Source organism: Neophocaena asiaeorientalis, unplaced genomic scaffold, assembly GCF_003031525.2.
Source record: "Neophocaena asiaeorientalis asiaeorientalis breed wild unplaced genomic scaffold, Neophocaena_asiaeorientalis_V1.1 scaffold91, whole genome shotgun sequence".
In the NCBI taxonomy this organism is placed as follows: Eukaryota; Metazoa; Chordata; class Mammalia; order Artiodactyla; family Phocoenidae; genus Neophocaena; species Neophocaena asiaeorientalis.
In genome coordinates, this window is record NW_020173198.1 from 8789088 (window position 1) to 8926080 (window position 136993).

Here is a 136993-nt window from a genome sequence, read left to right on the forward strand (position 1 = left end):
GGGGGGGGGGGTTAAGGGGAGGCTTTAGCCTTCCCCATCCCTCAGTTTCTGTCACGCCACCGCTCTTTAATATGGGCAGCTGACATTTTCATAATCTGATGTGCTATTCAACATCCTCATTTTCAATCCTCCTTCCCAGCAGAGTCCCAATGCGTCTCCTAGTGTAAAAATTCTGGGGCTACCTCTGCTGAGTAGTCTCCAAAGATTTACCCTTCCTAAGATAGCAGAATGGGTTCCATTCAGAAAAATCACTTTCCTGAAGAGCAAACATCCGAACGGCACAGCTGAGTCTTGGGCCCTGGCTTTCAACAGCTTTGGGGGGTTAGCTCTGCAACCAGGGACTCCAGGGCATTGTCATGCCCTTTAAAGTGGAACAGGCTACTGTTGAGGACACAGGCAGATGTAGTAAATTGGCTCTGTGCAGTGGATTCTTGTTCTTTTCCCTAGGCAGGGTTTAAAGGAAAAAAAAAGGAAGTAGGCTGCTTGATAAAAACTCCAATAGGCAGGATGAGAACTTGATTCAATACTGTTCCCAGCAGTTTACTGTGCGAAGCTCTGTAGTAGGTGTTCAGGAAACAGAGAAGTGAAAGAGGTGCAGTTTTGCCCTTGCGGGGCTGGTGGCCTAGGGATGAAACAGACATATAAACAGGTAACTAAAATACTGACTAGCCTCGGCCAGCACCTTTCATAATTTAATATTCACATGAACTACCTGGGATCTTCTAAAAATTCAGACTCTCAGAAGTAGATTTGGGGAAAAGCCCGAGATCTGCCTTTCTCACAAGATCCTAGGTGTTGCTGCTACTGGTCTAAGGACCACATTTTATTAGTGAGGGTCCAGGCATTGGAAGCATGGCCTCTAGAGCCTGACAACCCTGGGTTCAAATCCTGGTTCCTCCACTAACTAGCTGAGCGAGCTTGGAAGCTCCTTTAGCTCTCTGAGCCTCAGTTTCTTCCTCTGTATGAGGATAATAATTCCTACTCAGGGTGTAGTGTCAGCGTCAAATGGTATAGTTCAGGTTAAGTGCTCAGCCCAGTACCTGGCACACAGTAAGCACTCACTAAGTGGTAGCTGTTTGGGGGACAGGCTATTGAGAACAATTTAATTACTTTATTTTTGTGTGTGTGTTTCGTAGAATTTAAAAAAATATTTATTTGCTTATTTTGGCTGTGTCGGGTCTTAGTTGCGGCACACGGGCTCTTTGTCATGGTGTGCAGGCTTGGTAGTTGTGGTGCACCAGCTTAGTTGCCCCACGGCACATGGGATCTGAGTTCCCCGACCAGGGATCGAACCTGCGTCCCCTGTGTTGGAAGGTGGATTCTTAACCACTGGACCACCACGGAAGTCCCCTAGAATTTTTTATTTTTATTTTTTAGAAGTTATTTCATTGAAGTATAGCTGACTTACAATGTTGCATTAATTTCTGCTGTACAGTAAAGTGACTCAGTTATGCATATATATTCTTTTTCACATTCTTTTCCATTCTGGTTTATCACAGGAGATTGAGTATAAGTCCCTGTGCTTTACAATAGGTCCTTGTTGTTTATCCAGTCTATATATAAGAATTTGCAGCCGCTAATCCCAAATTTCCACTCCATCCCTCCACTCTCCCTCTCCCCCTTGGCAACCACAGTCCGTTCTCTATGTCTGTGAGTCTGTTTCTGTTTCATAAATAGGTCATATTTTAGATTCCACGTATAAGTGATATCACATCGTATTTGTCTTTCTCTGTCTTACTTCACTTAGTATGATAATCTCTAGGTCCATCCATGTTGCTACAAATGGCATTATTTCATTCCTTTTTATGGCCGAGTAGTATTCTACTGTATATATATGTACCACATCCTCTTTATGCATTCACCTATTGATGGACATTTAGGTTGTTTCCATGTCTTGGCTATTGTGAATAGTCCTGCTACGAGCATAGGGGTGCATGTATCTTTTTGAATTGTAGTTTTGTCTGGATATATGCCCAGGGGTGGGATTGCTGGATCATATGGCAACACTGTTTGTAGTTTTTTGAGGAACCTCCATACTGTTCTCCATAGTGGCTGCACCAGTTTACATTCCCATCAACAGTGTAGGAGGGTTCCTTTTCTCCACACTCTCTCCAGCATTCATTATTTGTAGACTTTTAATGGTGGCCATTCTGACCAGTGTGAGGTGGTATCTCATTGTAGTTTTGATTTGCATTTCTCTAATAGTGTTGTTGAGCAGCTTTTCATGTGCCTGTTGGCCATCTGTATGTCTTTAAGAACTGTTCTAGAATTCTGAAGTTAGTGCTATGGGCATTCAAGGAAGGCTTTACAGAGATGGCAACATTTGAGCTGTTGGGCAGAATGGGAAGAAGTATAGGGCAGGTGGGGAGCACGGGCAGATGTCTTACAAGCGGCAGAATGCTGGGCACAGTTGTTCTTGGGTCAAGATTCTGTGTGACATATGGTCGGTGGAGGCTCTGCTATTTCTGCTCCTTCTGCTTCTTTGTTTTTGTCTTTTTTTTGCGGTACGCGGGCCTCTCACTGTTGTGGCCTCTCCCAGACGCGCAGGCTCAGCGGCCGTGGCTCACGGGCCCAGCCGCTCCGTGGCATGTGGGATCCTCCCGGACCGGGGCACGAACCCGTGTCCCCTGCATCGGCAGGTGGACTCTCAACCACTGAGCCACCAGGGAAGCCCTCCTTCTGCTTCTTACTCACTCCTGCTGTCATTGTTGCTCTGGAAGGGACATGTGTAGCGGTCTGCATGGAGCTGCTCTGTCCAAAACACTAGCTGTATGTGGCTAGTCAACATTTGCAATGTGCCATGCCACATGGTGAAATGACAATATTTTGGATATACTGGGTTAAAGGAGATATATAATAAAATATGTAACAATATATATTATTAAAATTAATGTCACTGGGTTTTTTTTTTACCTTTTTAGAAAATGTGGCTAGTAGGAAATATAAAATTAAGTATGTGTCTCATGTTATATTTCTATTTATTTGGAGCCTCTATCTGGTTCTGACTGGTTGCCTTGTTGAGCCTGGGTCAGGGTCAGTGGGAAAGTCTGATCTGGCAGGCTAGGGTATCCTCCCAGTGGCTGGGGCAGCTAGGAAAACAGGCATGGAACAGAAATGAGGGCTGGGTTTGGGGAAGTAAGGAGATCAATCACTGTTCCACCAGAAGTTCACACATGTGCTGTGTATGTTAGCTATTGCTGCATAACAAACTACTCCCAAACTTAGTTGCATAAAACAATACCTGTTATTAATGCTTACACCTGTTATAATTGTTTGTGGGTCAGTTGGGAAGTTCTGTTGATCTACACTTGGCTGGGCTGATTTTGGTCTGGTCTCTATGGGTTTTGGATTTAGTTGGCCTGCAATGGGGCTTAGCAACCACTAAATTTTAAAAGCTACCCAGGAGATCCTAAAGCAACCAGGATGGAGAACTATTGATTTAGACCTTAAAGTAGGGGTTCTCAAACTTGAGCATGCATCAGCATCCCCCTGAGGGCTTATTCAAATATAGATTGCTGGGTCCCACTGTCAGAGTTTCTGATTCAGAAGGTTTGGATTGGGTCCTAATCACCTGCATTTTTTACAAGTTCCTAGCTGCTGCTGCTGCTGCTGGTCTGGGACCACACTCTGGGAACTACTGAACAGGAAGGAAACAGCTATGAGGTAATGATGAAAGAAGATTCCTACCAGACATAATGGGGAAGTAGGATCGGCTGGGAGGAGGAGGGGAGAGGAAGTGAGGTAAGAGATTAGGTTTAAGAGTCCTCACTGCTTACTTCCTGGAGGAAGTAGCAAAGGCCAGTGAGTTGTAGAAATCTCCAGAAAGGTTTTGGGGGATCTGAGAGAATCCAGCTTTCCGTGACACAGCCTAGAGAGACTGTAGGTCTCTAAGAGAAACCTGCTTTGGCATGGCATCGAATTCAAGGTGGCTCAGGAATGGTAGATTGACAAAGGTTGAGGAAAACCTGGGGTGAGGGTGGACTTGAGGGTGACCGCCCAGAGTCTCAACTGCTGCACAACCTCCCTGCCACCCAAGGGTTTACATCACCCTCCCCCCTGCCTTGGGGCTACAAAGGTCATTGTGGACCTTTAGAAGCTGGGGTTGGAAAGAAACAATCACAGGGACACGAGGATGGAAGCAGGAGCAGGACCCACCATCATGGGTAACGGATTCCAGCATGAAATCTAGGAAACAACACAATCCAGACCAGCGTGGATCTGCTATTCCTCAGCGAGAAGCAGCAAGAACAGAAGCTGACAGGGAAAGCAGGGCCAGCACTAGGGTCAGGCAAGGGAGGCACTTTAGAACCCCAAATTTAAGGGTAGTTCAAGTGCAGGGTCAGTGCTCACCGTAGCCCCAGTCCCCACACAAAGACATGTGGGATGAGACCCCCCCCTAAACTGAGGTCCTACAGACCCAACAGCCTTCCCAGAATGCCATTGGGATTCTTACATGTTCCATGCATCCATCTTGGGAGGGGGTCAGGATACAGCACAGACCTTAAGCTGAGGGAAAGAGTTCTGATCCCTCTGTTTCCTGGGAAAAGTCTGTTTTAAGTGAGAGGAGACTGGATTATCTTTAACAGGTAAGTTTCCTGAAACAGGAAGAGAATTTCAGACCCAGATGACAAGAATGTTGGGAAACAAGAAACTTGCCGGGTTCGCACAACTGAACAATAATCTGTAAGTATCAAATTTGTTACGAGGTATTTCACAGTTGACATAAATTGCATCAAAGGTTTTGACAAACAGAGCTGCCATATGATCCAGCAATCCCACTCCTGGGCATATATCCAGACAAAACTGTAATTCAAAAAGATACATGCACCCCAATGCTCATAGCAGCACTATTTACAATAGCCAAGACATGGAAACAACCTAAGTGTCCATCAATAGATGAACGGTTAAAGAAGATGTGGTACGTATATACAATGGAATACTACTCAGCCATAAAAAAGAATAAAATAATGTCATTTGCGGCAACATGGATGGACCTAGAGATTATCATACTAAGTGAAGTAAGTCAGAAAGAGAAAGACAAATACCATATGATATCACTTATATGTGGAATCTAAAATATGACACAAATGAACTTATCTACGGAACAGAAACAGACTCACAGACATAGAGAATGGACTTGTGGTTGCCAAGGGGAAGGTGGGTAGTGGAGGGATGGATTGGGAGTTTGGGGTTAGCAGATGCAAATTCTTATATATAGAATGGATGAACAACAAGGTCCTACTGCATAGCACAGGGAACTATATTCAATATCCTGTGATAAACCATAATGGAAAAGAATATGAAATAGAATGTATGTATGTATAACTGAGTCACTTTGCTGTACAGCAGAAATTAATGCAACATTGTAAGTCAACTATACTTCAATAAAAAAATTTTTTTAATTAAAAAAAAGCCTTTTTGGTCACCTAGAGGGGCAGGAGGGAGATGCAAGAGGGAGGAGATATGGGAATACATGTATGTGTATAGCTGATGCATTTTGTTATAAATCAGAAACTAACATGCCATTGTAAAGCAATTATACTCCAATAAAGATGTAAAAAAAGAGAGAGAGAGAGAGAGATAAGAAGAAGGCAGAATCCAAAGAAAAAAAAAACTTTTGACAAATGAAGATTTGTCTGAGGCAAAAAGAGTTTGATCCTTAGAAGACTTTGGTGAGGGGTTTGCTAGGAGGCTCAGACATGCCTAGTGAGAATCTGGGTAATATTTGAGCCAGATGGGGTGATGGGTAGGTAGGTGTGCCTCTGTCTGAGAAACTGGCTGAACCGACAGTGTGAGAGCAGGTCTGGGATCAAGCAGACCAGGCCCCTTAGGAATTACTTGGTTACTCACTGGGTCAGCAGCATTTTTTTGGAAATGGCGGGGGCCCAAGGGGCAGGGACAGTCTCTGGGTCGCGCCAGATCCAGGGAAAGGCCTGGGGTTACCAACTGAACATACCCCGTGTTGGGCTGTACCCCATAGGCCTGTAAGCACTTTTCTTGCCCAGCTCCAAGACTGAAGAAAGAGCCCAGAGTCAGTGACAGAGACATCAATAGTTTAATGGATGGGGGATCATACATGTCTGAAGCAAGGTCCTGGAGTCACACCCCACTGTGCGCAGTCCACGGCGGGCAGGACATGGCAGGAAGCTTCGCTATGGGGGCAGCATATAGAGTTATAGAGGGACTTGACCTCAGGTTGGCTCATCAGTTGCCAGGGAAACCAGCAGAGGGGCGCATCTCTTCGATAAACTATCATAGTGGAGACAGGTCTCATCGGAAGAGTAGAACAGTCACAAGCTGGGGTCAGGGCAAGTATGGAGGCATTTGCTGGTTAGGCCCCGTGGTTAAGAGGGAAGGTTAGTCATGTGAGTAGGCGTAGGTGAAGCAGGGACTGGCCGAGCAGGGGATGTACAGAGAGCAAGAGAATGGCCATCTTGGGTGGCCTGATCATACAGCCCCATACAAGGGGTACAAGCTTGTATGTCAGACACCATCCACTCTGAGACTGTGATGGGGCATCTGATCTCATCAGGGAGGTCTGTGGTTTGGGCGGTCAGGAAGGCAAAATGTGGTTCCCACACAGTGAAGTCAGCCCAGCCACAGAGATGAGCCACTGTTAACTGACAGTCAGGAGACCCTTCTCCCTTCCCAATGCCTGACCTCACTGTTAACTCAGCTCTCGCCAGTACGATCCCTCGCCTTCTCCAGCTTCGCATGCACTGTGTGTCTTCCCTCTAAAGATGGCATGAAGTCAGGTTAGGGAAGGCCTTGAATGCCAGGTCAAGGGGCTGGTATTTGTCCTGTAGGCAATGGGGGCCGTGGGAGGCCTTTGGGCTGAGAGATGGCCCACCTTGAATCTCCCATTCCCCACACTCTGGCTGGCTCATAGAAATTTATGCTCAGTTCACTTGGCGGGATAAATGATTCAAACAGTGTTTTAGGAAAGACTGGGCAAGTTTCCACTATTTTAGTACAGCCTCTTCTCCAACTCTCTAAAGCAATCTCCAACCCATCCTTTCTCTGCAGGGTGGTTTACACTTATTCATTTCTACTAATTGCCCATTTGCTTTATTCAGGAAGACTATCGCTCAAGCTCCAGAGATTTTAACTCTGAACCTAGAAACATGGATAGTCTAGTAGGGTTTGACATTGGTTCTCACCAAAAGCACTTTGGTTGACCTATCTTTGATTTTCTTTTCCATGGTAACCTTCAAAGTTGATCAGTTTTAATGGAATTTGAGCACTGCAAAAGGCATCAACATGCATCTTAAGATAATAATGGCTTCATTTGCCCTGTGTCCAGTCTTCGGGACTCTGTGGGGTTAGAAAGGGAATGATAAAACATTGTTTGGTGTCGCAGGAACTCTGCTCCCTGTCAGACCTGGACTCAGATCCCAGCTCTGCCACTGATTGGCTGTCTGACCTGGGATGATTTGCTGAATACCTCTTAGCCTCAGTTTTTTTCTTGAAAAGTGGATACTGCCTTTGTGCCTGGCTTACAGAGTTGTTGTGAGGATGGGATGGAATCCATGTATGTGGAGTGTGTAGGGCTGTACTTGGTCACAGGGTAAGGGCTCAATAAATGGAAATAGTTATTATTAAACATCACCAAGTGGTGACAGCCCTGAGGACTGGGATTCCGTTCAGGAAGCTACTCATCTTCAACCCGAGGCCCACGAAAAATGCTGGGGCCATTTCTAGGCAAGGATGAGGAGAAATACCGTAAGACATACTTTAAGGTACTTAAAACGCAAAACTCTTTCTCCTGGCAGAGCTCTTTAGCCTCAGAGATATTTGGATTTAAACTTGCAGGAGAGGTGTTTTTTTTGTTTTGTTTTTGTTTGGTTGTTTAGTTTTCAATACTAGATAAAAGTGGAGCCAGAGGTGAAGCAAGAGGGGGGCACAAGTGACTAGGTGGAGAGAGAGGTACAGGAGTCTTCTTTTTTTTTTTGTGGTACGCAGGCCTCTCACTGTTGTGGCCTCTCCCGTTGCGGAGCACAGGCTCCGGACGTGCAGGCTCAGCGGCCATGGCTCACGGGCCCAGCCACTCCGCGGCGTGTGGGATCTTCCCGGACCGGGGCACGAACCCGCGTCCCCTGCATTGGCAGGTGGACTCTCAACCACTGTGCCACCAGGGAAGCCCAGGAGTCTTCTAAGTAGGACAAGGAAGAAGACATTTATGTCATAGGGACAGGGCCAGCTTTAGTGGCAGTGGCACAGATCCCATGCTCAGAAAGACCCTGTGCTTGCTTTTGCTCAAAGGTCCCCTCATTTTCATTTTGCACTGAGCCCTGAAAATTATGTGTAGCCACTCCTGCATAACTGTAAATGTCAGGGGTGGAAAGGACCCAGTGGACAATGAACTGCCTGCTGTTGACCTTAAAAACTGTTAACAGTTTTAAAACTGACCTTAAATTATTAAAACAGCTAGTTATTTTACCAGCAAACGAGTTTATCTGGGAACAGCAAAGTACTGTGATTGGGGACATGCAATCTATGATAAACCATAAGCATTGTCCAGAAAACAAAGGAAGGGAGCCTGCTTTTATAGGGCAAAGGAAGGAGTTGGGAGGGGCTGTTTTAAATGACAGTTCATTGGGGGAAAGGAGGAACTCAGGGTGGTGATGACGTCTCATTAGCTTAGCAGTGACATTTCTCATTGCCTGGGCTGTTGCTGTGCTAGGAGAAATTCCGCCTTGGCATTTCCTGTTCAGGAGTGCAAGGTACCTTCTTCCCTCCCGGAGGCGATTGACATGGAGTAGCAGGGCATGAGAGCTCCCCCTTCTGGCTTCTCGATTTTATTTATTTATTTATTTATTATTATTTTTTAAACATCTTTATTGGGGTACAATTGCTTTACAACGGTGTGTTAGTTTCTGCTTTATAACAGAGTGAATCAGTTATACATATACATATGTTCCCATATCTCTTCCCTCTTGCGTCTCCCTCCCTCCCACCCTCCCTATCCCACCCCTCCAGGCGGTCACAAAGCACCAAGTTGATATCCCTGTGCCATGTGGCTAAGTGCCCATCATCGGATGAATGGATAAAGAAGATGTCGATTTTATTTTAAATGAGGTTGCTGTTTTCACACTGCCCGTGTGAATCATCCAATGACCATCACCTTTGGACCACAGGCTATCCCAGAATCCTCAACACTTTTAAGTCCCCTTGAGTGGAGAGCGAGGAACTGTATGTGTATGGGGCTGGCCCTAAGAAAGGAAAATCGTGCTGCCCTTGATCAAGGTGGATCTGAATATAACCAGGAAGGCATTTCCCTATGAGCAGCTGTTAGACCTGTGCTCTCTGAAGCCCATACTACTAGCTGCCCTTGCCCATAGGATATCTTGCCCTGTTGTGATTTTTCCACATGTGGGAGTAATATAACGGCTGTCTGGTGCTGCTGCCTCCTCACCATCCTTACTTCCTTTGTGGGAACTTCCCTTCTCTTTTCCGTGTGTTTCCAGTGGGCTGCCATTCATGGTGTGCCGTCCCTAGTGCTTACATGGGCACCTGACCGAGGCAGTGCCAAACCGAGTGCTACATCCCCCCTTGTATCTGCGCTCGCTCCAGGGGCTGCCGAAGTTGAAGCTGCCTCTGTCCTCTGATTGCATTGAGATGGAAACTGCAGGTCACCAAGAGACAGACTAATCAGAGTATTTCATTCCTTCTCCAATTCCTGTAATCACAATGCAAGATTTTACTCGTACTCTTCCGGTTCCTACATGAATGTGGATTCTTCAGTTGCTCTGATGGGTGCAGACCCCTGGAGCTGGTGCAGTTCACCCAGTGACAGAGTCAGATGACAAAGGGTCTGCATACATGAGCAGAAAACCACTTCAAAAGGTCAGAATCTTATGACCTTTTTATTGCCATAGGGCAGAAACAAGGCCTGCTTGTTTATTTATTTATTTACTGTGTTCATGTATATTATTTGGGACACCCATGGGGGCGTTTCATTGATCTTTCATAGAAACAGACATCTAAAAAGTGAGGAAGCGTAAGCCTCAAAGAGCATTTGAGAGGAGGTGCTTTAGACATAGAACCAAAAAAGGTTTTTAGCCAGGGCTGTTCATTTTATCTTCTTTTTAAAAATAGCTTTGTTAATGTACAATTTACATGCCATAAAATTCACCCATTTTTAAGTATAAATTCAATGATTTCTAGTAATTCTCAAAGTCATGCAACTATTACCACAATATGGTTTTAGAACATTTCCATCACCACTCCCCATTCCCCGCTGCGGCTGCATTTGTTCCCCATTCCCACTACTAGCCCCAGACAACCACTAACTCCCTCCTATCTCTACAGGTTTGCCCTTTCTGGACATTTCATATAAATGGAGTCATATAATACATGGGTTTTTTTGTCTGGCTTCTTTCACCTAGTAGGATGCTTTTGAGGTGATCCATGTTGTAGTTTGCTCTTTTTTAAATGACTTTTTAAATTTATTTATTTGTTTGTTTGGCTGTGCCGGGTCTTAGTTGCAGTGTGCGGGATATTCATTGCCCCGTGCGGGATCTTTTAGTTGCAGCATGCGGGATCTAGTTACCAGACCAGGGATCAAATCCAGGCCCCCTGCATTGGGAGCACGAAGTCTTGACCACTAGACCACCAGGGAAGTCCCTTGCTTTTTTTTTTTTTTTTTTTTAATTGCTGTAAAGTTAGGCATTACATGGCTAACCCTCAGTTTGCTTATCCATTCACCCACTGATGGACATTTGGGTTGTTTCCACTTTGGGGCAATCATGAATAGTGATGCCCTGAATGTTCACACACAAGTATTCATGCAGGGCAAGGGCTCTGTAGACGATGCTGAATTCTCCTTCCTCACCTCAGAGAGGCAAGCTCTTTCTTGGAAGAAAAATGTACCCAGGCCTCCAGGTGAACCTTGCCTGACAATGATGGATAGAGTGTTAAGACTTATCCACTACTCCTGAGAAGGCAGATTGATACACGTATGTCAGAAGGTCTCATAAGGGATTTTCCCATGTTTCCCTTAATAAGGTGGGACAAGAGCCAGGTGGGACCAATTAGTCCTTTCCTGGATTGATACACAGTAGTCCCCCTTGTTAGTGGGGCATATGTTCCAAGACCCCAGGTGGATGCCTGAAACCACAGACAGTACCAAACCCTCTATACACTATGTTTTTCCTACACATACATATGATAAAGTTTAATTTATAAATTAGGCAGAGTAAGAGATTAATAACAATAAAACAGAACAATTTTAACAACATACTGTAACAAGAGTCATATGAATGTGGTCTCTCTCTCAAAATATCTTATTGTACAAATTTAATGCCTTTTCCACCTTTAAGCACTTATACACTGTGGCTGTAACTTTTTCAGTTTGAAGTGCGACAGCAAAACTAGTGCAGTTTTCTTTTTACTTCTTCACAATTTTGTGGATAGAAGATTCATTCTTACTGTAGATCTTAGCAAACTAGGCCTACAATTTTTTTCTTCCCTTGTTAAGTCAAGGACTTTCACCTTTCCACTTAAAAGAAGCACTTTACAGCTGTTCTTTGGCACATCTGAATTGCCAGCAACACGAATTGCGCCTTGAGGGTCATTATTAAGTAAAATAAGGGTTACTGGAACACAAGCACTGAGATAACCCAACAGTCCATCTGATAACCGAGCTGCTACTAAGTGACTAATGGGTGGGACATGGACAAAGGGATGATTCTCAGCCTAGAGGACAGAATCGGATGGCGCGAGATTTTATCACACTTCTCAGCATAGCATGCAATATAAAACAGATGAATTGTTTATTTCTGGAATTTTTCATGTAATATTTTTGAACCACAGTTGACCCCCTGGTAACTGAAACCACAGACAAGAGAGGACTACTGTATAAAAATGTCTGGAAAAACCTCTTTTCTCACTGGGGTTGCTATAGTGAAAAACTAAGGTTGGTGCTCATTACTGCTACTTGTTCACTGTATGGAGGGAGACTGTCGGCAGAATTCATTCATTCATTCAACAAAATTACTGAGTGCTTTCTACGTGCTCGGCACTACTCTAGGTACTAGGGATACAGGTATGGGAGAAAAAGACAAACAAGAAAACAAACCCTGAGATCAGAATGCTTACTTCTAGTTGGAGAGACAGGCCATAAAAATATGAAAAATATATGTCACAAGGTGATATGTATTATGGGGAAAAATTAAGCAGAGAAAAGGAATAGGGTGTTCTTGGCAGAATGGAAAGGTTGCTATTTTAAAGAGGAAAGTCAGAAAGATTAGATTTAAAAGGTGACATTTGAGCCAAACCTGAAGCGGGTTGTAGTATCTAATGCTGTCTACCAAATTACCACAGCTTTAGCTGCTTTAAAACAACACTTATGGGACTTCCCTGGTGGTCCACTGAAGAATCCATCTTGCAATGCAGGGGATGCGGGTTCGATCCCTGGTCAGGGAACTAATATCCCACATGCCACGGGGCAGCTGACCCCCTGCGCTGCAACTACTGAGCACACGAGCTACAGCTAGAGAGCCCTACAGAGCCCACATGTTCTGCAGCCTGTGTGCCACAACTGGAGAGAAGCTCCCCTGCCACAGTGAAAGATCCCACATGCTGCAACCAAGACCCAATGTAGCCAATAAATAAATATTAAAAAAAAGTATTTAAAAGCAAGTAAGAGTTCATCAAGGCTGCTAAATAGATCTACTAAAAGCAATCCATTTGTATACATCTGCCACAAACATCTAAAAACTAAAAAAATTTTTAAAAACCCAACACATTTATAATCTCACAGTTTCTGTGTGTCAGGGGGCTAAGCATGACTTAACTGGACCCTCTGCTTCAGGGTCTCTCACAAGTCTTTTTTTTTAAAATAAATTTATTTATTTTTGGCCGTTTTGGGTCTTCGTTGCTGCACCTGGGCTTTCTCTAGTTGCAGCAAGTGGGGGCTACTCTTCGTTGTGGCGTGCATACTTCTCATTGCGGTGGCTTCTCTTGTTGCGGAGCACGGGCTCTAGGTGCATAGGCTTCAGTAGTTGTGGCTCACGGGCTCTAGAGCGCAGGCTCAGTAGTTGTGGCACATGGGCTTAGTTGCTCCGCGGCATGTGAGATCTTCCTGGACCAGGGCTCGAACCCGTGTCCCCCGCATTGGTGGGCGGATTCTTAACCACTGCGCCACCAGGGAAGTCCCTCTCACAAGTCTTTAATCAAGGCGTCGACTGGGGTTGGGGGTCTCACCCAAAGGCTCAGCTTGGGAAGGATCTGCTTCCAAGCTCACATGGTTGTTGTCAGAATTTCAGTTCCTCTAGGGCTATTGGACTAAGGGTCTCAATTCCTGGATAAGCACCCCTCATTTCCTTGCCATGTGGGTCTTTCCAACCTGGCAACTTGGGTCATCAAAGCCAGCAAGGAAAAGCATCTGTTACCAAGGCAGAAATTACTGCCTTATGTAACCTAATCACAGAATTGATGTCTCATTGCCTGTGATCGGTCCCGCCCATACTCAATGGTAGGACATTATGAAAGGGTGTCAATACCAGGAAGCGGGATCACTATGGACCATCCTAGAAGCTGCCCGTCACAGAGATGAAAGAGTGAGCCATGGGGGACCCCAGGGGGAAGAGTGTAACAGGCAGAAGGAATAAATGCAGGGGTCCTGGGTGGGAGCTTGCCTGGAGTGTTCAGGGAACGGCAAGGAGGCCAGTGTGGCTGGAGTAGAGCGAGCAAGGTGTAGGGGAGAAGAGATGAGCACAGCAGGGCAGGTAATGGGGGCCAGGTTATGTGGGGCCTTTTGACTTTTACTTTTTTTTTTTTTTTTTGCGGTACACGGGCCTCTCACTGTTGTGGCCTCTCGCGTTGTGGAGCACAGGCTCCAGATGCGCAGGCTCAGCAGCCATGGCTCACGGGCCCAGCCGCTCCGCGGCATGTGGGATCTTCCCAGACCGGGGCACGAACCCGTGTCCCCTGCATCGGCAGGCGGGCTCTCAACCACTGCGCCACCAGGGAAACCCCAGGGAAACCCCAGGGACCCTGCTTTTAGAACCGCTGGTCTACCGTATGCCCAGTGCCGGGGCTCAGGGCCGAGTAAGATAAAATCCCTGCCTTGAAGTGGCTCACAGCTTCAGGCCTTTCTCTGGCCTCTGCGGGGAGACAACACATCAGTTCCAAAGCTCTTTCCTTGCCGTAAATCCTAGGAAGGTAGATTTTATATGCTGCCCCTTGAAATCACATTAGTGATGTATGCTCATGACTACCCTGGTGTCCTGTTTTATTTCTGCAGTTAAATCCCATCTCCGTTTCTCCTAGCCATGGCAGACAGAGGGAACAGGTGGTCACCAGCTCCCTGCTAATAACTCTTCATATGTTTGCAGCCCATTATTAAATTGCCCTCAGATTTTCCTTCTTCAAGGCTAAATAATTAGCTACCCTTTTCTGAATCAAGGGGCGGAGAGAGTTTGGCTGACTATAGCTACCAGCCTTAGTCAGGAGCATATGTGGTAGAAATTCTTGAACCAGTGTGAGGGCTGGAGGTATTATGGGTTGGGGGCTTCAGTGGGGTTTCAAAGGCTAGACCTTCAGATTCCTTCATCTGAGCAAGACCCTTAGAAGTGATGCCAGCAGACAGCATGCAAGATAAGGAGATGGCCAGTGGGATGCAGGGATCAGCTGGAGGTCAAGCATCACCGGTGAGTCAAACATCTTGAGGGATTATGGACACCATCAGGCCTACCCCTGCCTCCATGAAATCTTCCACCTGATCCTTTCTAGCCAATGGAACGACACTCATGGGGCAGCCTGGCTGCTGGTGACCATCTTCCTCGGTAGAAAGTATGTGACCAACATAAAGATGATGTTCTTTTTTTTTTTTAATTAATTAATTTTATTTTTGGCTGCATTGGGTCTTTGTTGCTGTGTGCAGGCTTTCTCTAGTTGCAGCGAGCGGGGGCTACTCTTCGTTGCAGTGCGCAGGCTTCTCATTGCGGTGGCCTCTCTTGTTGCAGAGCACGGGCTCTAGGCACGTGGGCTTCAGTAGTTGTGGCACTCGGGCTCAGTAGTTGTGGCACACGGGCTTAGTTGCTCCACAGCATGTGGGATCTTCCCGGACCAGGGCTTGAACCTGTGTCCCCTGCATTGGCAGGCGGATTCTTAACCACTGCGCCACCAAGGAAGTCCAAAGATGACGTTATAGTGTGCGGAGGTCAAGGTCAAACTTTAGACCACCTGCATCAGCCTACCCTAGGAGGCTTGTTAGGAAATGCAGATTCCCCAGACCCCACTGCACCAGAATCTCTGCTGAGGAGTCTGAGAATGGGAAATTAACAAGACAGCCCCCATCCTGCTCTTCTGTGCAGTCAGGTTTGAGAACGAATGTCCTAGTGTGTGATACAGCTCTCCTTCTTCTCTTTTTTGGCCATGAACAGAAAAGGACAATGGTTCAGGGTAAACAAAGCATCTAGTACAGCGACTAGTAAAAATAGTGACTTGTCTGTGTAGTGTGTATATATCTTGAAAATAAAAACTAGTAATAGCTAGCATTTCTTGAGACCCCCCTCGTTGGCAGGCACTGTGCTAAGGGATGAATCCTCACTTCCATGAAATAGTGGCTGTTAGCATCCCATTCATGGAGGAGGGAGGTGAGGTGCACAGAGAGACAGGTGTGAAGTCACACAGCTTCTAAGTGGCAGGTGGTACGACTTAGACCCAGGCCCGGCTCACCCCGGAGGTCAGGATTTTAACCTCCACATTATCCCTTCCTTCCCCCTGACACACTCTTCCCTTCCAACTGTAAAATAGGGTAAGAGGCACCGTGGCTACAGATTAAATGTATGCTATGGGGGAAAGAAGCCACTAGTTTTGAACTATGCGCTCGTGTTTCACATGCATTTTTCTCATTGGCCTCATCTCACACCTGCCCTGGGAGGAAAGCATTATACCCATTCTTCAGGTGAGGAAAACTCAGGTTCCCAGAGATTAAATGGCTTACCTGAGGCCACACAGTTATTATGCAGGTGAGGTTGGACTTGAAGCTATCAAACCACACTACCCCTGGTGAGGATGGAGATGAAAGGGGTCTGACTCCAATGCATGGTCACTCAGAGGGTTGCTCTGGTATGTCAGCCCTGGGGACGCCCTTCCTATTTCCAGACCAGCTATTTAATTAGCCCGGAGCCTTCTTACTTCCGTGGTGTTCAGAAACACTGCCCAGGGTTACGGGCACAGCTAAAACAGGACCTAAATGGCATATGCTGGAAGCTGTATAATTAAAATTGACTTGGGAGACAATGCCGTCAGCCTGTATGGCAGAAATAGAAAGTCACCTAACCAGAATGTGTGTTGCCCATATGGATGCCAGTAACTGCTTTTGCCATTCTGGTGCTTTCTAGTTATAATAGCTATCCTGAGGTCTGTGGTTTACAATGCCACCTCTAACTACCTTCTTAAGGATCCTGAAGAGAAAACCATTATTATGTGCCTGTGTGTGCCATCCAGGGCTGGGTCTCTGAGGGGAGAATGTGAGAGGCCAGGTTCCTTGTAGACGCTGTAGACTGAGACGAGCCTGGGAGTGCCACCAGGTGACTGAAGCCTCATCTCCTGATCTGCAACTCTGAGTGTCTTTCTGCATTAGGAGGGGCTGAACTCTGGAACCATCGAACCTGCCCATTGGGCATCTACACCTGGATGTTCCACTGCCGTATCATTGTGTGCATTTTTGTCTCCTGTAATCTCTTACAGAACCCCTCCTGCCCCTCTCTGGGTCCTTACGGGGTCATGGCTAATGATACCCACCTATGTCTGGTCACCTGGTCCAGGCTGACTCAAGCAGAGTGCTGGGTCCTCTGGAAACACTGCTTGGTCCAGAGGTAGGCACATGACCTAAGCAGGACCATTTAGAGTTTTTCCCTAAGATTTCATACAAAGTCTCTCTTCCTTTTGGAGCATAAACTGTTAAAATATAAGCTTAAGGCACTAGTGGCCATTTTTCTGCCATGTGAAAACAAACCTATTCCAGGCGGGAAAAAATCCAGTGTTCAGAGAGAAGATATGGAGAGAGAGTGAGTCCTCATGACTTCACCGCATCCCTAAATCCAGACATCTCTGTGGGATTTGCCCTTGGCCTTCCAACTTAATAAGCCCATCGGCTCTTTTTCGCTCAAGCTGGATTGAACTGGGTTTCTTTCAGGAACCCTAGACAATACACATTTGAGGTTCAACATATCCAAACACAAAACCCCAATTCCTCCCCCAGCAAACCTGCCCTCCTCCAGCCTCCCCTGCCTTCCCCGCCTCATCACTGCTGATTCAGTTTCGGCCACTGATTCATGGCCATGACCTTGGTTCAGACTCACACTGCTTCTTACCCAGATTGCTGCAACAGCCTCCGTGCCTTCAGGCTTGTCTGCTCGGCGCTCACAGACACACAGACAGACAGACACAGAGACACACACACACACACAGAGACACGCCAGAAATCTGCCTTGGCCTGACCCTTCCTGCTCTTCTATGGGGTAACTCACAAGGCTGCCAGACTACCTGGCCCCTGGTCCCTCCTACCTGTTGAATTTCAGCTGGTACCACCCTCCCCTCACTTCAGCTAGAGAGCTACTTGGAGTTCCCACTCTCATCTCTAAGGGGTGACCTCCAGGGGTTCTTAATCCTTTCTCTGCCATGGACCCCCCTGCCAGTCTGTGGAAGCCTCTAGACCCCACCTCAGAATAATGTCTTTTCAATCATAGAGCAGGATACATGGAATTATAATGAAATTATAACATACTGATATACATTTATCAACATATTAAAACCAATTTAAATTTAACTATGGTAATGCATGTGCTTCTTCAATAATGCATTAAATAGAAAGACCTAGTGCGGAGGCCTAATAACTGCTGTAATTTTCAAACAGTAAAGGGTGTCAATGAAGAGTCAAGTTATAAAAGCAACAGCTGTAATGTGATAGGAATATACGTGACTTCTACTGGTGACGAAGTCCCAGGTCAGTGACCGTGGAGATGTAACTTTATGCCTTTCTAAATTCATGGACTCCTCCACCCCAATCAAGTACCACTGGGCTCTAGAATAATCTCCTCATCTCGGTTCTTTGTGACTCAGCTTAAGGTCACCCCTCAGGAAGGTTTCTCTGACCCTCACCACACTAGGTTAGGGCCCCTCCTCAGCACCCCAACAGCCCCCTGGGCCTCCCTTTATCACACCACAGGTCATATGCAATTCCATGAGTTTGTCAGTGTACTGGCCTGGGGGCCTCTCCACCGAGACCCGTGAAGGTGCCTTATCCAAACAGGCACAGCCTTGGTCTGAGTCCAGGTTTCACCTCAAAGCTGGACCGCAGGTCCCCTGTTGGGCAGGTAGAGGCTCGCAGAGCCGGAGACCCTGAAGTGACATTCCCCTGATGAATGACTTAGGACTGATTTCTTGTTCCTTCTTTCACTGGAGGCAGGATGGTGCAGCCCTAAAGAAATGGGCCTTTGCAGCTAACCAGATCTGCATTTTTCTCCTGTCTCTGCCACTTTTCACCTGTTTACCTTGAGCAACTCCCTTCCCCTTTCAGATCTTCACCTTCCTTACCTGTAATATGGGACGATGATAGTACCCACTTTGAAGGGCTCTGGTGAGGATTACACAAGAATGCACGTGAAGGGATCAGCCCTCGATCATAATAATGACTCAAGAGTTGGAGGCACCCATATCAGCTATTAATACCATCCATTTGTTCATTCAACAAGCATTTATTAAGCGCCCATTGCATGCTGGTGCTTGACATAAATGAAAGTATTTGATAATCCCAGAGGTAGGTTCTATTATCCCCATTTAAAATAACCCCCTTCATTGGAGGAGGGGTGCGTGGTATTCTGAGGCAGTTTTAAGTCTTTACGGATTAAGGTACCAAACTAACCCTAAGGATTTCATCCCCCTACCCCCAATATCCTGCACTATGCAGCAACGTGGGGCAGTGGCTAGGGAAGGATTTCCGTTTAAGGGGTCTAGGTTTGAATTCCAGCTCTTCGACGCTGTATATATAGCCCCTGGGCAATTTCACTGCTTTGTGCCTCCTTTTTTTCTCATTTGAAGAGTGGGACAGTAATAGTGCCCACCTCAAGCATATTAGAGAATTAAAAGATTGAATTTGCTGTAAGAGGTTTTAAAAGGTTTAAAGCCCTGCCTGGCACAGTCTCAAAAAGCTTAGCTAGGGCTTCCCTGGTGGCGCAGTGGTTGAGAGTCCGCCTGCCAATGCAGGGGACACGGGTTCGCACCCCGGTCCGGGAGGATCCCACATGCCGCGGAGCGGCTGGGCCCGTGAGCCATGGCCGCTGAGCCTGCGCGTCTGGAGCCTGTGCTCCGCAACGGGAGAGGCCACAACAGTGAGAGGCCCGCGTACCGCAAAAAAAAACTTAGCTATTCCTCATGGGAACACCTGGCAAACCCCTCCACCTCCCTCAAGTCCCCCCAAGGAGCACCTATCCCAGTGGGCACCCCTCCTCTGTGAAGCCCACTCCCGACCAAGCACACTTCCCATCAGTGTTAAAGAAACTTTGTGGATACATACCATGAAGTTGTTAGGAGTACAGACCATGGTGGGTTCAAATGCCAGTGCGACCAACTGGCAGCTGTCATGACTTGGTAGAGTGGCTTTACTTCTGTGCACCTCAGTTTCCCCATCTGTAAACTGGGGATAGTTGCAGCAGCTCCCTCATAAAGTTAAGAGGAGTCAAGCACTCTGCTAGATGTATAGGAGTACGCAAGGCAGAGGAGGACAAAATGAAATGCTTGTGAAGGGTTGAGACGGTGCCTGCAGAATTATAATCGCTCAACATGTGTTACATGCCATGTGCTACAAATGAAATAGTATATCATACTTAGAAATGTATATGTATGCTAGATATTTACACAAAATATTTACACATATGTATATTACACCTTTTGTTTATAACTTCCGCATTAATTTCCTCATTTACTCCCACAAGACAGCCCTGGAGGAAAGGCAGGGCAGAGATTTTATGCCATTTTTACTGATGAAAAGACAGCGGCAGTGGGAGATTAAAAAAGCGGGTAAACTGGTGACGGGCAACTGGAGGTGACTGGCAACTGGAGATGGCTGGGCATTTTAAAAAGAGAACCAGCGAAGAGCAGTGTTCCACTTCATATCCCTCAGTGGAGACCCAGCCTCAGCTCTGTGGCCTTGGGGTGGGAGGATCGGTTTGGGGGAGGCCTCCAGGCCCAGAGCGTCCCAGCCACGAGGGCTGGCAGGCTGGCGGTGGACACGCCCGGGGCCGCACGCTCGCTGGCGCGGAGCCTCGAGCGGGCAGAGACGCAGGACGCTGGGCGCGACGCTGGGTGGCGCTGCTGGGCCGTCCCGCGCCAGACCTGTTGCGCCCAGGGCGCAAGTCCGGCAGCTTTAGGGTAAAGGGACGCGCCGATCTCTCCGCGCGCCCCTGCCACCCTGGCCGCTGTATCTTCCCTCGGGGAGCCCAAGGCCCCACCTTAACTTGAGGCTCCCATTCGTTTGGCCTTTGCGTTCCTCACCGCAACAGTTCTAGGCGCGTCGGGATGGGGGGGCGGGAATAAAGTTTTTCCAACCTGGTCTGGGAGAGGGCTGGATGGGGAGGACTCTCCCAGCTCCAGACTACAAGGTGGGCTGGACCGTGCCCCTTCGGCTTCACGGCCGCCTCGGAGGCCCCGCTCTTCGTAGGTGCCAGCATCGGTGCCGACCGGATGGGCTGACCCGCGCACCGCCCCCTCCCACCCCGTTCCCCTTCGCGGTCCCCTCCCCCGCCTCTGGCGCGCACTGGCCCCAGCGTCTCCGGCCCCGCCCGCGCCGGGGTCGCTGCAGTCTCCGTGGTTGCCCCGGGCTCCCTCCCCAGGCGTCCCGGCCTTAATCAAGCCGGGGGAGCGCCTCGGGGGGAGCGCGGGACAGCGAGGGAGGCCGAGGCGGAGGCCCTGGGCGCCCGAGCTCTCCCAACCTGGGAGGCGGCCCCGACTCCGGGAGCCGGAACGCAGGGGAAGGCAAGGACGGGGCGGCCGACGGAGGGGCGGGAGCCGCTCATCAGCCACGCCAGTCACGTCTGGGGCCACCCGGCTGCCTTTTTCTTTCTTTCCCCCTTTGCTTTCTCCCCTCTCTCGGGTTGGCGAGGGCAAAGTGGCCGTGGCGGCGCCATGCCCGGGCCGGAGTGAGTGCGCGCGGGCGAAAATGGCGTACATTCAGGTAGGGCTGAGGCCGGGGGGCCAGGTCCGCGGTGTGGGTGAGGGGTGCCGCGCCCCCTGTGACTGTGAGCGCGCGGGAGGGAGGGCAGACGGCTGCGCTGCCACAAACTTGCCTGGAGAAAAAGGGTGTCTGAGCGCAGGCTACCTGTGCAGCAGTGGGGGGTGCGCCCCAGGAGAAGAGGCTGGGGACCCCCGCACCGCGTGACGAAAGGCCCTAAGCGGACTCTTCACGCGCGCCCTCACCTCCTGGGGAAGGAATGGGGGTGGGGCGGAGTTTTCTTCTCCCTTCCCCCACCTCCTCCCTCGTGCACCCCTCCCCAGGGGAGGGGCCGCGGGCAGGGCGGTCCGGGGCGCGCCAGCCGCCCGGCCCGCCAGCTGCCGTTGCCTTGGTGACGGCTCCGGCTAATTGGCCGGCTGAGGGAGCCTGTTCCGGCCAGGAGGGACAAGGACGTCGTTTTTCCCGGGCACTGGGTGTTGAGCGGTGGGGGACACACCAGAGGCGCGCTGGTGGTGTTGGGGGGCAGCCGATTACTTTGGGCCATTGCATTGGGGTCTGGGAGTTGTGGACCACCATCATCTTGGGGACACCCCCCAAGAATCCTTAGGCTGAAATAATTTACAAGCACCTTCTTTAGGGGGCGGTGAGGGGGCGCTGCTTGACTGAAAGACCTTTCTTCTCAATACATGGGGGGGAAGTGGCGACGGGTCAGCGCCAAGGTCATGCAGTCAGACCCGCTGAGCTGCTTGCTTCTGGGGTTGGCTCCTCAGCCTGGCAGAGAAGCCTCCAGGCTCCCACAGTCAGGGTGCACCTGGGCTCACGTCTCCCCTCGGCTACAGCTGGGGTTGCTGCTGGTCCCCTCGTCCCCCTTTGGCTCACGCATCCCCTCGTCATGTCTTTAGGCTTTTCCACCTGCCAGGAGCTCTGCTCTGCCACCTAGGCCATAGCCTTCACATCCCAATCCTTAGATTCGCTCCATTGACTTCTCTTTCATGGAATTCCTAGGTCATCTTTTCAAGTTCAATGAAGGTCACATTTACTGTTCACCTACTGTGTGGATGTTGTCGGGCGGGGCGCTGTTCGACAGTTGCTCAAGAGACACTTGGCTAATCACCTACTATGTATGGGCAGTGGGGACACAGCTGAGAAAGCAGCAGGTCCCTGCCCCTCAGAATGCACAGTGCAGTGAGAAAGGAACAACGCTTCTACGGGTCTTAATGACTGCCTTCAAGCACAGAGTAATTAAGTGACTTGCCCAAGGCCATACAGGTGCTTAGGGGTCATGGTGAGGCCTAAAAGGGGGGCTGGTGGGGATCGGTGGGGGATTTGTTAAGCATCCGGTATGAGGATGGCCCGGTGATGTCGACTTTCCTCCTAGAACAAGGTGTTAAACTTTTTTTGTAAAGGGCTAGATAGTAAATACTTCTTTTTTCTTGGAGGGCTTCATGGTCTGTGTCACAACCTCTTGACTCTGGCACTACTAAACAGCCATAGACAGTAGTAAATTAATGGGCATGGCTATGTCTAATTAAAAGTCTGTGGACACTGAAACTGAATTTCATATACTTTGTATGAGTCAAGAAGTATTAATCTTTAAATTTCTTTTTCAACCAAATAAAAATATACAAACCACTCTTAGCTGGAGGGCCATGGAAAAACAGGCTGCAGGCTGGATTTGGTCTGCTAGCCATAGCTTGCACCCCCTGTTCTAGAATATCTGGGTTCTCCTCCTTCCTCCTTTTTTTCCTGGCTCGAATCAGTTCTTCTCCATTGGGTCAAACACATGAAACCGAGCCTCAAAGACTTGGCATTCCTGGGAGCCTCAGAGCATCTTCCCTTTCCTCTTTCTTCATTTTCCTTGTTTCTCTTTGCTGCCCTGACAGTCACCTTGCACCTGGGCCTTGAGAAAGCTGCGTGGTTGTACCTCATTGGGGCCCCTGAGGTGGCCTTGCCTCTGTTCATCATGGTTTTAGAAATGGTTCTCTTTGGATCACTACATACCCAAGAAACACTTCCCTGTGAGCCTGGCTTGTTGTGAAAAAGCATCACTTTATCCTTGCACTTTACCGTAAGCATTTTAAAGCACTTTCTCACGTAAGCCCCACGAGGGCATAGCTTTTTGCTGCATTGTTCACCTCACCGCTGTATTGGCCAGGACAGTCCCTGGTGCCTAGCAGGTTCCAACTGGACTTGACAAACCGTCTGGTCCTCATAAGCCACAGAAGGGGTTCAGATATTGTGCAGCTGGGCAGGACAAAGCATTTTCATAGTGTCCTAGCTTAGCCCTTCCACTAAAGAGAAGAGGTTAACTGAGGTTCAGAGTGCCCCACCCCCGCCACCCCTACTTGCCCAGGTCACATGATTGGCCACTGGTGAGGCCAGAACTAGCGCTTCTTCACTCAGTTTCATACCCTTCTCCTCACCCGCCTCCGTGTGATTAGTGCCCAAGACGTCGTTTCCCAAGCTGCAGTAAACCGCTTATCACTTCAAGGATTTTGAGTTTTTCATGAGCTGCGAACCCGTGCTGTTATTCACTTAATTTTTTTTCTATAAATGGACTTGCACTTTATTTTAACTTTAAAAAATAGTATGAAAAGGAAACTTTATGTCATTACCATAATAGAAAACCAGGGTCACGTGATGTAAACAGAAGGCAACAGGAAAAATAAACACCATGAGAATAATGCTACATTCTCGGGATTCTAGATGGGTAGGCTGTCTCCAAGGCTTTGAGCTGGGGTCTGCTCTCTGTTGAAAAAGGAAGCCGGGGATGGGATTTGCAACTGTTAGAAAAATGTCACATACAATGGTACCAAATTAAGACTTTCTCCTCCTTGCAAGAGAATTGAAAAAGACAGTTAACTTTCTCCCTCTTGACTCAAAGTTCTGAGTTCTATGGGGGACTCCTCCTAACCTACCTGGTTTACTTGGCCCGTCTGGAAAGCCATTAAGACTCTCTCCTGGAAGGGGGTGGCGGGAGCCTGTGCCTTGGGAACCGGAGAGAAGAAACTGGGGTGGAGGTGGGGCTGAAGAAGGGAGGGGCTCCCTCCCTTCTTCCCGAGGACCAGACTATGGCTTTCTTTTCTTTGGCTCCCTCTATTTGTGGGTGGTCATGTGAAGCTCCCCACCATTGGAGCAGAATTGGAAGGTAGGGCCTCGGGGAGGGCGGGGGAGCCAAGGCACATCCACGCTGTGCCTGCCTGCATGTTAGCTAATCATGTCCTTTTGGGTTGGCTTCATGGCTATTTCTGTATAGGAAGGTTTGCTCCTCTCCTGAAGTGTGGCTGCATTGGATAGCACGACTATCTGTCCACCCGCTCTGATTCATAACAGCATACGGTGCAAATCAAATCGAAATGCTAAAGTTGCCCATTTATTCGGTGTTGGTTAGCCAGGAGGCTACCAGCAACCCTGAAGGTAGCAACACCTTGTTAGGAGGTCAGCTCCCTTCCCAGGATGGTAAGTGGAAAGAAGCAAGCAGGGCTTTTCTTTTTTTTTTTTTTTTTTTTTTTTGGGTTGCTGGAATATTGCTAAACTGGTCTTGTCTCTCTCTCTCTGTCGCCCCCCTCGCCCTCTGCGCCCCTTGGCTTCGCGTGGATCTCTAAAAGGGCAGTTGGAACCTTTAAACGAGGTGAGTTAATTTGGTGATTCGTTTGGTCTGGCTTCTAATCAAGAAATGCTTGCTTGTCATTTTGGAGCCTTATGTGGGGCTGCGGGGATATTGAATATTAAACAGCAACCGGATGTTGATAACGGCACAGTTTCCATCCCCTTCTACGGAAGGGAGATCCCGGTGGAAAGACGACTAGTTGATGAGATAAGTTTTCCTTCCCACTCCCTACTTATTGACATTTGATTATCTCTGTTTACTCTCACGTCATGAGATTATTTTTTTTTAATATTTTTGCTTTGCTTTCAAGAAGACAAAGTAATATTCATTGTGTTTTGAGAACATACTGCATAGCCCTCACGATGTTGAATAAACCACCCCCATGTCAAGAAAGACGTTCACATAAACTGCAAAAGAAAATAACCTGCAGCTATTTTGCTCGCTATTAATGGCTCGAAAGGGTTGGTGTTTGCCATATCTTTGTGCCTGCAGTTGGTAAATAGAAATGGAAAACATTTTGTTCTGAGTGCTCAGTGGCGGAGACGGACCTCCTGAAAGTCGTTATTTCTCATCAGGGATCAGCTGCTTGTAATTTTGGGTGTTTTTCCTCTTTTTCCTCCCCACCCTTTCCACCTCCCCTCTACCCCTCTTCACTACCCACCTCCCCCAATGGCCTCAGGGTTTTCTTTCTAGAATCTCCGATCTGCTGCTCTGCAGATGGACTTGCCGGCACTGCTGTCAGAAGTGCTATGAATCCAGCTGTTGCCAGTCGAGTGAGGATGAAGTTGAAATTCTGGGACCTTTCCCTGCCCAGACTCCTCCCTGGCTGTAAGTAAAACTGCTCCGAACTTCCTGGAAGGCAATCTTAAGACCTTTCTTTTCTCCGTTTCTGCGAGGGGGTTTGGGGCACGGGAAGGAGGATTTGGGGTATGAAAGTGGGAAAGGCTGAGTTTCCATCGACCTCTTAGCTGCTGATGGGATGTGCTCTGTGCCTCGTTGCGTTCGGCAAGCTGGTGAGACCAGCTGGGGGTGGGGCTTCAGTTTAGCTGGTTTCACATCGGGACTTCTGAGATATGAACTGTGTAACGCTAAGCATGTGGGCACGTTTAATCACGTTGAGTGTCGTTCCAAGCAGAAAAAGAGATCTGTGAGCATCTATATTCTTCAAGGGATGTCCAAATTCTAAAGGTTTCAATCCAAGTCAGTACGACAAACTGTCCTAGCACCTGGCCCGTGCCTGGCTCATGCTAGATGCTCAAGGAGTATTTGGTGTGGATAGCATGAACAGACAAGTGCCTCTCTGCTGGTTTGAGCAGGAACTTCAGAAACAGGGGAGCAGAAAAGCACCTCCAGTCGCCATCGTGTCCTCCTTCGCTGTTTATGTTCTCTCTGGCGTCTTTCGTTTTATTTCCAATTCGTTTTCCTCCCGCGCCCGCATACAACATCTCCATCTGCCAGTCGCTCAGATATTTTGGGAACGCAGTTTTGAAGCTTCTCAGCCACGTGTCTGGTCCACCTCTCTGTGGCTGGGAGAGGAATGTGGCCGGAGAGTCTGGGTTGAGTCTAGAGGGCCAGGGCCTGGGAATCATCAAGTGTCACTTCTCATGATACAGAGGGGAGGCTCAGAGAGTTGGGAAGACAGTGTGAGGGCCCACAGTTGGAGCCTCAGTGGGGATCCAGTGCTGTCTCAGCTAAACCCTTGGGCTAACATTCCAGAAGCCTCTGGCGCCCCATCTTTCCCTCCAAGTTGGGGGTCATGCCTCAGTCCTCTTATTTTCTTAGAAGCAAGTATCACATATTTCCATAGCCAAATGGCTCTGTGTCAGGCTCTGTGAGTTCAAATCCTGTTTCTCCTACTTTTTTCTAGTTCTGTTCCCTTGGACAAGTTGCTTGATCACTGTGCCTTGATTTCCCATCTGTCAAATGGGCATGATAAAAAGAATAGTATTTATCTTATAGGGCGGTTGTGGTGATTGCATGAATTAGTGTATGGAAAAGTACCTAAGGCTGCTTGATACCTTGTTGGTAATCACAGATGTTAAGTGATTCTTTTTACCCTATTCTGGGTTTCCCCATCTGTAAAGTAGGAAAAGTAATAGAACTTACTTTATAGGGTCGCTGTTAAGTGTAATGAGATATGCACGTAACGTGCTGAGCACGGTCGTAAGTATTCATCTCTATTATTATTAGGTATAGATAGAGATTCTTTCAACTGATAAAGATAATGTTAAGGAACTTCCCATTACTCACAGGTTGTAGCCTGAATCCTGCAGGTGTGCATAGAGTTGAGATGTTTGGTGAAACCAACTCGTTAATCAAGGGATCGTTCCCATTTTCCAGTGACAGAGGTTGGCTCAGCCCATCTGGTGTCTTTAAAGCCATGCTCAGAAGAACTCCAGCTCTGCTGTGGCAGGGCTATCTTGTTCATTCCAAAAAATGGCTGTTGACCAGCTGACTAACCTGCAGGCAGAAATCGAGTCCTGAAAGTGGCAGTCATGCCATTGAAAAGTTAGTCTCAGTTTCTTTGGTAGTTTTTCTCTTGAGGTTGCCCTACAAGGCTAGATAGAGTCCTGTTCCCATGCTCAGGGGATTTAAACTTTAGTATAGGAGATACAGCAGGTATATAAGTTCAGTTTGTGTGTTCACACCCTGCACACCCATATGACGGTCTTGCATAGAGTTTTGTTATGGAAAAATCCTGGGAGAATGACTGCAGTCATAGCTGGATCCAGGGGCTCAAATGATGTCATGGGCGTGCATGTACATGCTGTCACTCTCTTTCTTTATGTTTCTTCTGTTTTGGCCTCATTCTTTTTTTTTTTTTTTTTTTTCCCTGTGGTACGCGGGCCTCTCACTGTTGTGGCCTCTCCCGTTGCGGAGCACAGGCTCCGGACGCGCAGGCTCAGCAGCCATGGCTCACGGGCCCCGCCGCTACGCGGCATGTGGGATCTTCCCAGACCGGGGCACGAACCCGCATGCCCTACATCAGCAGGCGGACTCTCAACCACTGCGCCACCAGGGAAGCCCTGGCCTCATTCTTAAGCTTTGTTTTTCTCTGCCTCGTTTTTTTGTTTTTTTTAAAGACTTTAATTAATTAATTTATTTTTGCTGTGTTGTGTCTTCGTTTCTGTGCGAGGGCTTTCTCTAGTTGTGGCAAGTGGGGGCCACTCTTCATCGCAGTGCACGGGCCTCTCACTGTCGTGGCCTCTCTTGTTGCGGAGCACAGGCTCCAGACACGCAGGCTCAGTAGCTGTGGCTCACGGGCCCAGTTGCTCCGCGGCATGTGGGATCCTCCCAGACCAGGGCTCGAACCCACGTCCCCTGCATTGGCAGGCAGATTCTCAACCACTGTGCCACCAGGGAAGCCCCTCTGCCTCATTTTTAACAGCAACAAATGTATCAGGAAAGGCTCTCATTGCCCTGTCTCGGGTCGTGTGCCAATCACTGGATGCAATCACTTTTGCTTGGAGGAAAAAGTGCTGGGATCATTCCTGGGTTTCCTGACCATCCTGGAGCCAGGGAAAGGGTTATTCCACCTGAAACACAAGAAATAATAAGCTAGTCGAACAGGGGTTGGCAAACTTTTCCGGTAAAGGGCTAGATAGTAAATATTTTAGCCTCATGGGCTTAGTTTCTGTTGCAGCTACTCACTTCTATCCTTGCAGTACAAAAGCAACCATAGACAGTTCATTAGTGAATGGGCATAGCTGTGCTCCAATAACACTTCTACAAAATTAGGCAGTGGATTTGGCCCTGTAGTTTGCAGACCTGGGTAATAAACAATTTGGGTGCTGTGACTGGATCCAGGGTGGACAAACGCCACGAATCGGGGGGCTCATAGAAAACGGGCCTGCGAGCTCAGGTCGTGTAGGGTCTCAAATGCTAGATTAAGGAATTTGGATTTTCTTCTGAACCAGAGTAGACCCCTGATAGACATTGAAAATCACAGCCTGGTGTCTGTTTGCCCCAGATGCGGAGTGTTACAGATGCACGGCCACTGGGTTGGAGGATAGTTTTGCTTTGCCCAGGCTGCTGACCCTTTGTACAAGCAGGGGATTTCTTCTGGGGTGGGACCCTCAGGGAAGACACTTGTTTTGGTTATGCCACAAGCAGAGAAGTGGGCTGGAACCTTCCAGCAGAGCCAGCACACCACACAGCTTCAGGAGGTGCCCTTCACGTGGTGGTCATTATGAATGGGACCACCCAGAGTTAGTGCAGTGTACAGTCTGAGCAGCTGTACGTGACCTTCGTGCTTCCCAAGATGACCCAGGTCTTCCTTGAATCCTGGGCACACTGAGTACATTTTTGACTGTCAATATCATGCATAATATTAAGAGGAATCTGTAAAGGGGAGGCCGGTTAAATCCTTCAGAAGGAGAAGTTAGTGCGCGTGCTTCCCTCACATTTATTTACCAGGCAGGCAGTTGCATGTTATCAAACAGGCAGGGAGTAGAAACGTCGAGTGTACAGGCCTTGTGGTGCTTTCCTACTGTGACATTAGAACCAAGAACCACAGAACATGCCTCTCTGTGGGGTGGCATGTGGCAGATGAGCTGGCCCTTTGTGTGTGTGATTTGGGGGGGACACACCATTAATTGTCACATATGCTTCCATCATGTGGGTCCCCCCAGCTTTCTTGGGCTGGGCTGGGCTGGGCTGGTGAGGGTCAGAAAAACGGTACAATCCGACTGGCTCCTTTTGGGGCAGTGCCAGAAGGACCCTCACTGAAGAGTGAATTAGGTTATTTCTTTGTCCGACAAGCATGTGTTGAGTACCTACTAAGCGCAGGGCTCTTACAGGCCTCCCAGGGGATACCCAGCTCTGTAGCGTGGGGCATGTGATCCGGAGTCTGGTACTGCTGCATTCCACTGGGGTTCTGCCATTTCACAGTGGTGCAGATCAATTCTCCACCCCTCCCTCCATGCGATTGGGGCCTCCATTTCCCTGTCTGTAAAGGGGGTGGGGGTGATTCATAACGACTAACTCCTGTATTGATTCAAGGATGAAATGATGGTTCCTACAGAGCATTTAGCACAGTGCCTGGCACACAGTAGGTGCTCAGCACCTGGTACTTTTGATCATAGTAAATACAGATCCCACCGTTAAGATCTGTACCCTGTTATGGGAGGAGTGACAAGGCGTGCACTCAGATCAGAGTGACACAAGATAAGTCAGATAAGAACCACTGGAAAGGTGTATTCATTCACCTATTCACTGAAAAAAATAAATCCGAGCACCCCAGACGTGCCAGGTGCCGTGCTAGGGCAAGGAGGGCAGTGGTGAGTAAGGCAGATACTGCCCCTGCCCGCATGGAGCTGTGGCTTAGCGTGAGACGCAGAAGATAGGCAGGCAGGCCACACTGAAGAAGAGTTATGTGCTGAAGTGGGAAACAGAAGGTGCAGGGATAAGGAGTGATGGGGTGGGAGGAGGTGACGGGACAGGGTGGGGCCTCTCTGAGGAGGTGCTGTTGCAGCTGAGATCTGAACAATGAGGAGGAACAAGACAGGTGACGGGGGCAGGAAGAGCATTCCAGGCGGAAGGAACAGAGGGCACGGAGGCTTGATGGTCGCCAAAGGGACAGGGGTGGGCTGGGCATACACTGCTACCGTGTCTGAGAAGACTCAACCAAAGCTTCAGGAAGCAATGGCATTTAAGCTGATCCTTGAAGACTGATGGGACTTCACAGGTGGAGGCAGCGGCCTCGGTGAGGTATGACAGCCGGGGAACAGGCCATGCAGGCGGAGGGGCCCCAGTGGCCGCGTCACATTTTGGTCCCGCCTTCCTTGGGAGGTGCTGCTGCTTCATTTACAGGAGAGAGAGAAGGATCGATCTAGTACGATCGCATCTCTGTGCCCTCGTCTGCCCCCTTCCATGCCCCACATTCCATCTGCTCCATTCTCCTTTTTTTTTTTTTTTTTTGTGGTACACGGGCCTCTCACTGTTGTGGCCTCTCCCGCTGCGGAGCACAGGCTCCGGACGCGCAGGCCCAGCGGCCATGGCTCCTGGGCCTAGCTGCTCCACAGCATGTGGGATCTTCCCGGACCGGGGCACGAACCTGCGTCCCCTGCATCGGCAGGCAGACTCCCAACCACTGCGCCACCAGGGAAGCCCCTCCGTTCTCCTTTTACAGACCAGGAGCAGGAGGCAAGCAAGGACTGGGAGCTTCGCCCCGTAACGTGCCCATTCGTCCTGGCTGTGACCCTAGCTTTGGAGGAACATCAGATCAGTCTCATGTCATGCCCAGGCTGCATCTGCAGACCTTATAGAATTTGAAAGTTGCTATTTTTAAGACTAGTTTCGCCTCAGGTTTAAATGTCAAGTTGGGGGATGCAGTCTTGAAGGTGTGGCTGAGGGGCTTGCTGTCAGCAGCATCAATCTCATGGCCACTTGGCAAGCTGTCTCCCCGCTCCTTTCCCCTCCCAGCGTCCTTAGTAGCTGTGTGAGTATTGGGGGATCTTAAAGCCACCTCTGCTATAGTAACATCAACTAAAATGTATTGAGCACTTACCTGCAACATGCCAACCACTGTTCTAAGCATTTTATATTGTTAACTCAGTGTTCACAGCAACTGGGTAAGGCAGGTACTATTATTAGTCCCATTTTGCAGATGGGGAGACGGAGGCACAGAGAGAGGGAGGGACTTGCCTTGAGCTAGCTCTTGATTACTACCTTGTACTGCCGCCCCCCGAAGTGCTTTCTGTTTTTTCAGCATTTCTCATCCTTACTGGGAGCACATTGAGTTGCGGCGGCTGCTCATTCGCAGCTGTTTCTACACTTCAAAATGTTGCTCTTAAATCATTGATTCTCAGGGCCATTTTGTAGCCACAGCCTTGCCATTCAAAGGACCTTTGCGTGACATTGTTATAGGATATTTTTTAAAGACGTTATAGACACAGTGACTGTTGAAATAGTGGGACACTTCTTACCAAAAGCCACTTGCAGAAGTTCTGATGCGTATAAACAGCCCCATGAAGATTGACAGGTCTTGTCTTGGTTTGGTCAAAGTGGCGCCCTCCGTGTGGCAATATCCTGAGTAAGTTTACATATCCCTCCCCCCACCCCAGCCTCAGCGTTGAAATTATGCAAATTCTTGGCAGATTGTTCTAAATTGGGAAATACTCATTTATATCATTTCACATTTTGTACACCAAGCAAGATGTTATTGAGAGTTAACGGCTATTGAGAGTTTATTTCAAATTTGCATTATTCCAAGTTGCATAAACTGGGTCTGAGAGCAGTCTCGTCATGGGTCTGTCTCCCACAGGACAGAGATGCCAATCCCTGGGGATTCTCTGACAACCACTGAGACCTCTTCTCTCCTACAGGTTGGCCAGCCGGAGCAGTGACAAGGACGGGAACTCTGTCCACACAGCCAGTGAAGTCCCGCTGACCCCACGGACCAACTCCCCAGATCGGAGATGCTCGTCCTCGGACACATCTAAGTCTACATACAGCCTGACCCGGAGGATTTCAAGTAAGCGTCTCTGCCGTGACGGTCAGGGGTCCTGGCTCGAGCAAGCCTTGCTGCTCAGCTGCCACTCAGAGTCCGTGAAGTACACCCCCGCTATCTGGGTCCCCAGGACAAATGGAGAAAGCTGGCATTCCCAGACACTCAGGAGCATCCCCGGGAAAGACGTGAAGGACAGGGTCATCTCTGGGGAGGGGGTGGAGTGGTGTGACAGTCCAGGAGACAAGATGACAGAGATCACGGCAGTGTGACAAAGGAGGGCATCGCACCTGATTTCTTCCAAGTTCAGTAAGAAGCGATCATTTTGATTGATTTTTGTAGTATTGATCGCAAGTTTCATTGAATTGGCTCAGTTGATGACATTGTCAGCATATTATCATTTCGGACCCCGAAAGGCAAGTGCTAGTTACCATGTTACGTAGCAGGGCTTGCAAATTCACGTGACTTCAGGGACCAGATGGATTGTGTCAGTGACTGAGTGCAGAGGGTTGGAGAGAGATAAATATCACCCTAATGCAGTGACAAGTGGCAGCCGACTCTTGGCCTTGTACTAGGGCAGGGTAGGGATTGGGGCCAGTTAGGAAGCTAATGTCTCATTGAACGGGGCCAGCTACTACTCAGCTCTTGCCATGTGGGATTGTATTGCCTGATCTCTGGAAAGAGAAACTGGCAGTCTGGGTTTTTATATGAAACTTCTTTGCTTTTAAACCCAAACAGAATGTATCTCTGGGTTGAATGTGGCCCTGAGGCCACTCAGTTTGTCCACTCTGATGTATAGCCTGTGTGTTTGACCAGATGGCATGATTTGGGTGGGAAGGAGAAAGCCCAGAGACTCCCAACCTCCTGTCACTCCCCAAATGGGTCTCCTCTGTCTCATTCAGCTGATGTCTGAAATTCACTTAACAGGGAAAAAGCTTAAATTCATGAAACTAATCCACTCAGCTGGAAATGACTGGTGTCTGATCTTTCCTGGGACTATGTGGGGAAGAAGAAGGAAGTCAAGTTCAAGGGCTTGAAATAGTGAAACGGAGGGGATGTCGGGCTTCTGTAGCCTCAGTCCTTCCATCTGTAGAATGAGAGGGCTGATCTGCCCCACGCTGGTCACAGCGGCCACCACCCACGTGGCTGAGCTGAGATGCCCCGCACCTGTTACATACCCAGTGGATTTTGAAGCCAGTGTGAAAAAAGAGAATTTACAGTGTCTCACTAAAATGTTTTTACATTGAGTGCATATTGAAATGATTATATTTTGGATATATCGGATATTAAAATTGATTTCACCTGTTTCTTTGTAGTTTTAAAAACTTGTGGCTACCAGAAAATTTTAAGTTACCTTTGTGGCTGGTACATCTGTATCTGGCTCGCATTTATTTTCTCTTGGATGGCGCTAGTCTAGATGATTCCTAAATCTCGTGCCCAGCTCTATACAGAGATGACTGCATCTAGCACACATTTATCAGAGAGTGCAGCCATGCACCGGCAAAAGCTCGTGATTTTAGCCAGCAAGACAGGCTTTGGGCAATCAACAAGATGCCATGAAAGGACAAATACCAATGCTATTAATACGAGGCATCTCATAATCAAACTCCTAAGCCCGGAGAGTAGAATATGGTTACCAGGGGGAGCTGGAACCAGGCAGGTGTTGGTTTCACTTATGCCAGATGAGTAAGTTCTAGAGAGTCACTGTCCAGCAGAGTGCATAAAATTAACAGTACTGTATGGAGTACTTAAAAAAGAGGGTAGCTCCTATGTTCTTACCACACACATAAAATTAAAGAAAGAAAGAAAGCAGGAGGAAACTTTTGAAGGTGATGGATACGTTTATGGTATAGGTTGTGGTGACGGTTTCATGGGTGCAAACTTATCTCCAAACTCCTCAAGTTGTGTATATTAAATATAGACAGGTTTTTTGTATGTCAATCATGCCTCAATTAAGTGCTTTAAAAATGAAAAAAGAATGCCATGAGCTCATTGCTAGAATAGAGGGAGGAGCAGAGATTGGAATGATGAACCTGGGAGCAGTGAACTCTGCTGCTTGCTGGGGCGAGGCACCCCGTAAGTGACGAGGTGTGAATGTGATCCTTGAAGATGGGCAGTAGCTACCATTTAGTGCCTCTTAACCGTGTGCGTGTTCTGTGCTGAGCCCTCTCTGTGCATTACTCAGTGAATCTTCACCACAGTCCCTGAGATGGGTGCTGTGATGGACTCCATGTTTCAGATGGGAAAACCGAGTGTGTAAAATGTGCCTGGAGTCACATGGCTCATTACTAGAGATTCACACTCACTGGGAAGTAACCGGGTTGGAATTTGACCCAGGCACTCTGGCCCCAGAGCCTACTCTGTGAAAGTGGAGGCAGTATAGGGTAATGGTTAGAGCCAGCCTCTGGGGCCGGACAGGTGGGGCTGGACTCCCGGCTCCTCCTCTTACTAGTTGTGTGACCTTTGGTGAGTGACTTAAAGTTTCTGTTTCCTCATCTGTAAAGTGGAGATAACAGTCACTGGCTAATACCTTGTGAAGATTAGATAACTGGATATACACGGTGCAGTTAGGGCAGTGCCTGGCGCTTAGCTGCCGTGATGATGGCGATGGGGATGGCGGTACCGCCAGGCTGCCTCCCATAGAGTAAATAAGAGGATTTCCGGGAGTGGAGAGCACCTGGCAAAGCGCATCAGGAAGCAGAGCGAACAGGTGTGAGGATCCAGGAAATGTCGTCAGTCTCACAGATCGGCCCAGGTCCGGTCCGGTACTTGGTGTGGTGTTCATTGTTATTTCTGATGGGTGTGTAGGTCTCGATTCCAGACGACCCAGCTCCCCACTCATCGATATTAAACCCATCGAGTTTGGCGTTCTCAGCGCCAAGAAGGAGCCCATCCAGCCCTCGGTGCTCAGACGGACCTATACCCCGGATGACTATTTCAGAAAGTTCGAGCCCCGCCTGTACTCCCTCGGCTCCAACAGCGATGACGTGGACTTTCTGACGGACGCAGAGATCCTGTCCAAGTACCAGCTGGGCATGCTGCACTTCAGCACCCAGTACGACCTACTGCACAACCACCTGACGGTGCGCGTGATCGAGGCCAGGGACCTGCCACCTCCCATCTCCCACGACGGCGCGCGCCAGGACATGGCGCACTCCAACCCCTACGTCAAGATCTGCCTCCTGCCGGACCAGAAGAACTCCAAGCAGACCGGGGTCAAACGCAAGACCCAGAAGCCCGTGTTCGAGGAGCGCTACACCTTTGAGATCCCCTTCCTGGAGGCGCAGAGGAGGACCCTGCTGCTGACTGTGCTGGACTTTGATAAGTTCTCACGCCACTGTGTCATCGGCAAGGTGGCCGTGCCTTTGTGCGAGGTCGACTTGGTGAAAGGCGGACACTGGTGGAAGGCGCTGATTCCCAGTTCTCAGGTAAGGGATGGGTTGGCAGCGTCTCCTCTTGGGAGCTTTTTAAAAAATGATTATTTTTATCTCAGTAGTTAACTTTTTTTTTTTTTGCATTTTTAAAACCTCTGGTTTTTAAAATAATTTTTGACTCCCAAGAAGTTGCAAGAACAGTACAGAGAGTCCTGTGTATTCTTCATCCAGCTTCCCCGATGATAAATCTGATACGATCCGGGTGCATTAGCGATACCAGAAAACGGATGTGGGTAACTAAACTACAGACCCTATGCCATTTTACCATGTGTGTGGGTTCATGTGGCCACCACTGCCCTGGGAGCTCTTTGTCATTGATGCTGGGTTATTTACTAAGGAGAGTGATTGTCCTGGGTATGAAGCTGTCTGTCATTTTGACTTTCAGAAATTGATTTGGGAAAAATAAAATGAAGGCTGAAGAACGGGATGATAGATGGATGTTTATCAGGCAAATTGTGAGATTAGCTTCCCTCCCTCTTCCAGCCCAGGGAAGAGAAACTGGCTGCCTGGGGAGCCACCCATGGACCAGACTGTCTCACCAGTGGGCTTTTAGGGTCCCTCCCTTGGGCATTCTGTGGGCTGGAGGACAGCACTGCCCCCACCGTGGGTAGAAAGATATGAGGGGAGTGTATGGGAAGGAAAAAACCCCACCAGTTGGAGGCTGGTCTAGACCATCCACGCGGGGACAGTGATCCCGTGTAATGCAGATGGGATTATTTTGCATCAAATACATCAAGGTGCTTCTAAAGCTGAGGTCTACTGGCCAGGGAGTTGATGGGCTAGCATCACATTTGGGGTGCAGGTGTTAAACATGAGGACTGGAGGGGCTGTTCCACTGTGTGTGTGTGTGTGTGTGTGTGTGTGTGTGTGTGTGTGTACACATCTTCAAAGCTATCACTCTCTTAGTTTATATTCCCCAAGAAAAAGAAGACCCTGAGGCAGGGGAAGTCATTTAATAGGGAGGTGACACCAGAGGAAACACCAAGAGGGGGTGGGAAAGTCGCATGAAGGGTGCGGTTATTGAGCCGACCACCACTGTGGGTGACTGGAGCTGAAACCTGCTGGGGGAACTGGGAGCCAGTGTCAGACACACACCTAAGAGCCTTTCCACCTGAGCGGTGAGGGAGCCGGGGTCTTTGTACAGCACCTCGTATCAGCCGCTGAATGAGGGCTGGGGGGATGGGGCGGTTCGTTTCCTGCTATTTCTGTCCTGTTACGCTGGCAGGTGCAGAGACTTTTGTTGTTGTTGTTGTTGTTTTTTGTGGTACGTGGGCCTCTCACTGTTGTGGCCTCTCCCGTTGCGGAGCACAGACTCCGGACGTGCAGGCTCAGCGGCCACGGCTCACGGGCCCAGCCGCCTCGCGGCATGTGGGATCTTCCCGGACCGGGGCACGAACCCGCGTCCCCTGCATCGGCGGGCGGACTCTCAACCACTGCGCCACCAGGGAAGCCCGGTACAGAGACTTTTGACATCCACAAATGCAAAAAAAGTGCAGGAGCTGGCAGGCTGAAGCGGTCACGGTCAGGAGAAGGTGGGCACGATGTTGGCAATGTCTGCTATAATCCCAAATCCTCTTTGCCGTCACACGATCAGGATATATTTGGTGCTTTCTGTGTATCCTCCTCGATATTTGATATCACTCGGTTTTCAACTGTCAAGAAAATTATGTTGAAAGAGGGAGGCCCACCTGACAAAATAAATTTCAGATTTGCCAGCTCCTCTCTTCACATCAGTGGAAGGCCCCGGAGGTAGAGAATCCGGACATCCCCATACCTGGCTCTGGTAGGTCTTGGATGAAAGGTTACCTCGCCTGAAATGGAAAGTCTTCCTGGCCCGTCTGCCCTGGTTTGGTTCTCCTGAAAGCTGAGGCCAAGGCAGGGGCCTGGGTGCAGATCGTGAATTTAGGAGGTGATCCCAAGAAGCAGGAGTGAGAGCTGAGGAGGAGACGGGGAAGGAGGGATCGTCAGAGTCAGTGGTGGTTCCGAAGGTCGCCATTCTGGCACTGGGACGGGCGTGGAGCCCGTCCTGGCACACTGGCCAGGTGGGCTCCCGAAACCTCACAGAAGGGCTAGGGCAGAAAAGAGAAGGACCCCAAGTGTGCTGGTGTGCACCAGGTGTGCTGCCCTCTGCCTGAGCCCTCGCCCTCGCCCTACAGGACCATGGGAGCATTTGTATCAGACGCCAGAGGCAGCCCCCGCCCTGGGCGCTCCCCTGCCCGCTTCTCCGGCTTTAGTTTTCCCTGTGGCACTTGTCATCATCCCGTAGACCGTACATTTTATGGTCTGTCTCCCCTGCTAGTATGTGAACCCTGGGAGGGCAGTGGCTTTTGTCTATTCGTTCACTGCTCTCTCACCTGCTCCTGGAACAGTGCCTGTCACGTGGTAGTGCTCAGCAATATTTATTGAATGAGTGGAGGATGGAGGAAGGAAGGATCCCCAAAGTAAATTTCCTTCTCCTCTCCCTCCCCCCTTCCTCCTTTCCTTCTTCTTCTTTCTCATGTAAAGAAAGGCTCGTGGAAATTGAGGGAAGAGTGGACTCATATCTGCCATCTCAAACTTGCTCTGGAATTTATACTCTTTGAGTGGGAAGGTCAGCTGCCTGCGGTTGGGGTCCCGAGAAGCAGAGCTTGAGATAGGATTTCAGTGTGGATTAGTTTCCTTAGGGCTGCTGTGACAAAGCACCACAAATTGGGTGGTTTAAAACTACAGAAATTTGGGGCTTCCCCGGTGGCACAGTGGTTGAGAGTCCGCCTGCCGATGCAGGGGACACGGGTTCGTGCCCTGGTCCGGGAAGATCCCACACGCCGCGGAGCGGCTGGGCCCATGAGCCATGGTCGCTGAGCCTGCGCGTCCGGAGCCTGTGCTCCGCAATGGGAGAGGCCGCAGCAGTGAGAGGCCCGCGTACCGCAAAAAAAAAAAAAAAAAAAACTACAGAGATTTATAGTCTCAGAGTTTGGAGGCTTTAATTCAAAGAGCAAAGTGCTGTCAGAACCGTGCTTCCTCTGAAACCCAGAGGGGATCCTTCCTTGCCTATTTCTAGCTTCTGGTTGTTGGCAGTCTTGGCTTATAGCTGCATCGCTCTCATCTCTGCCTCCCCCTCACTTAGCCTGCCTTCTCTCTGTGTGTGTCCGTGTCTTTTCTTGTAAGAACATCAGTCATGTTGGATTAGGGGCCCACCTTACTCCAGGATGACCTCATCTTCAATAATCCCATCTGGAACGACCCTATTTCCAAATGAGGTCACATTCTGAGGTACTGAGGGCTAGGAGGTCAACACACCTTTGGGGGATATAATTCAATCCAAAATGGGACGCAAGAGAAAACCCTGCAGGGGTGGGTGTGAAGTGGTCTAGGTGAAGGGTGACAACCCAGCAAGGCTGAGCCCCAGCCTGGTGTGTGGTGGGGAGGGGACTCTGGGTCCTGGATCTCATTGCAGCATTTCCTCCTTCAGGCAAGGGAGCCAGCCAGCCCACATTGTCAGTCATTGGCGGGGACCGTACTGGGAAATCCGATTTTCAGCCGGGCAGCCCTGGGCCTTCCTGAAGCCTCTATAGTATGGAGCAGTGGTTCTGAACAGGGACAGTTTTGGCCCCAGGACACTTGTCAGTGCCGGGGGACGTTTTGGGTTAGGTGGATGGCAGAGTGCTGCTGGCCTCTGGCGGGTAGAGACTAGAGATGCTGTTGAACATCCTGCAACGCACAGGATAGACCCTACAACACAGAATGATCTGGCCCAAGATGTCCGTAGTCCTGTGGGGTGAAGGGGAGGATGGAGGTTGTGGGGACGGAGCAGGGTCTGCCATGACAGGCAAGACGGGAGCTGGGCTGTTCCCTGTTGGGGAAGGAGGGTTTTCCAGGGAGAGACAGTTGTCACGGGTCGGGGTCGGGCCAAGGGGAAGATGATGTGAGGGGTAGATCTCCAGGTAGCTGCTGTGGTTTTCATTCCAAATGTGAAAAAGGAGATACCGGTTTTGAACAAAAATCCATATGAAGCAAAATAGACCTGCACTGGAGACAGAAAACGAAATCCTCACGCAGTGCGTCCAGGCGGTTAGGTTGGCCATCACCGCCGATTTCCACTGGAGGCAGGCGTCTGCCTTCACCAGAGCGCTCAGAAGATGCACCTGCGTGGGCGGGGGGTGGAAGCAGTTTCTCGTTTTCAGCCTGACTTCGCGTTATGTGGGTCAGAGCGACTCTGAGGGTTTATTAGTTCTACAGTCTCTGCCGTGGAGACCCCGTGGGGGCGTATAGATTGCTGGCTTGTAGGGCCAGCATATAGGCATCTTCTGGCTCACGGCAGAATGTCCCAGTTGTTTTGTGCCTTTGAACATTGTGTCTTTGATCTTGACATTCAGGAAATTAGCAGCTAATGGATCTACTGCAGATTTTTTGGTCACATTGAGAACGCTGGGCCAAAAGATAATGGAAATGAAGACATAGAAATACCGAAGTGTGTGGTGTGATTGATGTGGTATGAAGTTATAGTGGCCTCTGAGAGAAATTCTCTCATCCAAGTGGATTGAAGTGAATTGATACTTTGGCCATTTAGAGGTGAAATCCATGTAGTCTCAACTCTTTTTAAAAATTATTAATAATTGTGACAAAACACACATAACATAAAATTAACCATCTTTCAGTGGTATTGAGTACATACACACACGTCATCACCCTCCACCCATATCCAGAACTCTTTTCATCTTGCAAGAAATGAAACTCTGTTCCTATTAAACAATAGCTCCCCATAACCCACTGGCCCCAGCCCCTGGCAACCACCACTCTACTTTCTGTTTGACTACTTTGGGTACCTCATATAAGTGGAATGACACAATATTTGTCTCTTTGGGGCTGGTTTATTTCACTTAGCCTAATGTCCTCAAGGTTCATCCATGTTGTAGCATGTGGCAGGATTTCCTTTTGAAGGCTGTGTAATATTCCATTGTGTGGATAGACCACATTTTGTTTTTTCATGCATCCATTGATGGATGCTTGGTTGCTTCCATGTTTTGGTTATTGTGAATAATGCTGCTATGAACAGGGGTGTGCAGTTATTTCTTCAACCTTTTTTTGAGCCAGAAAAATACTCGGGATGAAGAACGTTCGTTTTCTCTTGAGATCATGTGGTTTGGGGAAGGAAGGGGGAGGGAGGTGGAAAGAGCAGAGGTCCCGTGGGCATGCCAGAACCTCACAGAGCATTAGGAGGAACCAGAGTTCTTGTTCCAGCCCTTTCACTAGTTCCCTTGTGACTGGAGTCATGTAACCTTGTAGGTCTTGTTTTGCTCGTGTCAAGTGGAGACATGGTACCTGCTGCCTGCTCCCTTGTAGTGCATCTCTAGGGCTATAAACTCTTCTCAGGAGAAAGTAGCTTCTGGCTGTGAAAGTGCCTCGAATTGAGGAAAATTATAAATATACTGTACATTATAAATATACAATAAAAATATTGTGCATATATAAACTATCTGTTTATTTAGTCAATGAATATTTGTTAGGTGATTGTCATGCTCTAGGGGCTGGGGCTACTAATTTCACTCTGAGTTTCCTGAGTGTCTACCATGAGCCAAGCAATGTTCTACATGTGCTCACTTGTCTATCTTCACAAGGGCCCATTTTACAAAGTGGAGAAACTGGGCAGAGAGAAGTTAAGTAATCTTTCTGTGCTGAGTGGTAGAACTGAGGCTCTTTGGCTTAAAAAGTGATGTACCATAACCAAGACACTAGACTGGTTCTCTACAGCAAGTAAAACAGAGCCCCTGCCCTCATGGAGCTTACATTCTAGTGGACGTAGATACTCAATGAATGAATTAACACATCATGCCTGTTGGCATTGTCTCTGCCAGGAGGAAAAAGAAAGCAGGATAAGGGGCTGGAGAGGGGTGGCTGAGTGGTGAGAGTGGGGAAGCTGTTCTAGGTGGGTGAGGAGATGGCATTTAAGTAGAGAGCTGGAAGGGTTGAGGGAGTGAGCCTGGAGGATATCCAGGGGAAGAGCATTCCAAACAGTGAGTACAGGAAGTGCAAAGGCCCTGAGGCAGAGTCTGTTGAAGGCTGGAGGAGAGTGAGTGAGGGGAGAGCAGCAGGAGTTGAGGTTGAACTGGCTTAAAAGGCCCCATCACATTGATCTTGTAGGCTGAGGTAAAGGCTTGGATTTTATTCCTGTGGGTGACGGGAAGCCTTGGAGTATTTTGAGAAGGAGGGGTGACCCAGCCGGTCTGCCTGGAGAGAACTCTTCCTGGGGGACCCACAAGTACTTATTTCCAAAATATATAAAGAACTCCAAGTAACATAACATTGTAAAGCAACTATACCCCAATTTAAAAAAAAGCAGAAGAAAATAAAACCTCCAATGACTCAAAAATACAAGACAAAATCCAATTCTTAAATGGGCAACAATTTTGAACAGGTGTTTCACAGCAGAAGACTCATGCAAATGGTCTAAAAGCACATAGGAGAGTGCTCAACTTCATCATCCGTCAGAGAAATGCAGGTTAAAACCTTAGTGAGATACCACTACAACCCACCTACCAGAATGCCTAAAATCACGAAGACTGACAACATCCAATGTTGGTGAAGGTGTGGAGCCACTGGAACTCTCAGGCAGTGCTGTGGGTATATCATGTGATGTAACCCCTTAGGAAGAAATTCTAGTGGTTTCTTGTAAAACTAAACCGATATCTACCCCACGATCCAGCAGTGCCACTCCCAAGAGAAATGAAAATGTTCTGTCCGCACAAAAACTTGTACATGCATATTCAGAGAAGCTCTACATGTAATAGCCCCAGACTAGAAATTGCCCAGGTGTCCATCAACAGGATAAAGGCTAACAAACTATGGTATATTCATGTAATGGAACATTATTCAGCAATAAGAAGGAAAAAGGACTGATACAGCGTGGATGAATGTCACAGCCATTATGCTGAGTAGGACATCCTGCTGACAATCATTATGAGAAATAGAAGTTAGACCCAAGAGAGCCCATATAGATGATTGCATATATATAAAGTTCAAGAAACGACAAAACTAATCAAAACAGTGGTTGTGACTGGGGAAGGGGATTGACTGGAAAGGAGCCAAAGGGAAGTTTCTAGACTAATAGCGATAGGGCGTTGGATACACAGGTGTATGCATTTGTCAAACTCATCACGTAAGGTTTGCACATTTCTTTGCATATAAATTTTATCTGAAAAATAAAAGAGCCGTAAACCTCAAATTCTGGTTAATGATATGCCTGCTGAAGTGTTCAGGTCACTAGTGCCTGCAGCTTACTTTAAAATGCTCTCAGAAAAAGATTGATAGATATGCGATAAAGCAAATATAGCATATTTTCAAAATATTAGCTGCAGAATTAATAACTGTTCATTGTACGAGCTCGGTGATATATTTAAAGGGGTTCAGTGTACAGTTATTTCAGCTTCTCTGTATTTGATAACGTTCATAAGAAAATGTTGGGGAACGCCAGTTAGGAGTCATACGCTGCGGGCTTCCGGGTGGGAAGGGGAGCGGACAAGTGCCCAGCTTGGGAGACAGTTTGAAGGCAGCGTCTTTGATCCCCAGAGCCAGCCCTTAGCCTTTACACTCCAGCTTCAGGGGTGCTGTAAATGAGGGCTCTCAAACAGAGGGGGGATTCTCAAACAGGGGATGCTGCTGTTGTCTTACTTCCCAAGCACCAGAATCAGCCAGGAGCTGTGCCTGTGGGGTTCCCAGACCTCAGCCTCCTGGATTCCGATTTCTTAAGTCTTGGGTGAACCTGCACTTGAGTGAATGTGCTGGGAGAGTCTGACGTAAGTGAACTGCGGACCTCATTCTGGGAGGCACTTGGGTGGCCAGTGGAATGCTGAAGGGGCTGGGCTGTTGCAGCCAGACAGACAGGTCTGAGATGTGGTCTCGCTGGTCGGCTGCTGTGTTGGTTTAGCGAGCTGGCCTGGCTGCCTGCAAGCCCGATCTAGGCTGCCATTAGGATGGTATTTTATGGAGCCATCTGGGAAAGGGGCAGGCTCCGGGTAGCGTGCTCTTAGATGTTCTTGGGGGATAATTCGGAGTCATGTGGGGTGTAGTATCTCTTATTACAAAGCCACATTGCCTGCTGAGGAACAGTGTTTGATTTGAGCCCAGAAAAAGAAAATGTGCTTAGTCAAAAGTGATATTTGCACATCTGGCTACTGGATATTTATGTTTCCGAAAACTGCTTTAATGTGAGATTTGCTTTGTCCCAAGGAACGCCTTTTAGACCTTCAGTGCCTATAATTCAGGGCCCCGTGGCTTAGGAAGTGAAGTCTGTGTGTGTTGCCTTTGCAGCGTTAAGAGTCAGAGGTGGTGGCAATAAGCGTGCTCTGGTTCTCGCACCACGTACCAGACCCTGGGCTCGGTGTAATACTTAACGATTCCCCACCAGATGGATGGCACTGGCACCTGCATTTTATAGATCCTCAGGAAGGTTAAGAAACTTACCTAAAATTGCACAGCTGGAGTAGGGACTTGAACCTGAGACTGACTGCAAGCCCATATCCATAACCGCTATGAAATAATCTATTTAGGAGGAAGTCCTGGATGAGGACTTTGTAAATTGACTTACCCCGTGTAACTTGGATGTGATAAGACTGTATTTCTCATACGTATACCCAGATTTTTATAGCAGTGTGTATCTTGCTTCTTTCCACCTTTGGAGCCGTTCAGAGGATTTCTGTGTTTGCTTGGAGCCCCTTAGGAGAGCCTTCAGAGTCTGAGGGGTGAGCTGGTGGCCTTCCTCAGGAGCACCAAACTGATTGGATCTTTGGAAGCGGCCAAAGGACAGTCTGCTTTGGTAACCAAGTTGATTGTCAGTGTGGGGACTGCTGTTCGGATTGAGCGATAGAAGAAAACTTGCATGAGTCTGAAGTAAGAGACTTACTTTCTTAGGTGGCTCCCAAAATGCTGGTTACAGCCGACAGAACCCATCACAGACTGGCTTTGGTCAAAGAGGAAAGTCTGCGGTTGTGTGGGCTCCAGGCTCCACTGAGTCTGGGGTCCAGGTTGTATCCTGGGAATCTCTCAGCTGGAATGTTCCTCAGTGCCGCCTTCATCCGTTGCCTTTCTTCTCGGGAAGACCCTTTCCCCAGGGAAGCAAAACCCGGGCTTACCTCCTGCCAGCTGGGCCACACCAGTGGAAAGAGAGATCCTCTTTCCTGAAAGTTCCAGAAGTCCCAGGGAGGATTCTCAGGGGCCTGGCCCCCCTCATCCTGCCCTCCTCATGCACAGTGGAGCGTGGCTTTTCACAACCACTGGAGGCCTTGAAGTGGGAAGGCGTGCAGTTTCAGAGAAGGAAGCATGACTGTCTCCTCATTTCACTGCCATGGCCACCGTTTTTATTGCTGAAGCTTCTCTGGCTAATGTCCCCACTGAAGAACTTGGCAGGCAGCGTTCAAGAGCTGGCCCTGGTGGCAGGCATGTGTCAACTATTTGGAACGTCCTGGCGGTGGGTGGGTGGACTCCTAGCCCTGGGCGTGTCTCCCATGGCCTCTTACTGTTGAGGTCCCTTCAGCGAGGAGCAGCCCTGGAGGGTGGGCCCTAGTTAGATGGTCCAATCCCAGCTCCCTTCTCTGGGGCTCACTGCCCCCTGAGAGAGTCATCTATTGGCCTAGGTCGAGCTCCCCTAGAAATAGACCCTGAGATCAAGGTTTGAGTGCAAGTATTTTATTTGGGGGGTGATGCCAAGAAGAACCAGTATTATCAGGCAAGTCCCCACTGTGGGCATGTGGATCGCGACCCTCCTGGGCTCTCGGTGTAGGCTTCCCCAGGGGTGGGGGGCGCTGGGGCATGTGTTCCCCAACTCCCAGCAGGCACAGGTTGAAGGATGTTTCCAGAAGCGCTTCATTCCCCAGGCTCCTCCAGCCTGCCTTATGCATCTGAGGAGAGCGTGTTACCAAACCAAACCAGGGTCGACTCGCCTGCGTACAGTAAAGCCAACCCACTGACACTGGGTTGTGGTGAAGGAGAGTACAACATTTATTGCAGGGCACCAAGCAAGGAGAACAGGCAACTCATGGTCAGCAGACCCAAACTCCCAATGGCTTTCAGAGAAGGGGTTTTAAAGGCAGTGGGAGGGAGGGGGCTGCAGGGTGTGTGCTCAGCTCGTGCACAATTCTCGGACTGGTCGGCATCAAGGTGAAGTTTCAAGCATCATCAGCCTTCTGGTTTCAACCAGCCTAGGGTCTGCGTTCTTGCGATCAGCAGTTTCCGTCCGAGGGGGTCAGCTTCCTATAAAAACAACTTAGGACTGTGTGTCAGGCCTGTATCTGTGTCTTTCAGGGAACTGGGAGTTGGGTGATCCTGCTGTGTGGCGGATTTATAGTCTAAATCGGTACCAGTGTCCCGGCCCAATAGCTATTCTGTTTCTACATCTTCACGTTTCCTAATCATGAAGTCTTGAGCCAACCTTTAGAGAATCAAAGGGAGGCCTGGGAAACTAAAGCGAAAGGCTTTTACTTCAAAGGGGCTTGTATATGGTTCCCATGCCCCCTTTTCTTTGGTAGTCCTCAATCTTGAGGGGAACAGGTTCAGGAAAAGAAAGGGAGTAAAGTTTTGGATAGAGAGAGTTAATCATAAACTCAGAAGAGGAACTCAGTTTTAGGGGGACTGGGTTTTAAGAGGACCCAGGTGGCCTGAGACTCTGTGGGCAGAGAGTCTGAGGGCTGGTCAGGGCCGGGGGCTGGGGTGCACCCTCAACATCGCCACACTTAACCTTGCCACGTCGAAGGCTCCGAGTGCAGGGTCTTCCACGTTCCCCCTTCCCTCTCCATTCTTCTTTCCTCTGGACAGGAAGGTGCAAAGCAGATGAGCAAGACCCCTGGCTAAGTGGATGCCCATGGGTAAAAAGGTGCCCGTCTGCCCTTCCTGAGGAGGCGCCTGATGTTTGCAAGTGACCCTCTTGGCAGCCGTCTCTCTCGGTTTTGAGTGGGTGGGCAGGGAAAATCCCCAGCTCTCCCCACTTGGCCAGCCCCTCCCCTCTGCTTATAGAGGTGGGAAAGGAGGATGGTTTTGAAAACTGCAGGACCAGGTCTCTGCCTCTTAAAAATCCTGGAGGGAGGTGTTGGGCCCAGCTTTTGCCAGCCCCTTGCTGCCTCTCTCTAGTCCCCAGCTTTGGGCCCAGGCAGCCAGTTCTGGCATAACAGGAAAAGTCCCCTCCACATTCTGTCCATGCACAGCTAAAGGCTTCGCCAGACCCGCCATAACATCAGCTTTTGTTATTTATTCTCTGTATCGTTGGCACTTAGAAGGAACTTGATAGGTGTTTTTTGTTTTTTTTTTTAATTATTTATGGCTGCGTTGGGTCTTCATTGCTGCGCCGGGCTTTCTCTAGTTGCGGTGAGCGGGGGCTACTCTTTGTTGCAGTGCGCAGGCTTCTCATTGCGGTGGCTTCTCACTGCAGAGCCCAGGCTCCAGGCACACAGGCTCAGTAGTTGTGGCTCGCGGGCTTCAGAGCGCAGGCTCCACAGTTGTGGTGCACGGGCTTAGTTGCTCCGCGACACGCGGGATCCTCCCAGACCAGGGCTCGAACCCGTGTCCCCTGCATTGGCAGGCGGATTCTTAACCACTGCGCCACCAGGGAAGCCCGATAGGTGTTTTTTGAATTAAATAAATATCATTGTGTAAAGAGTGTTAGCTTTTGAGTTAGACTGACCTGGTTAAGGTCCTGGCTTCACCATTTACTGCTGAATGAACTTGGGTTCAACTCCTCACCTTTAAATTAGGGATAATAATGCTTACTGCGTGGAGAGCTGGGGGAACATTGTGAAGATAACAATAGCAACATCTGACTTACGTAGCACTCACCATGTGCCAGGCATGGTGCTAAGGCTTCTATTGTATTCACTACTATCAGCATCCCATTTTATGGATGGGGAAACTGAGGCATGCATTACGTAACATGCCTAAGGCCACAAAATTGGGATTTGAACCCAGGCTAGTCCAGCTCCAGGGTTGTGCACTTAGCCACTCTACTGCACTACATTGCCTCTTGATGAACCAGGATCTGGCACGCAAAGCACCTGGCGTATAATATGCACTGAATAGTGGTGACCAGGAGCTCAGGCACCAGGAGGTTGGGGAGGGAACTGAGGAGGGAGGAGGGAAGAAAAGAGGGAGGAGAGGTTGGGGAGCAATTGAGATTGAGCCATGAGGAACTGGCCTTAGAATCCGATTCGTGTTTCAATATGTGCTACTTTGGTCTTAACCGTGCCCCAGGCAAATGAAGTTAGAAGGAATTGAGGACATTTTTTAATAGCAAAAATGGTGATGATTTGAGGTACCCAGAGGCGTGTGCTGATTCGGCCTAGTACCTGGAATCTGCCTGGGGCCGTACACGCCCCAGCCTCTCCTGACTGCATACTGTATGTGGTGATCACTGACCACCTGATACCTAAATAGTCAAGGCCCTTGACAAGGCATATGTCAGTTTTTTAATGAGAAGCCGTCTTTAACTTGTCCCGAGCTGTTGTCAGCCTCTCGGCAGAAACCTGTCCTCTGCGTGTGTTAGTTAAAAGGGTTTCCTGCCCAAGTTTGGTGAACAGCAGTGTTGGCATCACTATGCAGCCAGGGCTGGGCGCAGACCAGAACCTTACAAGGCAGCATTAACTAGAAGGTTCTTTCTATGTGGTCCTTCTTGCTTCTTCCTCCTAAAATACAAATGTAGTTTACATTTCAGGCCTTAAAGTGAGCTTTTGATTCCTAGTTTATAATGTGAACTGGAAGGGGAACCAGAGATGATTTGAACCAATCCTATTTTATAGATGAGAAAACTGCAGCACAGAGATGTTGAGTGACTTATCCAAGGTCACACAGCTTTCAGTGACAGAAAGGAGACTAGAGTTAGGTCACCTGATCAGAAGGCAGGAGGTCTTACTCCTGGCACATACTGCTTTACCCCACAAGAGAAGGGATCTATAGTGGCTAAGAGCACAGGCCCTAGAGTCATACAGACCTGGGTTCAAGTCCCAGCTTTGCCACCTTCTACAGATGTGGGTCCAGGAAAGTTAACTTTATCATTTCTAAGCCTCAGTTTCCTTTGTCTATAAAATGGGAATCATGTGGTGTGCTGGAACCAGCTTGAACTGGCCTGTAGAGTCAATTGTTATTTTCAGGAATTTCACAAACCCGCTGACTTCACACTGGCAGATTGAAAATCAGCCACTGTGTATGAAATTGACAGATGCTGTAGCATTTGTAATCAGAGCCTCCACCTTCTCCCCCCCACCCCGCAGAGCAGAGCCTGACACGTGTATACAGTGGTGCCATGTCGTGGTCAAGAGCATGACCCAGCAGTCCCAAAATCTTCAGGCCAGAGTCAGTCCAGCCACTTCCAGCGGTGTGACCTTGAGAAGTTACTCAAGGTCACTGGTAATAATGGAAATTGTGGACTCTTCCTGAGTGCTTCCCATAGACCCGGTACTGTTCTGGGGCTTGCCGTGTAAGTCAGAAAACCACTAGGGACTGTCATTCTCCCCATTTTACAGTTAAAGAAAGTGAGACAGAAAATTTGAGTAACTTGCTGAAGGCCATGCAGTCAGTGAAGGAAGGAGGCTCCGTTCAAATCCCAGCATCTGCTCTTGGCCACCACCCTGTCTCGTTGAGGTTCATCTTCCTTCTTTGGAAGATGGCAGGAATAGCAACCCTGACCTCAAAGGCTGCGGTTAGGGTGGGATGTGATAACGCCTGTGCTGTTCACAGAGGCCCTGCACGTGGCAGGGACTCAGCTGACGTGCGCTTACTGCTGGTAAGCACTGAGTAAATGTCACTGTCGATCGTTACCATGATGATTGCACTAAAATCTTCCCAGCCGAGGGACCGCAACTCAGTTTGACCAAGGAGCTTAAAGCAACATTTGCCAGCCGAGCCATTCATCCACTCCAGCTGGGGTTGAGAAGATGAGGCTGTCACTCTGAGTGGCTGGCAGGCTGGTTGGTCCAGGCATCTGGCGGTGCACCCCAGAGAGGATGCCGGGGCTCTCTTCAAAGAGGGAGAGGTTGAAAATTTCCGCGGGCTGTCCCGATTGCTTGAGCACACGCAGAGGGCAGGTTCTGGGGCTACCAACATGAGTGAGACCTGATCCCTTCCTTTAAGATTCTCATCGTAATACAGTCGGCCCTCCATATACAGGAGTTCTGAATCCAGATCCAGTTGGTTGAATCCACGGATGCGGAACAGAAGACAAACTGCACTGCACCATTTTGTATAAGGGACTTGAGCATCCGTGGATTCTGGTATCTGAGGGGGTCCTGGAACCAGTCCCTTGCAGATACGAAGGAACGACTGTGTAACAATAGTAAGCATTTGTCAGTGCTCCCTGTTTCCTAACACTGCACGCAGCGTTTTCCATACATGATCCCGTTGAATCATACGAGCCTGTGAGGTACCGTGATCATTTTACACGGGAGTAAACTGAGGTTCAAGTCGATGAGTGACTTGCCTCCGTGTTCAAGGAATAAATATTGGAGCCGGGGTTTGAACTTAGGTGACTCCGGAGCTCAGTCCTTCCTCATTACCTGGAAGTGCCTCTGAGAAACAGGTCAGGGCCATCAGTAACTATGATACAAGGTGAAAATTAGTGGGACCAAAGGAGAACGGTCTGTTCATTTCAAGCAGCAGCAGATCTGACTGTGGCCACCTTAAGGGAAACGATAAATAAAATAATAGGTCCACTTACTAAATGCTGGGCTCTAAGCCCTTCCCATATATTAATCCATTTAATTCTTTCATCAATTCTATATGACAGGTGCTCTTACTGTCCCTATTGTACAGATGAGAAAACGGACGTCAGGGAGTTAGCGAACCTGCCCAAGGTCACACAGTAAATGGCAGAGCCAGGCTTCATACCAGGCTCTCTGGGAGAAAAAGAGGGCAGTATAGAAAGGGTAGTGGAGTAGTTCATAAAAGCAAAGGAAGAATTGAGCCCTGAAGGCTCCCAGGCAGCTCTGGGATCCTTTGGAGCAGAAGTATAACGTGAGCCACTTACATCATCTGAAATGGCCTAGTGGCCACATTTAAAAAAACTAAAAGGAACCAGATGAAATTTATTCTGTACTATTTTATTTAATCTAATATAACTAAAATGTTATTTCCATGTGTGATCATCAGAAATTATGAGTGTGAAAATTTTTTTTTTTTAGTGTGAGATTTTACATCTTCTTTCCACACTGGATCGTGGCCTCCATTGTCTATTTCATGCTTACAGCACAGCTCAGGTTGGAGTAGCCATAGTTCAGGAGCTCAGTAGCCACAGGAGGCTGGTGGTGTCTGTTCTGACAGCGCAGCCCTAGAGCGAGAAGAGGGATTGACTTGGATCCAAGGGCGTGGGGTTGCTTTCTTTCTCTCTCTCCATTCCAGTTTCAAATTTCCAGGACACAGGGAATCCAGTGGGCCCGCACCTTGGGCTGGGGGTCTTGGGCAGGTGCTGTCAGTCACCCCCGGAAGGCGTGGCCCTGTTTGATCTGAACAGTTAACTTCAGTTGGCTTTGGCCTCAGGATGTGTGTAATCCCAGTGCTGGGGGCAAGGAGAGAGGGAGAGATGAGATGCTGATTCAGTTCCTGAAGTGTTTCTGCCCACACTGGTGACTCTGCCAGCTTCCTTGGCTCAGCTGCCCCTGTGAACTGGCACAGGAATTAAACTAGGCAGACAGGTCGGTGCACGGAGGCTGAAGGTCAGATCAGCTTGCAGACACATCTGGAAGAAAGGCTGTGCATCCTAGTGGGGGAACCCGCTGGGGAACAGCTGCAACTCCCCACCATCCAGGGCTCTCTCGATGGCCCCTCACACGTTCTCAAGGCCCATGGCAGAGGTCCCCTTCAGCACCAGGCCCTGCTGAGGCCCCGGCCACCCCTGGATGGTCCAGGTGACTACACTACCTGCATTTCAAGCTTGTGTGATAGAGGAAGTTGGTTTCTGTGTGGCAGCAGGGTGCTAACAGAGGCTGCCTATCTGCAGCACGGAGAGGCCGGCCGCCCCTCATCTCCTGGCGGGAATGGGGGCTGAGACTTGCCTCCTGTGACATTTGTGAAGTGTGTCGGGACCCTTTGGGCCACCGGGGACACAACCCCAACTCAGGCTTCCTTTATAGGAGATGGGAGGAGAGATGCTGGCTCAGGGAACTAAGAACCCCTGGAGTTTCTCGAGCTTCAGGCACAGCTGGATCCAGAGGCTCGAGCCTTCTTCTCAGGGGCACCTTTCTCTCTTTCTCCACCCCTCAGATAGACTCTGTCATTAGACAGCCACCAGCCAGCTCACAGCCTGGCACCCTGTATTCACTTTCTGTTGCTCCGTAACAACCGCAAATTTAGCAGCTTAAAACAACACCCCTTCCTTATCTCACACTTTCCAGGTACGGCTGAGCTGGATGCTCGGGGTCCCACCAAGTTAAAATCAAGGTGTTGGCTGGGACTTTGATCTCATCTGAGGCTTGGCGTCCTCGTTCGGACTCCCTGGTTATCGGCAGAATTCGGTTTTGTGTGGTTGTAGACTGAGCCCTCGGGTCCTAGAGGCCTCCTGCAGTTCCTGCCTTGTGGCTTTCTCTACAGAGGGCACTTTCTTCAGGGTCAGCTTGAACCTGAACTGGAGAGTGTCTGCTGGTGTTCCTTATCTCTGACTTTGAAATCCCCTTTTAAATGGCTCGCCTGATGAGGTCAGGCCCACCCAGGATAATCTCCCTTTTGGTGAACTCAGAGTAACTGATGAGGGACTTAATTACATCTGCAGACTCCCTTTACGTTTTCATTAATGTAACCTAATCATGAGAGTGACGAGGGATCCTCTGCACAGGTCCCACCCACTCAAGGGGAGGGGATTGATTGTTCAGGGAGGGTAATCTGTGTGTGGGGGGGGTGTGCACCAGTCTTGGGGACCATCTTAGAATTGGATCTCCCACATCCCCCATGGGGGGGGACTCTGACTGGGTGGTTTGGTCACATGGCCATCTCTGAGCCCGTCACCTGGCCAGCGAGAGGAGGAGTTACTCTAGTGGGGGGGGGCGGGTGTCAAATGCCCAGGGTTAGCCCCACCCAAACCACAGCCAAAGAGGTTCTGATAAGTGGGAGGGATGCTAAATAGGCAGAAATAACAGATGCATCCTATAGGGCCCCTCCAAAACCTAAGACTGAGAGAAAGTGTGGATTTTCATAAGTGAGGGCTTTTAAGGGCAGCAGGTGTAAGAAAGGAAATGCCCTTCCTTCCTTCCTTCCTCCCTCCCTCCCTTCTTTTTTCCTCCCTTCCTTTCTTTCTTTCTTCCTTTCTTTCCTTCCTTCCTCCTTCCTCCCTCCCTCCTTTCTCCCTCCCTCCCTTCCTTCCTTCCATCAATAGATGTATTAGACTTACATCTGACAGACCTGAGTTCTAATCCAAACTTGACCAAGTGTAAGTATGCCTTCATCTATTCAATAAACATTTACTGAGCACTTAGGGCACTAGTGTTGTCATAGGGACCACTTGCTATGTGGCCTTGGGAAAGTTACTTGACTCTTCTGAGCCTTAGTTTTCAGTGGGGGAAATGGGGATAAAAGCCCGAGAGCGTAGTTGTCAAGAAGGCGCAATCTGGAGTGAGCCTCTTGGGTTCATACGCCGTAAACTGCTTTTACTCATAACACTTCTGACACCAAATGTGTGGGTTTTTTTCTCCACACCAGCAAATTCTCCATTTCTCTAGACACCCACTGGGAGTCCTGCAAGTCTGTTTGATTCTGATACTAACTGCTTGGAGTTAGCTCAGACCCCACAGGTTAAGGGCTCAGTCCCACAAGACTGCTCCCACTTCAGATGCCCAGTACAAGTCCCAGGTTGTCAGCCATACTTCTGACCCACCCAGCTATAAATCAGGGGTTCTCACGACCTCTTCCTCAGGTTCCATAATTTGCTAAAATGGCTCACAAAACTCAGGAAGGCCCCTACTATTATCAGTTTATTATAAAGAATACAACTCAGAATGGCCAAATGGAAGAGACGCTTAAGGCAAGGTATTGGGTGGGTTGAGGGGGGAGAGCGTCCATGCCCTCTCCAGGGGTACCACGTTCCCAGTACCTCAGTGTGTTCACCAACTCAGAAGTTCTCTAAACCCTGTTATAAAGCCTCTCCCCTTCCCAGACGATGGGGGTTGTGGCTGAGAGTTCCAACCCTCTAATCTTGCCTTGGTCTTTCTGGTGACCAGCCTCCATCTTGAAGCTATTTTGGGACCCCCAGCCTAAATCAGTTATCTTGTTAGCGTCCAGAAGATACTCATCACTTCAGAGATCCCAAGAGTTTTAGGAGATGTATGCCAGGACCTGGGGACAACGACCAAATATGTGTTTCCCATTGTATCACACCCTGGCTCTGCTCCCTGCTCACTGTGTAAGGTCAGGCGCAAGTCTTATCCTCCCAGTGTCTCAGTTTACTCATATGTGTGATGAGGATAATAATAGTCCCTCTCCCAGAGGGTTGTAGTAAAGATTAAATGGGAAAATAAAGGAAAGGGCTCAGAACTCAGGGCCTGGCACGTGGTGTGTTCTCAGTCGTGTTGGTTAGCTTCATCATCAACAACATCAACATAATCACCATCATCATCATCAACATCATCAACATCAACATCATCACCGTCATCATCATCATGGGCATTGTCATCATTATCAACGGGTTCTTTTGAGAACTGCATGAGATAACACGTGCTCCACCCCACGTGTGGTACAGAAGTATTCAGTCAATATTGTCTACTGCGGTTGTTCATTTATTTAGCGAACTTGTTTGCAGGGTTTCCCGTGTGCCAGCTCTAGTGCAGACTCTCAGTCTAGACAGAAGGTCTAGACAGTTAGAACCCAGTGTCCTAAGTTGTGCTCTGCATTGGTACCTCCCTGGGCTGAGGTTCCTGGGGGGACATGTTCACTGCTCTATGTCCAGTGCTGTGCCAGAGCCTGGCTCAGAGCAGAGCTTCTGTTTGTGGAATGAATGACCTGTTGGTAGCATTACCTCTGAGAGTCTGAGGCCTGTGGGAGGGGCCCCTGTCCCCACTTCGGGGTGGGGTGGGAGCATGGAGGGAGCTTGGGTGGTCTGGGATGTTCCGTTTGCCTGGCACATAGTCGGACCCTACAAGGAATTTCACAGCATGAGATGGAGGGAAACTGAAGCTGGGGAGTGAAGAACCTCATAGATGGCGTTTATCCTGAGGGGGGCATGGGGGCAGGACCCACTGAAAGATGATAAGTAGCAGAGAAACCTGGCCAGGGTTGCATTTTAGGCTAATCCTCTGGGGTGTTTAGACCAGATAGGTTAGAGCTCACTCTCAACACTACTGATCTTGGGCCAGATTATTCTCTTTTAGGCGAGACTGAGTATTACTAACAGCATCTCTGGTCTCTACCCACGAGATGCCAGTAGCACCTCCTACCACAGTTGTGACAACCAAAACCGTCTGCAGGCACTGCCAAATGTCCCCTGGGGGCACATAGCCTGGTTGAGAAGCACTCGTTGAGAGAAGTGTGAGAGCAGAGGCGGGTGGCCTGTAACTAGTGGGCGAGGCATTCTGCTGTGACTGAGGGCAGGGGTGGGCTCAGAGTCGAGGGTGTTTAGTTGTTGGAAGTGACACGAGGGACGAGGGTGAAGGAGGCCTCCAGGATCTTGTTCAGTTTGAGGGGCTTGCTGGCTGGGGGAGCTGGGCAGTGAGGAACAGGTGGGGATGAGTGGGGGTGGTGATGAATAGTTCATTTTGGGATGCTGGGGTTGAGGATGACCGTGAAGCATCCATGTGGAGATTTCCTGTGGACTGAAGTTAAACTCCCTAAGTGATTGTGTCTGATCCCATCACTTGAAACACCTGTGTTATCAGTTTTTCTGGGGCACTTGTTTAAAATACGAATTCCCAGGCCCCTCCTATGAAGAATCTGATCAAGTAGGTTTGGGGAGGCCCCGTAAATCCTCCAGGGATGCTTCTGATGAGGGAAGCTATGGAAACATGGAATTTTGTAAGCCTAGGCCTGTCCCCTGCCTGGATGGATGGCCGACACCTCACTCATAATACGTTCAAGACTGAACTGTTGATTTCTCCCCAGATTGCTCCTCCACATATGTTGTCCATATCCATCAGTGGTATCAGCATTTACCCCTAAACCTAGGAGTCTTATCCTTCAACCATCAGCAAACCATGCCACCCCTACCAACCACTTCCAGTTTCCTCCACTCCGACTGTCTGGTCCAGGCCACCTTCACCTCTCACCTGGATTATCGTAACTCTCCTATGGGTCTCCCTGCTTCATCCGTTTGCCTACCTCAATATATTCTCAACACGGCAGCCAGGGAATCTAGTAAAATGAATATCGGCTCAGGTCTTCTTCCTGCTTTCAACTTTCCGGTGGTTTCCCATCTCATTCAAGATAAAATCTAAACAAGATCCAATCCCTTCTCCCTCCAACCTGTTTTTCCCTGTTGGTGGCCTCCCTCACTCTGCTCCAGCCATACCAACTTTGTTGGGTTTCTCAAACACACCAAACATGGTCCTGCCTCAGGGCCTTTGCACTTGCTATCTCTGCCTGGAATGCTCTCTCTGCCTGGAATGCTCTCCCTCCATATACCTGCATGGCTCCCTCCTTTCTTCATTTAGGTCTGCCCTCAGAGAGGCCTTCCTTGACTTCCCTCTTTAAGAGCAGCCCCATCACTTTCTATCCCCTTAGGCAGCTTTATTTTTCTTCACAGTACTTATCACTAGCAGACTTTGCAAACTGATTTCTTTATTATCTCTTCCTTCCACTACAATGTGAAGGTCAAGGGGATGGGGATTTTTTTCTGTCTTGTTCACTGCTGGTCCTCCAGTGCCTGGTACATAATAGATGTTCAATAAAAATATTTATGGAAGAGAAGCAAGTAAGGAAGAAAGGAAAGGAGAAGGAGGAAAGAAAACATAAGGCTTAGGCAGGACTAGAACTCGAAAGAAATCAGCATGTTTGGGACACACAGAAAATATGATAGTTGAAACCCTAGGCATCAACAGCATTTACCAAGAAACACTGTATAATGTAAGAAGAAAAGGTGACCATGAGTTGAATTCTGGGGAAAACTGCATTTAAGGGCAGGGGAGAAGGATTAGGAACTATGAAGACCAGGAAACAGAAGCTAGAGGGAGAGGGAAGGTAGGTGAGAACCCTGTCGTGCGTGGCGACAGAACTGCAAGAAGAGCTGGTCTCCACTACAACTTCGTGGGGTGTCTTATTATGCCCCCCGTTTTCCCCAGGAGGAGAGGAAAAGAGGCTCAGAGGGGTTCATCAGCATGTCCAGGGCCACACAGTGAGTACATGGTGGAGCTAGCATTGGGTTGTAGGGCTGTGACTCAGTCCTACTTATACCACCACTGTATCAGTTTCCTATGGCTGCTGTAACAAGTGACAACAGATCGGGTGGCTTAAAACGATAGGAAAGTGTTCTCTCCCAGTTCTGGAGGCTGGAAGTCCAAAATCAAGGTGTCGGCAGGGTCGGGTTCCTTCTGGAGGCCTCGAGGGAGGTTTGATTCCATGATCTTTTTGAGGGACACAAGTCAACGCATACCAACCACCCTACCTCCAAATACTGGGGTAGGAAAGAGAGGTGAGGGCGAACATAGAAGGTGCAGCCCCTGCCCCGGAGAAATGATAGTACATGAAAAAGTAAAATAGCCTCATAAAAGGGATTGTTACAAGAGGTGCAGAGAAGTGAATAATTACAACATGAGTGGAAGAGGGAATCAGAAGGAGAAACAGCTTCCATCGGAAGAGGAAGGACGTGCAGCCAGAGAGATCTTTTTAAAATGCACGTTGAATTAGGTGATTCCGTCTAAAGCCTTCTGTGGCTCCCTATTCCTCAGGATAAGTCCAAACTCCTTACCTGGCTGCAAGGCATGAGCTGACCTGCTTTTTCCCCCAGCCTCAGCTCTGCACCTTGCCCTACCCCAGCCCTTCCCCCTTTACTTGTCCATATAGGCCTTTTCCGCTGTTCAGTGGACCTGCTCCTTGGACCTCTAACTCCTTGGCCCTCTAACTCCTGTCCCTACGTCTGCAGGGGAGTCTTAGAAAAGTCGGTTGCCACAGCACCCTGTTATTCTTCATAGCACACACCACAGTGCTAATTAAATCATCTCATTATTAATTAGCTCTGCATAGTAATTCATTAAATAATGTTTACTATCAGGAACTGCATTACAGCGACCTTGACCGTCTTGCTTACTGCTGTGTCCTTTGTGTCTAGCATGACTGCCCAGTCAACAGATAATTATTGAGCACCTACGGTATGCTAGCCCTGTGCCTGACATGTGGTAGACACTCTATAAATATCTGGGGACTGGATGATTGGGTAAGGGGTGGTCTAATTAGGTGACTAAGACACAGAGAAGCAGAGGGGGGCTTTCTGTGCAGAAGTGGGATGAGCAGACGAAAGAAAGGTCTGGGGCTGGACCCCGCTGACTCAAAAGCCCTCCCTTGGCTGGCAGAGCTTCTCCCAGCCACTTCCCTGCAAGTGCCCTGGCCCATCCTGGAAGCTGCTGCTGCTGCTGCTTCTACTAAAGGGGAACTCTCCCTAACTGTCCACTGTTGGTCCTTCATTATGGACACTGGGTAGCTGGAGGCGGGGCTTCATGTCTGCCATTCAGGTTTGGGTTGATAGTGTTGCATATTATGGCGGCATCTCTGCTAGAACAGCTGTCTTTGCTACAAGATGCTCACTGGGGGCCCAATTTAGAATAGAGTCAGTATCTCACTCTTTCGAGATGCTTGAGTGGATCTGAAGTAGGTTGATCTAATTTGGACAGCCAGTGAGCACTAGACATAAACTCTCAGACATGAGAAGATTGAGCCTCTCTCCCATCTTCCCTGGAAGGTTTAGCTTCATACACAGGATATAAACAAACGTTTCTCTTGGCCAACATTCACCCAGGGTCTGTTCTATACCTGGGAAGATGGACAGAGGTAACATAAAATCACTACCCTTGACAGCCTCATGGGCAGAAAGATAGGAGAAAAGAGGGTCACTACCTCAGAAATGAAAACAGAGCCTTACCTCACATCATAAACTAAAACCAAGTCCAGGTGGTCCAAGGACTTTTTGAAAAGCCAAACTTTAAGTTTTAGAAGGGAAAAAAGGAGAATATCTTTGTGACCTAAGAATAGCAAAGCATTTCTGGAAAATGTCATAAAGTATGAACCATAGAGGAAAAAGATAAATGCATTCTACCACTTTAAAACTATAAACTGGGCTTCCCTGGTGGCGCAGTGGTTGAGAGGCCGCCTGCCGATGCAGGGGACACGGGTTCATGACCCCATCCGGGAAGATCCCACATGCCGCGGAGCGGCTGGGCCCGTGAGCCATGGCCGCTGAGCCTGCGCGTCCGGAGCCTGTGCTCCGCAACGGGAGAGGCCACAACAGTGAGAGGCCCGCGTACTGCAAAAAAAAAAAAAAACTATAAACTTCTGCTCATCAGAAAACATGGTAAAAAAAATGTAAAAAGAAGCCACAGACTGGGAAAACTATACACATGTATTAGTTTGTTAGGGCTCTTGTAACAGAATTCCACAAACTGGCATAAACAACAGCGATTTACTGTTGCGCAGTTCTGGAGATCCACATGTTGACAGGGCCATGCTTCCTCTGAAGGTTCTAGGAAGGGTCTATTCCAGGCCTCTCTGCTGGCTTCTGGTAGTTCCTTGGCTTGTGGCAGCCTGACTCCAGTCTTCACATGGCGTTCTCCTTGTGTGTATGTCAGTGTCCAAATTTCTCCCTCTAATTGGATTAAAGGCCCGCCCTACTCCACTATGACCTCATCTTAACTAATTACATCTGCAACAACCCTATTTTCAAATAATGTCACATTCTCAGGCACTCAGGAATGGGACTTAAACGTACGAATTTGGGGAAGGGCACAGTTTAACCCATAACATATAACTGGTGAGTAATTTCATAGCCATAATATTTAAAGGCCTTCTTATAAATCAGTAGATGCCCAATAGAAAAATGGGCCAGAAGGGACTTCCCTGGTGGCCCAGTAGTTAAGACACCATGCTTCCAATGCAGGGGGCCCAGATTCGATCCCTGCTCAGGAAACTAGATTCCACATGCATGCCACAACTGAGAATCTGCATGCCACAACTAAGGAGCCCACCTGCCGCAACTGAGAGACCCGGTACAACCAAATAACTAACTAACTAAATAAAGAGAGACACCTAGTTTTCTTTTTTTTTTTAAAAAAAAAAAGACCAAAAGAAATGAACAGGGTTTTCATAGAAGAGAAGAAAATGAATAGCTGATACTCAGTCGTTTTAGCAGTCAGGGAAATACAAACTAAATCCACAGTAAGATATCCAGTGGACAGGAATAATTAGAAAGCCTGACAGTAACAGACACATACAATCCAGTGCGAAGTGTGTATTGTTGACCACAGCATGGGCATATATCGAGGAGGGGCATTGGACTCACACAGAAAGTCAGTGTTAATAAATAAAGAGAGACACCTAGTTTTCTTTTTTTTTTTTTAAAAAAAAAAAGACCAAAAGAAATGAACAGGGTTTTCATAGAAGAGAAGAAAATGAATAGCTGATACTCAGTCGTTTTAGCAGTCAGGGAAATACAAACTAAATCCACAGTAAGATATCCAGTGGACAGGAATAATTAGAAAGCCTGACAGTAACAGACACATACAATAACTAAATAAAGAGAGACACCTAGTTTTTTTTTTTTTTTTAAAAAAAAAAAGACCAAAAGAAATGAACAGGGTTTTCATAGAAGAGAAGAAAATGAATAGCTGATACTCAGTCGTTTTAGCAGTCAGGGAAATACAAACTAAATCCACAGTAAGATATCCAGTGGACAGGAATAATTAGAAAGCCTGACAGTAACAGACACATACAATCCAGTGCGAAGTGTGTATTGTTGACCACAGCATGGGCATATATCGAGGAGGGGCATTGGACTCACACAGAAAGTCAGTGTTTCCACGTAAAAGAGTAAATGTAATTAAATTGATATATGGCTAGATATTCAATCAAAGAAATGCAACCACACTGATCCCACCCCCATTTGTCAAAATGTTAATACCCAGTGCTGGTGATGTTGTGGTGATACTCCTGTCCTCTCCCTCTCCTGATGGCTGTGAGGTTAGTTCAGCCCTTTTTTTTTTTTTTTTTTTTTTGCGGTAGGCGGGCTTCTCACTGTTGTGGCCTCTTCCGCTGCGGAGCACAGGCTCCGGACGCGCAGGCTCAGCGGCCATGGCTCACGGGCCCAGCCGCTCCACGGCATGTGGGATCTTCCCGGACCGGGGCACGAACCCGTGTCCCCTGCATCGGCAGGTGGACTCCCAACCACTGCGCCACCAGGGAAGCCCTAGTTCAGCCCTTTTAACAAACAGTCTGGCAGTTCATTACTGAATGACAGAAAAATATCTGGATATTTTTGATATGTTTTAATATATTCTTTGACCCAGTGATCTCACCCCTGGGTTTTATTAGAGGGATGTAATCTAAGAGAAGAAAAGTGCCAAAGTGCCCTATTTTAGACCATTAAAAATAACATAAGTACCTAGCAATAGGAAAATGGTTAAAATAAATTGCAGTATTTCAGCCTAATGGAATATTCTAAGTAGACATTACGAATGATACTTATGATGTCTGGGTAATAACTTGGAAAATGTGTGTGTCTGTTTATTTAAGTTTTAAAATGGTCGGGGGTGGTATTTCGGAATTCTCCTGTGCTGTCAGTGCAGCTATGCAAATATTGTTTTGATTATTGACAAGGACTGGAAAAGAGTCTGAAAGCGGGGCAGTGGAGAAAAGAAAGCATTTGATGAAATGTGTAACATGATGCGATTGTGGTTGGATTTCGCTTTTTAAAAAAATCCGTTCCTATTTTAAGGTTGTTTGTGCAGTAAATTAAGAGACAAAAGGTTTCTCCTGACCCACGGGGACAAAGACGGTGGGCGCACAGCAGCTATGTTTGGCATCGTTCAGAGTACGTGCACACATCCGAAACCCCCTCTGCTAGGGGAGCAGGAGCCAGGGTGCCATTAGAAGCACTTCAAAGGAAGTATGTCAGGAGGAGAGCTGGGCTGTTATTTTCCCCAGAACGTGTCTTTTGTCCCAAATGGTTTTCTTTGATTTCCTTTTTATTGATTAGAACTTAGCTGTGTTCAGAGGCTGCAGAGAGACTGAAGTTTTCTCTGGGTGGAGAGTGGAGCAGTATTTGCACAAGCCAGCTGCTGGGGGGCTGGCAGGGTGGTTCTGGATTCATCTGAGTAACTTACGGACGGTCTGTTTCAGTTCTCCCAAGCCCACTCCACGTGATTCAACCAAATGAAGCTTATCAGGCCCTTAAAAAGGAAACGAGACCTATTTGTGACGTTGTCTTGAAACGGGAAAAGGTAGAAGTATCACCAGTCACCCAGGTCCTTCTCCCACCTCAGCTTCAATTCTCTGGAGGTTGGGTAGGACAGGCGACAGACACTGTGCTGATGACCCCTCTCGGACCAGGATGTGGTGCAGGAAGCCTCCACGTTGGGGCCGCATAGCTTGTTCTCGTGGCCCCTGGATTGTAGTTCTTCCACATGCTCGGAGTATAGTGGTGGAGAGACGGACACTGTCTTTGCCTTTATGGAGAACAGGAAAACATCCGACAAGGACAAGTGCCATGAAAGAAATAAAACAAGGTGATGTGATAGAAAGTGATGGAGGCAAGGAGCTCTTCTCCACTGGGTGGTCATGGAAAGCCTAGAAGAGGTGACATTTGAGTTGAGATTCCCAGGCTAAGGGAACAGCAAGCCTTGGGGTAGGAGCGGTCTTCTGTTTTCAAGGGATAGAAGGCAGAGGTGGCAGCTGGATGAGGTCTGAGACATAAGCAGGGGTCAGATTATTTAGATCCTGGTAGACAAGTGGTTCTCAACTGGGCGCTTTTACACTGAGGGGACCTTTGGCAATGTCTAGAGACTTTATTTGTAAGGAGAGTCCTCACTAATTTATTTTAGAAATCCAAATTATTAACCCTCTTTGGCTACTTTATTATTAGTAGCAAGTTACGCGGGACTTTATGTTTTGAAATCAAGAACCTTCAGGATCAGAGCGGCAAAGGTGCCAGGGCTGCAGTGAAGGGTTCCCTCATTCTGTTCCATCTGTGTGGAGCGTGCCTCCCTGCAATATTTGCTGGACAAAATCCTACTTATCTTTCTTTTTTCTAGCTTTATTGAGATATAATTGATACAGAACATTGTGTAAGTTTAAGGGGTACAGTGTGATGACATATATAGATGTGTACATTTTGAAGTGACTACCATGATCAGCTTAGTTAACACATCCTATCTACCTGTTAGGGATTAACGCAAATGCATCCCGAGTGAAGCCTTCCCTAATCACGCCCCTCCCAGGAGTGGGTTGTGCTTCAGTCTTGCACTAGGTCTGGTTCATATGGCTCATTAACAGGTAGGACCTATAACATTTTTTTAATTGAATGAAATTCACATAACATCAATTTAACCATTTGAAAGTGTACAATTCAGTGGCATTTAGTACATTCTCAACGTTGTGTGACCATCACCTCTCTCTACTTCCAGGACATTTCTATCACTCCAAAGGAGACGCTGTACCCACTAAGCAGTCACTCCCCATTTCCCCCTCCTCCCAGATCCTGGCAACCACTAATCTGCTTTTTGTCTCTGTGGATTTACCGATTCTGCGTATCTCGTGAATGGAATTACACAAGATGTGGTTTTGTGTCTGGCTTCTTTCACCTAGCGTCATGTTTTTGAGGTTCATCTACACAACATTGTAGCCTGTATCAGTACTTCATTCCCTTTTATGACTGACTAATATTCCATTGTATGGCTGGACCACATTTTGTTCATCCATTCATCCACTGATGGACATTTGGGCTGTTTCCACCTTAATTCATGTGCACATATTTCTGTTCTCTTGAGTATATACCTAGGAGTGAAATTGCTGGATCATATGGTATCTGTATGTTTAGCCTTTCATGGAATGGCCAGACTGTTTAGAGTTTACAGCAGAGCAGCTGTACCATTTTACATGCCCACCGGCAATGTACAGGTTTCCAATTTCTCCACATCTGTGCCAACACTTGTTATTTTCTGTTTGGTTTTTTAATAACCATCCTAGTGAGCATGAGGCCTCTGGAATTTTTATTTTTTTAGACCTTCCCTAGTCTTCCCCAACAGACTGACTTGTTGATGGCTGGGATTATGCTTTAATTGGCAGCAACATGGTGTGAGAGTTAATGCAGGGGCCGAGCTTGCATCTTGTCCTACTTTATGATTTCTTGAGTCACTTGGCTTCTCTGAGCTGGAATCCCTTCGTCTGTAAAATGGAAATTTCTAGGGCTATTGAGGGGAAGAAATGAGATTGAGCCTTAACTTGCCGGGGTCAGTGCCTGGCCTAGGGTAATTTCTCCATAAAGGTTTGCTGTATTTAACCATGTTCATAACTTTCCAGGCCCAGGCCCCAGTAACTTGAATAAATGTTTGTTAAATGAATTAGCCCTTCGATATTGCTCAATTAGCCTTCTTTTCTATTTCTACCAACTGTTCCCCAAATTCCAGACAGCTGTCTTGCAAACTGATCACTCCCTAGACAGAAAGAGTGGCTCCATCAATGGAACGGCTTCCCTGGAAAAATAGAACATGAAAACCTTGATATGCTTGTGTTGGGGGCGGAACACCGGGAGGGCACAGGGAGCTTGTGTCCTACTAAGGGAAGGAAGACTAAAAGAAGCTCTTAGATGGCAAACAGCCTTCTTAGAAAGGTGATGACACCAGGAAGCTGCCTCGTTGAGGGTTCAGTCAATGGCCTCAGGGGAGGGAAAGAGCAGCTCTCCAGCTCTCTCCACTCCAGAAAGCACTCTCCACTTAGAGAGGGCTTGAGGGCCTCTTAGGTGCTGAGGGCTCAGGAGCTGGCCTCAGGCCCCTCTCTCTCCATCCATCTCTTGAACTGGCAACTCGCAGTGTGCAGGCTCCCACCCGGTCAGCCGCTGGGCAGCTTTCTCTGGCTCTGGGGACGCTTCCAGAATCCACCTCTTCTCACCCTCCAGCCACACTGGCCTTTCCTCTGTTCTTGAACACACCGGCTTGGTTTCTCCCTCTTTTCACTTGCTGTTCTCTCTGCCTGGCGTGTCCCCCGCCTCCAAGCTCACCTCACAGAGAGGCCTCGCCCTCCGACCACCCTGGCTCACATAGGGGTCCCCACGTGTGCCCCATCAGTCACCACTCTCTTGCCTGACTTTTCTTGCTTTCTTTTTTAATATTTATTTTCTGTTTTTATTTTTTTATTTGTGGTACGTGGGCCTCTCACTGTTGTGGCCTCTCTCGTTGCGGAGCACAGGCTCCAGACGCGCAGGCTCAGCGGCCATAGCTCACGGGCCCAGCCGCTCCGCGGTGGGATCTTCCCGGACCGGGGCACGAACCCGCGTCCCCTGCATCGGCAGGTGGACTCTCAACCACTGTGCCACCAGGGAAGCCCTATTTTGTGTTTTTAAATGAAATATTTCTAACATAAAACAATAAAACAAACACCCATGTGCCCATCTCCCAGACTTGACAAGGGCTAATGTTCTGCGCTACTTGCTTACTTTAGATCTTTCCTTTTAATCAACTTTATCGAAGCATAAATTTACATACAGTAAATACATACATTTTAAATATATAGTTTATTGATTTGGGGGCAAATGCACCTGTGTAACCACTACCACAATCAAGATACAGAATATTTCCATATCCCCAGAAAGGCCCCTCACCTCCCGTACCCTGCAGGAGTTTTCTTCCTGGTACTCAACATTATCTGAAATCACCTCATTCATGACTTTTTTAGTCTGTTTCCTGTCTGTCTTCACCGCCAGAGTGTATGTTCTACAAAGGCAGGGACCGTATCCCATTCCTAGTCCAGGCACATAGTAGGCCCACAAGCAGTCTATGGAAGCCATGATATTGTCCTCATTATCCTGTGTGTACACATCCCGACACACACGTCTGAGGATATCTGTGGGGTAAGTTGCTGGGAATGGAACTATTGGTTAAAGAATATTTACTCTTGTTATCACAAAAGAGACATCTACCCCCCTTTCTCTTGTCTATCCAGGGTTTCTCAACCTCAGCACTGTTGCCATTTGGGGCTGGATCATTCTTTGGGGTCCAGGACTTACACTAGATTTGGGTATCCTACAAAGGGAAGGGTTCCAGGAGCATCCCTGACCCCAGTTGTAACAACCAGAATGTCTCCAGACATTGGCAAATGTCCCCAGTTGAGAACCACTGGTCTGTGTACGTGGGCTAATTTCTTGCCATCCTAAATTGTTCCTCAGTTGAGCCCATCCCTAAACAAACTACCCTCGACGACTGGATTGGTTGCATCCATTTTTTGCCCTGTTTATGCAGCTCAGCTGACTGAATTACAAGTCCTGATCACTGTCTTTACAGCTACATCATCAAAGGAGATGCTGGTTTGTTTTAGAAGCAGGGAAGGCATCACTCTGACTTATAAACCTGGGAGGAACCAAAAGTCCACAGGACATGAATGGCTTCTCCATGGCCTGGGCACCAGCATAATTCACAGCATTCTTTGCCTGAGGACAAATATGTCTTCAGGGTCATGCTCTGAAGATGCGGCATCTTCCAGGCCTTCAAGAGCAAGAATGAAACCCCTAGCAAATGCGTAAAGGGCTCTGAACTTCTTTGATTACTCAGGACACTGAGTTGGTCGTTTCTTTCTTGAAAAATCTGCAAGCTTATGTGCCCAGAGCTGGACAGCAGGAACCTAAAGGGTGAAGGAGGACAGGTGGGGACCCAGTGACGTGAAGAGGCAGGTCCCATCTAGAGGGCACTGCATTGTGGCCAGATGTTGCCAGGTGGGAATGTGGGCCCAGCCTTGCCAGACCTTCCTGTTTTTCAAGAAAGACAAGAAATCCAGACTTTTTTTAGTGTGAAAAATCTTGATTCTTAAATTTTATAATTATTAGCGAGGAATTATCTGTTTAAACATGATGTGAACCAAACAAAACGCATCTACAGGCTGCCAGTCTGCAACCTCTGAGTTAATTTACAAAGTTGTTTCTTGTTTGGGGACTAAGTCACTCGGTTCAGAAATCTTTTCGTTTGGCTCTTCATCTAGTCAACAAATCTTTATTGAGTATCTACGGAGCATTGTTCTAGAGCTGCCACTTGGCATTAATTTGCTCAAATGACTGACACCAAAAGGGATAGAGATTATGGGTGTGTGAGTGGGTTGGTGGATGAAGAATGGATGGATAGATGGATAGGCAGATAGATCAATCTGATCTTTTAGAGATACATGCTAAAATATTGCAGATGAAATAATGTGATGTTTGGGAATTACTTCAGAATAATACAGGGAGTTGAACGAGGGGATAGATGAATCAAGAATGGCCATGTGATGATAATTGTTGAAGCTGAGTGATGGTGGCTATGAGGAGGTTCCTTATACTCTTCTGCCTTCTTTTGAATATGATTGGAAATTTCCCATACTAAAAATATTTGTTTTAATGTCCTTATCAGTTAGAAATGCACTCTGAAAGAGATATAGGTAAAATGACGTCATGTCTGGGACTTGGTTTAAAATATTCAGCTAAAAATTTTCACAAGTCAGGGTATAGATGTGCTATGATCTGAATGTTTGTGTTCCCCTCCCCACCACCTACAAATTTGCATGTTGGAATCCTGACACCCAGTATGATGGTGTTAGAAGGTGGAGCCTTCGGGAGGGTGATTAGGTCATGAAGGTGGAGCCCCCCTTGAATGGGATTAGTGCCCTTACTAAAACTCCAGAGAGCTTCCCAGCCCTCTGCTGAGGGTACAGTGAGAAGTCCGCAACCCTGAAGAGGGCCCTCACCCAACCATGTAGGCACCCTGATGTCCCAGCCTCCAGAGCTGTGAAAAATAAATTTCTGTTGTTTATAAGCTACCCTGTCTGTGGTATTTTGTTATTATAGCAGCCTGTATGGACTAAGACAAGATGAAACATCCTTCAGCAAAATGTTGATAATTGGTACAATTGGGTGATGGGTATATGGAGATTCATTGAACTGGCATGTTTAATTTGTATACGGTTGAAATTTTCTACAGTTAAAAAAGTGTTTAAAGGGATAGAGAGGTGGGGGCCTCTTGTTTCTAGGTACTTTTGGAAGTATGGAGTCATACATTGGGTGCGTATGTGAATTTCCCATGAGTGTGGTAGTGTTGACAGCAGAGGAATGGGTACTCTTTAACAAGGGATGTCACAGTCTGAGCTTGCCTTCGTGAGGCAAGAAGCATGGGCTCTATTGTGGACTCAGCCTGCAGGTTGAGAACAGATTTCTCACCTGGATGGTTTCCCTGCAGGGTGATCTTCTTCCCTGTTACTCTGCAGGGAGGCAGAATAGCACAATGGTCAGAGAATCTGGAATCAGCCTCCCTGGCTCCAGGTGCCAGCACTACCACTTTCTAGCTGTGTGTAGCCTTGGACATGTTTCTGAGCCTCTGTTTCCTCTGAGCCTCAGTTTCCTCTCTTATTAAATGTAACACTCACATCTCACAGACTCGTTATGAAGATTGAACTAATAATTACATGTTAAGTACTTAGCACAGAGCTCGACATGTAGCATTTATTTATTCTCATTATTGATGCTTTTGTTCTTACTATATTGTGGCTGCTCTGAAACATTCTAAGAGCAGAACAAACTTTCTGAAATAGATGGAAGAAAATACGTGGGGACAGAGGCTAAAAGAAGTCAAAGAAAGAGGCACTTACTGTTAGCTGATCCACCCACAGAAGTCCATTTGTGAGCTGCTAGAATCAGTTTCCTGCATGATAGGTACAAAAAGAATACAAAAAAAAAAATGCACCTTCCTGACCATATCCTTCCTCCGCAGAATGAGGTAGAACTGGGGGAGCTGCTTCTGTCACTGAATTATCTCCCGAGTGCTGGGAGACTGAACGTTGATGTCATTCGAGCCAAGCAACTTCTTCAGACAGATGTGAGCCAAGGTTCAGGTACTGTGTGGCCTCTCCTTCCCCCATTTCTTTAACAAGCCATCTATGTTTGTTTGACACAAGGGACCTGATTTTCTTTTTCTGCATCCTGGATACTATTAATTAACGCGACCCTTTGAGGGTGAAATAGCATCCATATCTAGGATGTTAGTTCAAGAGGAAGAATAAACGATCGGTTGTTTCTTAGGATGAGGCAGGTAAGTGATACCATTCCAGTTACTCCATTTGAAGCAGGGGTTTGACCGAGACCAGGTGTGATAACTACTGAAATCTAGATCCTCTTTGTACACATGCAGCCCCAAAGAAGTTAACTTGCCTTTCCAGATGCTATGCATGTAATGGAGACACCATGCTCCAGGTGGCGGTAGCGTGCACTGACCATGCATTCTAATCTGTGAGAGCAGTGGACACACCCTGAGGTTCTTTTCCCAGCTCTTTTCAAGAGTAGCATAAGTCTTTATAAATCCCAGCTCTGAAAAGACTGTTGTATTTAAAGTGCCTATAACACACCAATTCAAGCGTGACTTTTAATGAAATAGAACAGATTACATTCCATTTGTATGTAGCTTTCCCATGACAGCAAAGGATATTATCATGAAAGCAGCTGTGGTTGCTCAGTAGTGGAAGTACAGTCTTCTCTAAGTGCCATAGCTAAAATAAATTACTTTTGCTATAAAGTGACAGCTGAATTTAGAAGACAACTTGTATTCTCAAAAACCACATTATAGGGCTTCCCTGGTGGCGCAGTGGTTGAGAGTCCGCCTGCCGATGCAGGGGACACGGGTTCTTTCCCCGGTCTGGGAAGATCCCACATGCCACGGAGCAGCTGGGCCCGTGAGCCATGGCCGCTGAGCCTGCGCGTCCGGAGCCTGTGCTCCGCAACGGGAGAGGCCACAACAGTGAGAGGCCCGCGTACCGAAAAAAAAAAAAACAAAAAACACACATTATGAAAACAGGTTTTGAAGGGACCAGTAGAGGGAATGGTATTAAGGCTGGAGAGTTTCAGAATCACCACAGTGGGAGAGTCAGTATGATAAAATGATTAAAGGCTCCGGAGTCAAACTGCCTGGAACCAAAGCCTAGTTCTACTGCTTATAAATAATGTGGGCTTGGGGAAGTTATATATACTTCCCCATATATAAGTTATATAAGTATATATACTTATAACCTCTATAAGCCTCAATTTCTCCATCTGAAAAATTGAGATAATAACAGTATTCATCTCACTGGGTTGTTTAAACAAATACAAGATTAGATAATGTACATGAATCTCTTTGTAAACCATAAAGTGATCTGAGAATGACAGTTATAATTCTGTTTTTCCCTGTACGGGCTATGGGCTCACTGACATGTTAATGGGTCCCTAAGGGCAGAAAACTAGAACAGGCTCTGGGTCTAGCTCTTCTTCCACTAGCCTGATCTTAAGCAAATCATTTCCTGTCTTGAGCCCTCAGTTTCTTCATCTGTAAAATGAACACAATGCCTGACACACAGGAGGAGCTCAATAAATTTTGGATGGCTAGAGTAAGAGAGAAAGGGGTGAGCAGAAAAGCAGCCGGATGGGAAAAAGGAAGAATATATAATAGGTGGATAGATGGGAAAATGGATGAATGAAAGGAGGAGTGGAAACCTGGAATGGATGGACTGATGAGAAACGAAAGGATAGGTCAGTGGTTGGGCTGTCAAATGGATGGGAAGTTGGATGGATAGGTGGATGGGTGGATGGATGGATAGATGGATGGATGGATGGATTGGGTTTCCTGATCTCCAACGCTATGATTCTGCATCCAATTCTCAGATCCCTTTGTGAAAATCCAGCTGGTACATGGACTCAAGCTTGTGAAAACAAAGAAGACATCCTTCTTAAGAGGCACAATTGATCCTTTCTACAATGAATCCTTCAGCTTCAAAGTTCCCCAAGAAGAACTGGAAAATGCTAGCCTAGTGTTTACAGGTAGGTAGTGTTCCAGACATTGATGAACTGCAGGTGAGGCATATTCTGCGTATTGTCCTAGGGATAGAAGGTGATCTAGAGAGGGTGATGTTTAAGAACTTCGCATCTGGTATTCAGCTACCTGGGTTTGAACTCACCATTTGTGGACTTGGAAAAGATTCATAGAACCACAAAGTATAATTGTTACAAATGTAAATTTTGGAGCCAAATTTCCTGGCACGTCCACATAATTACTAAAGTCTTGGGCGAGTTACTTAGCCCAGGGGCTTCCAACCCCCAGTTTGTGGACTGGTACTGGTCTGCGGCCTGTTAGGAACCAGGCTGCACAGCTGGAGGTGAGCAGTGGGGAAGCGAGCAAAGCTTCATCTGCTGCTCCCCATTGCTCGCATTACTGCCTGAACCATCGCCCCCATCGCTCGTATTATCGCCTGAACAACCGTTCCACCCCCAACCTGCGTCTGTGGAAAAATTGTCTTCCACGAAACCGGTCCCTGGTGCCAAAAAGGTTGGGGACCGCTGACTTAGCCTCTCTGAGCCTCAGTTTCTTCCATCTATAAAACGTGAGCAATAATAGTACTTGCTTCATAGGTTTGTCGTAAAGATTAAGTAAATTGTGTCTTTGAGATAACAGTCAGTGCTGTGTTAGCTTTGGCAATATGATGATTCAAGCGGCTTATGGTCTGATAGGGAAACATGAGAAAATAGGATCACCTAACTCCGAGAGGAGGATCTTGAAAGGCTTCCCAGAGGACATGGTATTTAAGTAGAGGCTTCAGGTGCCACACTCTGGCTGAATCTATTGTTTCCAGCGTGTAATTTAATCTACTGTTTCCAGAGTGTATTAGTTCTCACCCCAAACTTTAGTGGCTTAAAATAATCAACCCTTATTATCTCATAGTTCCTGTAGGTCAAGAATCCAGTCATAGATTTGCTGGGTGCTTCTGGCTGAGGTTCTCTGGCAAGGCTGCAATTAAGGTATTGGCGAGGGCTGCAGTCTCCTCTGAAGGCTCGACTGGAGGTAGGGTGGGGATCTGTTTTCAAGACCTCTCACATAGTTGTTGGCAGGAATCGTTCCTTGCAAAATGTTGGCTTGGGACCTCAGTTCCTTCCTGGGTGTTAGCCAGTGACCTTGCCCACATGGGCTGCTTCATAGGGCCGTGCACAACATGGCAGATGGCTTCCATTAGAGTGGGCAAGTGAGGGAGTAAGAGAGGGTAAGCAAGACGGAAGCTCGAGTCTTTTTGTAACTCAGTCTTGGAAGTGACGTCCTATCACTTTTGCCATATTCCACTCATTAGAAGCAACTCGCTAGGTCCAGCTCACATTCAAAGGGAGGGGATGATACAGGGTGTGAGCAACTTGCTAGGTCCAGCTCACATTCAAAGGGAGGGGATGATACAGGGTGTGAGCAACTTGCTAGGTCCAGCTCACATTCAAGGGGAGGGGAGGATACAAGGGTGTGGATACTGGAAGGCAGGGATCATTGGAGCCATTTTAGAAGCTGCCCCCACCCCCGCACAGGGTAGTTAGTAGAAGTAATGGTTATTATTTCCCGTGTCCTTTTCATAGACGTCACCTGTGTGATTGCTAATATTCATCATAGTACACCCTGTCAAGTCAACATCATCCTCGTCCATTTACAGGGCAGGGGCCTGAGGCCTAAGATATAAGCCATCCACCCAGGGTCTCAAGCTGGTAAGAGTCAGGATTCAAGCTCTGGTCTTGCTAGCTCCTAAAATCAAGGGATCTGCATTTCCTCAAGCACCCAAGTAGTGCTGGCATTAGGGATCTGACATCATACTTTGAGGAGTCCTGCTCCAGAGTAATTGGAAACCTTCATCTGTTTAGATCCAGTCTAGAATCCTTGGTGCAGGTGTCCCAAGAAAGCAGGCCCTGGCTGAAAAATCCTTGCGTGCAATCCTTCCGCTGTACAAGCTCATTGCTTCTCATCCCCAAGACTACTAATGTTCCGTGCTCCAAGACCCCTCCGAGGCAGTCTGGTTCTGGGCTTTCTCAAGACCTGTCACCCAGAGAATCTGCATCTAATCAGGGCCACCTGCCCTAGCAGATGTAATGATTTCTGATAGAGCCTGTGATGGCTTCTGTCCAGATTGAGTTACCAACAGACAAGGATCCCACTCCCTGGAAGGTTTCAGGTCAAGACAAGACAGTGATTCCACTGACTCCTTAAAAGTAGCCAGCAGGCAGTGGGAACCATATTGAACCGAGACTGGATCCAAGTATGGAATATCGATTCCTACATCCCTCGTGAGAATAAAGGACTTAACATTGCACCTTTAGATCAGGAAGAGGTTCGGGCAGGGGGCGGGTTGCATTGAGAGAGCCTGCATGGAAAATCCTGACACTTTTGTATTTTACTTAAAATTTTATGACAAAAGTAGCACATGCTTGTGAGTGATACAACCGAAGGATGTGTATGGATGGAGAATCAGAAGAACAGAGGGGTTCATTGCATAGCCTGGGTGCTGACTTTGTGGCCTTGGGCAAGATCTGCGTGCTTTGGTTTTCTCATCTGTAAAACAGGGATAACCATACAAGGAAACCTCAAAGGACTGTTATGTAGATTAAATGAGATCCATTCATAATCAATGCTGAGCACTGTGCCAGGCACAAAGCAAGCCCTCAGCTAACTGTTAACTATTATTAAAAGGAAACTTTACTCTCTTCCTCACCCTCTTTCCAGGCCCTTCTCCCTGAAGTCGCCACCTTTAACGTCCTGGTGTGTCTCACTCCACACTTTTCCCCTTGTTCACACAAACGTCATCCACATATGGAAGAGTCAGTTCTTTTAAAAAGTTATTCATTAATTCCAGAACTGTGTATTAAGCAGTCCCTGCTCTTGTGGAGGTTTCTGGACCATTCTGTGAACGTCACTCTGAAACTTGCTTCTGTTTCATTAACAATGAATGTGTTCAGTCCCTCCAGGTCAATGCAAATATGAATGGATCTAACTCTTTGTTTTTAATAACTGCATTATATACCATCACGTGGTATACTGTGATAAAAAGCCAAGGTTACTCATTCTGGGGGCAGAGGTAGGAGTGTATGACAGAGCTTCAGAGCATGTGATAGGAACTCTGGAGTACCCTCCCCAGAAAAATACACAATAGGACAGAAAATTTTGCACACAGTTCAGAGGTGTTTTGAACCCCTTGAATCCCATATGTGAGGCCAATATGGCAGAAGCCTCAAACCGGAGTGGTGCTCCCAGCCACACCTCCCCAACGTACATCTCTCATTTGACATCCCCCCTCCCCCAACTTTAGGGGGCAGTTGTCAGCTGTGGCCATCAGCAAGGCCTGTGCTCTCCATTTGTGGAAGACCTGCTTCTCTCCTTTAAAGGTTGGCGTTTCAGGCCCCTAGCTCGGGTTTCTCTCCTCAGGTTAAAAGCCCATTGAAAATATTCTTTGTAGAGCAGGAAGGATCGCAGGCCTCTGTGCCCCCTTAAGCAAGGGATTCTCAAGCCTGGCTGTACTTTAGAATCAGCTGGGAGCTTTAAACTGCTACCAGTGGCCAGATGCCACCTCAGAGACTCTGATTCAGCTGGGCTAAGCTGGGGTCCTGGGCTCTCTATAAGTATCTATATTTTTAAAGCCCCGCCAGATATTTCTAATGCTCAGTCAGCTTTCCGAGCCACAGCTTTGAGTGGAAATCCCAGCTGGGGTGGCATTTTACATAAAGGCCACTGACTGGAATAATAAAGAAATGTGGATTAAGCTGGTATCTATCTAGGCAAAGCTGTGATTCCCCTGAATTCACATAAGGTTCTAACTTGCTTTATTTATCAACTGGGGGAAAGAGCTGTCACCTCTGAAAGCCAGTCCATTAGCATGTTTCCAAACACTTCCTAACAAAAGGAAGGTTGATCTGCAATTGAAGCATTTGTGGAGAATCCTGGGAAAAGCCTGTAATTAGCTGGTGGGCTGGGCTTTCTGAACAGTTCCTTTCCTGTGTGGGATGAGGGTTCTTCTGCAGTTTGCAATCAGGTGATTTCTGCAGCTTACGTTTAAAAGAAAAGAGGGGAAAAATTGCTTTTTGACTCCTGAAACAGCAGCCTGAGGTCCAGAGGCCTTCCAGGTAGTCAAGTGGAGTTGGTCACTGGGCTTATTGGGCTGTTCTTGGAAGTAGGAGGAAAAAAGAAAAGAAAGAAAAAAGGAAACGTAGCTTGATAACAGCTCTTCGAAAAATTAAAAATAGAATTGCCATATGATCCAGCGATTCTACTTCTGGGCATATGCCCAAAAGAATTGAAAGCAGAACTCAGACATATTTGTACGCTCGTGTTCAAAGCAGCCTTATTCACAACAGCTAAAAAGAGCGGGGATGGGAGCAGGCAACCCAAGTGTGCACTGCTGGATGCATAAATGGGTAAACAAATGTGGTGTGTCTATACAGTGGCATGTTATTCAGCCTTAAAAGGAAGGAAACTGACACATGCTCCTACATGGATGAACCTAGAGGACATTATGCTAAGTAATAAGCCAGATATAAAAGGACACATAGTGTGTCATTCCCTTTATATGACGTACTTAGAGTAATCAGATTGATAGGGACAGAAAGTAGAATAGAGTTACCAGGGGCAGAGGGGAGGGGAGAATGGGGAGTTAGTATTTAATGGGTACAGAGTTTTAGTTTGAGAGGATGAAAAGATTCTGGAGGTGGATGGTGGTGATGGATGGCTGCACAACATGAATTGTCTTAGCGCCACCGTATACCTTAAAATGGTAAATTTTATGTTACATGTATTTTACCACAATTTAAAAAAAGGAGAGAGACAAGAAATGTAGCTTGAGCTCCGCAGAACCCCAGGGGTTCAGCGTAGTTCCTGGATGCTGAGGCCAGACCCTTGCAGGCTGTCCTCCCTGAGGGGGTAAATGCGGTGGTTAGGGGCCAGACCCTTGAGCCAGATGCCCAGGGTTCACTCCGTGATCTTGGCACTTTCCTTGGCCTCTCTTTGCCGCAGCTTCCTCATCTGTAAAATGGGGACAGTGGCCCTTACTTCAGTAGATGTTGTCAAGCCCGAAATGAGTTAATATATGTGAAGGCTTAGAGTGGTGCTTTGCTCAGAGAAAGTGCTCCTTCAGTATTAGCTACTATTATTGCTACTTGATAGACACCAGATTTATGCAGCCAGATGCCATCTTAAAGCTTCTGAAAGAAGACAGGTAATTATACATAAATAGATAATATGTTCTACCCACTTTGTCAATTTAGAGTCTGAGATTCTGTGGAAAGTCCAAAAAGGAAAGGACTTATTTTACAGACTTACCTGGCTGGAGTATTGTCTCATCTTCCTGTCCCTCTCCTTCTGAGTGTCAGAGGAAGACCCTGTGTCTGCTTGGAGGTGAAGTTTGGGGGAGATCGCTAGGTTAGAAGGAACTAAAGTTTATGTCATGCTCCTCTGGCCCTATGCCTCTGTCTGTTTCCCCTAAGTACCCTGGGCTTCCTGGCCTTCTGAAAAGCATTCAAAGCTCTTAGTCATCTGGTGACCTTAGTCAGGAGACACTTAGCTTAGAAAAGGTTCCCAATGCCTGGGGGCAGCAGGAGTGGGGACCTGCTGCCTACAGGCGGCCTCTGATGGCAGAGCTGGGGGCGGGCAGGGTCCAGCTGCCCAAGACAGTAGCTAACCAGGTGTCCGTCCCCACCAAATGAATTTTTTTTGAGCACCTACTATGTGCCTGGCACTCTGCTAGATGCTCCTTATTCAGTAGACAACCAGACATTCCTGACACGTGTTCTCATGGAGCTTTCTTCTGGAGGGAGACATCAATCAAATGCCACAGCAAAGCGATGTACTTGTGAGTTGGCCTAAGGGTTATGAAGCAGAGAAGCAGGGCCTATTGTAGAAGTGCCCGAGCCAGTCTGGGGAGTGAGAGGAGGTGACATGTGAGCTGGGAGCTGAAGGGTGTAGGGAGGGAGAGGAGATCAGGCAGGGCTGGAGGAGAAATCGAGGCTGACTTCACATGCCCTGCTGCCCTCCTGTCCTGTTAGAATTTCTCAAGGCAGCTGCTGTAGGAATTGGCCTGGGCATAGGCTTCGAAGGGGGCCTGTCAGTGATAACCAGTGCCGGGCGGCTGCAGAACACCGGGGAAGGGAACCCAGGCAATGAATGACACTCCTAGCTTTTTGCCAACTCTTAGTGTCTCTAGCTAGGACTAGAGAACATGGCACCTCAAACCTTCACATGCAAAGGCGTTCCCCAGGGAATTGTTAAAATGCAGATTCTGACTCCGTCTGGGGCGGGGCCTGGGATTCTGCATTTCTAACAGCAGCCGGCTGTGCTGATGCCGCAGGTCTGCAGACCATGCTTTGGGGAGCAGATATGGAGAGACCCAGAAAGTGCTTCAGGGTGAGTGACAGTCTTTCTGCCTGTGTTAGAAAGAATCAGACTCTCCAGCTGTGATCCTCACCTCTGCACATCATTAGATTGTTAACCCCATCTGTACATTCGTTATTACGTGGGGACTTAAAAAGATCCTGATGCCCAGGCCCTGGCCCAGAGCAGCTGAATCGGCCAGGGCATTTGTATCTGGGGTGAGTGTGGATGTGTGTGTGTGTATTTATCAAAGCTTCCCAGGTGGATCTCTTGCACAGCCTGGGTTGGCAAGCGTTTGCCCGTCCTGTTCTTCCTCCCTCCCGACCCCACTGTCTGCTTCGAGGCTTCCCAGGGCCCCCTGTGAGAGCGAGTTCCAAGGCACCTGGTCTGTTTTCCATAATTGCTTGGCTTTCTGCAGCTGTAGCATCAAATTGGTTAATTGTATCTGCTGGTGAGATGAGACGGGTGGGAGGCGTGGAGGAGAACGAGAGGGGAGGTCTGGAGCACAGTGTGCCGGCCTCTTACCTGGAAAGACCTCAGGGTTGAATGGGCAACAGAGGACGTGCTGGAAGAGTGTCGGGGTTTGAGAAGCGGAGCAGTGGGTTCCTAGCCGAGGAGAGAAGGCAGGCCAGTCCGAGAGGGGCAGAGCCGTTCTGTGAGAGCCAGAAACGCCGTTGTGATCAAGATGCTGTGGGTTCGTTCTGGGGCACAGATGTTCCCCAGCATCTGGCCTCGGCCCACCTATGCCCTGCCCCCTTTCTGCAGCCTCCGCAGGCTCTGACTTCTCCCAGCCCTGCTCACTTGGTACCAGGCCTAGCTCTGCCTCCTGGAGAGATGGTCGCATGGCCACTCAGAGTATGGACGGAAGTGAGCTGCAGTTTGGTTCAGATGTCACCTTTACCACTCAGCAAGTGCCTGTGACCTTGGGTAATTGATATCCCTCTTCTGAGCCTCAGTTTCCTCCCCTGTTATAACATTCCAGTCTCAACAATTCATATAAAGAGCTTTAGGGGCTTCCCTGGTGGCGCAGTGGTTGAGAGTCCGCCTGCCGATGCAGGAGACACGGGTTCGTGCCCCGGTCCGGGAAGATCCCACATTGCCGTGGAGCAGCTAGGCCTGTGCGCCACAACTACTGAGCCTGCGCTCTAGAGTGTTTGAGCCACAGCTACTGAAGCCCTCGCGCCTAGAGCCCGTGCTCCGCAGCAAGAGAAGCCAGCGCAATGGGAGGCCCTCGCGCTGCAGCGAAGTGACCCCCGCTCACGGCAGCTAGAGAAAGCCCGTGCGCAGCAACAGAAGAACTAATGCAGCCAATCAATAAATCTATAAAAAAAAAAAGAGAGATACCAGATTGCTGATGATGGTGAGATTAATGGACGCTGCCATAGAGGAGTGGACCCTGGAATTACACAGACTTGGGTTTGAATCTTGGCCTCACTGTTAACCAGCTGTGTGACTTCAAGCAAATGACTCCACCTCTCTGAGTCCCAACTTTCTCTCGTGTAAAATCTAGCAAATCATTCCTATTATGGGAATTAAAGGCAGACCATCATGTGGACCTGTCCATCCCAGAAGTGACCACTTAGAAATCCATACCTGCTGTTTTAATAATCGCAGTGTGTATGACTTGAAACACTGGCACTTTTGAGGTTACTAGCTCAGCCCAGCTGCCTGTGGTTGTCTCCCTCACCAAATCACCGTCACCCCAAAGCTGCCAGCTGGTACAGCGTCCAGGAGCCAGGGATGGACACTGAAGCTGTGTGGACTCAGCCACAGGACCAGGACGGCTTGTGCTGCCTTCAGTGCCCTGGGTTTGGCAGTGTGTGCGGGGCTGGCAGTAGGCACTTGGCTCCAGACCCAGTCACGGGCAGTGAGCGGCAGAGTGGGAAGACTAAAGCCTCCACTTTCTAGCCAGAGGGCCTTGAAAGTGTGCCCCTGGAAGCCAGAATGAGAAAGATTGCAGAGAGGAGGCGCTCCAGGAGGGATCCCATAAGCTTATGTATAAACTGAGCTCATCCCAAGCTGCACGTGAGTGGAGATGGCCCTACACAGTGTATCAGAGACTTTGAGAACTGAATCACAGGGTAGACCCCTGGGGGACACACATGAGGCACACATAGGGATGGCACTGCAGAGGCTTTGCAAACTGAACTGGCATCGGAATGACAGCACATGAAGGCAGGTTAGAACTTGCAGTCTGAACCTAATCTTTGATCAGTTGCCTGCTACAGCCAAAAAAATCAACATATTCAATAGGATTTCGACAAGACCTAGACTCTCATAATACAAGATCGAAATGTCCAGGATACAAATGACCTGGTTTATGAAGAACCGGAAAATCTGGCAAGTTCCTAGAGTAAATATAATCAGCAGACACCAACCACAAGATGACCCAGGTATTGGAATTATCAGACAAAGACATTAAAGCAGCTGTTACAACCATGCTTCAGGAAGTAAGAGTGAACCCTCTTAAAAAGAACAATAAGATAGAAAAGACAGCAGATCAATAGAAATAGAAGATATAAAAGAAAAAACCCAAATGGAAACTTTAGAACTGAAAAGTACAGTCACTGAAATGAAATATTCACTGGAGGGACTCAATAGCAGACTGGAGAAAACAGAGGGAAGAGTTGGTGAACTTGAAGAGAGATCAAGCGAAATTAGGCAATCTGAACAGCAGAGAAAAAAAAAATCTCTGGGGGCAGGGGAAGACGAAAAGAAGGGGGAAAAAAGACCTATGGAGAAATACTAAGAAGTCTAATATTTATGTCACATGAATCCCAGAAGGAGAGAAGAGAAACAGTGGGGAGCATTGGGATGAGGGTGGACGACCCCAGCTCAGCAGGACCACTACTGTCCTTCCCTTCCCAGAACACATCAGCAAGTCATGAGTAGACAGTATTGCATTGTGGACAAAGTCAGCCAGACCTGGCTTCACACTCTGTGTGATTCTGGGCAAGTTGCTTTACGTCTCTGAGCCTCAGTTTCCTTGTCTGAACAATGGGAACAGTAATACTGATACTTGTAGTTATGGTGAGGCTCCTATGTACTCAGTATCTCATCGAATCTTTCAACAACCATATAAGGTGTGATCTCTTTGATGGCCATTTTTCAGTTGGGGAAACTGAAGCTCAGAGAAGGGAAGTGCAATGAAGTGAGTCAACTGCAGAGCCTGAGAGAACATCCCCACAAGACTGTCCTCGCTTCAGGCTCAGTGGTCCCCAGCTCAGGGGTCCCCAGGACCACCCTCACTTCATGCCAGTTGGCTACAAGTTCGCAGTCCCTGTGACCACCCTCAGGTTTAATAATTTACCAGAATGACACACAGAACTCAGGAAAGCACTACTTATGACTATAGTTTTATGATAGCTAAAGGGTACAAATTAAAATCAGCCCAGGAAAGAGACGCACAGGGCAGAGTCCAGGGGATCCCGTCATCTTCTCCCTGTGGAGTCATGGGCAGCGAGCGGTACCTCCTCCTGGTCACTAAGGGTGACAGTGTGCACAGAGTATTGCCAACCAGGGAGGCTTACCGAGCCTTTGATGTCCAGCTTTCTGACTGGGGCTTGATCACACGCTGTCTGGTGGCTGACCTTCCGTCTCTAGCGCCTCCCGGAGGTCCAGCTCGTGTCTTAGTCATCACTTTCTCCAGGGGTCTGAACTGAACTGCGAGGCCAAAAGCTCCCATCATAAATCACGTTGTTAGTCCCATGGCCAGAGCCCTGAGACACACAAAGGCACTCTGCAGGACATTCCAGGGGCCTGGAGATCACCTCCCAGGAGCCAAGGACATTGACCACCCCTCGTTTTGGGTAGGTGAATTCTTCACTGCACAGCAAGTAACTAGTCACTTGTGCCAAGTCACCCAGCTGGTGAGTGGTTGAGCTGAGCTTCCCACTCAATCTGTTTGATTCCAAAGCCTTCCTGACTGTTCATCGTACACTTAGGTGTGTATGAATCACCTGGGGATCTTGTTAAAATGCAGGTTCTGAATCAGTGAGTCTGAGATGGGACCTGAGCATCTCTATTTCTAATAAGCTCTGGATGACCCCAGTGCTGGTGTGAGGCCCATAGTTTGAATAGCAAGAAGACCTTTCCTCTGTTCTCCCATGTTACCCCAATACATCTAAGAGCAAGGAAGCCAATATGAGTTTGGAGAATTAGCAGAGGACAGATCAAATAGAGCCTGTAGGGCAAGAAGCTTGTAATTGTTTTCTAAGTGCTTCGAGACACATTTGGAGGGGTTTTGACCGGGAACTGATAGGATTTGGATAATGTTTTAAAGTATCATTCCAGCTGTTGAGCTGGGTTGAAGGAGAGCAGGAGGGGGGAGCGAGGCTGCTCCCCACCATGTGTGAGGCTGTGGTGCTGGTCCAGGGGAGAGGTGATGGTGGCTTGGACCAGGGAGGTGGCAGAACGGTTTCAGAGAAGTAACGTGGTAGGATGTAACTACATAGGCAGAGTCAACAGAACGTGCCGGTGGATTAGATGTAAAGGACCATCTTCTATCTCAGCAAGTTACGTCTCAGTTGCCACCTCACAGAGTGGAGTGTTGCAGGGACAAAAGGAAATCCTGTATGTAACATGCTTAGCGCAGTGCTTGGTGAGGGCTCTGCAGATCGTGGCTTTGACCTTGGATGTGCTCAGACGCAGAACTCCAGCCAAGTCATCAGGAGAGGGAAGCTGAGACCCGTCACCCTGGGGCTCCCCTGGCAGAGCACAGAGCCCGCAGTGGCACCCGCACTTTAGCCTCTTCTCCAGAGAGCTCCTGGAGGCTGCCGGAGTCCACCCAGGTGGTAAAACTTGGCTGGATCTTAAACCTTCATTGTGGGTTCCAGTGGCAGCCTTTGAAGAGCAGGCCAGCTGCCAGGGTTCTTGGGGATTTTTATTCCATTTGCATGGTTTTTTTTAATGATTTTGGTGCCTTTTGATGAAGCCTCGTTCCAGGCAAGTCCCCATGGGGGAGACCATCAGGGGGCTGGGAATTTATCCAGCCATATGTGTGCCTGCAGGGCCTGAGCTACATGGAGTGAGAAGGGGGCGCCAGTGGAGGCCAGGTTCAGCCTCGCCTGTGCCTCCGTGCTGGCTGCAAGCAGTCAGGCCTGGCAGCCAAGGCTAGGGGGCGGTTGAGGTGAAGGCTTGTGCGTGAAGTAAAATCAGAAATCGAAAGTATCCTTTCCAGATCTCCCTTCTGTCCATTGCTTTGACCTGACTTCACCAACCGAGAGCCGCCAGTCAGCTGGAGAAGGCTTAACCTTTAAAATGCCGGGGCCTGCAGGACACAAGCTGTAGTGTTACCTGTCTCTCTATATTTCGAGGAGAGCTTTCACCGTCATGGAAATGGATGTGGCTTAGAAATCAGAAAACCAGATTCCAGAGCTTCGTTGCTGTATCACGTCGTGAAGGACCTTTTAATATCTTTGAGCCTCCATTCTCCATCTTTCAGATGCACATAGAATCTACCTTGGGGTTGTTCAGTTGTTTTTCCTGGTTTTTTATTTTAGATTTCTTTTTTTCCCAGTTTCATTGAGAAATAATTGACCTATATCAGTGTATGTGTTTAAGACATATAGCATGATGGTTTAATTTACATATATTGTGAAATGATCACTACAGTAGGTTTAATTAACATCCATCATCTCATATAGATACAATAAAAAGAAAAGAAAAAACATTTCCCCTTGTGGTGAGAACTCTTAGGATCTACTCTCTTAACAACTTCCCTGCGTATCATACTACGTTAACTATAGTCATCATGCCGTACATTGTATCCCTAGTACTTCTGTATCTTATAACTGGAAGTTTGTACCTTCTGACTTCTTTCTTCCTCTCCCCCCTCCCCTCCCCTCCCCTGTTCATTCAGTTTTTAACAATAATAATAGCAGATACATATACAGCGTCTCCTACATGCCAGGAACTGCTCCAACGGTTTTCACGTGAATTAACTTATTTAATCCTCATAGAAACACTGTGACATGGGCATCGTCATCATTTTAGTGAGGAATGAAGAAACTGAGGCAGCAATAGGATGAACATCTGGTTCAAGATCCTGGAGCCAGGAGTCCGCCTCGGGTCATCTCGATCCAGAATCTGGGCTCTCAATCGCTGGGTTTTAATGGCTTCAAATATTTATCAAGCCTCTACTATGTTGAGGTGCTGTGCTTAGTTGCTGGAGAGATAGCAGAAAGACAGAAGTAATCCATCCTTTCACGATGCGGGCATTCTAGTTGGGGTGAGACAAACAAGAAATAAATAAACACCTAAAGATGAGTAAAGTAAGGCAACAGAGAGGGCCTGGAGCATTACTTTAAACTGGGTAACGTAAGCTGAGAAAGGAGCAGCCCTGCAAAGATGGGAGAGAGGGACATTCTAGGCAGAGGAAATGGCAAATGCAAAGGCCCTGAGGTAAGAATGAGCTTGTTTTGTTCAAAGAAAAGAAAGATGGTTCAGTGGCGAGAGCATAGTTAATGAGGGGAGTGACTTATGCAGTGAGGTCAGAGTGATAAGTAGGGGCCATGGTCAGGAGCTTAGGTGATAACCTCCCGTGTGCCTAGGACTGTTTGGCACCGGAGAAACGGAAATGAGGAAGGCAGATGTGGCTCTGCCTTCACGAAGGATGGGTGAGCTGACGTGAGTGCAGGGCCCTTAGCACACAGCAGATGCTCAGTGGGTGTAATTTTCTCTTTCCCTGTTTGTAAGTTGACATGAAAACTGCTTCCCTGGGTGTCTGCCTGACCCCCGCCCCCTGCATTAAACCAGGACAGAATGTAGTTGGCTTATGGCAATTATTTCTAGAGATTGCCTTAGGCAAGGGCATAATTTACCAGAAAAAAAAAAAAACGACAACAAAGCATACAAGTGGGTGAAGAATAAGCGGAGTGGGCGGAAGGGCTCATCCTTCCCTCTGTCTCTTGGAGCTGGTGCCCACACTGGCCGGGAAGGGAGGGTCTTCGGGGGCTTAACTCTCAGCCACTCCCTTTAGGATCCTGAGTTACAGCATCCGGGAAGGGTATCCACTGGCTTGGTGCCAAACTTCCCATTATGTGTCTGCTTTCAGATTTTATTCTACTTCATTTTATTCTACTTCATTTTATCGGGGCTGGAGAAGCAGAGGAGGGGCAGCCTGTGGATGATTCGTGGGTGGGGTCCTCTTCCATCCTTGTGCAGGGTCACGTTGGCTTCTCAGTGGCCTCTTTGGTACAGAGAGGCCAGGATACTTAAGAGATGCCTGGACAACCGCGTGATAAAATGAGGGTCCCCAGCCTCATTACAAGAAGTATCCCTACAATCCCAGTGTGTCCCTAAGGCATTGCAGGACAGCAGCAAATCATTCTTCTCCAGGTTACTGAGTGTGACTTGGACGAATTCACAGAAGAGATAATGGGAGGGGCAGGAATTCAGTTGTAGCTCTTCTCCCCACTAATCATAATAGCCAGCCTTTATCAAGGCTCAGTGTGTTCCAGGCACTGTCCCAAGCGCTCTCTCAACTGATCCTCACAACCACCAAGTGAGGAACGTACTAGTGTTAGTCCCATTTTACAGAGGAGGAAACTCAGAGAGCTCAAGTGACCTGCTCAGAAGGCACTGTATTAGTTAAGGTAAGGCGAGCAGCTGTAATAGATCAAATGCTGAGGTTTTGTGGCCCTTCTTTCTTTTTTTTTTTGAATTTTTGAATTTTATTTTTTTATACAGCAGGTTCTTATTAGTTATCCATTTTATACATATTAGTGTATACGTGTCAATCTCCCAATTCATCCCACCACCACCACCACCACCCCGCTTTCCTCCCTTGGTGTCCATACGTTTGTTCTCTACATCTGTGTCTCTATTTCTGCCCTGCAAACCTGTTCATCTATACCATTTTTCTAGGTTCCACATATATGTGTTAATATACGATATTTGTTTTTCTCTTTCTGACTTACTTCACTCTGTATGACAGTCTCTCTGGCCATCCACGTCTCTACAAATGACCCAATTTCATTCCTTTTTATGGCTGAGTAATATTCCATTGTATATATGTACCACATCTTCTTTACCAGTCGTCTGTCGATGGGCATTTAGGTTGCTTCCATGACCTGGCTGTTGTAACTAGTGCTGCAGTGAACATTGGGGTGCATGTGTCTTTTTGAATTATGGTTTTCTCTGGGTATATGCCCAGTGGTGGGATTGCTGGTTCATATGGTAATTCTATTTTTAGTTTTTTAAGGAACCTCCATACTGTTCTCCATAGTGGCTGTATCAATTTACATTCCCACCAACAGTGCAAGAGGGTTCCCTTTTCTCCAGACCCTCTCCAGCATTTATTGTTTGTAGATTTTTTGATGATGGCCATTCTGACTGGTGTGAGGTGATACCTCATTGTAGTCTTGATTTGCATTTCTCTAATGATTAGTTATGTTGAGCATCCTTTCATGTGTTTGTTGGCCATCTGTATGTCTTCTTTGGAGAAATGTCTATTTAGATCTTCTGCCCATTTTTGGATTGGGTTGTTTGTTGTTTTGATGTTGAGCTGCATGAGCTCCCTGTATATTTTGGAGATTAATCCTTTGTCAGTTGCTTCTTTTGTAAATATTTTCTCCCATTCTGAGGGTTGTCTTTTCATCTTGTTTACGGTTTTCCTTGCTGTGCAAAAGCTTTTAAGTTTCATTAGGTCCCACTGGTTTATTTTAGGTTTTTTTCCCTGTAATTGCTTTCTGATCTCATAGCATCATGGTTGGAAAAGATGCTTCGTATTACTTCAATTTTATTTATTTATTTTTTAAGGTAGTTTTTTTTTTTTTTTTTTTTTTTTTTTCTGACTGTGTTGGGTCTTCGTTGCTGTGCATGGGCCTTCTCCAGTTGTGGAGGGGCTGCTCTTCATTGTGTTGCGCGGGCTTCTCATTGCTGTGGCTTCTCTTGTGGTGCAGCATTAGCTCTAGGCGGGCGGGCTTCAGTAGTTGTGGCATGCGGGCTTAGTTGCTCTGTGGCATGTGGGATCTTCCTGAACCAGGGATCAAACCCACGTCCCCTGCATTGGCAGGTGGATTCTTAACCACTGCGCCACCAGGGAAGTCCCTGATTTCAATTTTATTAAATTTACTGAGGCTTAGTGTGCCGGGTAGAGTAATCTTGGTTGTAGGTTCTTCCCTTTCATCTCTTTAAGTATATCATGCCACTTCCTTCTGGCTTGTACAGTTTCTGCTGAGATTCAGCTGTTAACCTTATGGGAGTTCCCTTGTATGTAATTTGTTGTTTTTCCCTTGTTACTTTCAATAATTTTTCTCTGTCTTTAATTTTTGTCAATTTAATTACTATGTGTCTCGTGTTTCTCCTTGGGTTTATCCTGCCTGGGACTCTCTGCACTTCCTGGACTTGGGTGGCTATTTCTTTTCCAAAACAGCCACCCCCCGCCTCTGCAGGAGACCCTCCAACACTAGCAGGTAGGTCTGGTTCAGTCTCCTATGGGGTCACTGCTCCTTTCCCCGGGTCCTGATGCGCACACCACTTTGTGTGTGCCCTCCAAGAGGGGAGTCTCTGTTTCCCCCTGTCTTGTCAAAGTCCTGCAATCAACTCCCACTAGCCTTCAAAGTCTGATTCTCTAGGAATTCTTCCTCCCATTGCTGGACCTCCAGGTTGGGAAGCCTGACATGGGGCTCAGAACCTTCCCTCCAGTGGGTGGACTTCCGAAGTATAAGTGTTCTCCAGTTTGTGAGTCAGCCACCCAGCAGTTATGGGTTTTGATTTTCTTGTGATTGCGCCCCTCCTACTGTCTCATTGTGGCTTCTGCTTTGTCTTTGGATGGGGGGTATCTTTTTTCTGAGTTCCAGTGTCTTCCTGTTGATGATTATTCAGCAGTTAGTTGTGATTCCGGTGCTCTTGCAAGAGGGAGTCGTGGCCCTTATTTCTTGCACACTGATCCTTTGTGGGTCTTCTCACAAGTGGCCATCCACTCGGTGATTCAGTGACCCGGGCCCCTTCCATCTTGTGGCTCTGCCATCTTCTCAGGCCTTGGAGGCTTTCATCTCTAGCTGATGAATGGGGGAGAGAGAGAGAGAGTTGAGGATTGTGTGTTGCCTGGGAAGTTTTTATGGGGCAGGCCTGGAAGTTATGAATATCACTTCTGCGTCCACTCAGACACTTTTGGCTAAAACTCCCTGCAGGGGAGGCGTGGAAATGTAGTCCAGCTGCTTGTCCAGGAAGAAAAGGCTTTGGAGACCACACGATTGTCTCTGCCACAGGCACCCAAGAGGCAAACAAAAGAGCCAGGCTGGACCCTGAACCAGCTTGCTCCACTGCCTCTCTGAGCACCTGTTACCTGAGTTCATGATCAGTGTCAATGAGCGATCCCACACCACTAAATTCCAAGCTTGGGGAATTCAGCCTAACAAGAGAAGTCCTTGCAGTATATTCACCAAATACCTTTTGGCTGGCAAGCCCCGGGCACCTACTCAAGTAGAAAAGCTGTTAGATGGGTGGTTCTCAGCTGAGCTGATTTTTGTCACCTAGGGGACATCTGGCAATGTCCGGAGGTATTTTTGGTTGTCACAACTTGGGGGAAGCTATTGGCGTCTCGTGGGTAGAGGCCAGGGATGCTGCTAAACATCCTACACTGCACAAGACAGAGGAGAACGTCAGGGATGCTGAGGTTGGGACCCCCTGAGATGTAGTAGCAGCTCTGCTGGTCTCCTTGGAGTTTGCAGGTGAGGTGGTGGCCTCCGCCAGGAGCTGTGAAGGGCAGGTTGGTGTGGGCTCAGAGCCGGTTTGCTCATGTAATGTGCCTGTTTGGGGCATGTTTCTTCTCTTTATGGCATTTTTTTTTTTGCGGTACGCGGGCCTCTCACTGCCGTGGCCTCTCCCGATGTGGAGCACAGGCACCGGACGCGCAGGCCCAGCGGCCATGGCCCACGGGCCCAGCCGCTCCGCGGCATGTGGGATCTTCCCGGACCGGGGCACGAACCCGCGTCCCCTGCATCGGCAGGCGGACTCCCAACCACTGCGCCACCAGGGAAGCCCTCTTTATGGCATTTTAACCTCTCATCGTTCCCAGCAGTTTCGCTTTAGCTGCCTAAGTGTGAAGAGTTCCGGGGCAGAGCCTGTTGGCTGATTTCGTGCTCATCTGTGCAGGGTTTCAAACGGCTTCCCTGTTTCTGCCCATAATCACTGGGCCAGACAGAAACATCTTGCTCTGCAAACAAGCCCCATGTCCCAGGTAGTGTGGCCTGGGCAGATGCACTGTGGCCTGGCTCAGCGGGAGACAGGGCTGGGCAACCCTCCTGGGAAGATGAGCAGAGTATATTTCAATCAGGTCTCTACTGCACCCCACATTGTGGTTTATGAGTGCATGTCACCTGCATGTGGTGATGTGCAGGGGTTACATGGGACAAGGAGTACTGGAGGCTTTTTTATGTTGTTATTATATGTAAATGTATATTCATATATGTATGTATAATACATATGTGTGTATGATACAAACATACAGGAGAGAGTAGAATAAAAAGTAAAAATCCCTAAGTCCCCCTACTTAAAGGTAACTACTCTTAACGACTTATTGTAGCCTTCTTTCCAGGAATGTACGCACCTGTGTGTGTGTGTGTGTGTATGCATAGATCTCCATCCTCTGCTGTTAACATCCAAAATATATAAATATACTTTCATGCAACTTACTCTTTTCACATAATATATCTTGGATATTTTTCCATATTAATGTATATACTCATTCAACTCAAATATTCGTTGAGTACCTCTTGTGAGCCAGGCTCTGTACATACATCAGTGAAGGAATGAGACAAAAATCCCAGTTTCATCGGGTGAGTGGTTGAATGTTGTAAACAGAACAGGCAGTAAACAAAACAGCTGAGTTATGTCGAGTAGAAATGCTGTTAAGTACTAGGGAGAAAACTTTGTATACTTAAAAATGGATGGATTTTATCCTGTGTAGGTAAGGTTTTTTTTAATGAAACAACTGGTTGTGATTTTAATTTGCATTTCTCCAATGACCTGTGGTGTAGATCATGTGGAAGGAGGAAGGCATTGAAGGCAGGGGTTTGCTCTGTGGTCAGTGGTCCCCAGTCAACTTGAACCTTTGGTTTGGTGTTGTGAGTAGACAGATCATCAGGGTGAGACCCCTCGGTTCAGGCGCAGGACTGTGTGTCTGGCCATGTGTGGTCTGGTTATTGTGGTCATTGGGATAAGCTGGCAGGACCCACTGGGAGGTCTGCACCGTCTCCCCAGAGAGTCTTGTCCTGCTCGCTCCTGTGTCCCTGATGATTCACCAAGTTGCCTACCTACTGCAGGATCCAACAGCCCTGTGACCAGCCTGGGAACTGAATGGGCGCACAGACCTGGAAATTGATATTTCTATGGTATAAAGAAGCAAGCGAAAGCTATAAAATATACAAGTAGGACAATTAAGCTGTTTGTGTGTTTGGGTTTTTTTTAATCCCAACATTTTATTGAGAAACTTTACAAATCTTTTGAAAGAATGGTTCTGTCAGCGTCCGTATTCCCACCACTTCGATTCTGCAATGAACATTTCCCACTTGCTTTATCACACGTCTCTCCATCTCTCTATTTATCTCTTGATTCATTTTTTTTCCTATGCATTTCAAGCTCAGTTGTAGACATTAGTCGCATTCGTTTGTTTTTTAAAGTTGACTTTTTGTTGCAGCGTAATATATATATAGAAAAGTGCATCAGTCTTAAAGATACAATGCATGAATTTTTATAAAACGAACACACCCATGTCACTGGCACTCAGATCAAGAACAAGAGAGTTCCTAGAAACTTCCTTGTGCCCTTTTCAGTTACTGCTCCCTCCCCCAGGGGGCACTGTGCTGACTTTTCTTATCGTACATTCATCTTGTCTCTTTTTGACCTTTGTGTAAGTGGAATCATATCACTTCCTTCACTCAACATCATCCTTATGAAATTTATTCATATAATTATGTCTCCTTGTGGTTTTTCATCACGTTTTTTTAAAAGTCTTTATTGAATTTGTTACAGTATTGCTTCTGTTTTTTATGTTTTGGTTTTTTTGGCCGCGAGACATGTGGGATCTTACCTCCTTGACCAGGGATCAGACCCACACCCCCTGCATTGGAAGGCGAAGTCTTCACCACTGGACCGCCAGGGAAGTCCCCTTTCATCACATTTTTAATATAGTATTTCAGTGTGTAACTATACAACAATTTATGTATCTATTCTAAAAGTAGGGTGATATTTAAACATACTAGAATGTGCCCATCCAAATCAGCAGCATTTCTTTCAAAGCATGATTTAGAATGCTGCAAATGCCAAGAGAGGTTAAGAGTAGGGACCCAGGAGGTCATCAGGACTTGAGTTCAACCCCAGCTCTACCACTGTCACTCTGGCTGGATCCCAGCTGGGCCTCCACCTATCACTAGGATTTGACACCTCGTCTTGAGCTAGGATTCAAGACAGTTGCTGCATTGACCCACATTGAAGGTTAAGAAAGAGACTCTGTTGGGGAATAAGGAAAAATTATATAGGACAAGTAGATCTCCAGTAGATTCAGTAGATCCTTGATGGCACCTGAGAACTTGCATTTCTAATGGGCTCTAGGTGATGCTGAAGCTGGTGTTCTGGGGTCTATACTTTGAACATCACTGCCCTAGATAGATCAGGGATTGGCAGATCACAGCCCATGGGCTAAATCTGGCCCACTCCCTGTTTTTATAAATAACGTTTTATTGGAACACAGTGAAAAGAAAAAACTGTCTGTTTTTCTCTACTCATAACATTTCTGACACCAAACGTGTGGGGTTTTTCCCCAGCTAAGCCACCAGTCCAGTGGATATTTTGATCTGCTTCTAATACAGTGTGTCTAACCTGACCACACATGAGACTCACCTGGGGAACTGTTGAAAAACACGGACATCCAGTCCCCCACCCCTAAACCAATCAACAGAATCTCTTGGGGTGAGGCCCCGGCACTGATACTTTTAAAAGTCTTCCAAGTGATTCTCACGTTCGTGGTCTCTCTCCTTTATTTTCTCAGTTATTTTAGAAGACGAGGGGCATCTTCTAAAGCTCAAGTGGGTGTCGTATAACTAGCTCGGAAGACAGTTTGCAGTGAACGTTCTCTCCCAAAGCAATGCCAGCATCTCTTAAACAAATATTACAAAGATGATCCTCATTGAGACGTGTAAGTTTCAGTTGTTCATGTAAAAGCAAGCACATTACATTACAGTCACACTTTTAAATGCTTCCTCCTAGACAGTGTGATCCACACACAGATCTGAACGTGATTCTTCAACCCACATGTCATCCCTGTAAACGCAGGCTCCACATGGCTCAGTTTCCACACAGACACCAAGAAGTAGTCCGGCCGTGGTCCGAAGGAATTTTAAAACAGATTGCAATCTTGAGTTCTTTCTCTTGGGCAAGGAAGATCTGATGCATAAGCCACAGCGACATTCTCAGCAGTCCCTCCCCCCACTCCCCATTTCCTCTCGCCCTGAATTTGCTCTGGAATTTCTTCTCTGTTGAGCTCCCAAACCCTCTTTATCTCAGAGAGGTGACTTCTCTCCCTCCCTCTCCCCTCCCAGCTCTTTTTCCCTGCAGATCTTTGTAGCCACTTGGGTCACAGGGACTTTCCTTTGGTGACAATGGATTGGGTGTTAATGAAGGGAAACCCCCAAATGCGTGCTTTTCCCGTAAGGCAGGATTTTTAACCTTGGCACTTGTGGACATTTGGGGTCAGATAATTCTTTGTCGTGGCGCCGTCCTGTGCAGGGTAAGATGGTTAGGAACATCCCTGGCCTCTACTCGCTAGATGCCGGTAGTAACCCCCCATCCGCAGTGTGACAATCCAGATGTCTCCTGACATTGCCAAGCTTGGGGGCAGAATTGGCCCCAGCTGAGAACCGCTGGATTAAAGGAACCCAACCCTTTAAGCCATCATTGCCTGCAGACCTGGGCAAAAGTGGCCTCTACCCTGGGCCTTGTACTTTAATTTTTTTATTTTATTTATTTATTTTTCATCTCTTCACGTCTTCTATTACTTAAAGAGGTCTTCTTTTTTAATTAGTTATCTATTTTATACATATTAGTGTATATATGTCAGCCCCAATCTCCCAATTCATCCCACCACCACCACCCCCTTTCCCCGCTTGGTGTCCATATGTTTGTTCTCTACATCTGTGTCTCTATTTCTGCCCTGCAAACCAGTTCATCTGTACCATTTTTCTAGGTTCCACACACATGCATTAATATACGATATTTGTTTTTCTCTTTCTGACTTATTTCACTCTGTATGACAGTCTCTACGTCCATCCATGTCTCTACAAATGACCCAATTTCATTCCTTTTTATGGCTGAATAATATCCCATTGTATATATGTGCCACATCTTCTTTATGAGTTCATCTGTCCATGGACATTTAGGTTGCTTCCATGTCCTGGCTATTGTAAATAGTGCTGCAATGGACATTGGGGTGCATGTGTCTTTTTGAATTATGGTTTTCTCTGGGTATATGCCCAGTAGTGGGATTGCTGGGTCATATGATAATTCTATTTTTAGTTTTTTAAGGAACCTCCATACTGTTCTCCATAGTGGCTGTATCAATTTACATTCCCACCAACAGTGCAAGAGGGTTCCCTTTTCTCCACACCCTCTCCAGCATTTCTTGTTCGTAGATTTTCTGATAATGCCCATCCTAACTGGTGTGAGGTGATACCTCATTGTAGTTTTGATTTGCATTTCTCTAATAATTAGTGATGTTGAGCATCTTTTCATGTGCTCTCGGCCATCTGTATGTCTTCTTTGGAGAAATGTCTATTTAGGTGTTCCTGGGCCTTGTACTTTAAATGGGTTGAGGGGGTCTAAAGGCAAGGAGTCCAGGGAGACAAGGAGATGTGCCTACCTGGAGCCCACATCTTCCTTTCCAGATCACCTCTGAGTACTGGGATCCCAGAATTTTTCACCCAGATGACCGAAGCCTGCTTAGGGTTTTCTCCAGGTCCATCTTCAGGGAGGCAGACCATGATGCCAGTGTGTGACCTCTAGGCCCAAGGAGATAATAGTACTCTCTTTGTAAATAGAGTTGTGTGAACTAAATAATTTAGTGTATCCAAAGTCCATGGAACAGGGTTGGCACATGATAAGCTCTATATAAATGTTAGCTGGTATTATTATACTTTTCATATCAGTGTCCCTAAACATAAGACAACTTCCTTGTCTGCTGCGCCCCTGAAGAAGCAGCCATCCATTCAGATGTTGGAGGTTAACCTGACCTTGCTGGACCCCAGAGAGATGGTGTAAAGGTCTCCAACACGGCACTGTCATGAGGGGGTTTTAGGGCCATTCTCCTTGACATGCTGACTTGAGGACCTGTTGTGTATATTTCTGTTCCTAATCTTGTCTTTGTCTTGTGTCAGGGTCAGTGGAAGGGGGGAATGGGTGAGAAGTCTCTTCTTTCTGAGACAGAAGGAGGAGAAATGATGCTGAGCTTTGAATTTCAATTCGTTCTATGCCCATGCTGGCTGTGTGACCTTGGACACTCAACCTCCTAAGCCCTCTGAGCCTCTAATTCCCCATCTGCAAAATGGGTGTATAAATAGCACCTTCCCTAATAGGATGGTGGTGTTGATTAAGTCAAAAATGTATATAAAGTACTTTGCTCAGTGCCTAGTATAAAGATGTCAGGATTCGGCATTGCTGATTTTAAATTATTGTAATACTGCTATCTAAATTGTCACGATGACTATTAGAAGGAAAAACATGGAGAAAAAATTCCGTCCATGCAGCTGCTGTGAGCCGAGAAAGCATGAACGACGTCACCCTTAAATCACGGATGAAACTGGAACTGAAGAAATCTCAGAGCTGAAAGGGACCCTAAATCCTACATAAACCCACTCATTGTGTAAATGGGGAAACCGAGGCCCAGGGAAGTGATATGATCTACCTGGTTTTAAAGAAAAACCTGAAACAGCTTCTAGGTTCCAGAGAGAAGAAACAAGAGGTACTTGCGGGCAGTTGGTTACAGACCCACCTTGGATCCCAAACTCCGTGGCTGCTCACGTCCCTTATATGAAATGGCCTCCATGTCTGCGGATGCAGGGGACCAACGGTAATTTGAGGAAGTTTTGCAAAAGTTGAAAAGAGAATATGGGTGCGTTTGTGGAGTGGCCTGTGGGGAGGGGGAAGGGGAGGAAGCAGGGGCGTGTAGACTGCTTTGGGCTCCTCCAAGGGCTGAGATCACTCCCGAACAGCCTGCTGAAGTGTGGGGATCCCTCCAGAGTGACAAGTTCAAGAGGACTGTGAAACAGCTAGGATGGGTTTTGGTAGCTTAGTGCAGCTTTTTCAGAAATGCGGGAGCACGTTCAATCCAGCACCCGGAGGTGGACTGCAGGGGACAGCGACGAGGTGGGGTTCCGTGAGGCGGGGGTCTCTGTGCAGGTGGGGGCAGCACCTTGCAAAACCTGCAAACTGGGCAGCTGCCGAGTCTGCTCCCACTGCTAAAGATCAAGATTTTCTTTCCTTTTCATTTGCAGTGTTTATCACACCCACACTCTAAGTCGTCCAGCTTCCCTTCCAGAACCGTCTGCCTTGGCAAACTAAATTAGCAACCAAAGGAGTTTAGCTCTTGTGGGAAAGAACAAAATCATTTTTACAGCACATTTCAACACGTGAAAGCCTCAACTTGCCCCTGACTCACTCAGGGCACGTGGATGTTGACTGGAGCAGGGATCTCCCTGCACCTCTGGGCCTCTGGCTCCCCAGCTGTAAAATGGGCCAGTGACAGCAGCTGCCTTAGAGCAGTGGAAGGGGAGGGGGTGGATTATGTTTGGCAATGTCTGGAGATACTTTGGGTTGTCACAGCTGGGGAGAGGACTGCTAATGGCATCCAGTGGGCAGAGGCCAGGGGTGCTGCTGGACATCCTGCAGTGCTCAGATCAGCCCCCATAACACAGAACCATCTGGCCCCAAATGTCAGCACTGCTGAGGGTGAGAAACCCCATTCTAGTGGGTTGATATGAAGATTAAGTGAGTTAATCCATGTGATATGCCTAGCCCTGGGCCATACACATAGTAGGTGCTTCGTAAAGCAGTGGTGCGCTCCATGTTCCTTGAAAGCCTTGAGCCCATCGGTGCCTCTCATCATGCTTTTGTTTTGCCAGTTGTGGTTCCCTAACCTGAATTGCCATGGCAATCATCACCACAGAAGCAGACAGATATTGATGTCAAAATATGGGCTCTTTTTACACGGATGCTGAAATAAGATATGGAGACAGAGTTTTGGAGGAGAAAGAGCTTTATTCTTTGCCGGACAAAAGGGGAACACAGCAGGCTAGCGCCTCAAGAACTGTGCCCCCCTCTTCAGGGAATTAGGAGAGGTCTTTTTTCTTTCCCCTCCTTGGGATGTATATCGAAGTGTGCATTTCTCTTCGACATTTTATTTATTTGGTTGCTCTGGGTCTTAGTTGCAGCAGGCAGGCTCCTTAGTTGTGGCATGGGAACTCTCAGTTGTGGCATGCATGTGGGATCTAGTTCCCTGACCAAGGATCGAACCCTGGGCCCCCTGCATTGGGAGCACGGAGTCTTAACCACTGTACCACCAGTGGAGTCCCAGGAGAGGTCTTATAGTCTGAGATCTGGGATAGATGATAAGGATCAAAGCAGTGACAGCCTTGTATTCTTTTTTTTTTTTTTGCAAAAAGTTAAAACAGTCACAGCTGGCGTCAGGCAACCCAGTAATTAGGTCTGTTCATCTGTGGGTTATGACTGGTGACCTTTCTGAAATGAAGAATGCTACAAGGGGTAAATTGTTACAAGGGAGTGTAGGGGATGTAAAGACTAGGTACAGGATGTAATTCACATGAGTCAGAGAGTGTTTAAGGAGTTAGCTTCGTGAAGGACAAGTAACAGTTAAAGTAAAACTAGGATTGCTTAACTCTTTCAGGCCAGTTTTATGTTGTTTCCCTAGCCTACCCATTGTTCCTTTATTTTCCTTGTTTGTCAGAAAAGAAAAAACCTCATTTCTGTTTTTGCTACAACATGACAAGGAGGCAGGGGCTTGTACATGGTTTCAATATGTTGGTGATTCTTTAGAGATAAATTTCAGAAAGTAGAATATGCCAGGTGTGTCCACGCCCCGTCTGAGGATAGAGCTGGACTTCAGTGACTCACTGGCCCACACAGAGGGTGATCCTTGGAGACTGTAGCCGTCAAGGTGCATGAGGTTTGTCGAGGTTAGAGAGAGGACAGTGTGACAGGGCACAGAGCACGTTCCTGGCATGCCTGGTGCTGTACTCTGATCACTGGGGGAGGGGCACTAAAGGGATTTTGTGTGAGTAAATTTTCTACTCGCCAAACGCGTTCCCCTTAAACTTTAAAAAAGGCTTTAGGGACTTCCCTGATGACGCAGTGGCTAAGAATCCACCTGCCAAGGCAGGGGACGCAGATTTGAGCCCTGGTCCAGGAAGATCCCACATGCTGCAGAGCAACTAAGTCCGTGCGCCACAACTACTGAGCCTGCGCTCTAGAGCCCGTGTGCCACAACTACTGAAGCCTGTGTACCTAGAGCCTGTGCTCCGCAACAGGAGAAGCCACCACAATAAGAAGCCCGCGCACCGCAACGAAGAGTAGCCCCCGCTCGCCACAACTAGAGAAAGCCAGCGGGCAGCAACGAAGACCCAACGCAGCCAAAAATAAATAAATAAATTGATTTTTTTTTTTAAAAAGGCTTTAAAGTTTTAACTGTTTGATAGAAAACTGTTTGTACTTCCTTTGACCCATTAACCAGGACGTTGAGCTTTCTCACTGATTCAGAATCTTAATTATAAAAATAAATGATCACACAGTGAATTTCCCCGGGCTCTATGAAGGAGAAAAGGGTTGTTTGCCCCTTCACCAAATAACCCTGGTTCTGTTGTACTTTTTTAAGTTCTGGTATCTGTCTGGTAGTCACAATCTACCAGATTCATTTTAATTACTCCAGATGGGGAAACCATATGACCAAGTTTATTTGAATTATGTCTAAAGCCATGAAGAGTAAATAGGATCTAAGAGGAAATGTGAGGTGCCCTCTTCACAGGTTTTGTGGTGCATGGACTTTGTGACATCTATGCCTTTTTTTAAAAATTGAAGTATAGTTAATTTACAATGTTGTATTAGTTTCAAGTGTACAGCCAAGTGATTCAGTTATACACACACACACACACACACACACACACACACACATACACATTCTTTTTCAGATTCTTTTCCATTATGGGTTATTACAAGATACTGAGCACAGTTCCCTGTGCTATACAGTACGTCCTTGCTGACATCTGTGCCTTTTTGTCACTCTCTGGTTTGTAAAGGTTGTTTTGAAGTTCCCTCCAGATGATGAGGGTAAATTAGAGCCTATACATTTTGCAGGTATATACTGTTGACTGCAGTAAGACGAGTCCCCCATAACAGCCAGTGCGGATATTTGGGGTGCCTCACAGCAAAATTCCTGGATGTTATTGTTTCTAAAGAGGAGAAATGTAGGGATCTAGTTATGAGGAATTTGCTTCCTTTACAGGTTTTTTGCTGCAAGTGTCTCACCAGCTTGCTTAGTGACTTGGCTTCCCTATCTACAAAGTGGAGTGGTCAGGGGTATCTGGTCTCCTGTCTCTGAGCCCCTTTCTGGATTCAATAAATATCCAGTCTTAATTCCCTATTCTCACACTCCCTAGCATTTACAATGATGGCAAATCTTGATACTCTCCCAGGCAAATTTTATGATAGAAGTCATTAGTTTTATTCCGCTTGTTATAATTTGCATTTTAAATGTATGTTTTTTAAAAGACTGTTAAGATTGCCATAACTTTACCAAGTGATTTGCAAGTCCCAAAGCCTGCCAATTAGGTCAGACGGCCATAGCAGCAACTGCTTCCCATCAGAAGGGCTGAATCACTGAGGAGCGACCACCTTTCAAGTGCTGAGTGATTTACCAAGCCAAGTTACTTTGCACCTTGGGATAAGGAATGTAGGCTATCAGATTTCCATTCATCCTTCTGCCCTTCTGGTAATTTCGATGTTAATTCTCTAATATGAACTTATTTTTTCCTTTGTTTTCTTTCCAAAATAATATATTCTAGTAAGAAGTTCAAACTGTACATACTTATATAATAATTAGAAAAAGTGTCAAGTTCTCTGTTTCCTCTCTCCAGAGAGAGCTACTCTTAACAATTTTGTGAATATTCTTCCAGATACTATTTTCTATTCTATATGTTAACATTTTCTTAAGCAAAAAGAGATTGTGTTTACATATACTGTTTTGCAACTTGATTTTGTCTCCTAGCAATATGTCTTGGAGATGTTTCCATCTTGTATATATAGGTCTGTCTCATTTTTTACCATGGTTCTGGTTTCCATGGTGTTGTCACATCAGAAATTATTTAATTAGTCCTCTTGGGCTTCCCTGGTGGCGCAGTGGTTGAGAGACCGCCTGCCGATGCAGGGGACACGGGTTCGTGCCCCGGTCCGGGAGGATCCCACATGCCGCGGAGCGGCTGGGCCCGTGAGCCCTGGCCGCTGAGCCTGCACATCTGGAGCCTGTGCTCCGCAACGGGAGAGGCCACAACAGTGAGAGGCCCGCGTACCGTAAAAAAAGAAAACTCATAATTAGTCCTCTCCAGTCTTAGTTTGGGTGCTCCCAAATCTGATCCTAAGACAAGGACATGGGTGCAAACAGGCTACTAGGAAGGTGATCCCAGGAAACACCAACAAGAGGCTGGGGAAGTGAGACCAGGAAGGGAGGCAGGCCAATCAAGGACGATTTTTTTCTTAACTTATTTAATTAATTAATTGATTTATTTACTTATTTATTTATTTTTGGCTGTGTTGGGTCTTTGTTGATGTGCACGGGCTTTCTCTAGCTGTGGCGAGCGGGGGCTACTCTTCATCGTGGTGTGTGGGCGTCTCATTGTTGTGACTTCTCTTGTTGCGGAGCACAGGCTCTAGGCACGCGGGCTTCAGGAGTTGTGGCACACAGGCTCAGTAGTTGTGGCTCGCGGGCTCTAGAGCGCAGGCTCAGTAGTTGTGGCGCATGGGCTTAGTTACTCGACGGCACGTGGGATCTTCCCAGACCAGGGCTTGAACCCATGTCCCCTGCATTGGCAGGCAGATTCTTAATCACTGCGCCACCAGGGAAGCCCCCAGTCAAAGACGATTGATGCGTGGGTAACTGCATCTCGGGAGGGCTCCAGGACCACCGTCAGGTTCAGTGATTCTCTAGAAGGGCTCACAGAACTCAGAAAAGCTGTTATACTCCTGGTTATGGTTTATTGAAGTGAAAGGATACAGACCCAAATCAGCAGAAGGCAGAGTCCAGGAGAGACCAGCCGTGAGTTTCCAGTTGTGTATGGACAGCACTTAATTCTCCCAGTAACGATGTGTGGCAGCATGCTCGGAGGATCACCAACCAGGGAAGAGCACTGAAGGCTTGGTGTCTAGGATTTGGATTGACCCTAGTCCCCAGCCTTTTCAGAGGTCAAGTTTCTATTGAGTGGTCCAAGGCCCCTACCGAAAGTCACATTGTCAGCATACACTGGCACGTCCCAGGCAGAGAGCACCGGGCGCTCATGGTAGGATGCCAGCAACAGAAGCTATGGGTAGCCTCTGGGGTGGGCTGAGGGGGCAGGCAGGGTACCAACAAGCCTCAGCCACACTTCATCATGAAGTGTTTTTGCTATTTCCATTTTTCATTCTCACAAATGATGTTCTAGAGCAGGGGTTGGTGAACTTCTTTGTAAAGGGCCAGCTAGCAAATATTTTCAGCATTGCAGGCCACACAGTCTCTGCTGCAGCTACTCAACTCTGCTGCTGTAGCACAAAAGCAGCTGCGGGCATTATGTAAATAAATGGGTTTGACTGGGTTCCAGTAAAACTTTATTTACAAAAAACCGGTACAGACCAGATTTAGCTTGAGGGCTCTAATTTGCCAGCCCCTGCTACAGTGGATAATTCTTGGGTGTTTATCTTTGTCCATTTGTGCAGATAATTCTATGGGACAGATCCCTAGAAGTAGAATTGCTGGATCTGGAGTAATGACATTCTTATTTTGAGCAGATACTGCGAACCTCCCCCAAAAGTTGAACGTGCTTCCTCTTTCACCAACAGTGCCTGAGAACCTTTGAGATTTCCTTTCTTAGAACCACTTGCCAAGGAAGCAAAACCTACACCTATTGACTAGGATGTTTGTGCATTTTCATTCTTGAGCTTTGGAGAGGCAGAGGAAGACAGAACATTTTGCCCCCAGGAAAGAAAACCAAATGGGGCCTGAAATGGTCTCCTAATGTCTTACTTTAGATTTGAGGCCCACGGGGAAGGGGACTTCTGGTAACTTGTTTTCATTTGGTGAAAATTAAACCTTACATTGCCCACTAGGTGTAGTTCAAGAGTCCTGAATGTTACCTATTCAAAAAGGATTTTTTTTTAAAGATGCATCAGAGAGCTTCTCAGCAATTTCCTTTATTAAGCAAAGATTCTTTTCCTAATTTTTCTCTTCCGTAAGGGATTTTCATATAAATAAGGTCTACCTATGCATAGTGAACACTTTACCAAATGTACAAAAAATATACATGGTCCAATTTTTGTTCATGGAGCTGACAGGTACGGGACACACTTGATGGAGATGGCACAGCGTTTCACTTAGCCTGGTTCACTCTAGGTCTTTTTTGGGTTTAAAGACAATGGATGGGATTTTTGTTTTTGTTTTCCAACTTTTCTTTTTTTCCCCATATTTTTACGTTTGGAATTCTTGATGTGAGCCCCACAGGGAGAAACAGAGATTTGTTAGCATTCAAGCTCTGTTTTGGGCTGCATCTTTTAGCTGGTTTGTTTGATAATGGGCATCCCTCCTGGGATCCAGCCTGCCTGTGCTCTGCTCACGCTGGGTGAATTTGTGATGGTCCCCATTCTGTAGTCTTTCATTTGTAACACAGACACAGCCTGCTTCCCCGTTAGTGAGATGGCATGCCTGGACTACCCACATGCAGATAAGGAATTAGGCAGAACTCGGCTGGAAAGATAAATCAAGCTAACTATCTCATTAGGCTTGAAAGACACAAATTAAGCTTGCATGGGAATTAACAGCCTTCCAAAGAGTCATGCAGTGTGACAAGGGGAGGAGAAATTGCTGGAGCCCTTTCTCTCAGGAAACTTGCCTCTGTTGCCTAAGTCCTGTTTGTAAAAGGTCAAGAGGTAGAAATTGAGGATCGAAAGAGCAGTGTAGTGTTTATTGAGCACTTACTGAGTGCCAGGCACAGTGTGCATTATCCCACTGAAAGCTCTCAAAATACTGTTAAGATTCCTGTGTAACCGAGGAGGAAACTGAGTGCCAGAGGTGCTCCTTTGCTTGTCTCAGGGTCTCAGAGCTGTTGAATGACAGAGCCAGGATTCACCTAGGATGTCTGGCCCCATGGCCCAGTGGTTCTTATCTGGGATGAATTGACCCCCTGGGGATACCAGGCCGTGTTTGGAGACTCGGGGGTTGTGACAGCTGGGGGCGGTGGGTGCTACTGGGATCTGGTGGGTAGAGGCCCGAGGTGCTGCTGGACATCCTACAGTGCACAGGATGCCCCACAAAGAATCATCCAGGCCCCAGTGTCAACAGTGCCGGGCTTGAGAAGCCTGGTTTAAGTGCTCAGCTGGACTCCAGTGGTGGCTGGCAGTTCCACCAGGACTGTCCGGCTGTAGTGCCCTGAGGACAGTGTGGTGAGTCTACGAGTCAGAAGCTTAAATTTGCAGCCAAGGGACTCGTGGGAGGATGATGAGGGAATCAGGGAATTCTCATGGTTAAAAGTAACAGTGTCCTGAAAACAAGGTCCTCGCATCTACAGTTGAGGAGTCTGGAGACTAACGCCCCTGTCTCGCTCCTGCCTCCTGTCCTGCCCCCTCCTCCTCTCGCCCCTCTGGCTAGTGTTCGGCCACAACATGAAGAGCAGCAACGACTTCATCGGGAGGATCGTCATCGGCCAGTACTCCTCGGGCCCCTCAGAATCCAACCACTGGCAGCGGATGCTCAGCGCCCACCGCACGGCCGTGGAGCAGTGGCACAGCCTGCGGTCCCGGGCCGAGTGTGACCGTGTGTCGCCTGCCTCGCTGGAGGTGACCTGAGGGCTGCGGGGAAGGCAGCTTTCATTTGTGAAAAAAGGAAGAAAACTTAGGACAAAAAATATGCCATATATGTATACTATTACATCCACATCCGCACACACACTCACCGCCACACACACAGCTCCTCTCAGAACTGAAAGGAAGCTATTGATCACAAACTGGCCTCCCTCAAGGAGCGAGGCCTGAGAACCTTCCAGAAGTCCCATCCATAGGTCAAGAGCCGAGTGGGCTCTGCTGTGAGACTTACGGGCAAGTGCTTGCCCTTGTGGATCCCCCTGCCCCAAAATGCACTTTCAACCTCAGGCCAGAGAAAGGGCCTCCCCAGAGGTGCCAACCTCCACTGAGACAAAATTTTCTAAGAGTTTGGCCAGTGTTGGGAGGCCTGACCCCCATAGGCCCAAAATGCATACCCACTGGGTGACTTCTGAATGGGCTGCTGTTCCTAGGGGTTCTTCAAACCTGGTACCTTTCCCCAGAAGTGTTAAGTACTCTGTCTTCTCTTTAGTGGATGTGATAAATAGATTAGACTATTTGGAGAAACCAAACGGCAACAAAAATTATTCCAGGGTAAGAAGGCCCTCCTGGCTTAATTGAACTCGTCCTTGTGTTAGCTTTTCTTCTGGGGACTCCCTGTGGGTACGTACGTGGATGTTCTGGTGTGTGTGCCCTCAGGTGAGCACGTGTGTGTGCCTGTGTGTCCCCTTAGTGAGCAGGGTGCTGGGCCGGGACCTCAGTCCCGAGCACTCCCTTCTCTCTGCCTCGCCCATCAGTGAAGTTTCACCCAGCGCCCCCCTGTCTGTGAAGACCCCACCTTCAGTAACAGTAGCGTGTGTGTAAGTCAAGTAAATAAAATACGATAGAGCAGAAGTAACGTTTTTTGACCGAATCGTGGCGACTGCGACTCACAGAAGACCGGCAGAGGACAGTTACAGGGAATAAAATGGCCACCACGGCTGCTGCACCCCCCCATCCAAGACGATACCCCTCCTCGTCACACCCTGAGGATCGCTCCGTGTTTGTGTGTGAACCAAAGTCATTTCTCTTGTGCTAAGAAATTAGTGTAGTTAGAATAGATCTCTCTCTCTGTTGGATGCTTCTGTATCTTTTCCCACAGCATATTGTCTGGTATAATGGGGAGCTATTTATTGACATTAAAGATTATCTATTTGTGCCATGCATTTGAGTTATCTTTTTCTTCATGAACATGGGCATGGAGGGTGGGAAGGTGTTTCAGTTCCTACCACTGTGTAACAAATCATCCCCACGACTCAAAGCACTGGTATTTATTATGCTCACAGATTTTGTGGCTCCAGAATTGAGACCAGACACAGGGATGGCTTGTCTCTGTCCCATGAGACCTACGGCCTCAGCTGGAAGACTCGAGGGCCACAGTGGGTATAACCAGACAACCGGTCACGCTGGACATTGTTGGTAAGATTAGTGTGTGGTCTGGGAAGGAAGAACAGTCGAAATGTTAAGATATATTCATCTGACGACTGACAGGAGAACCCGTGCAAAGAGAAGACGAGGATTTATGTTAGGTCCCTCCCATTGCAAGCAACAGGAAATTAACACAAAATAGTTTAAGCAACGAAGGAAGTGCTGGCTTCAGGCATAGCTGGATCCAGGGGCTCAAATGAAGTGATCAGGGCTTTGTTGATCATGCTATCTCCTGGACAGGCTCTCCCCATTCGGTGAGCGTCACGGTTACCAGCAGCTTAAGTTCCAACTCATACTTTATCGTCAAGACCCAGCTTAAACTACCACTTCCTGATTTTCCAAGACAGAAATGACAGCTGCTTCCTGTCCTCCTCACCAGAAGCTTATATTTCTATTTAACTCTTGGGGCCTTACTGTGTGCTAAGCCCAATACCTGCACAGTCTTGTTTAGTTCTCACAACAACCTTTTGACGAAGAAGCTGTTATTATCCCCATTTTCCAGGGGAGGGAAGTAACGCTTTTTTCTATAAAACCATTTGCTTGTTCAGGGCAAGAGCCGTGGCTGCTTAGCTTTCTATTGGCCATGCCCAATAAAAGGGGCTTGACCTAGGTAACCCCCTGTGGGCTGAGATGGCTTCACCCCTTCTGGCCACATTGGGCATTGCAGGGTCCCCTCGTGGGTCCCTCTGGTGTCTCTCACTCTGGAGTGGAGATGGCATGAAGGTCAAGGGGGAAAGGCTGGGAGGTTGAGTTAGGTTACGTTTGTTAGGAGACAAAAGGAGAAACTTTTCCCTCTCTATAAAATGGCTTCCTTCCCGTGGTTGTACAGAAGAGGATAAAAATATGAGAGAACAAACAGAATGAGGAAAGACAGAAACAGGACAGGCATTCAGGACCAGAGATGAGGTTATATGGTGATTGGGCCCGTGGGTTTTGGAGCCAGAGAGGCCATGGTTCAAACCCCAGGCCCAGCACACCCTACCTGTGCCCTCACACAAGCCGCGGAGCTGCTCTGGGCCTCAGTTTCCTCATTACCTTACATTGGGCACTTCAGAAGCCGACACTGAGGCAAGGACTCGGCTGCCAATGGTTTATTTGGGAGGTGAGCCCAGGAAGCATAAATGGAAGGATACGTCAGGGGAAGGAGAAACGCAGAGGCTGCTTTAACTGGCACTGTGGGCAGCTGGGGCTCAGTTGTGCTGGGGGCCCACGTAGAATACGCTTGAGAATGATCGTTGCGGGGAAGCTGGACTATTTAACTACTGCCCCCTCGTCTCTCAGGGTCTGAGGGTAAAGCCCCGGAGGCGTTCAATGACTGGCAATTTAGGACTGTCCTGTGTGGGCTGAGCCAGCTTGGGTAGCACCGAGAACTCCCCGGGGCGGAGAATGAGGGGCGTGTACCTGAGCAAGTGAGCTGTCCCTCAGCATCGGGGGGACTCAGGTGGCCGCGGGCTGGGGGTGGGGCATCCCCAGCATCCGCTCCCCTGATTTACAATAACCGCAGGGCTGGCTAAGCGCCGTGCCGAGCGCTAAGCATCTCATTTAGTCCTCATGCAGCACCCCACGTGAGAGGTGTTAGCATTCCTCTTTTATAAATGAGGAAGCCAAGGTTTCCTGGGATTGGGTGGCAAGCGAGCATTAGAGCTAGAGTGCCAGCCCGGGCCCAGCTGACTCTAGAGCCTGGTATGGCCTAAACTGTATCTCCCCCCAAACTCACACGCTTCCTGAAGCCTTAACCCCCAGTACCTCAGCGTGTCACTGTATTGGGAGGTAGGCTCCTTAAAGGCAGTTAAGATTAAATGAGGTCATCAGGGTGGGCCCTAATTCAATACGACTGGTGTCCTTATATTAAGGGGAAATTAGGACGCAGAGACAGACACACAGAGGGAAGACGGCATCTACGAGCAAGGAGGGAGGCCTGGAGACCCAGGCCAAGGAGAGCTCCTTCCTTCCCAGCCTCAGAAGGAAGCAACTCTGCCAACACCTGGACTTCAGACTTCCGGCCTCCAGAACTATGAGACTATGAAGCTCTGTTATTTAAGCCACCCAGTTTGCGGTCCTTTGTTACGGCAGCCCTAACAAACTCATGTAGAGCTGGTGTGGCTGACCGCTCTGCTGGGCTGTTTCATCTGAAAATAGGATGACCGTTTTTACCCCATAGGGTTGTATGTGATGTGAGGGTTAGCCGGGATAAATGCCTGCAAAGGCTTAGCACACAGCACTTGATGGCTATTCCTACTGGGCACACATCAGGCAATGTTTGCTGAGTGACTGGAGAGAACAGCAGAAGCACAGATGTCAGAGCCATCCATGTCTCCAAGGATAGTTTGTCAGGAGATGAGGGAAATGTGTTGAAAGGTGAAGAAATGACTTGGTTTCTATAGAAACCTGGACCCCAGGTGCCTTATTGTGGGCCACCTGCCCGGTTTAATTAGCATCCTCCTTCTCCTCAGCCAGAAGGTGAGAAAGGAGATGCATGGGCCACCTACATACCCTTTTGGGGGTGCGGGGACCTGAGTTCAAAGGAAGGAGGTAGAGGAGAAGCGGTGGTGTCAAGTTTTAAATCTGCATCTATTTTCCCAGGGCCCATCTTGAGCTGTCTCATCTCTGGGGACGCCAGATCCCCTCAGGGCTCCAGTCTACCCCCTGGGACTTGACAGAAGCTATGACCTCTGCCCAGCCCTGCCCAGATGTGCTGGTTCCCAGGGCACCAGGAACAGCTGTTTTGGGTACTGATACTTTATTCCCAGAAAGCTGGGAATCACTGCAGGGAAAGAGGAAGAGTTCCTTTCCTTTTTGGGTGGCCTGTCTTCCACCGCCAGTGGGATACCTTTTCTTTTTTCACGGTCAAAAATACCATTTAAAAGAATCCAGGAATGAGCACCACTAAGTAAAAATTTAAAACTTATGTCTAGAAAAGAGACTGGAAGACATTGCCCTGAAGGTTGCAGGGGTTAACTTTTGGGAAGTGGTTTTGCTTCTCAATTTTATACCTTCCTATTCAGTTTTTTTGAAGGTTCCATAGTGATGTAATTGTAGTTAACATATATTGAGCATTTATGGGTCAGGCATTGTTCTAAGCACTTGTATGGGGAAAAGTACTGATTTGTCCCCATTTTTCGGATGAGGAAACTGAAGCTAAGACGGGTTAAATAATCAGTGTGTGGTCACACAGAAGCAGGTCTGGAATTTGAACACAGATACAGATGTGCCTGGATTGAAAGGCATGAAATAAACTAGACTCTACTGTCCCTTTTATGATGGTGGTGAGGGGAAGGGAACTTTGTTTTACTTACTGGTAAATAAATGACAATTTTAAAAAGCTAAGAAACTAAAGGAGATAGATAGATAGATAGATAGGCAAACAGATGATAGGAAGAAAGAAATAGATCTTCACCGAACCCCCAGGCCACCATGAGCACAGTGTGTGTATGCGTGTGTGTACGCATGGGCCCGGGTGGTGGGGGGGGAGAGTAATGTCTTTAAGAACCCAGAAAATATATACTGTGTTACAGAGAGACCTCTACAACCTCCAAATGGCAGCAAAGATCCTATTTGTTAAGTGAATAAATTGTCTATTTCCTAGCCAGTAAACTTGAGGTCTAGAGCGAGGGGTGGCAAGCTACGGCCCGTGGGCCAAATCCAGCCCACTGCTCGTTTTTGTAAATAAAGTTTTATTGGAACCTGGCCAGACCCATTCCTAAAGTCTTTCACAGAGTTGTGACAGAGACCATGTGGGCTGCAAAGCCACTACTATCTGGCTCTTTACAGAAAAAAACGTAAAGTTACTGCTGTGTAGGATGCATAAGTCTGGAGACGTAAGGTACAGCATAACGACTGTAGTTCATCACACTGTACTGAACCCTGGAAGTTCCCTAAGGGGTAGATTTCACGTGCACTCACCACACACAAAAGTAACCCTGTGAGGAGGTAATACGTTGATTAGTTTGACTGTGGTATCGTTTCACTATATACATGTATATCACATCATCATGTTGTACGCCTCAAATACAAACAATTTCTCTTAAAAACGAGAATTTTTTAGAAAGTTTGCCTACCCCCACCTAGAGCAATGCTTCATAACACTAATGTACACATGACTCCCTGGGGATCCAGTCAAAATGGAGATTCCGATTCAGCAGGCCTGGGGTGGGGCCCGAGGTTCTGCATTTTTAACGAGCTCCGAGGAGATGCCGATGCTGCTGGTCCGTGGACCACACTTGGGAATGAGCGTGTCACAAATACTTTACATGTTTCCATCCAGAGAGGGGGCATGAACCAACTTACCCAAACCTCCGGCCATCACATATTGTATTATCAACACAGGTCATTTAGGAGGTTTATTTGCCAAATCAAAGGCTCCTCCACTTTTCAAAAGTATTTCCAGCGGCCTGTGTCTGACCACCCTCCTTTTCCCCCTGGTTCATTCACGCAGAGGGTGTTTGATTTCCGTGACAGCAGGGGCCTCTAAAGTACAGTCAGCACACCAGATGATGGGGAGTGGGGAGAAAGCCTTCCAACTCTCTTCCATTTTTATAGTTTGTATCAACTTTTTTAAAAAGTCAGTTTGGGGGAGGGCTGTTTTATAACAGACATGATGCACATCACTTATATAATAAACATATGTCATTTATAAATAAGTAAGTGTGCATGCTCTGGGGTGTCTCATCACAAAGCTTTGAGACAACGGGTAGACGTGAGTTACGCCATGGCTGAAACTGGGCCTGGGCTGTGCTCGTAGCCTGAGTCAGGCCTTGGCAGGCTTTCAGCCCCGTGTGGGCCGGCAAAACACGCCGCGTGGGCACGAGTTTTATTCCTCACAGGCACAGCGGCAGGTGTTCCAGAGAGAAAGTGAGCGACTGGGACACGCTTGAGCCCTTGTGAATGCCAGCCACACGAAGTGTCAGGGCACCTGGCTGAGCACTTCGGGAGAGAAAGGAGGGAGCGTGCAGGGAAAGCCAGGAAAAGACCTGCGCTGGATCAATGACAACCGTAGCAAAATTTGCTGTCAGGTATTCAACACCTGCTACTAGCCAGCTTCTATGCTAAGCATTACAAATCATTACATTTAATCTTTGTGAGGTAGGTACTGTTATTATCCCCTATTTTATAAAAGAGGAGAGTGAGGCTCAGAAAGGCAGAGGATACACAAAGGCTGGTTTTTAGAGGTATCAATTCATAAATGCAGTGAGATTCCAATGAAACACCAGTGGATCTATTTTAAGTTTGAACACGCTAGAACTGTACACTTATGATAACGTTTGCTTCATTTTGGTGAACACTTCCTCTGTGTCGAGAACCTTCGACCGGCACATCCTTTAACCTCCAAGAGACCCTGCAGGAGATGACGGGCCTGCCCTTCCTCCTCGCTGCGGGGAATCCAATGCCCTGGAGCTGGGCCGACACGTTGGGGCCCCGCTGAGCCAAAGCACTGAGGCCCCGCCTGCAGGGGGAGCCCTGTCGCAGCTCCGCGTAATGTTCCCATGTGCAAAGGAGGCCCAATTCTTGTCAGATCTTCAGATTCGTAGCAGAGGCAGAAATCTCGACTTATACTTAAAATCTCCTGATCTTACACCCTGACAGCGAAGTTTTAGAAATTTTAAAACACAGCATGGACCCAACACATCACATCCACCGGTGAGCTCGCTTTGGCCCAGGAGGCCTCTGCCCTAGATGCTGACTTGTATTTTTGCCTTCTGGTACTATTTCCTCCTAGGGCTCCGAGATGCTTTATCTGCTGTGCCAGGCGGGGACGTGCGCGCCACTACTGTCCCATCTTACAGAGTCTCAAGGGAGGCAAGCACGTGCCCAAGGCCACTCGGTGGCTCGGAAGCAGGGCTGCACTTCCTCTGAGTTCTCTGAAGGGGGCCGGCCAGGGGCGGCTTTCAGGCTGTCACTCTGAGCTGGCTGCTGCCATGCAGGGAGGAAACAGGAGTCAAGGGAGGGGCGGGGGAGGAGACTGGGGTCTACTCAGTCCTCCTGAGCTCTAGGCAGGAGAGCCGTCCGGACCCGAGCTCCCACGGCAGGGCCTCTCTCCTCTGCTCAGGCCGTGAGGTGGCTTTCTCGGGGCCCAGGATGCAGAGGTGGGGACTGTGGGCCGCGGCCGTCCTGACCCTCCTCTCCGCACAGGCCTTTCCGCAAACGGACATCAATATCAGCCCAGGTGAGCACGGGGCCAGGGCCGGGAGGAGAGGAGGACACCCCGCAAATGTTTGAGCTGTCAGTGAGGCCTCGCTGCCTGGGCTGCAGGCCTGCCTGACCCAAGGAATGCTGGGGGGCCAAGCTGAGCCTCCTGACAGCCCCTCCAGCTGCGCTCCCTCCAGCTCATGCGCATTGTGCTAGGACCAGACGCAAAGAGACCTGGTGATACATCCCAGCTTTGCATCTTAAAAGCTGTGTGACCTGGCACAAGTTTCTTAACCTCTCTGAGCCTCAGTTTCCTTCAGAAAACGGTGGTCACAATGGTGCCCTCTGGGGCTACTGTGCAAGGGAGATGAGATCATCTGGGGAAAGTGCCTGGTGCCACAGGAAGATCTGAAGATGGTATTTTTGTTAGGGGTTTGGGATCTGGGCTCCGCGGTCCCACCTTGGCTGTGACAGCTGTTCCCAGGGAGCTGGGCACACGGGAGGACATAGTTGTCCCTCTAGTGACCTCCCTGGCGGCCTGGCCCAGTGACACCCAGCTCTGCGGATATTCAGTGTCCCCAGGGATTGGGATCCATCAGCCTTGGGCATGTGGCCTCCCAGTGTCCCACTTGGAGGACGCGGGGCTTCAAATGAGCTCAATTTCTTCACCCTTGCAATAGGGAGGCTAGGGTGCTGACTCTGGGGTAGGAAGAACCCTGAGTCCTTCAGTCCCTTCAAGGTGGAAGATCTTGCCTGTCACCTCTACCAGGAGGGTTCTTTCCAAACATGGTTTAAAAGCTATAATAATAATACCAATAACAACAAGTGATAGTTTTGTAGCCCTCACTATATGCCAGGCACTGTTTTTTTTTTTTTTTTTTTTTTTTTTACACCAGGGAAGCCCCAGGCACTGTTTTAAACACTTTTTACATATGGATTTATTTAATCCTCACAATAACTCTATGGCAGAGATACAATTTCTATCCCCATTAAAATAAAACTAACACTGTAATGAAACATCTGTAAGATCCCCATAAAGCCATGTTATTGGGCAGTTACAGTGTTGAGGGGAATTTAAATAGTGGGGTGATAAGATTGAAAGATAAAATACCTGATGTCCAGGTAAATTTGAATTTCAGATAAACAAATCATTTTTTACTGTAAGTGTCTCGAATATTGCATGGGACATACCTTATGCTAAAAATTATTTATTGTTTATCTGAAATTCAAATTTAACTGGGAATTCTTTTTTTTTTTTTAATCTGGTAACCCTAGTGATGGGAGATAAAGGGTGGTCAGTTCATTTGGGCAAGCATCAGGGACTCTGGTCTGCCATAAACTCTCTGAGTGTCTGTATTAGTCAGCTCGGGCTGCCATAACAAAATACCACAGACTGGGTGGCTTCAACAGCAGGAAGAGTTCTGGAGGCTACAAGTCCAAGATCAAGATGCCACCTGATCCGTTACCTGGTGAGGGCCCTCTTCCCGGCTTGCAAGTAGCCACATGGTGGAGAGAGAGAGTGCTCTTGTCTCTCTTCCTCTTCTTACAAGGGCACTAATCCCATCATGGGGGCCCCATGACTCCATCTAACCCTAATCACCTCCCAAAGACCCCATGAAAACACCATCACATTGGGTGTTGGGGCTTCAACATGGGAATCTGGGGGGCACACAAACATTCAGTCCATAACAGTGTCTTTGCCTGCTTGCTCTTGTGCCTCAGTATCCTCATCCGTGCAATGGGTGAGCAGGAGAGAAGTTGCACAAAATATCCTTGAAAGATACTTGTGTGTTCCAAGATCTTGCCTCTCTGCCCAGCATAAGAGGAGAGTCCTGAGGCTGAGTTTGAGAGTGGGAGTGATGGGGGGTCCTCTCTCTCTCACTAGCTTGTGACCATGGGACCTTTCTCTGAGCTTCAGGTTTCCTCCTGTGGAAAGTGAGGATGATAATGGTGTCCATCAAACGTTTTGGGGAATCTTCAATGAGGTCATGCAAGTGAAGCACTTAACACATAGAAAGCACTTGAAAAATGGCTTGTTACCTTACTACTTCTGCCACTGTGGTTGATGTTATGATAGAATTGACCAGGAGACACAGTTTTCTGCTGTGATAAAATGCCTTCATAAAGGAACTTCCAGACATCTAGCCCCATGCCTCAGTCCCACTCTACAGATGTGGAGACTGAGATCCCTTCCAACCCAGCAACTTTGGAGACCTCAGAGTCGGAGTTGGAAGGAAGGGTCCCGGAAATCCACTTGGCCCAATCCTTCCACAATACAGCTGTGGAAACTGAGGCCTACAGAGGCCAAATAATCTGGCCACGGTCATCATCCATCCAGTCCAGCAGAAAGCCCAGTTCAAGCCTGAGTGGATATATCTGCTAGGGGAAAGTGATTTCAGTGCAGAAGAGAACATGTGAGTTAAGTGTGTGTGCGTGTGTCAAGTGTGTGTGTGTGTGTGAGTGTGCGTGTTGATGTGTGACTAGGGAAGCCTTATCTGGGGTCTTGGTGAGCCATTGGCAGACCATGAAGGTGGGCACACAACCACAGCCCTCCTTACTGAAAGTGGGCCTGGTTCTTCTTCCTCTCCTGCGTCCCGAGCCTTTAGGTACAAAACAGAACAGGGTCATTCCATCCTTCATCCCACTGCTCTGGACCTTTCATGAACATGCAAATATACGCAAATAGTGCAACCCAGCCATACCCTTAGATCTGCTTTGGAAACAAACTTTTAGACACTTCTGAAAGACTGGGAAGGATTTAGCCAGACTAGATCCTTTTCCTAAAACCCTTCTCTGAACCTGGCTTTGATCACTTTGGTTACGCGGATTAACAAATATTCAGTGATTAAAAGAGGGCCTGGCACCTGGTAAACGCTACATAAATATTTGCTGTTATGATTCTTCAACCATAACCATGAAAAGTTTCCTTTCCGTGGCTCCTGAGCCCAAGAACTTTCCACAGCAAAGGAAATTCTAGCAAAGCGTTTTGATGCTCAGGGTCTGCTTCTGCAGGGCTTCAGGGGTGGGAAGGGAGAATCAGTCAAGTTCCATAGCTTCTTCCTCTCCCCTCCAAGGAACTGGCATTGTGCACTCAGCACCAGGATTATTCCAGGGCCCAGGCTGTTTCTGTTGTAATATCTCATGTTTACTAGAACACCTACTATAAGCCAGGCTCAGGCTTCCCTGTGAAGTAGGCACTATCATCATGCCCATTTTACAGATGAGGAAACTGAGGCACAAAGAGGTGAGTTTCTAACTGGAGTCATCTAACTCCAGAGTCTAAGCTCTGAGGCTGGAGCACAGAGGCTTGGGCAACTTGGTGTCCCTACTTCCTAGGGTACACCCTTCCCCACCCACCAGTCTGTATCATAGAGTCAGATCCTAGAGTACCCCCGCCTGGACACTCTAACCCATTCCCTACCCCTCCTCTATGGTCACAGAGCCCTCTGCGTATTTCTAGAATGTTCCTTAGTATATGAGGACTCATTGCCACGTGTGCTATGCATTCCTCCCTCCAGACTGTAAGCAACTTGAGGGCACAGACCTCAAGCCAAATAAGCACCCAGGAAACACTGAATTATTACTTAATTATGTTGGTCTTAGTTAGCTCAGGCTTCTATCACAAAATACCATAGACTGGGAGGCTTAAACCACAGGAATTTATTTCTCACAGTTCTAAAGCCCGGAAACTCCAAAATTAAGGTGTTGACCAATTCAGTTCCTGATGAGAGCTCTTTTCCTGGCTTGCACATGGCCACAGAAAGGAGAGCTCTGGTCTCTCCTCTTCTCCTAATGGCACTAACCCCATCATGGGGGTCCACCCTTATGACATCATATAACCCTAATTTCCTGCAGGCCCCAGCTCCAAATACCATCACACTGGGGGGTAGGGCTTCAACATATGAACTGGAGGGGGACACACAAACATTCAGTCCATAATGCTGTTAAATTGGGTGTTTAATAGATTTGTCTTGCCAAATGAGAAAACCAAGACCATAAAAAGATGTTTTCTGGAGGCACTGTAGTGCTTAGGAATTTTCAAGTCCATCAGACCTTAATCTCATCCTGACACTGCCACTTGCTAGCTGTGGGAGTGAGTGACTTAACATCTTTGAGCCTCAGTTTCTGCACCTATAACATGGGGATGATACAGATACCCCTCCCAGTTTGGTCTCGACGGTTATATTAACCATGCAATGAATGGCCACTGTTATGAGCAATATAAAAAGTCACCCAATGCTGTCTCCTCTGTATCACGTGACCACAAAAGCAGCCTGGAAGGAGGGAAAGCAAAGCTGAGGCATGAGAGGCCTGGGACCAGCAGTTCTGCACCCCAGAGCCAGGGCTCACAGGGAAGGGCCCACTGAGGGTGGGATGTGTGGACCAGGGAGACAGCAGGCAATGAAGGTGACTGAGACCTCCCAGTGGCCACCTTCCCAGACACTGGGAGACACTTCCGACCCCCTGGGACATCTGGGGCCCAGTAGTGACGGCGGGGCGGGGAGGCCGCCAGTGTGGCCCCCAGAGCCTCCCCCTCCACTCCCAGCTGGCTCTCAAGGCTGATCTGGGCAGGAGGAGGCAGGGTAGTGTGTTTGTGGGCAGCTGGACTGGGGCCAGGGGAGCGAGCAGCCAGATTGTGTGGGAAGGTGACAATTTATTCTTTTAAAAAGAGAGAGATTAAAGAAACAAGTCCTGAACTCCGGTGGCATGTCCTCTTTCCTTAACAAGCTCAGAGCTTCCAAAGGCTTTGACTCCCACCCCAGCTGGGAGACCTTGGGGGCCTTTGGTGCTGCTAATTGAAGTAAAATACCATGTAGTTTGGCCTCTTGGTTTCCAGAGCAACAAGCTTTGTGCATCCCTCCCCCCCGCTTCCACCCCTCCCCTCCGTCACCTCCAGCCTCATCCCTCCCTCAAATTCCCAGCCAGGCTGAACCTTTTGCAATTCTCCAAATGCTCCCTTCTCTCTCATGCCTCTGGGCCTTTGCACGTGCTGTGCCCTCCACTTGGAACACTCTTCCTCTGACTCTTCCTCCTCATTCAGTTCTCAGTGGGGGGTCTCACATCACCCCCTCCAGGAAGCCTCCTGGATCTCCAAATCTGGGTTTTGTGCCACTTTTAGGTGCTCCTGTGGCAACACCTTTATTTTCCCCGTCCGGAAGGGGACTCACTCTGGTGTCCTGTCTTAATCACCAGTGGACACCCTGAAGGCAGGGTTGGGGTGGCCACCAGTTCAACTAGGGAGAGAAAAGGGGCAAACAAATGACCAGTTTCCAAAATAATTTGAGCGCTGCTCCCTCAAGTTTTTGCCTGCATGACAGAAATCCATATTAATTGCATATTAATGACATTTTATTTCTGTGCTTATTTTTCTTAATGTCAGCCTCCAGAGAGTGTAAGATCCATGAGGTCAGAGGTCACCTCTGTGTAGTGTGCCACAGTATCTCCAGCACATAGCCAACTACCTGAGACCAAGTAGGTGCTCAAATAAGACTTGTTGAATGAATAAGGGGATGAATGAAGAACCAGACCATCAAGATTGAGACAAAAGAAAATGGGCTTAAATGCAGCAGGAATCTCTAAATTAGGTCTGGAGCCACACAGCCTGGCTTCAAAACCCAGCTCTGCCACTTAGTAGCTGTGTGACCTCAGGCAAGTTACTCAACCTTTCTGTGCTTTGGTTTCTTCATCTATAAAGGGGGATGATCGTGGTACCTACCTTGTAGGATGTATGAAGACCAAATGAATTGATATGTACAAAGCACCTGACACAACACCTGGCTCAGACAGAAGCTCAGTAGGGTTGGCCCTGGTTGTAATGTCACCATCACTACCTGAGTGTCAAGCTATAAAGCTATAGAGATCTCTTCACCAGAGAGACACAAGTTAGCAAAGGCTACTCTGGGTTCCAGGTTGATGAAAGTCCTTTAAGGGACTTCCCTGGTGGTCCAGCGATTAAGACTCCACGCTCCCAATGCAGGGGGCCCGGGTTCGATCTCTGGTTAGGGAACCTAGATCCTGTGTGCTGCAACTAAGAGCCTGCATGCTGCAACTAAGACCTAGCACAGACAAATAAATAAATAAATATTTTTTTAAAAAAACAGAAAGAAAAAAGTCCTAAATCTAATCCTTGTTTCTAAAATCCCAGAGGTAAAAGAGGTAGGGGGTTGCCAGGCAGGGTGGAGTTCATTATCATCCCAGTGCAAGCGAGTGGCTCCTTTTTGCCTCCCAGATCCTCCCAATTAGAAGCCTTTGCCTGCCCAGGTGGAAAGGGGAGTAATTGAGCAGTGACCTGTCACAGCCCCATTTTCTGGTATGTTTCACCCCAGGCATCCATAACCACCACTTGCTCAGTGGAGAAAATCAAAGGGGCCAGGAGTGGGGAGAAGGGCGCGAAGGTGGGGGCTGAGATCCTCCATTGCTAACAAGCTCCCTGGTGATGCCGGTATTGCTCCAAACAGCAGTCATTGTGCTAAGTAATCTGGAAAACCAGAGTCAGTCAACTGCCTTCAGTGCTGAGTTAGAAAAGTCCAGGCACGCCATCCTAGAGTCAAGATACAGCAGGTTGGAGGCATCAGGGCACATGGGCGGTGCCCACACCCTTCTCACCACTGTCCCCCAAAAGGGGCAGTTGACCCAAAGAAGCAGCATTTGATTTCCTAGCATGCATTTATTCATTCAAAACTAGTTATTGCACACCTACTATGTGCCAGGCACCGGGGAGAGAGATGATCACGGCAGACCTTGTGCAGGGGGAGGCCAGACTGAACAAGAATTCACGGGGATGTGTGAAAGGAGGGATGAGGGGCTCTAGGAGCTCTTAGAGAGGCTCCTACCTCGTCTTCCCTAAAGAAGCCACCACGTGGCTGAGACTCAAAGAAGAAACTCGAATTGGCCGAAGACAGGCCAAGGGAAGTATCTGCAAAGATCTGGACACACTTTGAGAAATGGCAAGAGCTGAAGCAAATCTGGAGCATGTTGTGAGCGACAGGGGATAAGCTGCAGGGGCAGGTGGGAGCCCTGTTCCCGAGGGTGATGGGCACTCCTGGAGGGCTTCGGTGAGATGAGATCAGATCAGGGTGTTGGAAGGATCCCTCTGGATTTGGAAGGTGAGATAAGGCAGGAAGAACAGCCAATTGAGGAGGTCTCTGTGAGAGACGACAGGGGGAGGAAGAATGTGGAAGGGAAAGAGACAGAGACAGAAGTAGGGGAGGGGGAGGGAGGGAGGGAGGAAGACAGGAAGGAAAGAAGAAAGGAAGGAATTGGAAAGGTGCTGGGAGATGGAATAAACAAGACTTAAACATTGATTCGATGTGCGTAGAGGGAAAGAGAGGAGGTAAAGATGATTTGGGGCAAATATCCAACAATGCTAGACAATTCTGGTCAGTTCCAGCCAATTCTTGTCAGTTTTGTCTAATCAAAACTGTGTGTGTATGGGACTTCCCGGGTGGTCCAGTGGTTAAGACTCCACGCTTCCACTGCAGGGACACGGGTTCGATCCCTGGTCTGGAACTAAGATCCCGTATGCCGTGTGTGTGTGTGTGTGTGTGTGTGTGTGTGTGTGTGTGTGTGTGCACTCTGTGCATACTGCAGGGACACGGGTTCGATCCCTGGTCTGGAACTAAGATCCCACATGCCGTGTGTGTGTGTGTGTGTGTGTGTGTGTGTGTGTGTGTGTGTGTGTACACTGTGCATTTTTCTGGGGAAAGAAAGCAGTAGCTTTAATCAAGACAGCTATGCTATAATATTTGATATCAAATAAATCACAAAGGTAGAGCAAATGTAATGGGGTATCCTAGGTTGGATCTTGGGAACAGAAAAAGAAAAAACTGGTGAAGTGAAATCTGAATAAAGCCTGTAGTTTACTGAAGAGTATGTACCCATATTAATTTCTTAGTTATGACAAATGTACTGTGGGATGTTAACATCAGGGGAAACTGGATGAAGGTTATTCAGGGACTCTGTATAATATTTTTGCAACTTTTCTGTAAATCTAAATTTATTCAAAAATAAAAAGTTTCATTTTTGTTAAGTGAAGGAAAAGAAAATGAGATAGAGGACAACGAGGGTGGAAACTTCCAGATCAGACCTTATGGTAAATTAGAGAACAGAAAACGTCTCCACTATCGACATCCAGAAATACAGATAAACTTTACAAACATCCTTTGAAAATTAAGCTGGGCTTCCAAGAAAGTGAGGAGGGCGACCAGGGGCGGGAAACAAAATTAGAGATGGAAACCAAAGCAGTGGGCACATGAGCGGGAGAGCACTGGGTGCGGTGTCAGCCTCCCTAATACAGAAGCTCGGGCTTCACATCCACACCGGGGAGGGAGTGATGAGACTCGGACCCTCTCACAGAGAGGAGACCCGTGAAGAGTCCCACCTTACAGGAAAGGATGCGCCAAGTGGGGAGGGGCAGTCCTCCCTCTGTCAGAGAGACGATGAAGAAGTTTGTCAGCTTCATCCCACACTCAGGGAGGAAATGCAAGACTTGCCCTCTGCAGCATCCTTTGGTGAAGTCTGTACCATTAAATTTAAACACAGTGTTCTAGCAATGCCCCAGGGCTTTTAAGCCATGGGTTTATAACAGTTATATATTTTAACTCCAAAATTAGAAAAATAACGCAAACTCTACTTCTAATCGATTGTGTGGCTTAATTTTTGTTAAAGAAACTACAGATAGGCTGAGAAATGTGGACGTTTGCTGTGATGTTTTGTGTTGCTGCCCTGTGGGGTTATTTTACATTTTGGAGTTCTGCCTTCCATCTAGGGCGAGGATTCTATTGACATTTGGGGTTAGAAAACCCTTTGCTGCGGGGCTGTCCTGGTCATTGTAGGATGTTTAGCAGCATTTCTGGCTTCTACCCATTGGATGCTAATAGCACCACCACTTCTACTTTTGGCAACCAAGAATGTCTCTAGACATTGTTTAATGTCCCCCGAGAACCAAAATCACCCCTGGTTGAAAACCAGTGCTCCAGGGTGATCGACTTAGGGGGGCCTGGGATGTGGCACTTTCAGATTTAGAACTGGGACAGTCCTGGGCAAACTGGGGTGGTTACATCCCCTACTTCCATCTCTAATATGAATAGTTAGGGTGCAAAATAGTTATAGGATGGGCGAGAGGGGGGAAAGTGGTTTAGCACCAGCAAGTATCATACTCTTGGGCTGACTGTTCCAGCCAACACCTGACACACGTGGCCACTTTCTCACCAATGAGTGTCCTGGGTTACAAGTGATGGGTGGAAAGCAGATGGAAATGATTTTCTGCTTCTCATCCATGCAAAGGGGGAACTGCTCCAAAACAGACCCCTGGGAATGATTCAGCCGAATCTCTTTGTGTGGAAGGAATGGGCAAAAGTCCCCACAGGGAGCTCAGCAATGCCCAGCATCACAAGGGGTCCTTCAGCCCTCTCAGCATCGAGGCAATGTCCTCCTAGACCAATGCTCTCAACTGAGGAAGGAGGAGACTGAAGTCCGGGGAGGGGCAGGGAAGGGCCGAGGTCCTGAGCCCCCTAACTCCATAAGCAAGAGTTCTCTCCCTTTGCCATGTAAGGGAGGGTTAAGAGAGCAAATTCTGAATCAGCTGGCTCCAGTTTGGGTACTGGCACACACTGAAAGACGGTTGGCCGGGACTGGTGGGGAGAGGTAGGACAAGGCAGGACTGACCAGCGCAGCTGCCTAGGATGGGGGAAGGGCTGGTTCTGATCAAACAGGAAAGCCCAATGGCTCTCATCAGGGACGGGTAGCCCAGATGGAAGCTGCCTGCTTAGCATAGCTCTGTTTTTCTTTAAAAGCTTTATTTATTTATTTAAAGTAAATTCTATCTATTTATTTATTTGGCTGCCTCGGGTCTTAGCTGCGGTACGTGGGATCTTCATTGCGGCACGCGGAATCTTTCGTTGTGGCACGCGGGCTTAGTTGCCCCGCGGCATGTGGGATCTTAGTTCCCCGACCAGGGATCAAACCCTCATCCCCTGCATTGGAAGGCGGATTCTCAACCACTGGACCACCAGGGAAGTCCCAGCATAGCCCTAGTGACTAAAGCAACTGTCCCGTTCCTTCCCCAGAAAAATTCATATAGATGCGTGTGTGTGCACATACATGCATACAAACTTTTGATTTTGCATTTAATTTCGAGGGATTCGCTGGACCCCTGAAGCCCATTAACCTCAGTGATGAACCCCGGAGCTAACCGTTGATAATCATACTGTTATGCAGCATCCGTACATGCCAAGCACTCGGTGACTTTCTTTGACCCAATTAGTTGGCCTGGCAACCTGATGAAGTAGGGGCTAACACACAATGAACCATGCTCAGCCCTATTGGTTTCCCATGATGAAGTATCATGTGGATTTTAAAATCAAAGACTTTGGTGTCAGGAGGCCTGGGTTCAAATCCCTACTCTGCCTACTACTGGCAGGATGATCTTGGGCAAGTCACTTAACCTGTCTAAGTCTCAGTTTCCCTCTACGTGCTTGACACGTCATAAATGCTCAGTAAAGGTGGTCCACTACTTCCTTATTCATGAGCCCAGCCAGCTATTACAGTGGCTTTGAAGGCAAGATTTCACACCCCTGGGCATCACAAAAGGGACCCCCAAAGATCTTCTAGTCGGACAGCTGAGAAGGGAAGGAATGTGCCAGCATCACATGGCATGTCAGGTGCAGAGCTGGAGCTGGGACCCGGGCTTCTGGATCCCAGTCTAACAAGTTCACCACTGCCCGGTGCCTGCTTTCACAGATGAGCTACCCAACTGAGTTCCAGGCAGGTTCTCAGCATGCCTTTCTCCCCCAGTCAGTCATCTTCAATCGTGGTTTCCAAAAAAAGTATATGCTAAGGGGCCTCCAGAGGGGCTGAGACTTTGGAGAACTTTAGTGTCTCAAACATGGGGTTTTTGTTTGTCCCTTTTCAGAATTAAGAACACATCCTGAACCCCAGTAGTTCCACGGGCTAAAGATATAAGTAGTCTTGACTACAGTAGGGAAATATACACCTTGGCCAGACAGCCCAGAAGTGCAGATTGAAATAAGATGCCATTTTTTGGCTTATAAAATTTGCAAAGATTGCCATTAAAGTCGTAACACTCAGCGCAGGCAAGGGCGCTGTGAGATGGGCACTCTCAGACATCACCGTGGGAGTATAAATTGCTTTCAGGAGGCAATTTAGCAAATTGTATCAAAGCCTTAAAAATCTATCCCCAGAAACTCATCAGAAATGCTGAAAAGCTTTATGTGCAAGGCTTTTCATCTCGGGATTATTTCGAATTGTTTTTTAAAAAGAGAAAACAATCTGATTATCCCAAAATTAGGGAATGATTAAATAAACTCTAGGGGGGCCACTAGGGAATCTTAAAGAGCTATTTGAAACAATGTTTACAAAAATTTATAATGACATGAGGGGAAATGCTTATACTCTTAATTTCTAGAAATCAGAATACTGACAGGGGTGTATGGTCAATAAAATCACAATTGCATTTTAAAAAAAATCTTTGCATTCAACATGACAAGAAGAAAAACACTCTAATTTAGTAACGTTTTCCAAGGATTCTATAATGAGCACATATTACTTTTATTATTTTGTAAACTTTAGGTTTGCGTTAATCATAAGGCGACACTTTTTAGTTTCATTCTTACAAAGATGTCATAAGCTGTAGCATCAACGTTTGCATGGCCAATCTTCTTCCCAATCCGTATTCTCTCTGCCCCCAGCCATGCCAGAGCTGCCCCAGGCTTCCCTGTGCCCACTGTTCTGGATGGAGTTCAAAGGCCACTGCTATAGATTTTTCCCTCTCAATAAGACCTGGGCTGAGGCTGACTTCTACTGCTCTGAGTTCTCCATCGGCAGGAAGTCCGCCAAACTGGCCTCCATCCACAGGTGAGTGGACTCCTCTGTCCTCTGTAGCCCAACCAAACAGCCCCTCTGGAAAGGGGTGTGAAGAATGCTGTGTCCCACTGGTGTTTCTCTTTGGTAATTGCAGCTTTTATTCGGCCCAATTTCTCATTGAAACTGGCCTTGGCAGTAGAGGACAAAGCATTTAGCAAGGGTAGCAAACAGCAGGCTGGAAGGTCCATTTTTATAAGTGCCGATCTTGTGCTGTGCCCTGTTCTGTATCACAGGGGGTTTGACCCTATGATATAACTCACATAATATGTATGTAAAGAACATAACGTAAGACATAATAACTGATATTTATTTGCTAAGAGTTTATAAGCATCAAGTTCCCTCAAACCATTCTAGGTAAGTATCCTCATTTCACAGATACGGAACCTGAGGCTCCAAGAAGGCAACTTGCTATAAAGTGGTGGAGCTGGGATTTGAACGTGAGCAGTTGGGTTCCATAGCCCACCCACCAAGGCCTCCTTCAGTGTTCCTCCATGCCTCCTAAGCCCCAGCCATGCTCACCATCTCGAAGTTCTCCAAAGTGGTCCAACCCATTTACGCCTGCATACTTTGCACATTCTGTTCCCTCCACTGGGAATTCCCATCCCTATCTTCTCCTCCAGGGAGACACTTCCTTAACCTTCCAGACTCAGTTCTGCCATCTTTCCACCGAAGTCACCCCTGACTCGATGGCACCTGACTGCACTCACCACCCACCTCTCAGGAGCACTTTCTTCATCACTTTAGTGACTTCTTTTCACATCTGTCTTCCTTGCTGATTCGTGGGTTCTTTGAAGCCAGGTGTGATGTGTTCCATTGCCACTAAACTACAAATTTACAATCTTACCTCATTTTTCAAGAATCTCAGAGACTTGAAATTACAATGACGGTTGGTTCTTTATGCTTTACAGTCACTGAGTTTTGTTAAGAGTGGGGAAGGGGTCCTCAATCTTAGTTTCCAGAGAAGTCTTGAATCCTTGCATCAACTCATCCAGCAGATTTATTGAGCACCTACTGCATCCTTGGTGGTGCTGAAGAATATAGTGAGGTAGTCAGGGTCTGACCAGGAAAACAGGAAGCACTACAAACATTTAACACAGAGAGACTTTCATACATACACAAGTGATGGACTCTGAGAACTTAAAGAAGCAGTAGTGTATCTAGAGATCCACACTAGCAGGAAGCCAACTCCACCCCTAACTGGAGGGCGGGCCAGTCCTATGGGAGCTAGAGCCACAGAAGGCAGGCAGCCCCTGCCAGCACCTCCCCAGGCATAGAGGGAAAGAAATACCCTGGCTTCTCTCTCCCTCCAATCCTTCCCATCAGTGCCTCCCATCACAGGGAGGGCAGCTGACATGGAAGCCTGGGAAAGGCAATCTTCGGGGGTCAAATCCCCTGTGATACAGAGCACAGCACGTGACTGGCATTTATAAAGATGGATAAAATAAGTTCTCAAAAATAACCAACCTATAGAGGAAAATGAAATTTATGTAATAAACAGTAAATTTAAAAGTGATTCCAAATGAAGATTTCCCTTTGGCCAGTCCGCAGGAAGGACGGCTCAGCCTGCCTCATGGTGCTTGTAATCTATCCCTTGGTTTAATAGGCATTAGAAAGGATTCCAGGCAAATTCAGGGGTTTTCCAACAGCCCCTGACCCAGATCCTGTTCCTTTCTGCCTAAACTTACCTCCTTCCTCTCTTCTCAAGTCCTGACATCCCTCTTTTTCTCTCTTATACTAACGTTTCCCAAATGTTATACCAGCATTTCCTCTCTTATACAGGTAGTTTTCCACTTTGGTATATAATACTTTCCCAAAGACATGTAGAAAAGTTGAATTTGCACAACGCATTCATCTGTTATAAGTTCAGTTCCCGTAAAGCCAGACGATATTATAAAATTTCTAATTACATCTTGTCTTTGAGACACAATCCAATTTTCTAATTCTGGCATTTTTTCATGCTTTGTAATTTTGTTCTTTTCCTTCATAATTAAGCACGCTATCAACTTATGTTCATGGAGCAACTGATTAAAGTTTAAGGTTGTCATACTTTCAGCTTACCTAATAATTTCCATCTTTGCTTCAAGTGACATTTGAATTGAATTAAGTTCATTTGATCTCTGCTTACTACTTGCAGTAGCACCTTGGGCCTTTCTATGTCCCAGTTATTTTGAACAGATATGGGGAAAATGCAACAAAATATTGAAATAGTTTCCTGAGCAGGTGCTGCTGAACAAAGATGGCACTAGTGTTAACAGGGCTGGGCAGCCACTCCCCCAGATGACCGCTCACCGTGCGTGTTCAGCAGTTGCTGTAGGACACCCCAAACTGCGCATGAGAGGGGCACTTGGGGATGCCAGTGCCTCACTGGGTAGGACCAATGGCAAAGACCCATTGCACTGGAGAGCACTTTGTCCCCAGAAATCTACCACTCTGGTATTAGACAGAACACACTGTCTTGGAACATCGGCACTGAATAGAGCCTGGTGATGGTGTGAGATAAGATGTCAAATAGAAGAAAGGCGTCATGTGGGTCCGTGTTGGTCTCTCTCTTTGGGGAGACCAGCCCATCAGAAATAGAAAACTAAACCAACCAGCCTGCCCTGGGGAGCATGGAAACTTTGTGCTACAGGTGGGCAAGAACTGGATAGAGGGTGCTCACGGAAGGTTTCCTGGAAGAACTAGTCCCGGATCAAGATCTTGAAGGCTTGGGAAGCTTAGGGAATGGGGGCAGCAGATGTTCTAAAGGAAGAAACCTGTGCAATGTTATGTGCATTGATTGAGGGCATTAGAGTCAGTCAGCCCTAAGCTAGTCCCCACTCCACCACTTCCCACCTGGGCGACCTCGCCCAAGTCCCATAAACTCTCTGAGCCAGAGTCCTCAGCTGGGAAACAGAAGTAGTCACACTAACTTTAAGGTTGAGGGGCTTTAGAGGAGATAAAAATGGATCTGAAGTTCTTACACAAGTGCTCCGGTAACTCAATGCTCCGTGGTGGAAGCTGTTATTATTTTTATTAATTATAATTACGAGTGTCTCGTAAGAGGTCAGTGCTTACTTAGCATACGCACGTCAGTGCTTACTTAGCGTACGCACGTCAGATCATCTTTCGGAGGGCAAGTAAGCCTTGACTCATCCGCCCTGTTTCCTTTCCATTGCCTCTAATAATATCTGTCTTCGTCCATTTAGGCTGCTATAACAAAAATATCACAGACTGGGCGGCTGATAGACAATAGAAATCCATTTCTCACCGTTCTAGAGGCTGGAGTCCAAGATCAGGCTCCGTCATGGTCAGGTTCTGGTGAGGGCTCACTCCCTGGCTTACAGATGGTCATCTTCGTGCTGTGTCCTCACATGGCAGAAGCGACAAGGGATCTCTCTGGGGCCTCTTTTATAAGGGCGTTAGTCCCATTCACAGGACTCCACTTTCATGAACCAATCACCCCCAAGGGCCCCCACCTCCTAACACCATCACATTAGGGGTTAGGATTTCGACATATGAATTGTGGGGGCAGGGAACTAACATTCAGTTCATAACAATATTTGTTTAGCAATGCCCAGCATGTGACTGCCTAGAGCACTGCGTTGAGAAGGATTCTGAGAGCCAGAATTCTGAGTGTTTCTGGAATGGATTAAGAATGTCTTCCACAAACACAAAATTAAGGAGAGTAGCTATGTGTGCTTTGACTTGCCACCAGCGTCTCAAGCAAAAGGAAATCTATTGGTGGGTGTTCTAGACAAGGTGGCAGCCTGTAGAGAGCGGTCATTTAGAACAGCAGTCTCCAACCTTTTTGGCACCAGGGACCAGTTTCGTGGAAGACAATTTTTCCGCGGACCAGGGCGGGGGTTGCGGGGGTGATGGTTGGGGCGGTAATGCGGGCGATGGGAAGCGGCAGATGAAGCTTTGCTCGCTGGCCCGCCGCTCACCTCCTGCTGTGCGGCCCGGTTCCTAACAGGCAGCGGACTGCTACTAGTCCACGGCCCGGGGGTTGGAGACCCCAGATTTAGAAGACGCCAATGGGAGCAGATATACACCGTCGTAACGTAAAGAGTACCTTAACATAGTCCTGTTTTTTGTTTTGTTTTGTTTTGTTTTGTTTTGTTTGCGGTACGCGGGCCTCTCACTGTTGTGGCCTCTCCCGTTTTGGAGCACAGGCTCCGGACGCGCAGGCTCAGAGGCCATGGCTTATCCGCGGTATGTGGGATCTTCCCGGACCGGGGCACGAACCCGGGTCCCCTGCATCAGCAGGCGGACTCTCAACCACTGCGCCACCAGGGAAGCCCCATAGTCCTGTTTTGAAGTGAGTTATTGGTTAGGTGTTTGTTAAGTCTGGGGCTGATTATTATTACTACGTAATGACTTCTTCAACACACCAATGTTCACCTTTTAGTGTCATGTGGAAGCCAAAAATGTGGAATCCCTTGTCCAGTGGGATCTGTCCCTCTGGGTCTGTGAGCTGCTTGAGTGAACTGTGCCTGTTAGTTGTTCGTTTTCTGTCACATCCCTTGCCCACTCTTCTCATCTCTGCAAATGACATTCCCCAGGTTCATGGATATTGGGGCACTAGGTGAGTGGTTACCTTGGCCCCCCCTCCAGGGCCTCCAATGCAGCAGCTCCAAGTATCATGTCCACACACAGCTACAACCCCAGGAAGGGAGGCAGTGGTGGAAACTGGGACCTTTTCCACACACCACTCTCCATTTATAGGGGAGGAGAATGTTTCCAAGACGTCCTCTACCAATTCCCCCATACATCTAATTGGCTGAACTTGGTCAGATGGCCAATGTTAGCTGCAAAGGAGGCTGAGAAAGTGAAATCTGGCCTTCCTAAATTTGGTTGTAGGCAACGGGCAAAAGGATTAGGAATGACCGTGAGGCAGGTAACCTGTAGCATCTGCTGCTGTGCCTGCTTGAGGTGAGGGTGAAATGAGTTCATGTATATAAAACATTCGGCATGGTACCTGGCATGAAATCAGTGCTCAAGAAACATTTTAATGACCTGAAGAAAAAAATCGCTGTGTTCCTATCTATCTATCTGTCTATCTATCCATTCATCCATCCCTATTTCTCTGTTGTTTTTGGCAGCAGACTGCCTCCAGGGTCCTCCATCAATTTCTTTTGTTGGGTGAATTACTTTATAAACTCTTTAAAATAGGAGGTGAGAATCCCCCAAGAAGACACCAATGCCTTCTGCTATGGTTTGAATGTTTGTGTGCCCCCCAAGATTCATATGTTGAAATCCTAATGCCCAATGTGATGGTATTAGGAGATGGGGCCTTGGGGAAATGCTTAAGTTCTGAGGGTGAAGCCCTGATGAATAAGGTTAGTGCCCTTATAAAAGAGGCCCCACAGAGCTCCCCTGCCCCCTTCTGCCATATGGGGGCACAGCAAGAAGTCTGCACCCAGAAGGGGCCCTCACCTGACCATGCTGGCACCCTGATTTTTCATTTCCCAGCCTCCAGAACTGTGAGAAATAAATTCCTGTAGTTCATAAGCCACCCAGTATGTGGTATTTTATTGTAGCAGCCTGAATGGCCTAAGATACCTGCTGAAGAGGGTGGACTGATAATTGCAGGATTTGGTTTTGCTGAGTCGTCTATGCAGGTTCATGCCTCAAGCTGAATTTTCCAGCAAAACAAAAGATTTTGAAGATGTTCTGTGAGAAAGGATTAGGAGAGAGGAGGCTATGTAAGGACTGGCGCCGTAAGGAGGGCTTTTGAGAAAGACCAAAAACATCCAGTGGAGATGTTCGTTATTTGATGTGTACAATGCAAAGTCAGCTCCTTTCTTTGTGTCTTCAATATAATCCACCTTGTTTGCTAGTGTTTTTACATTTCTAGGATGAGTAACAGTGTGTGCTGAGTCCTGCTTTGGACCAAATCCAGAGATGCCCCTGAGAGGACAACACATATGGGTGCCTTAGTTAAAAAAGGAAAAAGAGAAAGCAGGACCGCATCACATCCTCTATTTACTTTGGTCTGGGAGGGCTAACAAAGACTTTTGTCCATTTTCAACTCAATCCTATGGCAAGGGGCGACGAGTAACAGGCTACCGGGTTTCTTACCTTCGCAGCTGGGAGGAGAATGTCTTTGTGTATGACCTCGTGAACAGCTGTGTTCCTGGGATACCAGCTGACATCTGGACAGGGCTTCACGATCACAGGCAGGTGAGGAAGTGCTGACCTTTTGGAAGTTCCAGCCAAGATTCCATTTTGATTTAATCAACCTTTCACATGAAACCTGGGTGCCAGGTCACTGCTATGTGCCCAGCACACAGAGAGATCAGACACGATGATGCCCCAGTTAGAATATGATAATCGTTTTGAAAGAGGGTATTATGGGAACATATTGGATGGCCAGGGACGGCCTCTGTTTAGGTTTGGGTTCTCCAAAAAGCAGACACAAAAACATGATTGGATGGGTAAGAGGCTTTTGAGGGAAAACATTGGCGAAGGAAAAAAGACGGGAGGGTTGAAGAGGCAGAGAAGACCTTCAGGCCATGATGTGGGTCTGAACCCTGTGAAAGAAGAGGCGGAGGGAACGACTGAGTGGGGAGAGCCTTAGATCACAGCTCACCCTGGAAAGTCTTAGCTCAGCCAGTGGGGTGTCCCCAGGCAAAGGATGCCCATTCCAGGAGTCCCACCTTGGGCAGGAGGAAGCCAGCACTAATACCCCTGACATCCTAAGTCACTAACTGGGAACAGCATGGAGGAAGCACAGTCTCACTGTGAATGCAGTGCTGGGTCCAAGGGGCTTTCAGTCAGCCATGCTCCCTCAGCTGGTCCTAAGCTAACGTCTAGTGGATAAATAGGAATCAGCCAGAGGAAGAGCATTCCAGGTAGAGGGCACAGCATGGGCAAAGGTCCTGAGGTGGGAGACATCACGGCACACTCAAGGACATTAAAGACTAGTGTGCCTGGGATGCAGAGTGGCGCAGGGGTGAGTGGAATAACGGTGGAGAATAAGGCCAAAGAGGCTGGCTTGGGCCAGATCTCATACCTGGCAATATCACGGCACACTCCACCTGGAGATTTGGTCTCCACACTTTCCATGGACAAGTTGTATCCTGAGCATCTCTCCTGCATGTATGCCTCCAGCCCTGCCTCAGATAGGGTTCCAGTTCCAGCTCCTGTTCTGCCACTTACTGAATGGTAGGTTACTGGGACTTTTGTGTGTGTGTGTGTGTGTGTGTGTGTGTGTGTGTGTGTCTCTGAGCTTCAGTTTCCTCAGCTGTAAAATGGGATGACAATAATTAATAGTGCCTGGTTGTAAAAAGTCAATGGGCCAAGGTACGTAAAGGACTTAGCCTGTGCTCGGCACACTGTGAGAGCTCATTAAGGGTGGTTGAAGTTGCTGTCAAAGTAGCAGAAGTGGGACTTCCCTGGTGGTCCAGTGGCTAAGACTCCACGCTCCCAATGCAGGGGGCCTGGGTTTCGATCCCTGGTCAGGGAACTAGATCCCGCATGTATGCTGCAACTAAAAGCCTGCATGCCGCAGCTAAAAGATTCTGCATGCCACAACTAAAGATCCTGCATGCCGCAACAAAGATCCTGCCTGCCATAACTAAGACCTGGTGCAGCCAAATAAACAAATATTTTAAAAAAAAAGAAGTAGCAGAAGTATCAATAGTGGCCAAACTCAGTATAGATATTTTAAAAAATCAATAGAATTCATCTGGCAAAAACTTGTATAGAAGTTGTAACATTAAAAAACCAAAATGTCCCATTATAATAGTAACTTTAAAATTGGCTTATGAATATACTTAGAGTTAAAGAACTTGTATAACAAGACCTGAGAATAATAATAACAAATGATACAGTAAAAGGACTTGTTTTTTTTGTTTGTTTGTTGTTTGCGGTACGCGGGCCTCTCACTACTGTGGCCTCCACTGCCACGGAGCACAGGCTCCGGACGCGCAGGCTCAGCGGCCATGGCCCACGGGTCCAGCCGCTCCGCGGTATGTGGGATCTTCCCGGACCGGGGCATGAACCTGTGTCCCCTGCATCGGCAGGTGGACTCTCAACCACTGCGCCACCAGGGAAGCCCAGGACTTCTTTTTATAGTTTTCAATCCTAGGCACCGAATGCCAGGCACTAGCTAAGTCTCTTAATGCTTTTAATTCATTCACTTCTCTCAATAATTCTCTGAGGGAAATATTAGCTCTATTTTATAGTTGTGGAAACTGAGGCTCAGAGAAGTTAAGTAACTTGTCCAGATTGCAGAGCTAGGAAGTGGATGGAGCTGGAGTCCCAGGCTCTAGTCTCTCCCAGAAGGAGCATGCAGTTTCCATTATATGACATGGCCTCCAAAATCATCAGTGCTTTGGGAGACACTTCTCTAAAAACTTGAATAAATGGAGAAATGACTTTTGTTCCAGGACATTGCAAAGAAGTAGTTCTTTCCATAGTTAATTTGCACATTTATTGCAACACCTGTCAAATTCCCAGCAAGACTTTTCTTGTAATTGGACAGACTAGTTCCACAGCAGGCAAGAAAAATACACACTATTTGGACAGAAAGAAAAGAGATGAAGGGTGACTCCCACCCACTGGTAAAAAACATTTTCTTTTTAATATGGTAGTTAGGGTCTTGAGTACTGGAGTCAGATAGACCTGGGTTTGAATCCTAGCACTAATGCTTTATTAACTGTGTGAATTTGGGTAGACTAATCTGAGTCTCAGTTTTCTCGTCTGTAAAATGGAGATGACAACGCCTGCCTTGCAGGATGGTGAGGATAAAATGAGTAAAGCACACCTGGCATGGTACATAATAAGCCCTCAACAAACAGCAGCTTGTAATGTTACCAGCCGGAGCCAGAACCACACTCAAGTTTGGCTGTTTATTGCTCAAAAGACAATGTTCGAGAGACAGGGTTGGTAGAACGAGAACGATGCTTTATTCCAGAAGCCGGCAACCTGGGGAGATGACGGACTCGCATCCCCCAAACCACCTCCCGGTTGCTGGTTAGGAGACAAAGGTTTTAAAGGGGAGTTTCAGGGGTGCACAGGCAGGGGGGCTATGAGCAGAACAGCACAGCCAGCTCCGACAGTCACCTCGAAACTGGTCATGCGGTGGTTGGATCAGCATCTTGATTGTTTTAAGCATAATCTTCAACTCCAGGGTCAGTTTGTTCTCACTTCCTTGAGGCCAGTTCTTGGCACTGAGCTAGCCATAGATTCAGTACTGCTCTAGGTGGAGCAGCTTATGTCATGGCTACAGTCTGGTCAGGCAGTTAGCTTTTTCCCTCTGGCGGCAGTCATAATATCTGCAAAACAACTCAGGAATGTGCATAGGACACTGTGATCTATATCTTTCAGGAAGGAACTAAAGATTCTGTGACTCTATTGTCCTAATCTTTAACTGTTTGAGCCTGCCTTTTTGTGACTCAGGGAAGGTCTGGGAGACTATAGCTTTTCTGCAAACAAGAGGCAGGGAACATGGAGGGGCTTTTGTACCTGGGAGGGCCCTGTAGGGTCCTGCTCAGTTTCAGTAATGGTGGTTAATAATAGTATATCAGATAAAAGTGAGGGCTTCTGCACTGTTAGATATGGAGGTATTAGAATGTTACCCCAAGCTGGAGCTGGCTCAAATGCCTGACCTTTCTCTCCTTGGCTTGCTTCCTTTCCTCTGGGTGCAACCCCCCAGGAAGGGCAGTTTGAATGGACAGACGGCTCATCCTATGACTATAGCTACTGGGATGGGAGCCAGCCGGACGATGGCATCCACGCGGACCCAGAAGAGGAGGATTGCGTGCAAATATGGTACCGACCCACCAGCGGTGGGTGCCCTCGAGACCAGGGCTCTTGCAGGGGTGCTGGGGAGGTGCCAGGGGTAGCCAGGAAACTGTGAATTATTCAACACCTTAGAGAGTGACCAGAGGTCACTGGGGGGGGGTGGGGTGTTAGGGGCGTGGCAGTTCCCTATGGTGGATGCATTTTTTGTTTGTTTGTTTGTTTTTTTAGCTTTTTTTTTTACATCTTTATTAGAGTATAATTGCTTTACAATGGTGTGTTAGTTTCTATAAACAATGTTTAATGGTGCGTTGTTGACATGCAAACTGTGATTTGGATGAAAAGACATTAGAGATAGAAGCATGAAAAAAAGAAACTTGTATAGAGACCAAAGGATGGTGCTTTTATGTCATCTCACCAATGCACCAGAGGTGGCTTGTGCTCCTGGACATTAGAACGAAGGGATGCCTGGAGGAGCGCCCAGGTGTAGTAGTGAAAAGAGTACCCAGATGGGTACAAGTACTGGCCCTGTTGCCTTCTAGTTCTGTGCCCTTGCAGGCAATTACTTATTCTCTCTGAGATTCCCTTTTCTCTTCTGTAAAATGGGTTTAATAATCGTTGCTACCCACAGGGCTGTTCTGAGCATTGAAGGTGATATAGTTGATACAGCACAGTGGTTAGAGCATGGACTCTGGAGCTGAATGTCCTTGCCTGAGCCCCAGCTCAACCACTTATGAACCGTGTAGCCCAAAGTAAGTGCCTTAACCTCTTGGTGCCTCAGATTCTTCTTCTGCAAAATGGGGCTAATGACACAACTCACAGGGTTGATGTGAAGGAAAAAGAAGATAAGAGACATAAAGTGACTGCAATGGTTTGCATGTGGTATCAGCAATCACCACCATCATCGTGAACAACAACGTCACTGCTCACGCCAACCTTAAGAAGTAAAAACTATTAATATTTCCATTTTGCAGATGAAGAAATCAGGACTCAGAGAAGTTAAGTGATTTATTCAAGTTTGTCCAGCAAGCAGATATGGAGCTGGGTTTCAAACCTATATCTACTCCAGAAGCAAGTGCTGAACTGCTGCCATTCCTACTTTGCTCCTTTTTCTTTTTCTGATTACGGGAGGGAGGCATGGAACAGCGACTTGCTATCCTGGGAGCCAGAGCTGGGCGAAGCCTCTGGGTGAGGCTTGTCCTGTTCCTCCACAGTGACAAGTCAACACTAGCCTTATGAGAGAGTAAGGCTGGACAGCAGCCTCACTAAGCATCTGCAAGAAAGGAATGCCAGTGGAGACACCAGGCCTACGGGAGAGGACTTTTACTCTGGTGGGATGGCGGGGTGACTTTTACTGTGATGGATGGACCTTCACGCAGAGTCTCTGCTTTTTCCCATCACAGCTCTGAGGTCATGGAATGATAACACCTGCAGCCGAAAGTTCCCCTTTGTCTGCAAGATCGCAGCTCTGACCATTCACTGATCCAGTCTCGCTGTCTCGGAGCAAGCCCAACTCCAGGATCGACTTGTAGATGTACCTAATGTAAAGTCGACACTCAATAAATGTAAAACACACAGAGGAGACAAATCTCCCAGACAGAGATTTTATACAAGCAAATCTTAAGATACAGAGTGATCACTTGGTGACGAGTGACAGGAAAACCAACTCAGCTGGCTTGATAAATAAAGGATGGTGGATTTATTGGTCCAAGTAATAACAGTCCAGGGCTTGTTCTAGATTGAGTTGAATCTCACTGGCCTGGCTCAGGGCACATGCCCATTCTTGAAGCAATCTCTTTGGTATATGCTGGTAGGCTAGACCCTGCTTAGATGCACATGGCTGGGCAGGAGGGGTGGGGTCAACATCACCTGAACCACATGGGCCCAAGGAGGAAGGTGGTTCCCCAAGGAAAAGGAGAATACCACCAAACTCGTACATTGCTGGTGGGAATGTCAAACGGTAAAGCCATTCTGGAAACCAGTTTGGCATTGTTCAAAAAGTTAAACACAGAAATACCATGTGGTCCCAGCAATTCCAATTCTGGGTATACACCCAAGAGAACTGATAACAGGTATTCAAATATGAATGGTCATAGTAGCATTACTCATAATGGCCCCCAAAGTGGAAACATCTTTGGGGGCACCACCCAGATGACCCCATCCCATGGTCAGGATCCCAACCAGGGCCTTGACGGTAGCCTAACATGCTGGCTTGGTTGAGGGCTCAACTCCCTTTGAAGTTCGGACACTCTGAGTCCCAGGCTTGATCTGCCTCCTGCCACAAGAGATGAGAACTTCTTTGTCTGCAACCGAAGAGACTCTTAGGCTTTCACTCTTGGAGCAAGAACCTGTTACTTGTCCTCGGCTGTTTATTTTATTATTATTATCATATATATATATTGGGGGGGGGGGGCTGTGTTGGGTCTTCGTTGCTGCCCACTGGCTTTCTCTAGCTGTGGTGAGCGGGGGCTACCCTTCGTTGCGGTGTGCGGGCTTCTCAATGCAGTGGCTTCTCGTTGTGGAGCACGGGCTCTAGGCGCACAGGCTTCAGTAGTTGTGGCTCGTGGGCTCAGGAGTTGTGGCGCATGGACTTTAGTTGGTCCACGGCACGGGGGGTCTTCCTGGACCAGGGATTGAACCCATGTCCCCTACATTAGCAGGCGGATTCTTAACCACTGTGCCACCAGGGAAGCCCCTTGGCTGTTTATTATCTTTCTGTAGAACATCAAAGTCTTAGCAGTAGCCACAGTCTAGTTATGCTTATAGGTACTCTTCTCTGCTCATCAAGTACCTGCTACCTCACTCCTACTAGTGCATCCCCTTCCCGTAAACCCTCCCAGTTCACTCCATGGAAGTTTGAACGGTTGAAGACCACCTCGTGCCAGGGGCTGTCTGTTCCACACACCACCACTGATCGCCAGTTTGGAGGTAAGCGATCCAGCTTCTAAGCCCCATCTTGTCACTTGCTTCCTCGACTGCTCCCGACTGGGTTCTCTGGAAGCAGTTGCTGAGACAGGGTTTGTAAAAGATGTTTATTAGGGATAAGTACCTGTGAAGGGAAGGCAGAGGAAGAAGGGGAATTGAGATGCAGTCTGACAAATTATCGGTCCACCTGGCAGGGAGATCTGGGGCAAACAGAGGCGATCAGAGTGGACCACATAGGACTGAAATGGCCAGGCCTTTAGCCGCACACTCCACCCAGTCACTGATGTGGGCTCCCCTGGAAAGGAGTTGACTTTTCTTTCTTTTTTCTTTTTTTTCTTGGCTGTGTTGGGTCTTCATTGCTGCATGGGCTTTCTCTAGTTGTGGTGAGCAGGGTCTATTTGTTGCCGTGCATGGGCTTCTCATTGCAGCAGCTTCTCTTGTTGCAGCGCACGGGCTCTAGGCACGCAGGCTCGGTAGTTGTGGCACTCGGGCCCTAGAGTGCGCGGGCTTCAGTAGTTGCGGCTCATGGGCTCAGTAGTTGAGCTGGCTTCAGTAGTTGCAGCATGCAGGCTCAGTAGTTGTGGCTCGCGGGCTCTAGAGCGCAGGCTCAGTAGTTGTGGCTCGCAGTCTCTAGAGCACAGGCTCAGTAGTTGTGGCTCGCGGGCTGTAGAGCACAGGCTCAGTAGTTGTGGCTCGCGGGCTTAGTTGCTTTGCAGCATGTGGGAATCTTCCCGGACCAGCACTCGAACCCATATCCCCTGCATTGGCAGGCAGATTCTTAACCACTGCGCCACCAGGGAAGTCCCAAGGAATTGACTTTGATTAAGGCAGCTCTCTGCAGCTGAGGCTGACCCTGTAGGAGCTGACAGCTGGAAGCCACTCTGCCCCCTTCCTTGAAGGTGAGGATCTGGGTGGTACATCTCAGTGTTACTACATCTGGAATCAGAAAGACATGGGGTTCAGAACTTCCCTGGTGGCTTATTTGCCACAACTACTGAGCTCGCACGCCTCAACTAGAGAGCCTGCGTGCTGCAAACTACAGAGCCCACACGCTCTAGAGCCTATGCACCACAACTAGAGAAGAGAAAAACCCGCAGGCCACAACTAGAGAGCAGCCCACGCACCACAACGAAAGATCCCACATGCCTCAATGAAGATCCTGGGTGCACAACTAAGACCCGACACAGCCAAAAGTAAATTAAATAGGTAATAAATAAATCTTTAAAAAAAAAAGACATTTGGTTCAAATCTCACCATTGCCACTTACCATGTGATCTCACGGAAGTGGTTTAACCTCTCTTGAGTTTCAGTTTTCTCCTTTGTAAAATGGAGACACAGTCCCTTCTAGCTCTAACTGATTTATCAGGCAGCTTTGGGAAATGAAGAGCTCTGCATAGGTGACGTTTCCAGAAAACTAAAGTTCACTCCTCAAGCACCACAACTACCTCTACTTTTTCCACTTTGGATAGAAATCTTTCTAAACCGTGTTATACATTCTCCTGCTTCCTTAAACAGAAGCTACTCGAGGGGATTAGTCTTTTCTTGATGACTCAGGGTCATGTGGGCTGCATCAGCTTCAGGTATTTTTGTCTCCTCTTATCATATCTGGGTGTCACTGTGCCAGTCTCTAACAGCCCACAGAATCCCCCATCTTTTCTAGGTTGTTGCTGCTGAGATGCTGTGGGCTGGGAAGCCAGGCAACCAGGCCTGAGAATAATTTGAGGGAGAAGAGAGAGAGAGAGAGAGAGAGAGAGAGAACTCGCCTTAGACTGCAGGACAGTCTAGGATGCCTCCACGTTCTCTCCTTCACTGGGAGTCAGACTTGCATCCAAGTCTGACGACTTTACCAGCCTTCCCTGGCTCCCTTCCTGTTTTCTTTCACACAGGCATTTCCTCTAATAAAATCTTTGCATATACTTAATTTATCTCTGCACCTGCTTCTCTAAGGACCCAGATTAATACGTACAGTATATTCAGACGGCCCTCCCAAAAGTCTGCCCTAATTTACACTCCACCTGCAGTGTAGGAGAGCCCCTCTTCACCTGCACTTTTGCCAACACATTGGTCCCACCTTCAAATTGAACCTCCAATGAGGAGGTGGACACTCCTTCCACTCCCTTGGCAACCCTCAGGGGCATTCTGTCGGCAAATGCATCACTGAGACTGATTTAATTGCTGGTGACAGAAAACCCAACCCAAACTGCCTTAAACACAAAAGGGCTTTTATTTACTCATAGACTTGAAAAGTCCAGAGGTATCTACCTTCAGGCTCAGCTTGATCCAGGAATTTAAGTGATATCACCAAAGACATTTGTGTCCATGCTCTGCCTCCATGCTGTTGGCTTGATCCTGAAGCTCCAGTGTTTCCCCTTAGGGAAGCAAAAATGGCCAGGGTAATTCTAAATCTTACACCCTTCAAGAGAATGAGGGGCCTTTCTTTCCCAGAAGCCCTTGCAGTCACCTCCTCTTGCCTCACTGGCTGTACCAGGTTACTTGGCCAACTTTTAACCAATCACTCTGGCCAGAAGACAAGCCTGATTGCTTTAGCCAATCAGGCTCTGTGCAATCAAGGCTGAGAGCTGGGGAGAGATGGCTTCCCAAAAGGAACTGGAGGTGCTATTTTATCAAAAGAGAGCTAATGTTGAAAGTCATGTTGAAAACAAAACAAAATATCTCAGTTACAAGAAGGCAAGGAGGAGCCAACTTTAAATTTCAAACTCGGGGGGAGGGTTGAAAACATGGAAGAGTAACTGCAGCCTCAGGAGAGTCTTCTTAGAGAAGGGCAGGACCGCATCTTGCCCCATCAAGAGCCCTTGCGGGCTTCCCTGGTGGCACAGTGGTTGAGAGTCCGCCTGCCGATGCAGGGGACACGGG

At 47.8% G+C, this 136993-nt stretch overlaps 2 protein-coding genes and 1 long non-coding RNA gene across 4 annotated transcripts in view; all 3 read left to right on the forward strand.

The window, feature by feature from the left end:
• Positions 1 to 4866, forward strand: part of LOC112399387 (uncharacterized) — a 35267-nt gene extending 30401 nt beyond the window's left edge. The window contains exon 4 of the long non-coding RNA XR_003003207.1: positions 3588 to 4866. This is a non-coding gene — a long non-coding RNA (uncharacterized LOC112399387). The remainder of the gene's footprint in view (positions 1 to 3587) is intronic.
• A 15964-nt stretch (positions 4867 to 20830) lies between these two features.
• Positions 20831 to 103182, forward strand: SYT17 (synaptotagmin 17). Of its 2 annotated transcripts, none has more exons than XM_024744553.1 (8): positions 20831 to 21184; positions 24795 to 24812; positions 25471 to 25619; positions 32117 to 32265; positions 35047 to 35666; positions 68519 to 68639; positions 70438 to 70593; positions 101823 to 103182. In XM_024744553.1, the coding sequence occupies exons 1-8, from the start codon at positions 21170 to 21172 to the stop codon at positions 102017 to 102019; spliced, it is 1425 nt and encodes a 474-aa protein (XP_024600321.1). In that variant the 5' UTR covers positions 20831 to 21169; the 3' UTR covers positions 102020 to 103182. The 2 variants fall into 2 exon arrangements, with proteins under 2 accessions (XP_024600321.1, XP_024600320.1); XM_024744552.1 differs by lacking the exon at positions 20831 to 21184 and adding an exon at positions 24538 to 24640 and having other exon boundaries at positions 24790 to 24812.
• Positions 103183 to 109534: 6352 nt separating this feature from the next.
• Positions 109535 to 132865, forward strand: CLEC19A (C-type lectin domain containing 19A). Its single transcript, XM_024744554.1, has 5 exons — positions 109535 to 109622; positions 121294 to 121459; positions 127537 to 127630; positions 131109 to 131241; positions 132598 to 132865. Exons 1-5 carry the CDS (start codon positions 109535 to 109537, stop codon positions 132675 to 132677), a joined length of 561 nt encoding a protein of 186 aa, XP_024600322.1. The 3' UTR covers positions 132678 to 132865.
• Positions 132866 to 136993: the final 4128 nt, after the last annotated feature.

What these genes read in the sequence shown, in the direction of transcription:
- SYT17 (XM_024744552.1), top strand. Translation starts at nt 24,538, where the DNA reads ATGCTAAAGTTGCCCATTTATTCGGTGTTGGTTAGCCAGGAGGCTACC. An exon ending in CCTGACCCGGAGGATTTCAA is followed by an intron (nt 32,266 to 35,046) that starts GTAAGCGTCTCT and finishes ATGGGTGTGTAG; the next exon opens with GTCTCGATTCCAGACGACCC. An exon ending in CGCTGATTCCCAGTTCTCAG is followed by an intron (nt 35,667 to 68,518) that starts GTAAGGGATGGG and finishes CTTCCTCCGCAG; the next exon opens with AATGAGGTAGAACTGGGGGA.
- CLEC19A (XM_024744554.1), top strand. Translation starts at nt 109,535, where the DNA reads ATGCAGAGGTGGGGACTGTGGGCCGCGGCCGTCCTGACCCTCCTCTCC. An exon ending in GGACATCAATATCAGCCCAG is followed by an intron (nt 109,623 to 121,293) that starts GTGAGCACGGGG and finishes CTCTGCCCCCAG; the next exon opens with CCATGCCAGAGCTGCCCCAG. An exon ending in AAACTGGCCTCCATCCACAG is followed by an intron (nt 121,460 to 127,536) that starts GTGAGTGGACTC and finishes TTACCTTCGCAG; the next exon opens with CTGGGAGGAGAATGTCTTTG.